Source organism: Muscardinus avellanarius, assembly GCF_963383645.1.
Source record: "Muscardinus avellanarius genome assembly, chromosome: 11".
NCBI classification, from domain to species: domain Eukaryota; kingdom Metazoa; phylum Chordata; class Mammalia; order Rodentia; family Gliridae; genus Muscardinus; species Muscardinus avellanarius.
In genome coordinates, this window is record NC_137797.1 from 110,435,108 (window position 1) to 110,579,286 (window position 144,179).

Below are 144,179 nucleotides of genomic sequence, written 5' to 3' on the forward strand. Positions count from 1 at the left end.
CACACACACACACACACACACACACACACACACACACACACACACACACACAGCGTTCCAATTTCTCTTTTCTTCTCCAAGCCCTAGAGATACTTGTGGGGGTAAATCAAATATGAACATCACCTGCAGCCGTAGAAGCAGCCGGCCAGCCTTCATCTGTTCTGGAAAGGAAGGAGGGGTGCAGGTGAAAATCTTTCCTACAGTTGCAGGGCTCAGTAAATCAGCTGCCACCTTTTATCCTCTATAATAAACACACACACACACACACACACACACACACACACACACACACAAAGCATCCCAATTTCTCTTTTCTTCTCCAATTCTGAGAGATACTTGTGGGGTAAATAGATACATAAACCAACAAGAAACAAGATATTGCAGTTATGAAGATTATAATGATCTCCTATTAATGGTGAATGCCATGGAGCAGTGTAAATGGACCATGTCTTCCTTTCTTGGTTTGGTAACACTGGCTCCACCTTGCAGTCCAATCTTATCCCATTGTTTTTCTTAGCTTTCATACCAAATGTAATCAGGCTATAATCCTGATTATAGGGATGGCTTCTTTTTTTATTGGTTGTTTGGTTGGTTGGTGCTAGGGATTGACCCCAGGGACATTTGATGCTTGAGCTATACCCTCAGCTCTACTTATTTTTTATTCTGAAACAGTGCCTCACTAAGTTTCAGAAGGCCTAAGTTTCAGAGGCCTCACCAAGTTGCTGAGGCTGGCTACAGATCTGACATACTCCTGTCTCAGCCTCCCAAGTCCTGGATGGCGAGCCTGTGCCACCATGCCTGGCTAACAGATCGCTCTGTCACTGTGCCGAGGTCCCAGTGCAGGGAATCTGTTCCCTCTTCCATTCAGATCTTATTCACCATTCAAGGTGAGCTCAGTGGCTGAGAATTTCTCAGTCAATCGTGTTCCCAGGACACCTAAACACGGGCTTCGTAGGGCTGGAATTTAGTAAGTATTTGTGGATTTTGTTCTCTTCTCCTTTGGCTTCTGGCTCTCAGTGTCTATAGGATTTGCTGGCCCTACTAAGTGATTACACACTTAGATGAGCTGTCTTGTGTAGCAAGCATTTTCCATACATAACTTTGCCTCAGCCACAGAGCAATAAATGCGTGTGGTCTTATAGAGCATACACAAGCCTGTGCTTTTGATCAGAATTAGGACTTCATACTTCCCAGGGTGCCAAGCAAAGAGCCTCAGCCCCTGTGGACAGACTTGCAATCCGGGCAGCAATCCCCGTGGCTAGCTGCAGCCGCGCGCCTGCAGGCGGGACAGCAGCTCCGCCATATGCTGCTCTGCTCTCTGCAGGCTGAGCTGGCTCCGGGCATAAGCCAGCACTATAGCATGGTAACCCCAGGACTCCCGACCCACACCAGCCCACAGTGCTAGGCAGGGCATCCTGGAAAGAGACACGGTCCACAGAAGAAGAGGGAGGTAAATACAAGCTGTTACTTAGAAGCCTAGGGTCAGCCCCTTCACAGTGAGGCCAAGCACGAGCAGAACTCTATGGAGACTGACCACAGGCCAGCAACTATGGGCGAGGCACCTAGGCCCGCCCCAGCCCCAGGAGAAGGCTTGTAGGATGGGTGACCCATGGTAGGTACTACCTCATGGCTTCAGCACCCAAGCAAGCATCCTTGGACTGTGTACCTGAGAACGAACACCACCGCCACCCTCCTATTGGCGAAGGACAGGTCATCCAGACAGAAAGTCAACAAACAACATCAGAAGGAAACTGTACCATACACCAAATGGGCCCAGTAGGTATTTACAGGATGCTCCGTCCAAAGGCCGCAGAAAGCACAGTCTTCTCAAGAGTGCATGAGACGTTCTCTAGGGTAGATCATATGATAGGCCACAAAAAATAATTGTTAAAAATTTAAATTATACTGAGGAACTTTTCCAACTGCAATATAATAAAACTAGAAAGCAATAACAAGAAAAATGTTGGAAACTATATAAATACCTACTAGTACTGAACAACCAAGCTAATCAATAAAGACATTAAGAAGGAATTTAAAAATTTCTTGAAAACACATGAAAGTGGATACATAGTACAGCAAAACTTATGGGATATGGGAAAATTAGTACTTAGAGGAAAGTTAATGGCAATCAACACCTACATCAAACCAAGGAAAATCTAAAATACACAAGCTCTCACTGCACTTCAAGGAGCTATTGAAACAAGAACAAACCCAACTGGAAATCAATAGATGCAATGAAGTGGTAGAGATCAGAGCAGAAAGAAAAGAAATGGAGACATAAGTGGTAATACAAAAAAGTCAGTGGAATGAAACATTGGGTTTTCTGCAAAACAAAAACAAAATTGACAAACCCTTGGTTAGTCAGGAGGAGAAGAGAGAGAGAGAGAGAGAGAGAGAGAGAGAGAGAGAGAGAGAGAGAGAGAGAGAGAGAGAGAGAGAGAGATATTTTTGAATAAGGAAGATAAAAAATAAAGCCAGATAGTAGCGGTGCATGCCTGTAATCCCAGTATTTGGGAGGCTGAGGCAGGAGGATCCCAAGCTTCAGGTCAGACTTGGTAACTTAGTGAGACCCTGTCTCAAAATAAAAAGTAAAAATAAAAGGTCAGGATAGAGCTCAGTGGTAGAGCACCCCTGGGTTTCATGGAAGGAAGGAAGGAAGGAAGGAAGGAAGGAAGGAAGGAAGGAAGGAAGGAAGGAAGGAAAAGAAAAAAAGATATTACAACTGGTAACAAAAATACAAGGGCTTATTAGAGATTATCATGAACAACTTTGATAGCCTAGAAGAAATGGAAAGATTATTAAACACATACACATTCTTAAGATTGACTCATGAAGAAATAGAAAATCTGAACAATAATGAATGATGGTATTGAATCAGAAACAGAATGATCTCCTGTCAAAGAAAACCTGAGTACTAGATGGCTTCGCTAATGAATTTTACCAAACCTTTAAAAAAAGAACAAATATCAGTTATTCTCAAGTTTTCCAAAAGATTGAAGAGGATTCTTCAAACTCATTCTGAGACCAGCGTCATTATGATACCAAAATCAAACAGGGTCATAGGAAAGTAAGAAAGAAAGAAGAGAGAGAGAGAGAGAGAGAGAGAGAGAGAGAGAGAGAGAGAGAGAGAGGAGGGAGGATGCTACAGGCCAGTATCCTTGATGAACATGGATGCAAAAATCTTTAACAAAATACTAGCAAGCCAAAAGCAACAACAAACCAATAATTAAAAACAGTAAGCCGGGCATGGTGGCGCACGCTTGTAATCCCAGCATTCAGGAGGCTGAGATAGGAGGATCGCGGTTCGCAGACAGCCTCGGCTACCTAGTGAAGCCTTCTGCAACTCAGTAAGACCCTGTCTCAAAATATAGAATAAAAAATAGGGCAAGGGGTGTAGCTGGAAGGTCAAATGCCCCTGGGTTCCATCTCCAGACCTGCAAAAAAAAAAAAAAAAAAAAAAAAAAAAAAAAAAAACATTATTCACCAAGATGAAGTGGGATTAATTTTAAGGACACAAGGATTATCTAATACATATATAATACCTAATATGCCACAGCAACAGAAATGAAGGATAAAAAAAAAACACTAGCCCACCACTCACACCATATTAAATGAGAAAGATAGTTTTTTTCTCTAATATCTAAAACAAGACAAGGATACTCATTCTTATTGCTTTTATTCAATTGAGAACTAGAAGGTGAGTCAGAAGTATCATCAACATAGGATGATAGTTTTTGTAACCTGCAAGATAAAGAAATAAAGGACATCCGCATTAGAAAAGAAGCCAAATTGTCACCGTCAGCAGATGACATGATCTTATGTTAGAAAACCCAGGGCAGGAGCCAGGTGTGGGAGTGCACACCTGTAATCCCAGTACTTGGGAAGATGAGACAGGAGGATCACAGGCTCAAGGCCAGACCTGATTTCAATGTTTGTTTTTTTAAATTCTTTTTAAGTGACTATAGATACAGCTCTGTGGTAGAATGCATGAGTTGCTGGGTTCAATCCTCAATACCACAGTCAAACACTAATGAACCAATAAATAAATAAATATTAGAAAACCCCAAGACTCTACGAAAATAACTACTGGAACTGATAAAGAATTCAACAAAATTGCAAGATATAAAATCATCATACAAAAATCTGTAGCATTTTGCACACTAATAGTGAATTACCTGAAAAATAAATCAAGAAAGCAATCTCATTTAAAAAGCTATAAAAAATACCCAGGAATATATTTACTAAAAACACGAAAGAGCTCTACAATAGAAATTATAAAACATTGATTAGAATAATTGGTGAGGACAATGAAAAATAAAAAGACATCTCAATTTCACAGATTGGAAAAATCAATATTGCTAAAACATCCATATATACCGAAGGACATCTACAGATTGAATGTAATACCTATTAATAAAACAATCATAAATACCAAGGACCTGTTTCTCATTCATAGAAATAGAAAATGATCCTAAAATTCATATGGAAGAAACAACAAATATCCAACTGTAGTAATCAAAGCAGCATTGTACTGGCATAAAAACAGACACACAGACCAGCAGAACAGAACAGAGAGCCTAGAAGTAAGCCCACACATCTACAGCCAACTGTCCTTCAACAAAGGTGCTAAGAATGCAAACTGGGGAACTGACAGTTTCTTCAATACATGGTGCTGGGAAAATTAAATATCCGCATGTAAAAGAATGAAACCAGACCCCTACCTCCCGCCAGCTATAAAAATCAACTCAAAATGGATTGCAGACTTAAATGTAAGACATGACACTACTAAAATAAAACAAGAAATGCTTCAGGATATTGGAATAGCCTGAGATTTTGTTTCATAAAACCCCAAAACAGAAAAAAATAACAAAAATAGACAAATGGGATCACATCAAACTAAAGCCTCTATGCAGCAAAGAAAACAACCAACACAGTGAAGAAAGAATCCATAGAATGGGACACACACACACACACACTCACACACACTCACACACACTCACACCCCCCCACACACCCACACTCTCACACCCACACTCACACATACTCACACACACCCACACTCTCACACACACACACTCACACACACACACACTCACACACACTCACACACACACTCCAATTTACAAATGGGCAACAGAGAGGTCTTTGTTAAGTTGTAGACATGGGTCTCTATGCCACAGAATGGAGTCTGTTAAAGCTGTCAAGAAAAAGGCTTACTTTAAAAGATATCAAGTGGGCTGGGCGTGGCTTGTAATCCCCGCGCTTGGGAGGCAAAGACAGGAGGATCGCGCAGGTTCGAAGCCAGCTGTGCTGGCTTAAGAGACCCTGTTTCCAAATAAAATATAAAATAGGTCTGAGAGTGTAGCCCAGAGGCATAAGGCCCCTTGGTTCCATCCCCAGTTCCACCACCAAATATATATATATATCTCCAGTGAAATTTAGAAGACAAAAGGGCAAAACTGATTACTATGCTCGAAAACAGTTGGTGATCCATGATAAAAATAAACACAACACATTCAAACACTGGATGATAGTTTGTGTAACCCAAAGAGGTATCATTTGTCAGACTGCTGGTGCCCACACAGGAGAGGGTATGATAGACTGCACTGTGCGTGCATATGAACCAAACACGATGTGAAAGTCGGCCTAACACGTCATGAAGCACACTGGACCGCCTGCTGCTGCCCACAGGCTTCTCAGGGGTTTGGCATGGACACGATCTATGAAGACCAAGTGAGTGTTACTGGAGATAGACAATATGGACAGCACTGACAGTCTACCAAGGGCCCTACCTGCAGAACCACAACTGCCAAAAGTTTGGGGGCACTGCAGAGAGCTATGGACGAAGGCTCGCCTAGCCCTCATGGCACTACATGATTCCCTAGTTACGAGTCTTAAAGCAAGGAGTTCGGTGGTTATTTACATCAGAAGCACATCATGGGTCAGACCACCACAGATTATATGTGCCATCTAGTGGAAGAAGATGAAATGCTTACAATAAACAGCTTTCTCAGTATGCAAAGAGTAACGTTACTCCAGACACAATGGAGAAGGTGTATGAAAAGGTTCATTCTTCTAGACAAGAGAGCTTGGTCTATGAGAAGAGGCCCAAGAGAGATGTTGAAAGGAAGAATAGGAGTGTCCCCAAATACCTCTTGCCCATAAGATCCCATAGCTCAAAAGAAGGCATTCTTCCTCAGAGCTCAGGAGTGGGGTACCGAAAGCCGAAACAAACAATTTTCTATTTCCAGAAAAAAACAATAAACTTATTCAATAAGCAGAAAAAATGGACCATAAACCTAAACAGAAATTTCTAAAAGACAGTATACAAATACCCACTAGGTATATGAAAAAAGGTTCCACATCACTGATCATCAGGGAAAGGCAAATAAAACCACAACGAGCTATCACTACCCACCTGTTTGAAAAGCAATAATTTAAAAAAAGAGAGATAATAAGTGCTAGCCAGGAAGGGGAGAAAGGGAAGCCTTATAAATAGTCGGTAGAAATATAAATTAGTGCAGCCGTTATGGAAAGTATCATGAAAGTTCCTGTCAAAATTGAGACTATGACCCAGCAATCCTGTTACTAAGTACGTGCACAAAAGAAATGGGATCTGTGTGTCAAAGAGACCTGTATTATTGTATTGAGGTCTGAGTCTTAATGTCTCAAGGAATTTGTTTTATGAAAATGGGTATTACTACATTTGGGATATAAATGCTTACTATCATTATATCTTCTTGCTTGATTATTCCTTTCTCAGTAAGATATGTCTGCTTTGTATTTTCTGATAAATTCTAACTTAAAGTCTGCTTTGTCAGCTATGAGAGAATTGCTATCCCTGCTTGTATTTTTATGTTCATTTGCATGGAATATCACTTTCTATCCTTTAATTATTAGCCTATGAATATATTTGCCTGTAAGGTGATTGTCTTACAAGCAGCATATAGTTGGACTATGGTCTTTAATCCACATTGCAAGTCTATGCCTTTTTATTGGGGAGTTTAGATTTGAACATCCAATGCTATTATTGAGATATAATTTTTATTTCCTGTCATTTTGAGTTTTATTTTCTCTTTTAAATAGGTGTGGTGGTGAATGCTTGTAATCCCCACGCAGGTTTGAACCCAGCCACGCTAGTTTAAGAGACCCTGTTTCCAAATTAAAAGTATAAAAATAGGTCTGGGAGTGTAGCCCGGAGGTAGAAGAGTTTCCAGGAACCCCAGTACCACCTCCCCCCAAAAATATTGCTACTTCTCCTTTGCTTAGATGCTACGTGGTAGATTTTGTTCCTTCTCTGCTTCTATAGTATTTATGTTTTCTTTTTTGCATTTTATCTCTTTAAGTATTTTCTCTAGTTCCAGCTTTGTAGTCATGAATTCTTTTAGTTTCTGCTTTTTTGTGTGATACTGGGGCTCCTGGAAGCCCTTCTACTTCTGGGCTACACTCCCAGACCTATTTTATATTTTTTATTTATTTGGAAACAGGGTCTCTTAAGCCAGCAAGGCTGACTACGAACCTGTGCGATCCTCCCGTCTCTGTCTCCCGAGCACAAGGATTACAAGCGGTGCACACTTATAATTCCAGTACTTGGAAGGCTGAGACAGGAGGATCACAATTTACCAACAGCCTCAGCTAATTAGTAAAGCTTTCTACAACTTAGTGAGATCCTGATTCAAAACTAAAGAATACAAAATAGGGCTGGAGTATAGCTCAGAGGTAGAATGTCCCTGGCTTCCATCCTCAGTATTGCAAGAGTGTGTGTGTGTGTGTGTGTGTGTGTGTGTGTGTGTGTGTGTGTGTGTATATAATATAATAGCAATTACAGTAATTCTCTCTTTTATGTAGAAACTTAGTAAAACTATGTGGGCTATTTGCTAAACATTGGTTGCGTGCTTGTGGTACTAGGGATTGAACCCAAGGGCTTCTTCCTCTGAACTACACCCTCAGCCCTATATATATATATATATTTTTTAAAGAGTCTAAGTTGCTGAGAGCCTCACTAAGTTGCTAAATCTGGCCTTGAATTTGTGATCTTTCTGTCTTCACCTCCAAAGTACTAGAATTACAGATGTGTGCCACACCCCCAGCTTAATAAACCACTGAGATAAGAAAATCAAACCCAAGGGACTAGAAAGAAATGAAATAAATGTACAGGGCAAGATAAAAGAAAAAAGAATGCAGTGCAAAAAGAGAGAATAGGTAGAGTTAGAAATGGAAGACAAGATAAAAAAAGGATATAGAGAATTATGAGATTTTTATATTATGCAGAATACATTTCCCAAGGCTGTAGCTACAAAACAAATGTAAAGTCAATTTGGTTCCAAGTGTTCTTCTTTTCTTGGGAAATTGAATTATCTTTCTCACACAATAAAAGATTCCTGAAAGTTTCCCTCATTGCAAAAATACTGTCACTTATTTTCAGTTAGTGCCTTCATATTACTCCACATTACTGTCTCAGAAAATTTAATTGTCTAAATGATCTTTTGCGACTGTCTCTGATGCCAGTTCTCATATCCTCAAAATGTAGGGAAACTGCTTTCTCTATAGATGTTCAGTGAAAAAACAACATTGAAATTGACTTAGAAGCCAGATAAAGACCATCATAAAGCTACCAATAACCTGGAATGCTAAAGCGTCCATAATGGTACACTATGGCGGAAGCATCCTCGCGTCATAGGAAATCACCTCCTTCATTAAAATAAAACACCAGGCCTTTCTAATAAAGTCAGATTCATTTAAATACCAGGGGAAATACATAGAAAGACAGGCAGGCACACTGTAAATTACAGCTCAGAGGAGCCCGCGGACCACAGTCTCGGCACGTTCTTCCTCTTACATACCTTGTATGTTAGGAGGAATAGGAGGAACTGGGAAGAGTGTTCTTGAACTCTCTGTCCACCTGTAAACCCAAACACGGCAGAAATTTCATGCCAATCACTGATCCCCACCTGGCCAATGTGAAGGTTTAACAGGACAATGTATATGTACAGCTCTTTGGGATTTCTCACTAAAAGTTAGCATCCTTGTCCACCCCCCCACCCCAAAAGAAAACCCCAGACCACAACTGATGGGAACCTGAGGGCGTCCACTGCCCGCTATTCCTTCATACCACTCTGCCCTTAGGGCCTCTGCCACCTACAGCATCAGCAATACCAAGGAAAGAGAAGCCTTAAGAAGCAGTCACTGTGGGCCAGGATGGTGGTGCGCTCCTGTAATCTCTACTTGGGGAGCCGAGACACAAGGATTGTAAGTTCCAAGGTATCCTCAGGAAGTAGAAACTCTCATCAACCTAGTGAGACCCTGTTTCAAAAAATAAAAAGTAAAATAGGGTTGGGGGTGTAGCTTGGAGGTAGAATGACTCTGAGTTCAACCCCCAGCCCCGACACACACGCACACACTCAAAGCTGCTACTTGGAGCCAGGCATAGTGGCACATACACATAATCCTAAGTATTTGGGAGGCTGAGACAGAACGTCACAAGTTTGAGGCCAGCCTCAGCAACTTAATGAGACCCTCAACAACTTAGCAAGACCCTGCTCCAAAATAAAGAAAAAAAATAGGGATGGGGGTGTGGCTCAGAGGTAAACGCCCCTGGGTTCCATCCCTGGGCAACCTGTGATTATGTCCATTTCAACCTCTGTAGCCTTATCAGTATCTATTTTTAAATCAAGTTCATGTCTGGGGTTTCTGCTAGAATTTTTTTTAGGAAAGCTGTGTGGAGTTTTTTGATAAGCATACTCAGTTCCGATTAAGAGACCACAAGATCCATTTATTTACTGAAGAGCGTGAACCCTGTCTTCGGTGACATTTGGAGTCCGTTTCCAACCCGAACTACAGAGCCGTATAAAGTCTGAAGAGGAAAGACCATCTCACTGAGAATGGAAACTTCCGTGTTCTGATAATTGCACTCCTTGCCCCCACGAGGGGAATAATAATAGTCCTATGACCCTTTTTAAAAATAACAGCAAGCTGAGCATGGTGGGTTGCAACCTAAAGCCCAGTACTTAGAAGGCTGAGACAAGAAAATTGCAAATTTGAGGCCAGCCTCAGCAACAGAGCAAGACTTTGCTTCAAAATAAAAAAGTATATTTTAAAATGGGCTTGGGGGTGTAGATCCAAGTTAAAATGTCCCCAGATTTAGCCTCCATTATTTATTATTTATTATTTTTATTTATTTTTTATTTATTATTTATTATTTATTTATTTTATTTATTTATTTTTATTATTTATTATTTTATTATTTTTTATTTTATTATTTTTTATTATTATATTATTATTTTATTATTATTTTATTATTATTTTATTTATTATTATTATTATTATTATTATTATTATTATTATTACAGAAGGTGGAGGCAGGAAGAAACTTAAGTATGCAATACCAGCAATAATTGGACTTTTAAATACTTGGATAATTGGTACTCCTTTACCTGGCATGAAAGTACGTTACTAAAATGAATTTACTCCTGTGTGTATATGTTTGTGTGTGTGTGTGTGTGTGTGTGTGTGTGTGTGTGTGTGTGTGTGTGTGATGCTGGGGTTGGAACCCAGGGGCATTCTACCTCTGAGCTACACCTTTAGCCCTATTTTAATTTATTATCATTATTATTATTATTATTATTATTATTAGGATGGAACCCAGGGACATTCTACCTAGTGACACCCCCAGACCTATTTTTTATTCCTTATTTTTTTGAAACAGAGTCTCACTGAGTTGCAAAGGGCCTCACTAAGTAGCTGAGACTGTCTTCAAACCACGATCCTCCTATCTCAGCCTCCTAAATGCTGGGATTACAAATGTGCACCACCATGCCAGGTTTATTTCTTATTTTGAAACACGGTCTCACTGAGTTAGAGAACTGAGTTAGAGAGGGCCTCACTAAATAGCTAAGGCTGGCTGAGAACCTGTCATTTTCCTGCCTCAGCCCCCCAAGTGCTGGGATGACAAGCATGTGCCACCACACCTGGCTGGATTTAGTCTTAAGTGGTTCCTTAGACTCAAGTAATATTGTTCATCTCTGAGAGTCCCCGAAAGTACAAAATTTAGTTTCACCCTGGTAAGTGACTAGGTCACTTATAATATAAAATAAATCACCTGGGTGAGGTGCCACACACTTGTATTCCCAGTATTTGGGAGGCTGCGACAGGGGGATCACAGGCTTGATACCAGCTTCAGCAACCTATTGAGATCCTGTTTCAAAACAAAAAAAAAAAATACATAGGGCTGGAGGTGTAGCTTGGAGATACAATGCTCCTGTGTTCAATCCCCAGTACCACAAAAATAAATAAACTAGAGAAGTTTTAAATTTCTCCTTTCAGTAACTTTTTATCGATGCATTAGAAGTTCATATGATAGTGAGATTCACTGTGCACATAACATCCTCCTTCCTTCCTTTCTTTCCTCCGTGTTCATGTATGTGCACACACTGTAGTAGTTTTTTAGAAAATCTCTGGTGTTGCTTATTTGAAAGCCATTGCTACTATATTACCATGTTTCACTAAAACATTAAAGGGCCATTAAGGGTTGGAGGTGTGGCTCGGTGGTAGAGCACTTGTTTAGCATACCTCAGGCCCAAAAGGAAGTTCTTATACAGCTAATTCCATAACTACAGTCCCATATCTATTCCTAACAAAACCAGTAATTCTTTGGTATCATCTAATGCCCTGTTTGTAATACAATTGTAATAACATTTGTCAATTATCTTGAAAACATCTTTTGCAGATTGTGTTAGTGTGGGCTCTCCCTAACAGACCTACAGACGGTATTATAATTGTGGGAGGGGATTTAGGAGCGCGGCTTACATGATCAGAGGCTGGATAATCCCACAAGGCCATCTGCAGGCTGGAGGGCCGAGGAGCCAGTAGCTGTTCAGTCTGAGAAACCGGAGCCTCGACACAGGGTACCAATGATGCAGCCCAGTCCAAGTCGAGCCCACAGCTCCCTGGAGAGTGGCTAGCGCAGATTCATGTCCAAAGGCTGAAGAACCTGCAGTCTGATGTCCTCAGGCAATGGAAGCAGCAAAAGATAAAGTAAATTAAAAAAATAAATGCCACAGCTCAGAGAGCACTGCATGCTGTGTGACCTTCCTTTCCCCTGCTTTTGTTCCATCTGGCCCCTAGCCTTCTAGCTGGTGCTGCCCACATTCAGGGCAGGTCCCGCTTCCTCCTGGTTTGCTGACCCACATACCCAGGGTCTCTGCAAACATTCTCAAGGACACACCCACAAGTGTGCTTTACCAGTTTTCTAGAAGTCTTTCAGTCCCAGGGAGTTGACAACTGAGATTAACCATCACACAGATGCATTGGAAACAGAGTCCAGCAAGGTCCACACATGAGATTTGGTTGGTTATTACATTATATACAGCAGGTCTCACTAGGTTTCTAGGGCTGGGCTCAAAATCACAATCCTCCTGTGTCCGGCTCCCAAGTATTGCGATGACAGTCATGTGCCACCACGTCTAGCTAAGAAGTATGTGTTACTTCTAGAAAGAAGTGAAAGGGGGAAAATGGTGACCTGTCAGGTGAGGGGAGAGATAACAGGAGGACAGATTCCTGAGTCAAGTAGACAGCTGTGAGTAAAGAAGCAAGAAAAGGGAGCAAAGACGACATCAGGAGAAGCCCGAGGCCCACCGCGTGGGCAGGTTCTCACTGCTGCCAACCGAGGCTTCAGTTTCGGTCAGTGCCAAATCCTCACAGTGGCTTGTGTTTGGGGACAGGAGCAGGGTAGGGGGAGAAGCCAGGCGGCAGCGTGAGTTCTGCACACATCACTCCTTGCTGGCTAAGGAAGCCGTTCTGTTCAAAGCCCTGGCTTGCTCCTCCATGGAAGGCCCATCTGCATGTTGGCCGGAACACGGTGCTCCTGGAGGCACATTTCAGAGTCATCAGTTACACCAGATGACGATAGGACATCATGGACAACATACATCTCTATGGGCACCATACATGTCCAGGAAGACAGCAGCATCTATCTGTGTGCCATCATGAACGGGCACTGGTCTGCCACAGGAGGCATCCATCAGGTAAGTTTGGTACTCAGAATACATCAGGAACCATCACAACTCAATCAAAACATAGCTGGATTTTAAAAGCAATGAGACACACTTACCAAAGTAGCTAACAACAAACAAACTGAGAATACCATGTGCTGGTGCAGATGCCAAGCAGTAAGAACCCGTGTTCATTCTTAGTAGGGTCTGCAATGGAGCAGTTATTTTGGAAAGTGGCTTGGAAGTTTCCTATCAAGTTAAATGTGCACACACAGCAACACAGGAAGCCCTCCCTTGCTGTGCCCATCTCTACATGCTTAGCCCTCATCACATCTGCCAAGTCCCTTTGTCAGGTCACGTAACGTGCTCACAGGGAGTCCATAAACATCTTGTGGACCCATTATTTTGCCTATCATAGATTCTCAGGGATTAATCCATGAGAAATGGAAATGCAAGCTCACAGAAGACCTGCACATGAATGTTTCTCAGGTTGTGTTTCTAATTTCCAAACACTGGAAACATCCCAGTGTAGAGCAACTAGAAACAAATCATACATCCCTACAATGAAACACTCATCGGAAAAGCAGGGAGGAATGAACTGTTTACCTTGCAACAACATAAATGAACCTGAAATGCACTGTGCCAAGTGAAAGAAGCTGGATTCAAAAGGCTGCATTCTATGGGTGCCATTCACATACCGTGATGGAAAAGACGCAACTCAGAGGGAAAAGCAAAGCAAAACAAAACAGATCAGAGTTTGCAGGGGTGGGGAGGATTAATTACAAAGGAGTATGGAGTAACTCTTCAGTCTCATGAAAATGTTTTATCTCTTCCTTGTGGTGATATATAACCCAAGTGTTTTTCAAAATTCATAGACTTGTACAAAGAAAGGTAAACATTTTTGTACATAGCTATATCTCAACATATGTCAATCAATTTTGCATTTGTGATTGGGAAGGATATGTTAAAACAGAAGTCAAAAGACATTTATGATTAAGTATCTAAAAGCCATATCATGACATTTTAAGATGCAATTATGCCCTAAAAAGAGTAAGTTTAGTGGGGGTACAAGCCCTCTGGCTGTTGTGAAAAAAATCACCTGACATTGCTAAGCATACCTTTGAAGGGTGAGGAGAGAAAGGGACAGGATCCAGAAAGCACTCAGGACGTGGCTAGCTAACAGACCCAGTTGCGGGTGGAGGCCCTGGGAGCTGCTGGCTCTGTGAGGAGGCCAAAGTGTGAGCAGCAGTCATGGAACCCTGGTTTGCCACAGGAGGCCTACTTCCTGGAAGGCTGTGGGCATCCAGGCTGAAAAGGAGATTTATGATCTGAGCAGCATCCTCAGGGCTGCAAGGACACGCTCCAACAGCGACACCATGTGGTAGGGAGGAGCAAGTGCAGCGGGCACACCCAGTTGGCTCCTGTCCCCTGGCAACGCCTGAGCTCTGGGACTTTTCTGAAGGGGAAGCCAGCTCATAGTCAGGAGCTGTTGGACTTCTGCCAACTACTCAGAAGGTGTGCAAAAGTTACTCAGACAAACAGGAGATGTTACTATACTCGCATCCCAAGTATGTGAGCATTTCCTACTTGATGTTACTAGGAATAGCTCAGCTATGTGGTTAATTTTATATCTATATACCTCCATAATTTAACTCGTATGAGAGTTTGTATTGGTTTTCTATTGCTGCCATTAGTTCGACATCATTAGCAGCCACAGAGATACAAATCAAAACAACACAGGTTTCATCTGACCCCAATTAGAATGGCAACCGTCAAGAAGTCAAGCCACAGTAGACGACGGGAAGGGTGGGAGGAAATAAGAACTCCCATACACTGTTGGTGAGGTTGCAAATTAGGACAGCCGCGATGGAGATCAGCGTGGAGGTTCCTCAGAAGACCGGGAAGAGACGCGCCATATGATCCAGTTTACCAGTCCTGTGTATCTTCCCAAAGCGACTAAACAGAATATTATAGTGATATATGTATATCCATGTTCATAGCAGCACAATTCACAATGTCCAAATTATAGAACGAGCCCAGGTATCCATCAACAAATAAAAGGATTACAGAATTGTGGAAAATATAAGCAGTGTAATTCTACTTAGCAATACAGAATAAAATTATGTAATTTGCAGAAAAATGGGTGAAACTAGACAACATTATGCTACATGAGATTATCCAGTCATAGAAAGTGAGGGGTCGTATGTCTTCTCTCAGATGTGGAAGCTAGGGAGGAATTGAGATACAAGAAGGAATCCAGGTAAAGGAGAAACCCCAGTGGAGTGATGGAGGGAGTACGGCGAAAGCTCACGGGGAAGGATTAATGAAACACTTCCATGGATGTACAAGTATATTGACTGTACATATATGAAATTACCAATGCAATTTTATATCATTCCAGGGAAAGGGAGGGACTGAGGTGGGAGCTGGGGCAGGGCGAGGGAGAGCTCACCAAATGTATGTCCCTATCACTCAAACACATTATGTGAGACTACAAATGCACCAATGAAGGTATACGTTGAAAAATGTCACTAACACAAGTTTAGTGGCTTACACGCAAATTTAAACATGGGCCTTACCAGACCAAGATTGTGTCATTGGTAGGCCCATCCTCCCTCTGGAGACTTGGGAAGAATCCATTTCCAGGATAATCTGCCCACACGGCACACCCAGCTCCTTGCAGTGCAGACCGGAGATCCTGCCCCTGCCGGGCCATCAGCATTGAGTGAAAATTATCAAGCCCAAGAGTTCAGCTGCACAGGAGGGGAGCAGACGGACTGCAGAGCACAGCAGAGCTTCCTGTCGTCAAGAGTCTCAGTGTGCTGCTCTCTGCTGGGGGCTCAACCCTCCCGCCTCCGCCATGGCTGGGCCCATGGGCGTGCTGCCAACACTCAACCGAGCGCTCTTCTTGATGATGGACGTGTTCGCTATCTCGGCTACACAGCTGCATCTATTTGTCAAGCCTCGAGCTATTTAAAGTACATAAACGCCTGAGATCACATGCACAGTTTCTAGAGTGGGTTTTATGTTTCGTCTGTGACTGAGCTCTTCTTTCCCTTCACGCTCTCCCCAATCCATTAATAACCTATCATGTAGTCTTAAGTGTTAAAACTAAAGTCTACCAAGTGTAATTTACATTCAATAATACTCACCTGTCTTAGGTATAAAGCTTGAATCAACAGATTCAGCCACAGAGCCAAGATACAGAACACTTCCATTATCAAGCAAGCACATGCATTAATTTAAAAACATGTCAATAGTCAAATACAGCAACCTGGTACTGGCCTTAGTGTTTCCAAGAGTAAATCCCAGCATGCGCGTTTCAAATGATTATTTCCAGAGAACTCACAGGGAAGAAGCTCTTGGGGTGTGGGGGTCACATTAGCCCTCCTGGAAGGAGCCAATCTTGGTATGGGCTGATGATGCCCAAAGGTAACCCACCAGCAAATAAATGCCCAGGCAAGCAGCCAGGCAGGCTGTGCGGCGAAGGAAACTCCAGCTTTGACAGAAATAGCCTGGATCCCTGCTGAGTAACCAGCTGCTCACACTAAAACGGAGATGCCACCAAGTGTGACGGGTAGCTTCACGTACTGACAATAACGTATGTCCAGGAGACGCTAAGATGGCCTCGCCATCACACCTTTGCCTAAGAGGACTCTGCACCACGCCAGGCAACCACAGAACAGCCCCTGCACCAGGGGTGGGTGCATGAGTAGACTAGGAACACAGGGTGAATCCAGTGTTTCTAGCCATGTGTTTCCTGGCTGCGTTCACATCAACTCTGTTGGAAGCTGCCTTCATTCAAGCTCCACTCACATCTCCTTCCCCTCGGTGGAGGCTATAGAGCCAGACGCCTGGGCTCACATCTCAACTCCCCACTGGACTTCTTCAACTGAAGCGTGGTGTTCAGCAGTGGGACTTCTACAAAGAGTAAGAGGGTTAATACAAAAACGTGCTTGTTACACTAGCTGGCATAAAGTAAGTATTCAACTGTTCAAAAGACCATATGACATGGCCCACAAAGTATTTGGCTGTGTAGCCACAGAAGTGAGTTGCACGGGAGCAAGAACTTCCGAGCACTGTGCCCTGCGATCTAGTAAGCATTCAACAGATAATTGTTGGCTAACGCCCGCATGCTCAGACAGCAAAGGGCCACAACTACTCCGTCTGTCTCTCTCTGTGTCTCAAGACCTACATGGAAAGACGTAAAGGTTCTCAACACACGTTTGCCATCTGAAAGGACGAATGGATGTGGTCATGGTTAAGCGATTCTTTGGAAAGCTGAGGGTACTGCATAAAGAGGCAAAGAGATACTTAGGAATAGTCCAGTTTGTAAACTTTTATTTTAAAAATAAAATTATAACAAAATACAGAAAAATACTGACACCTGTGGTAAAGGAAATGACAATCTTTAGGACAACTTCTGGGAAACAAAATCATGAGTTTTATAAAGAAATTTCACTGTGCAAAGGAGGAATTTAGGATTCATTCACAATGGGCATTTGGCATTGACAAAAACGTATTTCTATGTATACATTCAATATTTTGCAGCATATTCAAGTTTCATTTCTAAATTCTATGCCAAATACAATAACCCTGACTCAGCATCAAAAATCTCTAAGACATTACTAAAATTCTGTATACACGGCAGGAGTGTAATATGATTTTATTGGAAAATAATTTTATGTTCCTACTATATCAATTGTATTTCTGCTACCGCAACAAAATTCACTCATACTCTCTTCCTAATTGAAGCTAATAAGACCCTTCAATTCAAATTAAATACCAACTCAAAAGTGGCCATTTATGAAAACTATGCTTCTTCCAAGCTCCCTGGAGATAGTAAAACTTTCAACAGGACACCAGCTCTAATATATTACTTTTTCTTTTACAGTAGTTACAATGCATTCATAACAGATACAAGTTTCAGAATTTTAACTTCTAAAGGATGGCTAAAGCCACCATTCAGTTGTCCAGTTGTCACGGAGCTCCTCACAGGAATTAAACTCGTTAAGAAACCCACACAGTAGTTTCTGAAAGCCTTTGTCCGTTTCTCCCACACATTTCTCAAATCAATTATTCATTAACAGACTGAACTTCTTCCTTAGTTTTTTCTAAATAACCATTAGGTAGTTACTCTATATTCCTGATAATCTTCCAAATTCACTTTTAAATAATGACTTTATTAAAATCAACGTAAGTTACAAATATCTCCTATCTTTGTTACAATTCATGTAGAAATTTATCTTAACTTGCTGAAGGTACAAGATTCCATAGGGCCTGTCAAAGCTAGGCCTACAAACGTCAAGGTGAGGAACTGTCATGACTCCAAGATTTGATAAGTCAAATCTACGCGTAAATGTTCACTTCTTCCTTGACGAGCTCAATGATGTCCGCTTAAATTTGTCTGCGGGATGGCGGAGCTCTGCGTCAGACGGCCGTCCTCTGCTTGCTCGTTCCTTCCAGCCCCTTCAGGTTGTGACTTCTCCTCCAGTGCAGAGCGGCTGGCAGGTGGCAGCTGGCTGCTGAGCTGAGACCACTTCCAAGTCCGACTCACGAACAAAAATCACTGCATCACCACTTACGTTTATAAGACACTGTGCCTATAAGGACCACAAGAGGACAAGGTGCGTGACACTAACAAGAGGCTCATAGCTTTTATACGTGGGCCCCGAAGCACAGACTTATGAACCATGAAGGAAAAGAGGAAGCCCAATAGGTAAACGAAAAAAAGGGTAAGAAAACAATTCACAGGAAATTCAAAAAGTCCTGAAACATGAAAACCATTCAAGCCCAGTATTTATCATGAGACACACATTAAAACGGCAACAAGAGACCATTTCATATACACTGACAAAAAGTGCAGGGGCTGACTATCACCGAGTGCCGGCCGAGACGTGGGCATCAGTGACATGGTTTACACTGCTGGGGACATGTGCGCCTGCTGGAGAGCGAGCTGGCACTATCTCACCCAGCCCGCCGCCCTCCCGAGTACTGCCCTGCCAGGACCCGGCCCTGGCCCGGGCGCCTCCCTCGCCCGCCTCAGGCAAGCCCTCCGCCCACCGCCCTGGCCACTCCAGCACGGCTCTGCTGTGTGCCAAGCAGGGCAGCCTGGGAGGCGCCTCCTTCATGACCGTCCACTCTGCTCAGTCCTTTTTTAAAAGATCAATTAACAATTTTACCTGAGTCATTATCGCAACTCAAAACGGATAAAAGAGCTATATTCTAAATTTCAATTTAATTAGACCTAGACCGTTTTTATCCCCCACTGACAGAATGAGAGCTCTCCCTGGCGGCAGCTCGCAGGGAGCGCCGGGCATCCCCACCCAAGGCCCTATCTCCCCGTCACCACACGCTCCAACTCCCACCAAGAAAATGGGGGGAACCATAACTCGGAAGCAGAAATTCCAGAAATGGTAAAGAATTATAACTAGAGCCGGGTGTGGTGTTGCCCCCTGTGATCCCAGAACTTGGGAGGTGGAGACAGGAGGATGGCAGGATCCTCAACAACTTACTTAGGCCCTGCTTTAAGAAAAAAACATAGAAACCAGGCTGGGGTGTAGCTTGGAGGGAGCACGCCTCTCGTTCCATCCTCTGAGCCACAGGACACAACTAGTCTCCAAGGTGCGCGCTGTGTGCCGGGTAGTCAAGAAACTCCTCCCGCAGGCCTCTGAAGCACCGGGGTCTGGAGGGCGGCTCGCTTCGGCGTGGCCTGGAGGGCGGCTGGGGGCAGCTCTCGTTTCTAGGCAGCTCACCTGGTTTTTACTCGGGTTCTCCATGAAGACGCACTGTTTCATGATGTAGGAGACCACGGCGTTCCCTCCTAAGGCGGCCACATGCGCTCTCACCATGGCGAACACCTCTGCGATGAAGGCGTGGAGGAAGCCGCTGACCCCGCCTTCCTGCGCAAGGACAGGACACGCCACTGTGAAACAGGACCTGGGCTGGGACAGGCGCGTGAGACCCCCTGAAGGGCCCTAAGGCGGCCGCGGCCTTCCTTGGTGCACTCGCTGCACCCGTGCAGCACATTTCTATGCCGACACCTAATTCGACAGGTGCGCGAACTGAGTATTCCACGCTTACTCACTATGGAGTGAAATCCGGGAGTGTGGAGAACTTTCTCCGTGTTCAAAAACAAAACAGGAACCGAAAGCTAGTCAACAGTGTAAGATACTTTTGAATTCAAGTTTTCCATAAATTCTGTTGGAGGTTTCTTAAGAGTCGAGAAGAGAATTTTCAGCTTTACACTGGACGTTAAAGGAAAAGCTGAGTGTACGGTTAGAAAACGATTGTAGTAAATCACATTTTGTAAAAAGCCAGAGGATCGTACAGAGTCTGGTAAAGGTGCTGCTTTTTGCAATTAAGGAGCTGAGTGTCTGAGAGTGCTTCTGACTAAATCATAGCTCAGCATATGAGATTTTTTTCTTTCACCAGTGTCTTCCTGCTTATTAAGCAAGAAATTCTGAAGGCAGAGTAACCACATTATTTTAATTTTTAAAAGGTTAACTGTAGGCCGGGCATGGTGGCGCATGCTTGTAATCCCCGCGCTTGGGAGGCGGAGACAGGAGGATCAGACAGGTTCGAAGCCAGCCGCGCGCACTGGCTTAGAAGACCCTGTTTCCAAATAAAAAAGTATAAAAAATAGGTCTGGGAGTGTAGCCCAGAGGTAGAAGGGCTTCCAGGAACCCCAGTACCACCAAAAAAAAAAAAAAAAAAAAAGGTTAACTGTAAAAAATAAGTTACCAAACAATGAATGCATTTGAGATGCTGTACCATCAGTTACTAGTCAAGACCCGAGACTCAGGTCAAGGGAAATCTACCATGAGGCACAATTTGGGGCAAGGGAGTTTGTGCATTAGAAAAGACTTAGGAAATAAAATTTTATGGATTTCAGCTGGGCAGGGAGAATACACTTGCAGTCCTAGCTACTCAGGAAGCTGAGGCGGGGACTGCTTGAGCCCAGACGCTCAAGGCCAGCCCTCGAACCACAATTCTATGAATGCAACAGGAAAGTCTAAGCCAAAGCATGCCAGCTTCTAACACCCAACTTCTGTCAAAAACTTAGATGGACTTATAACCTATTTTAATTCTCTACTGAAAAGGTTTTTGAGACTATTTTAGGAGAGTTTACTCTCCATCTGAACATAATTAAAATACAAAACAGTTTGCCTTGGAGACTGGTAGGACTGATGAAAGAGCCCCTTCCACTGACAGGCCCACTGGTGAGAACTCTCCCTGGCTCTCAGCCTCTGTGCGGGCAGGGAGCGTGGGAGCCGGGAGAGCGCCGAGTGCCGTGCGTGTGCGTCTCCATCACTGCGGACGGACGGGAGACCACGGCGCGCCCGTAAAAGTATAAAAATAACATCTTAAAGGAAACCTCTCGTTAAGTAACTGGTCTACAGAAGCCTCTGTGCCTTTATGCAAGGACCGCCGTGTCGCCTCGGGCAGGCACAGGAGAGCCCCGGGCTGCGCCCGAGGCGGAGGGGCTTCCACAGAACCGCCAGGGCTCAGCAAGCCAAGTCACCTCCACAGCGAGCAAACCGTCTAATGTGCAAGCTGCTGCTGCAATAAGACGCCAGCGGCTACTGGCTTCGTGCCTCGGAATTTAAAAATCCTGTTTGTATATTGCTCGGCAGCCCTGACCTCAGATGCAACATAAAGATCATCTTGGTTTTGTGGATCTACACTGCTGTGCTACACAAGTCATCAGAGGCTGACCCTGATGTGAACTTAACCACACCAGGTAAAAATGTGCAACCCCCGTTACTTCCAAGACACACTCCGGCCGCCTGATTTCTGGGGCGAGGTACGAATCCCAACAGTGGTGCTCTCCCAGACTATGGGAAAGACTAGGAGGAGTGGCCTCGTCCCCTCCAAAGGGAAGAACAGCAGAGGCGAGCCCGGCAAGCCCCTGCAGCCCTGCATTCGCAACAGCCCACACTGTGCTGAGTGGCGGAGACAGCTACTTGATGGGGCTCAAGGATGGCTGAGAAACCGGCTGTGCCCTGGGCTGTGCCCTGGCTTTATAAGGTCTAATCAAACAGTGCTGAGCCTTGTTTTACAAAAGACGAAGCTCTAGAACTTCTACTCTTTTTGGTAGTGGGGACTGAGCCCAGGGGCATGCTACCTCTGAGCTACATCCCCAGTCCTATTTTATTTTATATTCTGAAACAAGGGCTCGCTTTGTTGCTATGTTGGTCTGGATCCTGCATCCCCGTCTGAGTCTCCTGAGTCCAGGCATGTGTCACTGTTCCTGGCTGAATTTCTAACAGTAAATAAGCTTACACCTAACACAACTCTTGTGATACCAGCTGCTGTATGAGATTCTTAAAGTCTAAATGCAGAATCAATTCAGATAGGTAGTCAAAATACAAATAAATAAGCACACACACAGAAATTAGACTTGAGAGGAACATACTTTGACACTGGTTTTCTTACTCCATCTCCAATTAGAGAACACTCAAAAGCTCAGTGACTAGCTTCTATGGAATTACCTCACGAAGGGAAGTCGTTTCCCGAATAAAAAACATGTTAATTATCCCAAGGTATTTCGTTATTTTTGCTCCAGGAATGAAGGAAAGAGGCGTCATCTTAACAACCCCGACTGTGGAATTTGCACACGGCGGAGTGGAACGGTTCCGGAAAGTTCCTTCACCCATTGGGCTTGCTTTTTCAATGGTCACAGCTAAAATTGGAGAGAAAAAAAACATTAAGAGCAGACACTGGTAGCTCGACTACTCCCTAAGGTTTCCAAGTAAGTGGTGACAACATTCAGCTGTCTGTGGCTAAGCCATGTCATGAAAGGAAAGACTCATGCACCGCATGCAAGGAGAGAGGAAGACACGAGGGGTGCTGGAATGGAATTCTTTTGGAAGAAAAATGGCATTCCTGCAAAAGAAAATGTCGATGCGGTGTAGCTACACGCACAATGATCGGTTACAAAGTGAAGGAAAGAAAAAGCGGCAGAGCATTAAAAGTATCTGCTGGAGGAACCAAGTGTTAGGAGGAAGGAGAGTGTGAAAGTTGTTCTGCTCCTAGGACGGCTCTCGCCATCCTTCCTAAGACTTCATCAACCTGTGCACCGACCTGGGTGAACTAACTCCAAGCTTCCACTTCCAAACCTGACTAAACACTCATAATTTAAAAAATTTAACAAATGACCTTGGCTATCTAAAAAGTGGCTGTCTCTCACACATAACGCAGCCCCACTTCCTAGGTGCCTGCTGCAGCAGACACACCGTGAGCATCTGAGCCTCACACCCGTGACCGGCTATCGCCAGCCCCGTTCTTCACGAGGAAAGCAGAGCTGGGGAGGTTAAACAGCTTGCCCAAGGCCACAGCTACAAAGCTGGCGCTCCTCGGATCCCAAACCAGATCTGGCTGGTTCCATATCCAATGTTCTTCCCTCTAAAATGAGGTTACTTCCCTTTTAGTGGACTTCAAACCCTTTCACTCAAATAGAGTAATTTCAACATCTACCACACCGCGTGGGATGCAGGCAAAGAACACCCAAGCAGATCCCCGAGTCCAGCAGGATGACGAGAGCTGTACTCTCCAGAAATGCTCGACTCAGCCCGGTGCCACCTCAGTCAGCGATAGGTGCCGTGGGCCCCGTGGGACACCGGGTCCCAGCAGAGGGCACTCTTCAGTAAGAGGGCTGGCCGGCTCCCGCCGTCTCCATTAGGATACCACGTCTACTTATGTTTCTGTAGGAATGCTGCTAAAAGCCCAGCTCTGCACTTAGACCGAGCGGCCGCCGGGCCCTGCGGAGCTCCCGAGGGACCACCAGCCTTCAGCTTTCACACTCCAGCGCATGATTGGTTGGCAATGTTAATACTAGGTAGTGAGGTCTAGCCTTCATCACTGGGAAATCAGCGACACGCTTCTCAGATCATCACAATGGGGTAGAAACATCCGCCTACTTGTCTTAATTGATCCGCGCCTTAGGGTCTGAGCTTTCAGTTTAATGAGCTCTATCCAGCTGCTGCATCTGTCTGCAAAGGAACTGTAATCAACTGACGTTGCTGAAAACACAGACAGAGAACAAAAGAAAAACAAAGAAAAAATATGGTGATGTCTCTTACTCGCCACAGTACTCTTCTGATGACGCACTTTAATGAAACTTAAAAAAGAGCGACCCTTTCAAGTCAGAGAGCGGAGGTGCAAGTCCAGCACCAAGGCCCTGCTGGCGGCCGGCACTTGTGGTGCCATCACAGCAACGGGACGCGGGACGCAGAGTCCCAGCGAGGGCCACAAGCTGCGCTCCCCTAATTTCGCTCCGTTCTTTCTAATGCATACTGTCTTAGTTATTTCTATTAGAAGATTTGTGTGTGCGGTACCGGGGGTAGAGCCCAGGGGCATTCTACCCCCAAGTGACACCCCCAGCCCTGTTTTTCATTCTTTATCTTGAAAGAGGGCCTCCTGAGTTGCAAAGGGCCTCACTAAGAAGCAGAGGCTGGCCACGAACCCGATCTTCCCGTCTAGCCTCCCAAATGCTGGGGTGACGAGCGTGCCCACCACGCCTGGTCCTAGATTTCAATTAACAATCCAAACCTTAAGAATAATTCCTTCCCTTATTTTTATCCTAAAGTAAAAAATAAAAAGTGAGAATCAAATATCAAAGAGAAAACTTGCTAACTGACTCTCCTCTTATTAAAATACCTTCATCCCCACCAGCGACAGAAGAGTCCTGTGTTGAGATCGCACCTTCACGCCTCAGGGCTGGGTGGCTGGCAATGCCTGCTACGGGGTGGAAGGTGGGGTGGGCCTGCCGAGCTCTGCTTTGTGACAGAGTAACTTTTACTACCGCTAAGCTATGAAAAAAGAAACAAAAAATGCTAAGGAGCTGATGCTTTATTTTTAGAAACTTAAAAACTATTAAAATGCTAAAGAATGTAAAGTCAGTGAAGTTTTCTAAACATTAGACCTACAATAAAGGTCTGTTCCGCTGGCCAGCGCACTTCCTCACCGTCTTAACTGTATGCACCAACCACACTACCGTTTCACACCTTTGGCGGCTATTTGCCTATTCAACAAACTTGGCTCTCGCTGCGGCTGGCCCACCTGAGTCAGAGCGCTCTCCAGGCGGTCAACAAGACAACATGGACGGCACTGCTGGGATGCTGAGCACAGGCAGCGCTTGTCTGCCTGCTTGTCAATGTCTTCTGTAAGGCACAAGAATAGGAGCAAAGCAGACCAACAGAAGTGTTTAGGTTTAGAACGCGGTTTCTGTTGATACGTGAAAGATAGCTCAGTTAATAAATACCAGGCTAAGGGAGACTGCTTGTTTATTAAAACTCTGGATGCATTTCAGACACTTATAGTCACAGAAAAGTATAAACAGTGACAAATGTTAGTAGGACGGAAGTTCAATGTAAGGCCACAAGACAGAAAAGGTCGATGCTGGGAAGAACATGGACAACGAAACCGGCAGGGAACTGTGTGGGTACAAGCCGGGAGGATGAGGCAGTGAAGGACCCAGCCTCCATCCACGCCCCGCCTCCCTCCGCCCTGGTGCCAGCAGGACGCTGCACTGAGGAGCACTGCGTCTCCAGAGAATGAGAAGGGGTCCCACACTGGAGGGGCTGCCTAGCAGCGAGCTCAGGGATGCCCCATGTCAAGGTGCTTACATGCACACACATGAACAGTACTATAGAAAAGCCAACCTACCTAAAGTTCACCTGCTAGCTACATTAGCACATCTGAATTTTGTTTTAAAGAATTTTACAACTGAAACAATTAGTGTTGTCAATTTAGAAACATGATACATACAGAATACTTCTCCTAACTGTAGACTCCCACCACTTCTGGTTTTATAAAGCAAGTGGCAACAGCTACTGCTGGAGTGGGCAGCAGCTGGGGTTGTGACACAGAGCCACGGGGCCACGAGGAGGGCCAACCAGAGCACACTGCAGGTACCCTGAGGCTGTGACCCTGGCGGGTGCGTCACCCCAAGGGCTTCCCAAGTCGAGGGCCAGATGGAGCCTCTAAGTAGAACAGGCCTGACCTCGAGAGACCTGCTGAGTCTGAACATGGGTGCAGGGATGACTCGCAGCACAGCCAGCACGCCGCCTGCCTGGTCCCCCGCTGGTGTATCTAAGAGCCCGTGTTCTGCAAGGTACTGCCTTGGGCATTCCAGACTTGGGGGGTGTAGGATTACAGGTGGGATGAGAAAGTCTATGAAATTTTGTAAAGGCTAGGGAAGAGAAGAATGGCTAAAATAGTTTTGAAATTCTCTGGTCTAACTCAGTGTCATCTAGGTATTGTGGAATTTCCTATAGTATCTCATACAAATGCACAAAAAAAGAGCCTACTTAAAAAAGGAGCACCTGTTACCGGCTCTAAACTACAGCCACTAAAACAAACGAGGTGCTCAGCAATCTGTAAACTCCGTGAGCTCCAAAAAACAGAGCCAGGTGACACCTGTAATCCCAGTCCGAGACAGGCTGAGACAGTAGGACCACAGATTGGCAGCCTCAGCTACTTAGTGAGGCCCTCCGCAACTTGGTGAGACCCTGCTTCAAAATGAAGAATAAAAAATAGTCTGGGGGTGTAGCTCTGTAGCTCGGAGGTAGATTGCCCCTAGGTTCCATCCCCAGTACCACAAAAAAAAAAAAAAAAAAAAAAAAAAAAAAAAGGCAGGAAGACAGACAGAAAGAAAGGATGACAGAAAGACAGAAAGAATGCCCCCGGGTTCCATTCCTAGTACTGCAAAAAAAAAAAAAAAAAGGCTGAATAGAATATCTTCACAAAGACAAAAGGACAGCTGCCTCTTGGGAAGTAAAGGGAAAGGGAGCTTGACTGAGGAACGTATGTTTACAGTATTTGAACTTTTTACTATGCCTAATTATTACCTTCCTCCAACAATATTGACAGGTCGAGTCCCCCTCCCCTCCCCCCTCGTGACCTTTCAGTGGGGACAGGAGGATGATCCTGGAAGCCAGAAGTGGAGATATCGCGAGACTCCAGGTGTCAGCGAGACAGACTCCAGAGGTCGCTAGAGAATCGGCATGCCTATAAAACATTGGTGCCTCCACTCTGCCATGTGACTCAGTTGACCAATTAGGACCACGCACGACTCTCCAAACGCATGGCTCGTTGGTCCCTTCCCCCACAGCCTGCTGACTCCCTGAGGGTGCCAGGTCCAAATAAAGCAGTAGATTCTGATAACCTGGCTGGTATTTTACCTCCTTCTTGATTCCCTAGCTCCATTTTAAATGCTTCAATTGGTGCATGAAACCTGAGAAAATTTTTTGGTACTTTTTTCTTTTTTCTTTCCTCTTTTTGACCACCAGACTCTCCGACCCGCCAGCCGCTTACCCGTAAGGTCCCAAACTGGTGCTCAGATTGCAGGCGTAGCTTTGCCTGCTGCCACCACAGCATGCAACCTCTGCATGGGTGCTTCCAAAACCTTTGCCTGCCTGGCTGCCCCTGGTGCCATTGCCACCCGCTACTTGGGCCCTGTGGCTGGGCCTCAGCACCCACCACGCGCACTCAGCACCTGCGTGCCCGCCACGGTCATTCCGGCTTAGCGCTCCGGCAGCCACCCAAACCCCGCCTGGAACCACAGCCGCCGGCCCTGGCTGGCACTGCTCCGCTCTGCTCTTTGGCATGAGGTAAGCTCCCTCTTCTATTGGCCAGTGGGTCCCAGCTTTGTCTCCAGACTTGAGTTCAATATCGGTCCACTAAGACCCAAAAGCAAGCGCTTGGGGACCCTTGTCTTCCAGTCCACTGGGACCACTCAACCAAGAATCCGGTGACACTGGGTCGTTGGCTCAAGAACTCCCGTTCCTGGACGTTTAACAGGATTACCAGGAACGCCTGTGTCCTGTTGTTCGTTCTTGACCACAGACCAATTATGGGGAGCCAAACCTCCAAAATAGATTCCCAGTAGGCTTGGTGGGGGACTATGTCCAGAACGGTTCATCATAATGACTCATGGTAGCCTGAGGGTGGCAGTTTAGGTTTAAGAACTTGACCGATCTCAACAACTTCTGTAAGTGGTCTGGTAAATGGCTGGAAGTCCTTTATGTGCAGGCCTTTTTGGTGTGCGTTCCCGACCTTCCCTTTGAAAGGTTTGAGGCGCTGCCCCGCAGGGGGCGGGGCCGGAAGCTAGGAGGCGGAGCCCTGTGATTCCCAGAGGAGACCACGCCCCTCGATTTAAGGGAGCCTGTCTGCTACCTCTAGAGAGAAGCCTGATAGGGACAGGAAAGCGCGCTCTCCCCCACTAGCCTCTGCGGGCTCGCGGGGGCTGGCAGTCGACTCTCAACGAATAAAGGCATGCGTATCATTATATCAGACTCCTGCGTGTATCTGTGCGCCATATCTGTGCGCCAATGGGACCCGCTGCATCTTTATTAATTAATCATATTGGTGCTGAAGGCCGTACTGAATTAATGGGGCCTTAACCTGGACCTGCCTAATGGACCTGCGCTTCTTGGACCCTCCATCCGCTCTGCCTGCAGCTGACTCTCCATCTGCGCTCGGAGCTTGGACTTTACACAAAAGCGCCGCACTCCAGCTCCATCCCACCACAGCGCTTGCCGACATGGTGGCAAAAGCCCACCCCTCCATCCGGGCGGCTGCCGCACACTGGCGGCTCCGGCTCCGGCCCCCGCGCTGCCGTCCACAGCTCAGACTCCAGCCTCGGCCTCTGCGGCCCCGCCATGCTCCAGTTCAGGTGCACGCCGCCGCCACTGACCCGTGCCTGCCCGGACCTTAGGCCTTCTTCCCCAGCCCCGCGCTCTCCGGGAGAGCCCGCAGCCATCTTTCCGGCCCCGGCTCTGCTGAGAGCCGGCGGCCATCTTTCCGGCCCCAAGTCAGGCTCCTTGGGTGATGCTGGCACCTGCTCTGCCTGCCGACCGCCTGCACTGGCCAGGACCTCTGCCTGCCGCTGGGACCTTCTAAAACCACGGTTCCAGCTCGGCGCTCCGGTCACCGCCGGGACCTCTGGCCAGTGTGCCCCGCCTGCCCTGAACCAGGCTCACTGGGCGGCGCACAGCCGGCCTCGGCGTCCGCCACCGTCACCCGCGCCAGGCATAGCTCTACTCACAGCTGCTTCTGCTCCGTTCCGCCCGCCCGAGCCAGGCTCACTGGCGGTGCTCCTCGGGGCCCAGCCTCAGCGTCTGCTGCATACCTGGAAGCCATTTTGTCTCCACGCCACGGGCCCAGCAAGCCACGCCGCCTGTGCGTCCCCACTGATCCCGCCTGCGCCAGCTGCCAGCGCCATCCACACCAGCCACCGGCATCTGCGCGCCCCAGCTCCACCGCGCCCCCAGCAGCTTCTTAGCGCTTCTGTCGCAGCCAGCGCTGGCTGGCAACACTTAACTCCAGTAAACTGCCTCCTTCCCTTGGTTAGCGGGTTCTGGTCTTGGGTCTTCTGGTCCACTGGGACCCCAAAATCCAAGCGCTTGATGACCCATTGTCCCCTGGTCCACTGGAACCAGATGACTAGGTCATCCTCCGGTTTTGAGAAGGGATGAAGACGTTCTCCTCTATCTCTTAACCTCCATTTCCGAACGATTGAGCAGGGAAATCGGGGACGCCCATTTCCTGTTCTTCGTTTCCGCTCACGAACCAATTATGGGAAGTCGAACCTTTAAACTAGCAGATGCCCTGAGCGCCTGGCTGGCCTTGATACAAGTTGGGAAATGGGTTGCGGTGACCCAGAAATGGTTAGGAACTTTTCAGCTGCTATTGATTTTCCCGCCAGCCACAGCTGCCATCTTGGACACAACGTGGCAACTCACAGGCGCCACCTGGTGGTCCTTCTGGGTCACAGGCTTATAATTCTGCGGGCTCATGGCCGCCATTTTGCGATGAAACGTAGGTGCCGGGGTCACAGGCCCCATCTCCCTCTCTCCTGGCCCCACTTTGTGAGGTGGCTGGTGCAGAAGGTGTGGTCCGGGTCCATGTTCCTTTTCCCTTCATTCTCATTCCTCCATCTTCCTTGCTGGCCCAGGGTAACTCTACTGGTACAGGGTAAGCCAGTTTCCTCTTTGAACTGCTCAATCTTTCAGGCCTTTGTCTTCCTCCCCAATCTCGGTCCAGGGTGATGACGGCAAGCCCTCCGGCCTCTGCCCACAGCTTAGGCCATATCTAAAAGGGCTCCATTACAACAGCCCCAGGACAAATTCTCTTGCACGGTGTTGGGACCCACTAAACTTTGTTTCTCTCGACATAACTCTCTTTGATGTTTATGTTTCAGCAGGTCCACATGTTTACATACTACGGTGCTCTCCCTCTTTGGATGCCAAACTGCCATAAGTTTTAAACCTCTAAAATTGGTAACTGATCCTCCTGATGCAGTAACAGGTATTTGTTTGACCAGACAAATCCATACCCACTCAGTGCTGAAAAGAGTGGTGTGGGGTCCTCTCCGGGAGGTGCTGCTATTAACGACTCTGGTCTAATGAAAAACTGCTAAAGGGGCGGCACACGTCTTCCTCAGGGAAATGTTGCTATTTGTATTAATAGATCTAGTGACAATCTGCCTCATATCTAAAAGGGCTTCTGCCCAGCCTGGGTTCCACTCTCACGATTTTCTTTTTTCTTTAATAGCACTTTGCCTGTTAGTCTCCTCAAAGCAAACCACGTCACCGAGCTCTCCAGGGTAACCTTCAACTCTCGCTGCGACCACACCCACCTGCTCCCTTCCGGCAGACTCAGACTGGGATTTCTCCCGACCTGGGGACCCTGACGATGCCCCTTCACAGCAGGAAGTAACTAGAGGGGGTAATCATCGCCCCATCCCCCCTTGGTCAAAGAGGTCGGGATGGGATGAAAGGTTTGAGCCACTGCCCCACAGGGGGTGGGGCTGGAAGCTAGGAGGCGGAGCCCTGTGATTCCCAGAGGAGACCACACCCCTCGATTTAAGGGAGCCTGTCTGCTACCTCTAGAGAGAAGCCCGATAGGGACAGGAAGGCACGCTCTCCCCCACTAGCCCCCGCGGACTCGCGGGGACTGGAGGTTGACTCTCAACGAATAAAGGCATGCGTATCATTATATCGGACTCCTGCGTGTATCTGTACGCCGTATCTGTGTGCCAATGGCACCCGCCGCATCTTTATTTATTAATCACCCTTCCCACCCCCCACTGCTCTACTGCCCAGGTCGTGCTGGCTGGGGATTTCCACTAGTCTCAGTCGCCATCTTGGTTGCCACAGTGCAGCATACAAGCGCCACCTGGTGGTCTTTCTGGGTTACAGGCTAACTTGCCGTTGCCCCCACCAGCCTGCAATCTTGCTGAATCACAGGCTCAGTTGCCATTTTGTGGCGACACGTGGGTGCTGAAGTCTGACCCGACTGGGTCACAGGCGCCGTTTTCTGAGGACCCTGATCCAGGATCTCTCCTCACCGCCCAGCCACCAACCTATTCCAGGGCAGCCTCCCACTCTAACCCGCTCGCTTTTCCTCCACCATCACCCTCCCTTAAAGAACCAACTCAGGAGGCTTTTACCCTCTATACCCTCTTAGATCCATCTACTGAGGCAGGATCTGTGGTACTACCAGTTCATTTTATTGGGCAATCGGCCCCTGATATTCAGAAAAAAATAAAAGGCTGAGGACGGTCCTCAAACTCCTATCTGAGATTTGGTTAATATGGCATTTAAAGTTTAATTCCAGAGAGGAACAGGTGGAGGTGGAGTGCACACTCCAACTTTGCCAGAAGGCAGACCTGCAAGGCCGAGCCCTGGTAGGTGCCCTGAAGTCAGCAGAGGAGGCTCAGCCCTTGGGGCTAGGGGTAGAGGACAGCAACAACTAACTCTGGGAGCCTGTTTAAATGTAGACTCAATGGTCACCGGGCCTGTAGCTGCCCTCAGCCGCATCTACCAACCAGATCATGCCCAGCGTGTGGCCAGGAAGGACACTGGAAAAGTGAGTGCCCTTGGAAAAGCGGTGAGCCCCGGGTGCCTCAACACAGACCCTTCCAGACTAGGCCCTGCTGCTGGCCCTACTCGGCCTGGCTGAAAACCGACGACTCTTGGCCTCCTCAAACTCGATCTTCCTTGCCAGCCCAGGGTAACTCAATCTCCTTTGGGTAAGCCAATCTCATTTTTGGTTGCCTACTCAGTCCTTCCATCCTTTTCAGGTTCTACTTTTTCTTTTCCAATCTTGGTTCAGGTGATTAACTGCAAGCCCTCTTGCCCATGTACTACAGGCCCTCCTTTACAGGACAAAATTGCTCTCCTGAGGCTCAGGCTAGAGATAATCATTAACCTAATACATAATTCCCTACGTGTGGGACCTACGGCGCTTAAGCATTTCCTAAGCCCCTTGTTTTATTCTCCTCTCCTGCAGCAGCTGGTTAGTAAAGTCAATGCCTCCTGTTCTACTTGCACTGCTGTTTCTCTCCAAGGAGGCCTTCGCCCCTCCTTTCCTACCCACCAAATGAGAGGACACTTGCCAGGACAGGACTGGCAAATCGACTTCACCCATATGCCTCCCTACAAAAAACTAAAATATCTTCTTACCGTGGTTGGCACCCTAACAGGTTGGGTAGAGGCTTTTTCCTCAAAGGACGAGACAGCCAGCACGGTGGCCAATGTTCTATGCTTGAACATCATCCCTCGGTTTGGACTCCCTAATTCCTTAGTCTGATAATGGACCAGCTTTTATTTCTAAGGTTACTCAACAGGTGGCACAAGCCCTTGGCATTTCTTGGAAGCTCCACATCCCATATCGACTGCAATCATCAGGAAAGGTAGAAAAGATGAATGGGATCCTTAAGAACCACCTAACAAAACTCTCTCGGGAGTTGCGGGTATCGTGGCCTGAACTCCTAGCACTGGCTATGACCCGTGTGAGGGCCACCCCTTGAAGCTCCACATTCATGAGCCCCTTTTAATTGCTGCATGGTCACCCTTTTTTGCTTAAATATGCTCTCCTTTTGGACCCCCCCTCCTTTGGCTTCCTATCTTCCTTGTCTTTTCTCAGGCACCTTCATAGGGAACATGCTGACCAGTATCTTCCCCAACCCAGGACTGAAGAAGCAGTTCCACACCCGGCAGTCAAGGCCCTTAAGCCAGGGGATCAAGTCCTCCTCAAGTCGCTCCAACCGAAACATCTCCAACCACGGCGGACTGGGCCTTTTACAGTGATCTTCACCACACCCACTGCATCCAAACTGCTGGGGGAACCCAACTGGCATCACCTTACTTGGCTAAAAAGAGCTCTGTTACAACAGCCTCATGACAAATTCTCTTGTACAATGTTGGGGTACACTAAGCTCCATTTTTCTTGGCATAATTCTTTAATTCTTTTATTTCAGCAGGTCCACTTGTTTACATAGTATGGTACTCTCCCTCTCCGGATGCCAGACAGCCACAACTCCTCGTCTGCTAAAGTCTATTTAAACGTGGATCACCAAGTTGTCCAGGGTAACCTCTGACTCCCACTGCAGCCACACTCCCACCTACCCACTTCAAAGGACTTGACCTCTCCTGGCCAAGGGGCCATCTATGACATCCCCTGAGAGCAGGAAGTAGCTTGAACTCGGTCTCCGCCCATTATCACCAAAAGGCCAAGATGATATAGGTCTAAGTCCCCCTCCCGTCCCCGCACGTGACCCCTCAGTGGGGACAGGGAGGCAGATCCTGGAAGCCAGAATGGAGATATTGCAAGACTCCAGGCATCACAAGACTCCAAACATCACGAGACTACAGAGGTTGCGAGAGAAATCGGCATGCCTATAAAACATCAGTGCTTCCGCTCCGCCACATGACTCAGCCGGCCGATTGGGACTCCCTTCCCCCACGGCCTGCTGACTCCCCGAGGGTGCCGGGTCTTAATAAAGCAGCATCTTTTGATAACCTGGCTGGTATTTTACCTCCTTCGCAACTCCCTAGCTCCATTTTCAACGTTTCAAATATATAAAAGTTGGAGAAGATAGGTGTTGTCTATTCCTTGGCTTCAAATATAAGTGCTGAGGCTGGCCTTGAACCGTGATCCTCCTGTCTCAGCCTCCCAAATGCTGGGATTACAAGTGTGCTCCACCACTCCCAGCTTAAAATTCTATATGGTTAAGAACCATTTGTTAGCCGGGGGTGGTGGCGCATGCTTGTAATCCCTCCAGCGCTTGGGAGGCAGAGACAGGAGGATCGGGCTGGTTCGAAGCCAGCCTCTCTGGCTTAAGAGACCCTGTTTCCAAATAAAAATATAAAATATAAAATAGGTCTGGGAGTGTAGCCCAGAGGTAGAAGGGTTTCCAGGAACCCCAGTACCAAAAAAAAAAAAAGAACCATCTGTTAATAAGAAAAACTAAAGCTAAGTTTGATTGTTTTTTATAAACTTACGGTTCTATTTACTAATTTAAAATGTCAGGCAAGTCGTTAAAATGAAACAACCTACCTATTTTTTGGGGGGAGTACTAGGGATAGGACCCGGGGGTGTATGACTTTCAAGCTACATCCCAGCCCTATTTTATTTTCTTAATTTGAAAATTTGAAACAAGATCTTGTTAAGTTGTTGAGGGACTCGCTAAGTTGTTGAGTCTGGCCATGAACCTGGGATCCTCCCGTCTCAGACTCCTAAGTACTGGGAATACAGGCATGTACCTCTCACCTGGTCAAACCCAGTATTTTTTAAATACAACTTGGTTTAACAAAACAAAACAGTAATACTGTAGCCTATGATAAAAATAATGTTTCTGCCGGGCGTGGTGGCGCACGCTTGTAATCCCCGTGCTTGGGAGGGGGAGACAGGAGGGTTGCGCAGGTTCGAAGCCAGCCGCACTGGCTTAAGAGACCCTGTTTCCAAATAAAAAATACAAAATAAGTCTGGGAGTGTAGCCTGGAGGAAGAAGGGTTTTCAGGAACCTCAGTACCACAAAAAAATAAAGTTTCTGATGTGAATACCTCATTATGGAACACAGTGCACTGTAGGTATAATATGTGCCAAGTTGTTTTCTTTGCCATCAAAAGGCAGATTTTGACCTACTCTTACTACCAAAGTTGGCAGGCGATATGGTAAGACTGGCCTGCCAGCCTGCAGCATGAGCTACCGAGCACCACTGGCCCAGCATCAGAAGCCAGAGCAGCACGGCCACCCGCCTCTGCACGGTGCCGCTCGGCAGAATACAAACCTAAGCTGTCTACTAAAACTCTTTACAGCTTTAAAAAAATCAACATTTTAGCCGGGCGTGGTGGCGCACGCTTGTCATCCCCGCGCTTGGGAGGCGGAGACAGGAGGATCGCGCAGGTTCGAAGCCAGCCATGCTGGTGTAAGAGACCCTGTTTCAAAAATATAAAATAGGTCTGGGAGTGTAGCCCGGAGGAAGAAGGGCTTCCAGGAACCCCAGTACCACCAAAAAAAAAAAAAAAAAAATCAACATTTTAATGAAAAGGTTTTACTTTATGATAGATTACATTTATAAAAATATCTGAGAACCGGGCGTGGTGGCGCACACTTGTAATCCCGATACTTGGGAAGCTGAGACAGGAAGATCAGGATTTGCAGATAGCCTCAAACTAAGTGAGGCCCTTTGCAACTCAGTGAGACCCTGTTTTAAAATGAAGAATAAAAAATAGGGCTGGGGGTGTAGCTCAGAGGTAGAATGCCCCTGAGTTCCATCCCCGGCACCATAAAAGATACATATTTGAGGGCAGGCTCGGGGACGCACACCTGTAATCCCAGTCCTTGGGAGGCTGAGACAGGAGGGTTGCAGGCTCCAGGCCAGCCTCGGCAACTTTGTGAGACCTTGTTTTAAAACAGAAAAATAAAAAAGGCTAAGGGTCTGGCTGGGAGGCAGAATATTCTTGGGCTCAGTCCCTAGTTTTATGTGCGTATAACTGAAAATATGTTAAAGTGATGTATGACGACACACCTTGGCCTAAGTGCATCTGCTCTATTAATATGGTAGTTAATATTCCAAAATGTGTCTTTTGATTTTTAAAGCATTATGCTAATCTTTTGCAAAAATTCATGAATAAAATTGTTGAGATTGACTGTAGTCTATGAGAAAAAGTTACTGGTTTTAATTTTTAACCAGACTACCTTTATATACTCAGATTACCATTTTTACTATATTTACTCTATGTTTACTCTCTCTTATGTAATTTCTGTATGTCATTTAAAAAGAATCTTGAAAATCATTTCAGAGAAAAACGAAGGTTTAGGTAATAATGAGGGAAAAATGTTCTATAAGTGGTATAAAAGCCACCACCGCCACGTTCTTCTCAGAACACAACGTCACTGCACAGAATGAGGTCCCGCTGCCGTGAGACCCGGAGGAGTGGCGGTGACTGTGTGCCGGTCTCCTTGGAGAAACCACGGGGCTCCGCACCGTAACACTTCAGGGGAGCCCGTCGGAATAGCCAGCAAGCAACACCAAGTCCACCATGAACGGAAACCACGTCAAACGACTTTTACCCTGAGAACACAGCCAAACTGAGCAGAGGTGGAGAGGAAGAAACTGGGCCTGGCTGGCTGGCAACAGACTCTGCGCCGGCCAGACGTGGCCCGGGAACTCCCGCGGGACAGCCCCACCCTCACACCACGTGAAGGCCATCAAAGGTGTGTCTACAAGTGGAAGATGTGGGTACTCAGGAACACAGTATGCTGCACTCGAGCTATTCACACCCTCAACACAAAAGGAAATTAACAAGCTATCACACTACCTATGTCAGGACACAGAATGTAAAGTAAAATCCACAGCTCCTACATTTTTAATACAAGAAACCTCTCCAGGCATGGCTGACCACCCCAGCTGCACACTCTACCGTTACCTGCCCATCAGCAGTGGGCGTGTGGCCCAGGTGACCGCAGGTCGCAGCGGTCCGGGCTCTGGCTACTCACCGCCACCAGGTTCGCGCGCCGCTCGCTCTCCTACCTGCTGCTGCTGCGTTGCTGAGCTGGCATGAACTCAGATGTTTTTATTCTCTACTCAACACTGTCATATTATAGCACATAATTAATACATCGCCTTGTGAGACACTTACTATATTCTTCAGTTTTTCAAAACCCATCTTTGCCTCACGTCTTCCAAAATACTTTGAACTTTTTTGTTGTTGCTGTTTTTTTGTTTTTGTTTTTGGTGGTACTGGGGTTCCTGGAAACCATTCTACCTCCAGGCTACACTCCCAGACCTATTTTATGCTTTTTTATTTGGAAACGGGGTCTTTTAAGCCAGCGAGGCTGGCTTCGAACCTGCGCGATCCTCCTGTCTCCACCTCCTAGGCGCAGGGATTACAAGCATGCGCCACCACGCCTGGCCTTTGAACAACTTTTAAAGACCAATCCGGCACACATCCTCCTGAAAACACAGGAGGAAGCACGCAACACAATCCACAGCTCGCTAAGCTCTGAAAGGACTTTGGAGGCAGAGATGTTGACGTGTTTGCTGAAGATGTGGCGCATCTCCCAGGGAAAACACATGGTCCTGCCACGAGCACTGGGCCTAGGAAGCCTGGCGTCTGCGTGCGCACTGCCACGGCCCCGCCTCCCTTGGAGTCTGCGTGACCCTGCACGCATGCCGTGGCACAGACCTCGAGGAGGCAAGCCCCGAGGGACGTGGTCCCTGGTCAGACCGCTCCTTGCTCTTGGATGTTCTTTCATAGCTGTTGTTCTTTTGGTAATGATTCTGTTAACTTTCCACACAAATGGATCCGGTGATGTAAAAAAAGGTCCCAAAAATCAGGACTTTGGGAGAAACTGATTCCGTGGAAGATAAATTTTCTGGTAATATATGTTTGAGCTCTCAGATGTCCCCTGCCTTGTTCTGAGCTATAATAAAATTGGCTAGAGAAGACAGAGGGGGGGATGTACCAGTATTGGAAAGAGGCATCAATATTAGTGTGCTGGTACTGGAGAATTGCTCTGGTAATTTCCAAAATGTAAAATCTAGTTAGAGCTTAGGTGCTGGGCGAGCATTCAGGCGGGGAGTGATTACAACGCAGAGCTCCTCTCCAATCATTAACCTGTAGTAAAAGCCTTAAGAGTCAGCTGAAGCCATTAGCCCTAAAACTACAATAGAGCAACCGGTGCCTCTGTTTACCTCCTCTCCTCTGTGTCCGGCCTGGATATAAGAAAGATAAACTTTGTGTGTGACTTCAAAACACCCTAGTTGATGAGCAACCAATACTGCCCAATACAACAGAGCCGAGGGCCAGGTAGATTCTTGACCTTTACACTTAGCCCGTGCACTGCCCCAAGACAAAGAGGCACCGCCTGGCTAAGGAATAAGCATGTCACAGAAGCCTATCGCTTGTGTATTCCCAAGAAACTCTCCATCAGATACATTGGGGAGAGACAATTCTTTAAAACTGGCTTCGAGGATATTAATCAGAGAACAGTTACAGGAATCAGCTCGCCTGTGTCTTCTTGTCATGTTGCTTTTTGGGCCCTGTCTGCTAAAATGTCTTGTGAGTGTTGTCGCACAGGCTTGAAGCTTTCAAACATCAGATGGTGTTACAGACAGAACCTGACAGACATCTATCAAAGCCCTTTGGACGGCCATAGAGACATACTCACCCATCTGACTCCCTCACCACACACCTGCATGCCTGTACCCTAAAGCTGGGACCCCCAATTTTGTCCCCGTCCAGCTCAAAGAAGTTACTAGACAGATGAGGACGTGGACAAAGCCTAAGGAACGGAAGATTCCAAAGAGTTCAAAGAGATTCTATGAGACTCTGTGTGACTCCTGTCCTTTCCGGAATTTGCCCTCTAAGGCCCACCTGTGAGGCCAGAGATCTGATCTTAATCACAAGACTAGGGGGCTGACTTTAATCACAAGGTGCGGGGCTGATCTTGACAAGTGATATCTCGAGTCTTCCTTTTATATTGTTTTAATAGCTCACTATTGTTCTTTGGTGTTTACGCTTTTCTACTAGGAATCTCACTGGAAAAGGGTATTAAGAATCTTGGTTTTGGAAAATAAACTTTGTCAGTTGCTGAGAGGCAATTGTCTGAGTCCGTCATTTCAGGTTTTTCCTACCAAGTCCCGGAGAGGAATCTCCACTTTTAGCGTTGTGCACAGGGACTTGAAGGAGTTTATTTGATAAGGGGGAGAAATCGCTGCAGAAAAAGCCGCTGCAGAAAACAGCCGAATCCTTGCTCATCTTCCAAAGAATCCGTCCCAGCGGTTTCAGTGCTCTAGCCGAGCTGGTCCGTCGCAGCGTGCCACACAGGAGGGCCTTGGCCACCGGATGCCGCTGATGGCGAGGTGCGTGGCCTGCCTCGGTGCCTTTCACGCTCTGCAACCCACCGTCAGAGCCATGGGAGCCAGTGCGCAGAGTCACCGGGTCTCGGCTGTTCTGGTTCAGAGGACTGGGCCAGAGACTTACCCCCACCCACCCGAGACCTGCTGAAAACTCCTACGGCCTGGACCAGGAGTTTAACACTTACAGGTTGAACTGATTAGATGCTTCTTGGAGATATTTAACACGGAAGCTCAGTGTGATCTCAAGAGCTAACTCAACTCTTACTTTCTTAAGAATATGAACATGTTAGTAAGAGAAGAACCACAAGACGCGGACACCAGAGCCCCAGGAGGTCAGAGAGAACCTCACCCCTGCACGTTCACACAAGAGACTGAGGCTGAGAGGAAGCAGTTCGCCCCAGGGGCCACATCTCATCCACCACAGAACCCACAGGCCCGGATCCGCCCGCCCAGGCTGTCTAAAGGAATCCTAGGTGTCTAGGTACTGTTCAAACACAACTTACTCTACCTAAATCCTTCACGCCTAGTTCTTTAGTTCACAAAGTATGCTTTTACACTACGAGCACACGGATAGTCGCCTTAGTTACCTCTGATAACATTTTGAAAGCTATCAATGCAGGTAAGGCACTTACAAAGTTTAAGCCCAATTTTCTGTAGATGTTAACAACATGGTTAAACTGGGCAAATGCAGCCCCCAACTCCGCAAGTAGATTTATTGCTATCGAGAGGTAATTACTTTGCATTTATTCCTGTAAATTAGCACCTCATCAAACCATTTTTTGTGGTTAGGTTTCAGGAGTTTTTGTCCCTGTTGCAGGGTAAGAATAAGTGAACTGACACCTCAGAAGTGATCTGGAACCAACGCTGCATAAATATAAGTTCCTCTATGACATAGGTGTTGAGAAAAATACTTGCTGTCTAATGAGTTCAAGTAAGATTCTTGGCAGTAATGTTTTCTGTTCTGGAAATTACATTTAATTCATAAATCTGAACTCAGTACTTGGAAAGCCGAGACAGGAGGATAGTGGTTCGTGGACAGCCTCAGCTACTTAGTGAGGCCCTCTGCAACTTAGTATGACCCTGTTTAAAAAAAAAAAAAAAAACAGGGCTGGGGGTGGAGCGTAGAGGTAGAATGCCCCTGGATTTCCATCCCAGTTCCAGGGGGGAAAAAAAATTCAGATATATATATATATCTGAACTTAGGTCATCTCTTGATTTGCTTTTTCCTCTCAATTCTTTCAAGGAAATTAAGGTATGCAAAATTTCTCTATGGAATTCTAAATTAACATTTAGGTGATGACAAAAATAAGACCAACGTTCTGACCAAGTTAAAGAGCTCAGGATCTGAAACAGCTGATATTTGCCTCTCCATACTAGGAACAAAATCTACTCATCTACACAGGTAAACCTCGCACTTATCTAATGAAGACTCTACTGATATACATGACAAGCAAATAGAAAACCATTCCATTTTATATATAACTTGGTATCAGATAAAATAGTGACCAGGAATCAGAAAACAATTTCATTTGTCATAAAATGTAAGAATCAGAATAGCTCAGTTTTAAATGTCATTTTTCAAAATAAAAACCCAAAAACTACATTTATTGAATATATAGTACAAATTTAAGTACAGCAGTTTCAAAAAGTTTTATAATAAAAACTACCCAGAAATAAGAAGGAAATGAAAAAATATATATACCTCTGCTTTACTCTAAAGGTTGTACAGATCAACAGAGATTTACTGCTTTCAAGGGGTAATTATTTTGCTTCTAAAGAGCAGCAGTATCTTATAAATGCATGTCCATGTTTCTCAATTGTGTAGCCAACGCACAGCGAAGACGGGAAACTCATTCCTATCTCACCAAGGCCATCGGCACTCAGAACCTTTCCACGTATGCTGCTATCTACGGAAACCCTCCAATTTTTAAAGCTTGGATTACTGCTGGCAAAAATTGACCAACTATAATACAAACATCAAATATAATAGTGTGAAGAGTTATGCTGTGAAATCTTTAAAAATAAAACCTTAATACACCTGAGGCCTGAGAATGGGATATCATAAGAAAGAAAATTACCTTAATAATGCATGGTGAAATTACTTGAGAAATCAAATAAAAATAAGACTTTCTGCCGCTAATGAAGGGACGCAATGGAGGAGTGGGGTGGAGCGCCTCGGGAGGGCGGGCGGCTCTTATGACCAACCTTTGGCGTGTGGGAAGGGCTGGGCCGGGAGCGCCTCCGCGCAGAGCTCCAGAGGGAACTGCAGAAGCTCCTCGTTGTCGGCAGAGGCTGCGGGGAGAGAGACACAGGAGACTCCGGACCCCGTGGCTGCAGGCAGGGTGGCGCCAACTCCCTCCCTGTGACCCCCAGATTATCCCCGAGGCCTGGGTTTTACACATTCCCAGGCCCCACGACAGCAAGGGCGGTACGGTTCATGTTCTCCGGTGAACACGGGGGTGTGTGGCCCTTTCATGCATCTGCCACCTGACATCCCACGTCCTGCGGGGAGGCTGTCACCCACTGCCCACAGGGTGAGCCAAAAGTCATTCAAGCCTTAGAAAGGATTACAGTTTCCTTTCTTTGGAATATATTAAGAATGACAATTTCTAATTTTTACTGGATTAATCTGTGATATTCAGTAGATTCAGAATATTTTTGGGGTGTGTGTGTGAGAGTGAGAGTGAGAAAGAGAGAGACAGACAGACAGACAGGGGATGGGACCCAGGGGCATTCTACCTCTGAGCAACATCCCCAGCCCTATTTTTTCAGTGTTTTTATTTTTTGACACAAGGTCTCACTGAATTGTGAAGGGCCATCTGCGAACTGCAATGCTCCAGTCTCGGCCTTCCGAATGCTGGAAGACTGTTTTATATCTATAATTTGCTATCGGATTTAGAATTTGCCGAGTACAGCAGATTCTCCTGGGACTCTACTTTCGACATCGCTGGCGCTCGGTGCCTGTGACCTGGGTGAGGGGCCCTAAGTCACTGCACAAGGACTGCGGCGGTGTGGCCCCCAGCAGCACTGCCCACAAAGTACCAGCCAGGCCTGGCCACGTGTGAGGAAAGCACACCCTTCGTGTTGATCCACGGCTACTCTAATGAAGGACGCAGACAAGGGTGCCTATCTCTGGAAGGATACAGGCCCTGCTCAACCTCCCTCTATATAGTCACCGAGCCGTGTGGACTGCTTCCCGCCCAGAGCTTTACCTCTTTGCAGTGACTTCTCGGTATGCGTTTTCGTGGTCTGTAAAGCCTGATTTTTGTCAAAAGTTATTGCAACTGCGGTGACTGTAACCTAGAATCACAGAAATAAATATGATGAGCAAAGTAACCGCCGCCCAAACTAAGCTTCTTCCACATCTCCTCAGCACCGGGGCAGCTGGCAGCAAGCGGCCCACGTGCCTCTCCTGTGTAAGGCCCCAGCCACGGCCACCCAGGATCCCCGGAAGAGCTGCAGAGCCTTCGCCGGGGCGGGGGCTGGTGAAACCCACCCGTGAGGCTCCCCAGTCCTGTGCAATGCAGGCAGCCAGAGACCAGGGAGAGGAAAGGCAGGCCAGACCCGGGCTCACGCGAGCTTGAAAATGTGGATGCAAAACAGCACATGCTTTACTTACTGAATTAGGCAATTATGAAGCCACAGTAGGCCTGGTAGAAGCTAGAAGCAACTTCAATGACGGTCAGCCTGAGTTACCTGAATCAATTCATCTTCCGGCAGAGACACCGTGAAATTCACGTGGCAGAGGCAGCAGGGGGTCATGGAGCGCAGTTTGAAATACAGGCTCTATGTGGAGGGAAACACCTGACGTCATCGCTTCCGCCGAAGCGCGGGAGACACCGATGCCCTTCTCGGACATCATGAGGGTGAAGGCGAGTTTAAAACAGTAAGCAAAGCCGGCCTGTTCTTACGCTAAGAGTAATTTTTATATTTAAGAAGAAATACCATTTAATCATGCTTACCAGAAAGTCATAAAATAGGCTTTTTCAAAATCTACAAAACTGTACTAGATTTTATAAAATTCTAAGCCATTAACAAACTTAAGCTGCTTTTCTTTCATGCTGGGATCTCTGAAGAAAAGGAGGGAGGCGGCCGCTGCACGCAGGTGCCCGCGCGGCGGCCCCCACTCCTCACCCGGGCCTACCTTGAGCAGGTTTTCGCAGAGGTCGTTGAAGTTCTTGTTGAGCGCCTGATTGGTCAGGTTGAGGCTGCTTAAGCGGGTCACTCTGACCGACGTGAACATCTGCGCAGGGAGAGGTGGAGAGCAGGCCCTTGACTACCTTACCAAATATGGCAACAGGCGAAGCTGCCAGATAATGAATTAACCCTAACGTGGTGGGAAAGAAGAATGGCTTTAGCTATTGTCGTTAATGAGTATATTTACTTTTGGTGCTGGGGATAGAACCCATGGGCACTCGACCTGAGCTACACCCCCGCACGATCTTAACTCTTTTTATTTGGAAACAAGGTCTTGCTAAGTTGCTAAGCACCTTGCTACCTTGCTGAGGCTGGCCGCAAACCTGCAATCCTCCTGTCTCAGCCTCCTGAGTACTAGGATTATGAGCAAGTGTCACCATGCCCAGCTAAGGACAATATTTTTAAATGGTGTATGGAAGTCAAAAAGAAATATTTAAATGAAACTTATGAAAATAAATTGTGTTGTTTCTTATAATTAATAAAAGGCTTACCTGTATTTCTGATGTCCAATTATTTATACCAGGCATAATTTCTGTATTGCAACTATAAAAGCCTGCCAAAATAAATTACAATTAAAACATAAAATATTTTACTAATGTGGGGTCAAAGAATAACATTTTCAATTATCATATAACATTCTAACTAAAACCTTCTCGTTCTTTTTCGAAAACTACATTCAGAAGACTTTTAACCATTTGAATAAGTCTCCATTTTTTCCCATATGTAAACACGAAGGCTTCGAAGCATAGAAGCACTTCCACCTCAGTTCGTATATAAACTTTTTTTTTTCCAGTACTGGGGATGGGACCCAGGGGCATTCTTCCTCTGACCTACACCCTCAGCCCTGTTTTCTATTCTTTATTTTGAAACAGGGTGTCACTGAGTTGCAGAGGGCCTCGCTAAGCAGCTGAGGCTGGCCGCGAACTGCAACCCTCCCATCTCAGCCGCCCACATGCTGGGATGACATTTTTTAAGTCATGGTGCTGAGCCTTGAGACACGCAGAAGGCCACACTGGAAGGGCCTGGCAGGCACTACCTGAAGGCGGAGGGGCGTCCGTGAGCAGGGAGTGCACGTCCTCCACCGCGTCCGTGTCATCGATCTGCAACACAAGGCCACAGTGTGCACCGGGCAGGCGCGACGGCGCTGACGAGCCCTTCTACTACTAAGCAAGGACTTGAGAAGTGAGAAGCAGAGCCGCTGCCTCAGTTACAGCACAGAGCACGAGGAAAGCGGCCTCATCTCAGCGTATTTCTCCACAGGAATAATCGCCAACATTTTTTACATAAGGCGTTTTACAAATTAAAGCACACTGTCTAAAAAAAACCTAGACTTTTCTCAGGCTTTTACGAGAATCTGTTTCAAAAGACTTAACAAAAATACAATAAGCAACCATTATCCCATTCTGCTTAAATTAATGTAATTATAAAACAATCTTTTGATCAAATGCAAAACTGCTTTCCAAAGGAATTAATTAGGAATAAAATCTCAGAGCACATAAAAATGAGTAAGTTTAAATTAAATCATCATGTTCACAGAGCAGCACCCCAGTGTGAGTGGCAGTGGCTCTCCGGCTGAACACACCTAGCACGTCTGTGTGAGTGTCTGAGCCTGGCCCCAGGGCTCCGGCTGGGGTAGTATCGGCTCTCCATCATCCACTGCCCGGCCACACTTCGTCCCTGTTCCCAAAGAGCATCTCCAACCCCAGCCCTCTTTGTCCCTTCTTTTCCTGAACCTGGCCTTTGCTTCGGTCCCTCGCCCACACCCAAGCCAAAGCTACTCTTGACGCCTCTACTGAACAGGGGCCCCAGGACCTCAGGACCCCAGGACCTTAAGATGCTAGGACCTCAGAACCTCAGGACCTCAGAGTGCCAGGACCCCAGGACCCTAGGACCTCAGAGTGCCAAGGACCCCAGGACCCTAGGACCTCAGAACCTCAGGACCCCAGGATCTCAAGAACTCAGAACCCTAGGACCCCAGGACCTCAGAACCCCCAGGAACTCAGGACCCCAGGGCCTCACCACCCCAGAGTCCCCGGATCCCAGGGCCTTAGCACCCCAGTACCTCACCACCCCAGGATCCCAGGGACCCAGGACCAGACATCCTAAGATGCCGGAGCCTGGATGAAGCCTCCCCAGCACCTCCGCACTTCTCGCCCAACTAGCATTCGCACTTACTTTCCTTTCCTTAAGAATTCTTTTGAATTTCAGATGTGATTTTTTTAAAATCAGGGATGCGCTGTATTTTAATATTATTTATCCCATACAGTAATTGCTTCAAAACCATCTGCATTATTTTATCAATCACCATGTTCAGATATTTTCAGGTTTGTATAATTTCTATAAGAAAACGTTTCTGGCATTTTTCACAGTGTTGATAATACAAAAGCATCATATCAATTTAGGATCTAATTACGAAGCATACATCTTCCAGGAGCCATGAGATAGGAGTGCGACACAATATTACCTCCAAAACAAAGGCATCTTTTTTCCCGTGTGAAAGATCTAACTCCATAACTTCATCAGAGCTTTCAGACTGAGATCTTAGAAGTCTTGAGCGTTGTCTAGGCTCTGGGGTGGGTGATCCTATAATCTCTTCAGATACTTCCTAAAAAAAAAGTAATTGCTCTACATCACATAAGACTTTTTCCAGCTTGGGTTTTAACTTTATCCTAATAGACAATGTCCAATGGAGACAAAAAGTCTGTAAAATTTAACAATTAGGCCGGGGGCGGTGGCACACGCTCGTAATCCCAGCATTTGGGAGGAGGAGAACAGAGGATTGTGGTTTGCAGACAGCCTCAGCTACTTAGTGAGGCCCCTTGCAACTCAGTGAGACCTTGTTTCAAAATAAGAAATAAAAATAATAGGGCAGGGGTTGTAGTTCGGAGGTCGAATGCCCCTGGGTTCTATCCCCAGCACCACAAAAAAATAATAAAATAATAAATAATAAAATAAAATATGTCCATCAACTTTCTACTTATATTCATGTATGTCTATTCAGTGAGCTGTAGTCATGTAACCTTTCTGGCTGCCTTTACAGGCTATGGATGGTCCCTCTTTTCCACACCAGCGGCCCTCCGGAGGCACAGAAACAGAGACACCTGGCACAATACAAGGCCCAACGGGCACCTAGTGCACAGGGTCATACAACGGCTCCAGACGTTCACCACACAGAGGCCACTCTTCAAAGTTCCACACAGGAAGACAAAGTATGATAAATTGTGTATGTGTGCACAGGTGCAAATGTATCCATACACTGTGCATGAATTTGCTGTGCAATTCAGAGCTAAATAACCTCCAACAGCCAGGCGTGGTGGTGCGTCAGCACCGGGGAGGCTGAGACAGGAGAACTGCAGGCTCGTGGCCAGCCTCAGCTACTGAATGAGGCCCTGTTTCAAAATGACGAATGAAAAACAGGGCTCGGGTGTAGCTTGGAGATGGAATGCCCCGGGGTTCAATACTCAGTACTGCAAAAAATAAAAAAATAATAATATGTTTACTGGCTGGAATGATCGTTTTCAAGCAGGTGCCTGGTGGATCTCTTATGGATTCGTGAGCTTTTTTGAAGAAACCCCGGGGCAATCTACCTCCAAGCAAGCAATACCCCCAGCCCTATTTTATTCTTTATTTTGAAACAGGGTCTCACTAAGTTGCAGAGGGCCTAAGTAGCTGAAACTGACCTCAAATCTGCGATCCTCCTGTCAGCCTCCGGACTCTGATTACAAGCGTGCACAACTATGCCCGACTCCCGTAGTATCGTAATAAAATGTAAGTGGTATTAAATATTTGCATTGGAAACATTTTGCAGTGTATTGAGAAAACAATCAAATAATAATCAGCTGAGGCTATGTTCCAAAGAGAAGGGACAATAAAGAGAAAACAATAAAACAGTAGAGGAACAAAAGGTACCCAGTGCACAGGAAGCACTGAGCGGGGGCGTCAGGAGGCTCCCGGGCCCTGCAGGCATGTGCAGGCGTGGCAGGACCTCTGCGCCCTGGCCAGACGTCGCCCGAGAGCATCAGGAGGCCCCGCTTCTTTTCCTTTCTTCCCTTTTCTTCCATTTTTCCTTTCTTTTTTATAAGGGGAGGGGCAGGTGCTGGGGATGGAACTGGGGGCATTCTACCACCACGCTACACCCCTACCCCATTTTATTTATTTTTCTTATTTGGAAACAGGGTCTTGCTTAGTTGCTGAAAGCCTCTCTGGCTTTGAGCCTGTAATCCTCCCGCCTATCTCAACAAACAAAAACTATCAGTGAAAAAGAAAGCAAGCCCTTCAAGTCTACAATGAGAGAACAGGCTCTGAGCCCACGTGAGCGGGCACACTCTGGGCGGCTGCCCTGCTTACCGGGGGGCTGATCCCATACGTGAGCGGGCGCACTCTGGGCGGCTGCCCTGCTTACCAGGGGGCTGATCCCATACGTGAGCGGGCGCACTCTGGGCGGCTGCCCTGCTTACCGGGGGGCTGATCCCATACGTGAGCGGGCGCACTCTGGGCGCACTCTGGGCGGCTGCCCTGCTTACCGGGGGGCTGATCCCATACGTGAGCGGGCGCACTCTGGGCGCACTCTGGGCGGCTGCCCTGCTTACCGGGGGGCTGATCCCATACGTGAGCGGGCGCACTCTGGGCGGCTGCCCTGCTTACCGGGGGGCTGATCTCATAGAGCTCCTTGTTCTTCGCAATGGTGTCGTTGATCTTCTTCTGCATGTGGGAGATGTGCTGCTCGTAGGAGCCGTCGTTGGGCGTCTTCCCCGCGATCTGAATGCCGCCCGGCATCGGTAGAGCCGCTAGGTAGACAGCTGTGGCCGACTTGGAACAGGAAGGGGGAGACGTCAGCAACACAGCTGACAACAGTGCTCTCCCGCATCGGGTCTAGAACAGGGTCTGTGCCCCAGAGGAAAGGCAACCCAGCAGCAGGCCCTGGAGGCTCAGGACAACAGAACCAGCCCGGGGCGTCCGCCGGGAGGACCCAGGCGACGGGGGCCAGGAGAGCCCAGCTGACGCTGCATGTTCAGGTCTGCCCACGTGTGCGTGTTTAGGCCCATTTTATAACCGACAAAAGTAAAGTGCACAAAAACATTTAGGAAATAAACAGCTGCTAGAATTCTTTTCCTAAGTAGTAGGCAAACTTTAATAGAGACAAGAGTAGAAGGGAAAATCTGCCAACTCAAGTGAGGAGACTAAAGATCGGGAAGGATGCTAAACGTACTAAGAACAAAGTCGTGAGCGTGAAAGGTTGTGACTCAGTGTCCCGCTGCCAAACCCAAACATCTGCCTCTATCACCCACCTCCAAAATTACCAAGAGGAGCGTCTCTACTAATGCAGGTTTATCCTAAGTATTTAATTAAATTGCTATTAATTTCTAACTCTGTAACAGTAACTATGACCTATTGATGCTGGGAAGGTACAATTGGACATTCAAAACAAGATAAAATTTATATGTGTGTTTATATTATGCTAATACAAGCAGGGCAAAAAATAAATAAGTACAAAGATCAAATTGTTAACATCAAAGCGGGAGAATGGAAAAGAGAGAACGCAATTCTTAACTTTAGATATTCCTATATTTTGAACTTTTAAAATTATTTTTAAATCATCAAATGTCAATTTTGTAGAAGTCTGTTTTAGAAAGGATGGGGTACTCTACGACGACATCTGAGCTGCGGAAGAAACTGACGGCCAGGCGCATGTGCCCCGACACGCACATGAGCACCCCCACACCTACGACCCCTCTGAGGCTCAGCCACAGGAGCCGCAAGCTCAGTGTTCGACATTCTTCTTGCTATAAGTTATGATACCCAATCGTTTATCACTGTCACACAATTATCCCCTACAAAAACATTTACATATTTGATCTTGTAGAAAGGACACATGAAACAGCAAATTACTCTGCATTTTGCCTAAAACTGTATAGCAAAAAAGATATACATATATATAATATACTTATATAATCAGTACAATAAAAAATTGTTAAGTTGGGTCCTGCACTCATGTGACTTTGTGTCACATGACCTCTGCAGGGCAAAGGAGGGGCTGAAACCCCCCGCGAGAATTGGGCGTTCCCGCGAGTAAACCCTCATCTCGCGAGATGCATCTCCTTGAAAAGGAGAGCCCGCGTCCTCAAGCTTCGGACAGGCGCGCGGGCCCCACGGTGCCTCGCCCTGATCCCCAGGAGAGCCGTGCCATTAAAACTTTACATGCCACGTGTACCGGACCTCTCTCGTGTTTTTCACACTCCGCCGTACTCACTTATTTTCATTTTACTCGCATTTAATTTTTTATTTTACTTGTCATTTGGTGCCGAACCGGGAGAACTCTTGGGTCCCTCCCCATTTTTTCTTTTTTTTTCGTTTTTTTTCCTTTTTTCTCTTTTTATTTTTACTCTCTTTTTGAGCCCCGGACTCTCCGACCCGCCAGCAGCTGACTGCGAGGTCCCACACCAGCGCTCCGCTTGCAGGCGTTGCTCCCACCACTGCCGCCGCTGCCGCCCCGTGCCTGCCCGGACCGTAAGCCTTCTTCCCCAGCCCCGCGCTCTCCAGGAGAGCTGGCGGCCTTCTTCCCGCCCCGGGCTCTGCTGAGAGCTCGCGGCCATCTTTCCAGCCACAAGCTCTGCTGAGAGCTCGCGGCCATCTTTCCAGCCACGAGCTCTGCTGAGAGCTCGCGGCCATCTTTTCGGCCCCGAGCTCTGCTGAGAGACGGTGGCCATCTTTTCCCGCCCATGTGCTCGCTTCTGGAGCACCGGAGGCCATCTTCCACTGCCACCGCAGCCGCAGCCACCACCGCCGGGGCGTGCAGGCTCCGCCGGCCGCCAGGCTGCCAGTTCCACCCGCCCGGAGCCAGGCTCCCTGGGTAATGCTGGCACCTGTTCTGCTTGCCGACCTCCTGCACGGGCCAGGACCTCTGCCTGCCGCTTGGACCTCCTAAAACCGCCGTTCCAGCTCGGCGCTCCAGTCACCGCCAGGACCTCTGGCCGATTTGCCCCGCCCGCCCCGAGCCAGGCTCATTGGGCGGCGCACAGCCGGCTTCGGTGTCCGCCACAGTCACCCGCGCCAGGCGTAGCTCTACTTGCTGCTGCTGCTCTGTTTCACCCGCCCAAGCCAGGCTCACTGGTGGTGCTCCTCGGGGCCCAGCCTCAGTGACTGCCACGTGCCTGGAAGCCATTTTGTCTCCACGCCGCGGGCCCGGCAAGCCATGCCGCCTGCGCGCCCCCACTGATCCTGCCTGCGCCAGCCGCCAGTGCCGTCCACACCAGCCACCGGCATCCACACGCCCCAGCTCCACCACGCTCCCAGCAGCTTTTCAGCGCTTCTGTCGCAGCCAGCGCTGGCTGGCAACACTTCACTCCGGTAAACTGCCTCCTTCCCTTGGTTAGCGGGTTCCGGACTTGGGTCTTCCGGTCCACTGGGACCCAAAAATCCAAGCGCTTGGTGACCCATTGTCCCCCGGTCCACTGGGACCACCCTGCGGATGACCAGGTCATCCTCCGGTTTTGAGAAGGGATGAAGACGTTCTTCCCTATCTCTTAACCTCCGTTTCCGAACGATTGAGCAGGGAAATCGGGGACGCCCATTTCCTGTTCTTCGTTTCCGCCCGCGAACCAATTATGGGAAGTCGAACCTTTATACTAGCAGATGCCCTGAGAGCCTGTCTGCCTTGATACGAGTTGGGAAATAGGTTGCGGTGGCCCAGGAATAGTTAGGAACTTTTATAAGCGGTCTGGTATCCCTCCAAATGCTCTCCCCTATCAGCTGCCATTTATTTTCCCGCCAGCTGCCATTTTGTGATGGCGCGTAGTCACTGCCTGGTGATGTCACAGTCGCCATCTTGGCCCACGCCAGACTGCAATTTTGCTGGGTGGCCCGCTCGGGCGCGCCCTAGGTGCTGCGGGAAACGACAGGCCGGAGCTGGGGCGACACTCTCTGTCTGCCCGTGCGGAGTCCGCGTTGCCATTCTTGCTGGACACCCGTCTTGGGACGTGCTCTTTGTGAGTATAGGTCCGTCGCAGCTGACAGAACCTTAACATGGCATCTAAGTTTTAATTCCAGAGAGAAACAGGCGGAGATGGAGCGTACACTCTTGACTTTGCCAAAAAGCAGATCCCTGGTAGCTGCCCTTTGGCTGGCGGTGGCGGCTCAGCCCTCTGGAGCGCCACCTAGGTGTGGAGGACTGCAATGACGACTACCTCCAGGAGCCTGCCTGAAGTGGGGCGAAGCCACGCCCACCAATCAGACTGTGCCCGGCGTGCGGCCAGGAGGGCCACTGGAACAGTGCCCTTGGAAAAGGATGAGTCGCAGGTGCCTCAACACAGGGGGAGCACCTTTCCAGACCAGGCCCGCCGCTGGCCCTACTCAGCCTGGCTGAAGACTGATGACTCCTGGATCCCTCAACCTCCATCCTCTTTGCCAGCTCAGGGTAGCTCTCCAGGTACTGAGTAAACCAGTCTCCTTTTTGGTCGCCTGCTCAATCTCATGATTTGTTTTTTTCTTTAATAGCCCTTGCCTGTTCAAGCCTCCTCAAGCGCACATCACTAAGCTGTCCAGGGTAACCTCCAATTCGCACTGCAGCTATGCACCCACCTGCACCCCCTTCTGGGGGACTGAACTCCTGACTCCTCCCGGCCTGGGGCCCCTGACGACGCCCCTTGACAGCAGGAAGAAGCTAGAGGGTCCAATCGTCATCCATTATCCCTACCATCAAAAGGCCGGAATGTTAAGTTGGGTCCTGCACTCATGTGACTTTGTGTCACATGACCTCTGCAGGGCAAGGGAGGGGCTGAAACCCCCGCGAGAATTGGGCATTCCCGCGAGTAAACCCCCATCTCGCGAGATGCATGCCTTTAAAAGGAGAGCCCGCGTCCTCTAGCTTCGGACAGGCGCGCGGCCCCAGGGTGCCTCGCCCTGATCCCCGGGAGAGCCGTGCCATTAAAACTTTACATGCCACGTGTACCGGACCTCTCTCGTGTTTTTCACACTCCGCCGTATGCACATTATTTTTATTTTACTCGCATTTAATTTTTTATTTTACTTATCAAAAATGTTCAAAATAGGATAAGCAGAATCTATTTCCATTACGTATGACATATTTGGCACAAACCAAGTTTCAGAGCTTTTTAAAATTAAATATCTGTGCTTGTCTTAGAATTACCGAACCAGCCAAGGTGTCCTTCAACAGAGAATGGATTCCAAAGTATGAGGGATGTACACAATGGAATTTTACAGAAGCCATAAAGAAAAACAAAATTCCATCATGTGTGGGGAAGTGGATGGAACTGGAGAACATTATGCTAAGTGAGATTAGACAGTCAAAAAAAATCGGATGCTCGCCCTAATATGTGGACGCTCACGGAGGGAATGGGTCAGAGGAGGAACTCTGGACGAAGAAGGAGATAGCGTGAGTAAAGGCGACCTAGCTGAGGGTCGGCGCACCCGATGCACATGAGGAGCATTCACAAACATGGACGCCAGCGCCAGCTGGACACGAGGAGGGAGGGAGGGAGGGAGGGAGGGAGGGAGGATGGTACTGGAGAAGGCCCAAGGCGGTGTGCACACAAATGCCCTGCCACCCGGCACCTCATCAGGATGTGTGACTACAGCGCACCAATAAAGAACAGAAAGATGGCCAGAGAATTCCAGCTGGAGACTGCCCGTGACCGGGACAGGAATGCCGGCTGGCCACGTGTCGGACAGGAGGGGATCTGCACACACACAAAGCACGGTCCACCAGCCCGTGTTTGCAGGCCCGGGGTCCTGAGCCAGGCTGCTCACGAGGCGGCGTGCGCTTTCCCCTCGGACATCCTCCAAGTGAACGCCTCTGCTCACAGGCCACGGTGACGTCAGTGGAGGGCACTGCCTCGGCCTCAGACTTTGTCAGCCTGCATATCACACATGCTTTGCACGATCACAGGCATGGGACTGTAATTCTAGCTGAGATGCAAGAGGCTGGGGCAGGAGGCTAAGGCTGAGACCAGCCTGAGCAACTCAGACCATCTTAAGATAAAAAGGAGTGGGGCCGTAGCTCAGTAGTGGGGTGCTTGCCCATCATGCGCAAGCCTGGGTTCAATATCCAGTACTGGGGGGAGCCCCCACTTATTGTATCGGCCACAGGTACACATTAATGATGAGGCTCTGCTCTGTCCAACAGGAGGCAGTATCACACGCATTTTGCTTTATCCTCTTGTACATGCTCCTCATCTGGGGCCATTTTGCCCCTAGCAGACATTTGCCATGTCTGTAGACATTTCTGGTTATCACAGCTGGAGGGTACCATTAGCATCTAGCGGGTTGAAGAGAGAGGTGGTACAAGACATCCCACGAAGGAGAAGACTGCCAGGCAGCAAGCGCCAAGTGGCGAGACGGAGGAGCCCCGCGTTAGCAATATGTAAACAAGGATGAACAAGGTGGCCAACGATTTGGTTATAAACGATAATTTTTAAGTGCTTAGCTACTGAGGAAGAAAAAAATGGGGGGGGGGGGCTGATCACAGTTCCTTTAAAATATGAGAAAGCTAGAGAAAAAATAGGAAATGAAAGGGCCTTCAAATAAATGAGAGCAACAGGGCAGTAGGAAGGGGTCGGGGAGGGCGGTGAGGGAGGAGGAGGCCTGGGCAGAGCTCAAACGATGCCGTGCTTCCAGTGCAGGTGGCACTCATCTCACTGACGCCACGGGAGGGAGATGCACCAAGCGTGTGTGCAGGCATGCAGGCATCCTGCGACGCTCACTATGGTGTGTGACTGCAGAGCACCGACCGATGTGTTACGCACACACGGATGTGTATATATGTGCGTGTGTGTACACACGCCTACGTAAACGCCGGTCAACAGAGCCCTCACTTCCTAAATGTCCCCCATCCCGGAGCCCACCCCAGCCCAGCGCGCACGGCGAGCCGGCTCACCGCGAGGCCCGTCAGCATGTTCTCGCCCACCGAGACCTGGATCCGCAGCCCGAACAGCGCGTTCATGCCCTTCAGCTTCAGCTTGTTCACGAGCTGCGTGTGCACCTCGTACTCCAGGAACGGCAGGAGGCTGCTGATGGCCGTGGCGTTGGCTTCCGCCTGCGCCTTCTTCTTCAAGCGACATAACCTGGAAGGGATCGTTCCGTCAGGGGACATAACTGGCGCCACTGCAATGCCCAGCTATAAAACGCACTCGAAGCAGCCTACAAACCTCCGCACGTCGACAGGACTTTTAAGTTGTATCAATAATATTCTCTGCCATGGCAGTCCCTGAGTAAACGCTCACTAAGTCCTATCGGTAAAAATTTAAAAATCCCTAGACAACACACCTTAAAATCCTAGATTCTAACTGTGTGTGATCTCAGGCTAGAAAAACTGCAAAGTTCACTTATTCATTAGAAGAATACAAAAGTGGCGTGAGGATCTACTATTTTCCAGAGAGATCACATTCAGAGAAATGATAGACTAATCGGTCACTTTTCAGCAGCAGCAATGAAAGTCAGAAGGATCTTCCACGCATCAAGGAAAATAACTGTCTGTCGGGCCCAAGTGTGCTTTAAATATAAAATTAAAATAAACACTGTCTTTAGACAAAAACAGTGCCTCACCAACAAACCATCAAAAGAAATACTAAAAGCCAGGCATGGTGGTGCACGCCTATAATCCCAGTACTGGGGAGGCTGAGACCGAAGAATCACTGGTTGAAGGCCAGCCTCAGCAATTTAGCGAGGCCTTTAGTAACTCAGTGAGACTGTTTCAAAAATATATAAGTAAATAAAATAAGGCTGGAGATGTAGCTCAGAGGTAGACTATCCCTAGGGCTCAACACTCAGTACCACACATAAAAAAGGAAATAGTAAAGAATATTTGTATACATACATATATACACATTTATTTATATATATAAATACATATACACGTGTGTATACGTATACACATTTTTATCCAGGTAAAAGAAAAACAATCCCAAATGGGATTCCAAGAGGGAAAAAAGGAAATGGTTAGAAATATATCTAAAAAGAAACTTCAGCACGACTTGGCAGTGAATTTGACGTGCGGAGGTTGACTCGAGGCCGCGACAGCCCGGGGTGGACAGAGTGCACAGTCCGGGTGTCTCTCGCGGCGTGGTAGCAGCAGAAATCCCCACTCCTGTGCACTGTGAAAGGTCCTCACAGCTACGTGAAGAAGTCAGAGAAACACCACCAAGTACTTGTCTTCAAAATAAAAGAACGTCAGCGTCCACAACATTACACTCCCGTGCCACCCCAGTGGTCTACACAGCGTCACGGCCCTGGCCTATAGATCAACCAAGACCCAGAATGAACATCTGTGCAGCAATGCAGGTTTAGACGCTTCCTTTGAGCGTAACTTCACTAGGTTGAGACACAGGGCATTTCTCCTGCCGTTACACGTGAGATGAAATACAAGGTTCCAACAGACCAGCTCGGCATGTCCGGGCCAAACAGGTAGGAACGACAGGCATCAGAAACGGCTCCGTGGTCCTCATCTTTCAGGGACAAAATGCAGTTCTCAGGGACATACCTCGCTTGAATGAGACAGCCTTTGCCGACAACCGCTGCGCCTGCTGGGAGGTCTATGGTTGTGAAGAGGACGTCAGGGACCTTCTGGTTCCTGCAGTTACAGCAGTGCGTGAGGTGAGCGGGGAAGGGCATGTTCAGCTCATCGTACGGGATGTGGCAGAACCCACAGCCTGCAGGCAGGTTTTCTTCAAGCCTACGAAGACACGGTAAGAAAAAAAAGAGAGAAGAGGCGTCCTAATGTGCCTTCTACCCCAATACATGCACCAAAAGGCATTCTTGAAAAAACCAGCAAGGTTTTTAAAAACAAATATTACATAAATAAACATTACAGTACTTGTGCACAGTACGAGGACCACTGTGAGCCGGGGTGGTGACGTGCACCTGTAATCCCATAACCTGGGAGGCTGAAGCAGGAGGATTGACCCCAGGTTTGTGGCCAGCCCCAACAACTCAGTAAGGCCCTTTGTAACTTAGTGAAATCCTGTTTCGAAATAAAAAATAAAATAAAAAGGGCTGGGGCTGTAGCTCAGAGGCAGAATGCCCCTGGGTTCAGTCCCCAATACCACAAGGAAAAAAAACAAGAGTACTGCTGTGACTGGTACCCCTAAATCACGCCATACTGCTGCGTTATATTACTGTGGAAATGGCATTCTGATGTATTAGAAATTCAAAGAAAAGTCAGGCAGATCTGAGTGAAACTGTGACCCTGAACACCTCCTTCTCTATAGAACTAGAATACGTATCTGCAAATGTTGGTGGGTTTTTCTTTTAAGATTTCAGTAAGAAATCTATAGCTAACCATATAACCTAAACCCAGAAATACGCTCAGCAGACAGCGGCACCCGGTGCACTTGGCCTGCACGCCACCTCAGGTACCAATGTGCTAAGTCACACTTGGTGGTGCGCAGCAGACCTCCTGTGAGAACCAGCGGTGTGAGCCAAGGCCCAGCGTGAGCAGCGTGAGCAGCGCTTCCCCGAACACTCCGCACCAACTTGAACGCTGCGGGTGCATCGCCAAGAGGCCTGCGAGTCCAGGCATCAAAGCTCATGGGAGGTTTGAAGACTGCAGTGCACAGAAGGGTCTGTGGCTCACTGGCGATCTAGGGAGTTCGGTTTGTTTCCATCTACTCCCCTCCATTCTCTGGATGGTTTCTAAAGAGAATAACTTTACAGCAGAAAAAAAGATGTATTCTCTGACGGGGGGGAAGAGGGGGGGACGGACGTGCGTGACCCCACAGTGGAGGAGTCACAACCTCCACTACACAGCAGCGGCCACACCTCGCTGACCCATTTGCTCAAGGGGGACCGCGTCCGGGGGCGCTAGCCTGGCACGCATAAGGCCTGGCCCCCACAGCCACGCCGAACAGGAGCGCGCCTCCTGCATGAGGCAGCGCCTTGGCGGCCCTCGTGACTGCTTTTAAGGCTCTGGATGGAGAACGACCGCTATCCATTCTAATACTAACAAGAAGAAATGCAGGTCCCTTCCCACTACCAGAGCTAAAATATCTTTTCAAAATTATAATAAATTCGATGTTACAGAAACATTTTACTTTCTTCCTTAATTTATACTTAATATGTTACTATTAGGGAGAAAAGAAAACACATGTAGTATGGCATGAAGGGTAATTATAATTTATTTATCTAGGTAGACTGATATCAAAGTTTATGTGTCTTGTGTATACTGACTTTAAGAAACACACACACACACACACACACACACACACACACACACACAAATATATGTGTGTGTGGTACTGGGGATAGAACTTAGGGGCATTCTACCTTTGAGCTACACCCCAGTCCTTTTTTTATTCTTTTTTTATTTGGTGGTACTGGGGCTGAACCCAGGGGCTTCCTACCTTTGGGATACACTATCAGACCCATTTTATACTTTATGTGTTAAAAGTCACTTTCCATGAAGCATTCATATATAGTTTTGTACAGTATAGAGCTTTATTTTGTGAAATAAGGATTTTCTTTGGAAAAATTGTTTTGTGACCTCTTTCTGTTTCTGAAGGTGAGACAAAGGGAAAGGAGACAAGTCAAACAGAAGAAATATTCCTATAATTTTGTTATTTTTTGTGTGGTACCAGGGATTGAACCCAGGGGCCTTCTACCTCTGAACTCCCTCTCCTGCCCTATTTTTTATTCTTATCTTGAACCAGGGTCTCACTAAGTTGCAGAGAGTGTCACTAAGTAGCTGAGGCTGGCTGCGAACCTAGATCCTCCTGTCTCAGCTTCCTGAATGCTGGGATTACAAGTGTGCGCCACCACAGCCAGCTCTATTTCTATAATTTCTGTATGTGAGAAAGCCCAAAAAAAGTAAACTTGAGATTCTTCAGCTGGTAGTCATGCATGCTCCATGCCAAGGTGCTAGGAACAGGGAAGTAGATGAGACCACGCCAACCCTGGGCTCTGTGCGCACAGGTTAGTGAAAGTCAAATGGCGCCATGTTTTGGCCCCAGGCTCTACAGTGCACCACAAGCCATGCTTGCGGAGAACCACCCTGCCTCTGAGGAGGGCCAGCTTCTCCCTGCTCCACCCTTAGCCAACTAGCCAGCAACTACTACCACCTCTGTTCCAAGCAGCCCTCCAGGGTGCCATCCTGCAGAAACCGGGGGTTCAGGACCGCTGCTGTGCCTGATGCCGACAAAATACAGACTTCTTCACTGCAAAAGACAAGACACAACAAGTCAGTATTTTGGGGCAGTATAACTTTGGAAAATGCTAAATATCAAACTGATCACAAATTCAAGTTAGACCCTACTAAATATTAATATCAGGATTACCTTCTAAACCTAGGATAGAAAACAGAAGTAACTTATCTCTATTAAAATGAAGAGGGAAAGCCGGGCATGGTAGCGCAGGCTTGTAATCCCCGCGCTTGGGAGGCGCAGACAGGAGGATCGCGCAGGTTCGAAGCCAGCCTCGCTGGCTTAGGAGACCCTGTTTCCAAATAAAAATATAAAAATAGGTCTGGGAGTGTAGCCCTGAGGTAGAAGGGCTTCCAGGAACCCCAGTACCACCAAAAAATAAAATAAAATAAAATAAAATAAAATAAAATAAAATGGGCAAAAATTCTTTATGAATTAAAAACTGAAAAAAAAGGTAAAGTATAATATTCATGACAATAGCTTCCTAAAAGATTAAAATGTTAATAAACTATGTCAGGTCAAATAATACATTAACTTGCATTATTATTATTAACTTTTATAATGCATATAAAGCTTTACTACAATTATTCTAAGAACAGAGGTATGTAAATATATTGCTATAACTTAATTTGAATAAATATAAGAGGCATCTAAAACAATATCCATAATATACTAAAGGGTGCTTAAACTACATCATTTATATATTTAAAAAGATTTTTTTTAATTCCTTATTAAGCATCACATACTTTGAAAGCTAAAATAACTAACCAACCCAATTCCTGAATAATACCCCCAAGGCAAACAAGACAGCAGCAGCCCGGGCATGGAGGGGTGGGGACTCGGGCCATGGCGGGTGGGCAGGAGGAAGGCCTGGTCTGCGAGGTTGAGCCAGGCATTCCAGGAGCAGACGAGCATGTCAAGGAGCCTAATCTAGTGATGCTGACTAAGTAGGACTGCTGGAACAGAAACACAGCAAAGACGGGCTTGAAACACAAGGGTGTTTTCTTATTTTGAGGTCTACAGGGGAGAAAAGAGAGTTTCTGGCCCGCGAGTTTGAACTTGTAAGTAAATCCCTTGGGCGCATACACTCTCGCCTCGGCAGCGGCTCTGCAGACCCACGGGCCTCACTGCGGGGCCGGGCAGCTGCGACCGCCCTCGGCCAGGCTGAGTGTGCCCACACTCTGCACAGCCTGTTCTTTGCTCTGGGCACTCTCCACAGGTCTCTCCTCGCCTTTATGTACGTCATATCCTGCCCCCGATTCAGCTCAAATGCCGGTGCCCCAACACTGTCCCCAGTCCTCCTGGACACCACCCCTCTGGGGATCTTGAGACATCCTGGCACATCTCGATGATGAAATGGACTGTGTGTTGCGATGCTCCAGCAGGACGCAATCTGATGCCAGAGCTGTCTTTACATCGCGTGGCTCAGCTCTGCCAGCACAGGGCTCTAGAGCTACGCACGGGGCAGAGGCGGGAGACGCAGCCTCAGCTGGGACATGGCGCAGCTGCACAAGAAAGGGCCCCGGCGGCCGAGCAGCATGGCTCTGAGCACCGCCATCTACCTTTTCATGGTTTTCTTCTAAGTCATTCTAACAGAGAAGGTGGTGGTAAGAATTACCCGAGGACAGAGGTGGAAATAGACAGCAGAAGGTCAACCGTTTCCAGCTGACATCAATCATAGATTTTGAAGGGGCTGAAAGCAGGGTTCAAGGACTGTAAAACAGCAGAAAAGCCAGAGTGCAGGAAGGAATTTGGAGACATACTGTTGAAATAATGAGGGTCAAAACAAACGAGGTAAAACCAAGCAAACTGGTGGAAAAATACTGTCATCACTTGCGAGTAGAGTTTTACAGTTCAGAAATCTAAAGTGGAAGAGTTCCAAGAGCTAAAGAGGACCAGAGCACGCTGCAAGTCAGGAGGCAGAGGGCCGGGTGGACGGCAGCTCCACCGGGCGCCTGCACACGAGGCGGGGGCCCAGCTGGAGGCGCAGCGGATGGAGAAGAACACCTGGCAGCTCATTCAAAGGGGACAGAGGGCTCCAGGTGTCCGGGTGTAGGACGTGGCGGTGTCACATGAGTGCCATGCGCCAGCCACGCCCGTGTCCACTCCCCGAGGCCCAGCGCACAGGCTGGGCCGCCACTGGGCCACGTAGGTCCCCAAGTCGCCAGAGAGTGGACGGCGGCCCCAGCGCCTGCCCACCCGCGCTCTCCACGGCACGCCCGCCGCGGCCTTGCTCCTGCAGCGGCCGTCGTATTTACCAGATGCTGGTGGACTCGCTGTAGCCCACCACCGCGTGGCAGCCCAAGGCTTTGGCGTGGGACTTTATCTCTTGTCTGATCTCCGCCCACCATGCGTCTCGGGTTTCTGGTTCATCTGAAAAATAAATTTTAAATCAGTTCACTACTCAACAGCACGTTGTCTATATGAACAAGAGATGTTTAAAATACACAGCCACGGGCAGTACTGCTCCCCAGGAGACTGTTCAACGTCACACCCGACACGTCACTTCCCAGGGGGGAGGCCCTGACATCTTAAACCTGTCGCTGGAAGCACTCGCTCGTTCGCGCCATTCCTTTAAGGGCACTTGCAGGCGTGCATCTTCTCAGAGGCAACGTGAAATGCAGGGCCGGAGCTGCCAAATCCTAATCTGAACTGAGACCTGCCTCCGCCCCACCCCGCCAGTGAGCGCCGGAAGCGCCCGATTCAGAGGTCCTACCAATTCTGAGACACTTCCTCTACCTACTATTTTGTTTTTTATACTCCACTATATTCTGGGATCTTTTCAAAGCAAAGATGATCAATGTTAATAAAGCGTTCTACATAGCTCTCTTTCTACAAAGATGAAGGGACTAAAGGAAAGAGACAAGACATCAAGGGAGTGGCTGGTCCAAAAAATAAGTAGAGAAGCGAGCGGACGGGCGGGCGGGCACTTCCCAGGCCCGCGGCCGGCGAGCCCCGGGTGGTGGCTGCGCCTCAAGTGCCGGCTCCGTGGAGACCAGACGGGACGACCACTGGGGCCCCAGAGTTTGAGACCAACCTGCATAACACAGTGAGACCCTGTCTCAACCACAGTGAAAAACTGTGCTGGGGCTGTAGCTCAACGGCAAAACGCTTGCCTGGCATGCAGGATCGGTCCCCAGGACTGAAAGAAAACAAAAAGGAAAGGAGGAAAGAAAGACGGAGAAGCTGAGAAACGCCGGCTGCCTCGCTGTCCTGGCCGAGCCTGCCTGCGTGGGCCCTAGGCAGCAGCTGCACCTGTACTGCTGGCCACCTGCACCGTGAACTTCTGAATGCAACTACGGATCGGAGGGGCTTTTACAAAACAGAAATGATAAACAACAGAGGTCTATAGTCAGCATATCCCGATTTGTTTCTTTTTGTGGGCCACTGTCACTTAAGGAACAATTCGGAAACTTACCTTCAATTAGGGTGCTAAGTTCTCATTGTAAATTTTCCACACAAGAGGCACTATTAAAACTAAAAGCAAAATAATCCAACACCATGTTCTACTTTTAAATCGCGGTATATATTCAATCTGCAAAGTATGTTTTGCAAAGTAAGGAGGAGCAGGCGTCTACTCATCTGCACTCAGGGAAGACAGCCCCAGGAAGGGCAGGAGCCTGCCGTCCGCCCTCCCGGCTCAGCCTCCTGCCGCCCGCCCTCCTGGCTCAGCCTCCTGCCGCCTGCACTCCCGGCTCAGCCTGCACAGGTCAGCAAGGCAGAGGCCGACCACACCCAGACCTGCAGCGCCTGGAGCTGAAGCTCTGGGCCACGGCTACCTGCAACTTCCTTCCAGAAGAAAAGAAACCACTGCAGACTTCAGAAAACTGAGGAAAAGATCCAAGAACAAGGCAGAACCAAGCAGAAGGGAAACCACAAAGCCCATATACAGCCCCACGCCCTGAGCTGGCACGCAGGCCCAGCCCAGTGTGCGCGTGCCTGCCTGCTGTGCCACGGCCCTCCACGCCGCAGGCACGGGCGGTTAAAAGCAGACGCGCTCAGCGCACACGCTTCCCCCAGACACACACGGTGCCCCCTTTGAGCCTACATTTAACATCCTTTCTCTCCTCAAGGATTTTAGTGTAAGAAAAACTGATTCAAGTAGTAACAGATTTTCATCTAACAAGGTACTTCTGATTCTGGGAAAAGACTGCAAAAATACGAGAAAACAAACTTCAGTTCAGAAAGTAACCGACTTTCTAAAATACTGCATGAAGTAAAAGGTCTAAGTTTTCTTAAACTCACTAGTAGAATCTACTATTTACTTTTAAACCACTCTGGAAGTTTAAAATATTACTAGTGCAAATAATTATATACTGTACTTTTTTTTTTGGTGTGTGTGGTACTGGGGACTGAACCCAGGAGCATTCTATCTCTGAGCTACACCCTTTTGCCCTTTTATACTTTGTTTTGAAACAGGGACTCCCTAGGTTGCTGAGAGTACCACTTCATTGTTGAGGCTGTCCTCGAACCTGTGATCCTCTTGTCTCAGCATCCCGAGTCCCTGGATTACATGCTTGAGCCACTATGCCTGGCTACACTGTGCTTTTAAAAGAATACACTTTCTTACATGAGTTTTGCGTATATCTGTACCATAAGTAATATATGTTATCTTCTCTGCTTTAAAAATAAATTTTAAAGGAAGTAATCCATACACTGTTTTAAAAGTTAATAAAAAACAAGGAGGAAGCTACTTATTTTAAGTTCAAAATATAATTTATTTGGCATGGCCAGCACGTCTAAATAGAAAAGTAGGTAAGAATTCCTACAAGTCACGTGCAACCGCATGGAGTACAAAGTTATCTTGCATCAAACTTACCTGGATGTAACACACAGATAATCAGAGAATTAAACCAAACACCATGGGAGAATACGTGGCTGATTGCAAAAAAGAAAAGAAAGCTGAGTGCGGCGGCGAGGAGCATTCGAATGGCCGACAGCCACAAGCAGCCCGACCGAGACACGAGCTACACACGGACACGGCGCCGCCAGGCCCGAGAATTCACGGGGTGACAGAAGCAAGGAAGCGATGACGGGGCCCACACTCCAGACACGTGTTAGATTTGGAGCTGGGCGGAAGCAAAAGCTCAGGGCGCAGGGTTTGCGAAGCAGAATCAGCAGACAGGAGCCAGAAACAGTGGTATTTTGGCGCATGCTTGGATCAGGTGACAGTACAGACTGAAACTATGGCAGCTCACTGAAATGGTCACAGAAAGGATGGCCCTCGCCTGGGTGACGGCGAGGCTGGCGGGCGCGGCCACCTGCGCGGCTCGGGCGGTGTAATTTAGGGGTTATTTAATTATCCTAACATTAAGATTAATCAATTTATTTAATGTTAAAGAAAAGCTATATATTATCTCAAAGCCTATATTAAGCTCATGCCAGAGATGAGCCGGAGAATCTTCAACGAGTTATGTTTAAGACTAACTTTTTATCGATGAAAATTCAGAATATCATAGTATTTAATCTCTGCAGTAGAATTTTTAAGGTTTAAACACTGCTAACTACATGCCTGAATGAAATCCACTATGAATAGGAACTGTTTTATTTACTCTATAAAAGTCCAAAAAATTGAGACTCAACCTTTAATAAAAGGCCAGTGAGTCTAGCTTAACACCTAGGCCAGGTCTACACACCAGTGATGCAGGGGGACTACTGAAGGTCTACAGCTGAGATGTGAGCTCACATTTAATAAGCATTTCAAAGATGTTAAGAAAGAAATCTCTTCATTTTAAATACCGTATTCTTCTCAATAACATATAGTTGCTTATAAAGATGTCATTTAGGAAAAATTAAAATGTTAAGTATTATACAACTACATTTCACTCTATTTTCAGTTTTTCTTTTATACGTTAAAGCTCTCTAGAGATAATATCACAAATCTTTTAATGTTCTCTTTACACAGGCGTGACCTGAGCTCCTGAGTCAAAGCTTCAGCATACGCCTCGTGGGGAAAGCGTCAGCAAGCGTGGACCGCAGTCCACTCCTTTTCATGACTGGTACTTTTAGAGAGCACAGTCAAAGCCTGATATCGTGCCATCTTCTTATTTTCTCTTGCTTCTAAACTACAGGTGGAAGTATTCCTAAAGTGAAAATTTCCACTCATGAAGTAACGGCACAGAACACGCCTTTATTAAGCTCAGCCCCTTTGAGAGTTTAGGCATTTCTAAATTTGCAGCTAAGAACAACGAATGCTGAAGTGCCAAGTCCAGCTGAGCTCTATGCGGTGCTGGGGGAGGGAACGCTGCCCTGGGAAATCTCGGAAGGAATGAAAGGGACAGCTATTCACCCAACTTTAGAGTGGGCTGGATCAAGTAAAAATTTAACACAATGATAAGCTATCTTGCTAAGTATGGCATGAAAAGCTATATTCCCAATTACCTGAAAGTAATATTCGGAACATTAACAACTGCAAAGACAACTTTCCCCTGAGGAGCCGAAACCAAAGAGCCCACAGCGGACACTGCACAGGGACTACGTGGCACCAGGAAGACGGTCTCATCACAGAAGACCTGAAATGCAACGAGAGACGCGAGGCCCAGACTCGGGTGTGAGGATGGCACGGCAGAACCTGGGAGGAGGGACTGCACCCTGCTGTCTGCGGAGCCAGGTGTGTAAGCCCTGGACTCTGCAGTCTGTGGGGAAGCCACGGGTGTAAGCCCTGGACCCTGCTGGCTGGGGAGCCAGGTGTGTAAGCCCTGGACCCTGCTGTCTGTGGGGGAACCAGGTGTGTAAGCCCTGGACCCTGTAGTCTGTGGGGGAGCCAGGTGTGTAAGCTCTGGACCCTGATGTCTGGGGGGCCAGGTGTGTAAGCCCTGGACCCTGCTGTCTGTGGGGGAACCAGGTGTGTAAGCCCTGGACCCTGCTGTCTGTGGGGGAACCAGGTGTGTAAGCCCTGGACCCTGCTGTCTGTGGGGGAGCCAGGTGTGTAAGCCCTGGACCCTGCTGTCTGTGGAGGAGCCAGGTGTTTAAGCCCTGGAACCTGCTGTCTGTTGGGAAGCCAGTTGTGTAAGCCCTGGACTCTGCTGTCTGTGAGGGAGCCAGGTGTGTAAGCCCTGGACCCTGCTGTCTGTGGGGAAGCCTGGTGTGTAAGCCCTGGACCCTGCTGTCTGTGGGGGAGCCAGGTGTGTAAGCCCTGGACCCTGCTGTCTGTGGGGGAGCCAGGTGTGTAAGCCCTGGACCCTGCTGTCTGTGGGGGAGCCAGGTGTGTAAGCCCTGGACCCTGCTGTCTGTGGGGGAGCAAGGTGTGTAAGCCCTGGACCCTGCTGTCTGTGGGGGAGCCAGGTGTGTAAGCCCTGGACCCTGCTGTCTGTGGGGGAGCCAGGTGTGTAAGCCCTGGACCCTGCTGTCTGTGGGGGAGCCAGGTGTGTAAGCCCTGGACCCTGCTGTCTGGGGAGCCAGGTGTGTAAGCCCTGGACCCTGCTGTCTGTGGGGGAGCCAGGTGTGCAAGCCCTGGACTCTGCTGTCTGTGGGGTAACCAGGTGTGTAAGCCCTGAAACCTGCTGTCTGTGGGGGAGCCAGGTGTGTAAGCCCTGGACCCTGCTGTCTGTGGGGAAGCCTGGTGTGTAAGCCCTGGACCCTGCTGTCTGTGGGGGAGCCAGGTGTGTAAGCCCTGGATCCTGATGTCTGTGGGGGGGCCAGGTGTGTAAGCCCTGGACCTTGCTGTCTGTGGGCAGCCAGGTGTGTAAGCCCTTGACCCTGCTGTCTGTGGGCAGCCAGGTGTGTAAGCCCTGGACCCTGCTGACTGTGGGCAGCCAGGTGTGTAAGCCCTGAACCCTGCTGTCTGTGGGGGAGTCGGGTGTTTAAGCCCTGGACCCTGCTGTCTGGGGAGCCAGGTGTGTAAGCCCTGGACCCTGCTGTCTGGGGAGCCAGGTGTGTAAGCCCTGGACCCTGCTGTCTGTGGGCAGCCAGGTGTGTAAGCTCTGGACCCTGCTGTCTGTGGGAGAGCCAGGTGTATAAGCCCTGGACCCTGCTGTCTGTGGGGGAGCCAGGTGTGTAAGCCCTGGACCCTGCTGTCTGTGGGGGAGCCAGGTGTGTAAGCCCTGGAACCTGCTGTCTGGGGAGCCAGGTGTGTAAGCCCTGGACCCTGCTGTCTGTTGGGGAGGCTGGTGTGTAAGCCCTGGACCCTGCTGTCTGTGAGGGAGCCAGGTGTGTAAGCCCTGGACTCTGCTGTCTGTGGGGTAACCAGGTGTGTAAGCCCTGGACCCTGCTGTCTGTGGGGGAGCCCGGTGTGTAAGCCCTGGACCCTGCTGTCTGTGGGGGAGCCCGGTGTGTAAGCCCTGGACCCTGCTGTCTGTGGGGGAGCCAGGTGTGTAAGCCCTGGACCCTGCTGTCTGTGGGGGAGCCAGGTGTGTAAGCCCTGGACCCTGCTGTCTGTGGGGGAGCCAGGTGTGTAAGCCCTGGACCCTGCTGTCTGTGGGGGAGCCAGGTGTGTAAGCCCTGGACCCTGCTGTCTGTGGGCAGCCAGGTGTGTAAGCCCTGGACCCTGCTGTCTGTGGGGGAGTCAGGTGTTTAAGCCTTGGACCCTGCTGTCTGGGGAGCCAGGTGTGTAAGCCCTGGACCCTGCTGTCTGTGGGGGAGCCAGGTGTGTAAGCCCTTGACCCTGCTGTCTGTGGGCAGCCAGGTGTGTAAGCCCTGGACCCTGCTGTCTGTGGGAGAGCCAGGTGTGTAAGCCCTGGACCCTGCTGTCTGTGGGGGAGCCAGGTGTGTAAGCCCTGGACCCTGCTGTCGGGGAGCCAGGTGTGTAAGTCCTGTACCCTGCTGTCTGTTGGGGAGGCTGGTGTGTAAGCCCTGGACCCTGCTATCTCTGAGGGAGCCAGGTGTGTAAGCCCTGGACTCTGCTGTCTTGGGGTAACCAGGTGTGTAAGCCCTGGACCCTGCTGTCTGTGGGGGAGCCAGGTGTGTAAGCCCTGGACCCTGCTGTCTGTGGGGGAGCCAGGTGTGTAAGCCCTGGACCCTGCTGTCTGTGGGGGAGCCAGGTGTGTAAGCCCTGGACCCTGATGTCTGTGGGGGAGCCAGGTGTGTAAGCTCTGGACCCTGCTGTCTGTGGGCAGCAAGGTGAGTAAGCCCTGGACCCTGTTGTCTGGGGAGCCAGGTGTTTAAGCCCTGGACCCTGCTGTCTGTGGAGGAGCCAGGTGTGTAAGCCCAGGACCCTGCTGTCTGGGGAGCCAGGTGTGTAAGCCCTGGACCCTGCTGTCTGTGGGCAGCCAGGTGTGTAAGCCCTGGACCCTGCTGTCTATGGGGGAGCCAGGTATTTAAGCCCTAAACACTGCTGTCTATGGGGGAGCCAGGTGTGTAAGCCCTGGACCCTGCTGTCTGTGGGGGAGCCAGGTGTGTAAGCCCTGGACCCTGCTGTCTGTGGGGGAGCCAGGTGTTTAAGCCCTGGACCCTGCTGTCTGTGGGCAGCCAGGTGTGTAAGCCCTGGACCCTGCTGTCTGTGGGCAGCCAGGTGTGTAAGCCCTGGACCCTGCTGTCTGTGGGCAGCAAGGTGTGAAGCCCTGGACCCTGCTGTCTGGGGAGCCAGGTGTGTAAGCCCTGGACTCTGCTGTCTATGGGCAGCCAGGTGTGTAAGCCCTGGACCCTGCTGTCTGTGGGGGAGCCAGGTGTGTAAGCCCTGGACCCTGCTGTCTGTGGGGGAGCCAGGTGTGTAAGCCCTGGACCCTGCTGTCTGTGTGGGAGCCAGGTGTGTAAGCCCTGGACTCTGCTGTCTATGGGGGAGCCAGGTGTGTAAGCCCTGGACCCTGCTGTCTGTGGGGGAGCCAGGTGTGTAAGCCCTGGACCCTCATGTCTGTGGGGGGGCCAGGTGTGTAAGCCCTGGACCTTGCTGTCTGTGGGCAGCCAGGTGTGTAAGCCCTGGACCCTGCTGTCTGTGGGGGAGTCAGGTGTTTAAGCCCTGGACCCTGCTGTCTGGTGAACCAGGTGTGTAAGCCCTTGACCCTGCTGTCTGGGGAGCCAGGTGTGTAAGCCCTTGACCCTGCTGTCTGTGGGGAGCCAGGTGTGTAAGCCCTGGACCCTGCTGGCTGGGCAACCAGGTGTTTAAGCCCTGGACCCTGCTGTCTGTGGGGGAGCCAGGTGTGTAAGCCCTGGACCCTGCTGTCTGTTGGGGAGCCAGGTGTGTAAGCCCTGGACCCTGCTGTCTGTGGGGGAGCCAGGTGTGTAAGCCCTGGACCCTGCTGTCTGTGGGGGAGCCAGGTATGTAAGCCCTTGACCCTGTTGTCTGGGGAGCCAGGTGTTTAAGCCCTGGACCCTGCTGTCTGTGGGGTAGCCAGGTGTGTAAGCCCTGGACCCTGCTGTCTGGGGAGCCAGGTGTGTAAGCCCTTGACCCTGCTGTCTGTGGGCAGCCAGGTTTGTAAGCCCTGGACCCTGCTGTCTGTGGGCAGCCAGGTGTGTAAGCCCTGGACCCTGCTGTCTGAGGAGCCAGGTGTGTAAGCCCTGGACCCTGCTTTCTGGGGAGCCAGGTGTGTAAGTCCTGGACCCTGCTGGCTGGGGAGCCAGGTGTTTAAGCCCTGGACCCTGCTGTCTGTGGGGGAGCCAGGTTTGTAAACCCTGGACCCTGCTGTCTGTGAGGGAGCCAGGTGTTTAAGCCCTGGACTCTGCTGTCTGTGGGGGAGCCAGGTGTGTAAGCCCTGGACCCTGCTGTCTGTGGGGGAGCCAGGTGTGTAAGCCCTGGACCCTGCTGTCTGTGGGGGAGCCAGGTGTGTAAGCCCTGGACCCTGCTGTCTGTGGGGAGCCAGGTGTGTAAGCCCTGGACCCTGCTGTCTGTGGGGGAGCCAGGTGTGTAAGCCCTGGACCCTGCTGTCTGTGGGGGAGCCAGGTGTGTAATCCCTGGACCCTGCTGTCTGTGTGGGAGCCAGGTGTGTAAGCCCTGGAACCTGCTGTCTGTTGGGGAGCCAGTTGTGTAAGCCCTGGACTCTGCTGTCTATGGGGGAGCCAGGTGTGTAAGCCCTGGACCCTGCTGTCTCTGGGGGAGCCCGGTGTGTAAGCCCTGGACCCTGCTGTCTGTGGGGGAGCCAGGTATGTAAACCCTGGACCCTGCTGTCTGTGGGGGAGCCAGGTATGTAAGCCCTGGACCCTGCTGTCTGTGGGTGAGCCAGGGGTGTAAGCCCTGGACCCTGCTCTCTGTGGGGGAGCCAGGTGTGTAAGCCCTGGAACCTGCTGTCTGTGTGGGAGCCAGGTGTGTAAGCCCTGGACTCTGCTGTCTATGGGGGAGCCAGGTGTGTAAGCCCTGGACCCTGCTGTTTGTGGGGGAGCCAGGTGTGTAAGCCCTGGACCCTGCTGTCTGTGGGGGAGCCAGGTGTGTAAGCCCTGGACCCTCATGTCTGTGGGGGGGCCAGGTGTGTAAGCCCTGGACCTTGCTGTCTGTGGGCAGCCAGGTGTGTAAGCCCTGGACCCTGCTGTCTGTGGGGGAGTCAGGTGTTTAAGCCCTGGACCCTGCTGTCTGTGGGGGAGCCAGGTATGTAAGCCCTGGACCCTGCTGTCTGGGGAGCCAGGTGTGTAAGCCCTGGACCCTGCTGTCTGTGGGCATCAAGGTGTGTAAGCCCTGGACCCTGTTGTCTGGGGAGCCAGGTGTTTAAGCCCTGGACCCTGCTGTCTGTGGGGTAGCCAGGTGTGTAAGCCCTGGACCCTGCTGTCTGGGGAGCCAGGTGTGTAAGCCCTTGACCCTGCTGTCTGTGGGCAGCCAGGTTTGTAAGCCCTGAACCCTGCTGTCTGTGGGCAGCCAGGTGTGTAAGCCCTGGACCCTGCTGTCTGGGGAGCCAGGTGTGTAAGCCCTGGACCCTGCTGTCTGGGGAGCCAGGTGTGTAAGCCCTGGACCCTGCTGTCTGGGGAGCCAGGTGTGTAAGTCCTGGACCCTGCTGGCTGGGGAGCCAGGTGTTTAAGCCCTGGACCCTGCTGTCTGGTGAGCCAGGTGTGTAAGCCCTTGACCCTGCTGTCTGTGGGGGAGCCAGGTGTGTAAGCCCTGGACCCTGCTGTCTGTGGGGGAGCCAGGTGTGTAAGCCCTGGACCCTGCTGTCTGGGGAGGCAGGTGTTTAAGCCCTAGACTCTGCTGTCTGGGGAGCCAGGTGTTTAAGCCCTGGACTCTGCTGTCTGTGGGGGAGCCAGGTGTGTAAGCCCTGGACCCTGCTGTCTGTGGGGGAGCCAGGTGTGTAAGCCCTGGACCCTGCTGTCTGTGGGGGAGCCAGGTGTGTAAGCCCTGGACCCTGCTGTCTGTGGGGAGCCAGGTGTGTAAGCCCTGGACCCTGCTGTCTGTGGGGGAGCCAGGTGTGTAAGCCCTGGACCCTGCTGTCTGTGGGGGAGCCAGGTGTGTAATCCCTGGACCCTGCTGTCTGTGTGGGAGCCAGGTGTGTAAGCCCTGGAACCTGCTGTCTGTTGGGGAGCCAGTTGTGTAAGCCCTGGACTCTGCTGTCTATGGGGGAGCCAGGTGTGTAAGCCCTGGACCCTGCTGTCTGTGGGGGAGCCAGGTATGTAAACCCTGGACCCTGCTGTCTGTGGGGGAGCCAGGTGTGTAAGCCCTGGACCCTGCTGTCTGTGGGGGAGCCAGGGGTGTAAGCCCTGGACCCTGCTGTCTGGTGAGCCAGGTGTGTAAGCCCTGGACCCTGCTGTCTGGGGAGATAGGTGTGTAAGCCCTGGACCCTGCTGTCTGTGGGCAGCCAGGTGTGTAAGCCCTGGACCCTGCTGTCTATGGGGGAGCCAGGTGTGTAAGCCCTTGACCCTGCTGTCTGTTGGGGAGCCAGTTGTGTAAGCCCTGGACTCTGCTGTCTCTGGGGGAGCCCGGTGTGTAAGCCCTGGACCCTGCTGTCTGTGGGGGAGCCAGGTATGTAAACCCTGGACCCTGCTGTCTGTGGGGGAGCCAGGTATGTAAGCCCTGGACCCTGCTGTCTGTGGGTGAGCCAGGGGTGTAAGCCCTGGACCCTGCTGTCTGGTAAGCCAGGTGTGTAAGCCCTGGACTCTGCTGTCTGGGGAGATAGGTGTGTAAGCCCTGGACCCTGCTGTCTGGTGAGCCAGGTGTGTAAGCCCTGGACCCTGCTGTCTGGGGAGATAGGTGTGTAAGCCCTGGACCCTGCTGTCTGTGGGCAGCCAGGTGTGTAATCCCTGGACCCTGCTGTCTATGGGGGAGCCAGGTGTGTAAGCCCTTGACCCTGCTGTCTGTTGGGGAGCCAGTTGTGTAAGCCCTGGACTCTGCTGTCTATGGGGGAGCCAGGTGTGTAAGCCCTGGACCCTGCTGTCTGGTGAGCCAGGTGTGTAAGCCCTGGACCCTGCTGTCTGGGGAGATAGGTGTGTAAGCCCTGGACCCTGCTGTCTGTTGGGGAGCCAGTTGTGTAAGCCCTGGACTCTGCTGTCTATGGGGGAGCCAGGTGTGTAAGCCCTGGACCCTGCTGTCTGTGGGGGAGCCAGGTGTGTAAGCCCTGGACCCTGCTGTCTGTGGGGGAGCCAGGTATGTAAGCCCTGGACCCTGCTGTCTGTGGGGAGCCAGGTATGTAAGCCCTGGACCCTGCTGTCTGTGGGGGAGCCAGGGGTGTAAGCCCTGGACCCTGCTGTCTGGGGAGCCAGGTGTGTAAGCCCACTGCTTTTACATACACAACTCAATGCTCATTACACCAACTGACATGTAATAACACCACACCTAGTAGGCCTACACCTTCCTGAGCTGCGCTTGCTGAGACCAATAGCTGTGAGACTACGCTCAAGCGGGTGTGCACCACGCTCGTGACAACTTGGGGAGGGAGAGAGCGACTACTACTGCGGGCATCATAGAACTCAACTTCCAGGACAGCCCGTTGCCTGTCTCCACACACGCTCACACAGCACAGGGTCGTGCAGACTGAGTGTGTAAGCAGGTGTCTGCCAGGCTTGGCAATGGCATCCCAGCACCCAGTGCAGCACTCAACACATGGCAGGCACCCCATAAACATCCACCAAATGCAGCTTTCACCAAAAACCACAAAAGGAAAAAAAATTCAGATGAGCAGACTAACATATATACCCTATAATACTTTCCTTATGTATCAGCTGACTTGCCTTCTGTTAAAAATCTATAGTTTTCTAAGTTTTAACTTAATTCTTGCTTCCAAAATGAGATAAATTTTCTAAACAAAAATTATTCTGATCATTAACAAAAGAGTAGTATTTGCTAATTCCAAACCATTAATCTAAAGTTTGTCTTATCACTAGTACATTTATTATTACATGATTGAAAAATCTTATGTATAGTATATCCTAAAATCTATGACTTGTCTAAAACATTTTTTAAAAAACCTTTAAAAGGCCGGGCGTGGTGGCACATGCATGTAATCCCCGCACCTGGGAGGCGGAGACAGGAGGATCGCGCAGGTTCGAAGCCAGCCGCGCTGGTGTAAGAGACCCTGTTTCAAAAATATAAAAATAGGTCTGGGAGTGTAGCCCGGAGGTGGTAGAAGGGCTTCCAGGAACCCCAGGTACCACCATTTAAAAAAAAAAAAAAAAACTTTAAAAGAATCTAAAAAGCCAACGGTTACCTAGTTTGGGGTTTTATTCATTCAGGGCTTACACAATCAGATCAAAAATACCATCTACGTTTGGAAGTTATTTCAAACTAATACGTAAGTACATTTTACCAGGCACGCCATACTACTGCTAAGCCTTCCCTCGCCTCCGGCGTGCTTTCCTCGGCTCGGGGGCCCTGGCTGACTGAGGGCTCGAGTGTGAGCTCACCCACACACTCGCGTGCTTTCCTCGGCTCGGGGACCCTGGCTGACTGAGGGCTCGGGTGTGAGCTCCCCCACACATCTGAAAGATGACTAAGCCAGGAGAGAGCCCCTGCGACCTGGCGCCCAGGAGCGAGGAGTACTACTGCTCCCTGTGCACACTTTATTTACAGCTCGCCGTTCAGACAAACTTGAGTTTCACAATGACAGAACCTAACTGCTCACTGAGGCTTTGGAATGGAGAGTGCGTGGGGGCCTCGCTCCCCAGCGCCCCAAGACATGGGGAGGGCCTGCTTCACTCTCCACGAGCCGCCGGGCACTAAGGCTGCTGCCACACGTCCTGAGAGCGGGGCAGTCGGTGCGCGGGCTCCACCCTGCGGCTCCACTGCCACTGACCACTCACACCTCAAGGACGGGATAGGTGCTGGCCTCTGAGATCTGATTCCGGCACTAAGTAACCTCCTACCACCAAGCACTTGAGACGTGTCTGGCGCGTAGACTCGGGCCACTACCCCAGTTGGGGCCACAGCCCGGCCTGCACGCTGTCTCCAGGGATCGCACACTCGTGTGACTGTCACGATGGGCTCCGGTTCCCAGCACGTCTCATACAAGGTCTGTATATGCACTGGGTGTGACGGCACGGGACCTAGTCACAGCTACTAGGGAGGCTGACATGGGAGGTCCACAAGTCTGAGGCCAGCCTCAGCAACTCGGTGAGATGCTTGTCCCAAAACACAAATTAAAAGGAATAAAAATGAGCTCCAGGGATAGAAAACAAACAAAAACGTTAACGTGCTGGTGTAGGCGCACGCTTCTCATCCCAGCACACGGGAGGCGGAGACCAGAAGATCACGGTTCGTGGACAGCCTCAGCTACTTAGTGAGGCCCTCTGCAACCAGTGAGACCCGGTTTCAAAATAAAGAATAAAAAATAGGGCTGGGGTGGAGCTCGGAGGTCGAATGCCCCTGGGTTCCATCCCCAGTACAGCAAAAAAATAAAAATAAAAAATAATATGTTAATGTGATAAAAACTGGGCTCAGGAGCATGCAGCTGCTATCCCGGCTACTGGGAGCTTGAGGCAGGAGAAGCTCAAGGCTGCCCCGAAACTCAGTGCGACCTTGTCTCACAGTCAAAAGTAAGAGAGTCAGGTGTGATGGGCACATACCTGGGAGGGTGAGATGGGGGATCGCAGGTTTAAAACCAACCTCAGCAACTTAGCGAGCGTCTCAACAACCTAGCAGAACTCTGTTTCCAAACAAAAACTAAAATAGGGCTGAGGATGTGTCTTGGAAGCAGAATGCTCCTGGGTTCAAAAAAGAAAAAAGCTGGGGATGTAGCTCAGTGGTACAATGCCCCGGCTGGGCTCAATCTCCAGTAACACACACACACACGCACGCTATAAACACTAGTCCTCTCTTTCCAATGATAAGCTTCCCCTGCCTGTCCCAATGTCTGTTACCAGAACAGAAACAAAAAACAAGATAAAAAAGCATTTATTATATGCTCAAATATGAGAAGGGTCACTTCTCCCCACCCTATAAAAACATGTCCTTTCACTTAATTAACACAAACTTGAGACAGCAAAGCAAGAAAAAAGGGGAGAGGGGAGCAGACTAAAGAAGACGCACGTTTTGGGGCAAAAAACACAACCGTCTGAAACGGCAATGAAACAGAGGGCCTGGCTGGCACTGCTGCGCAGCTGCGGGCCTTTCAAACCACACACGCATTGGCACGGGCTCGGCGCGCTGTCTGCAGTGTGAACATGTGCGAGTCTCCTACGCGCCCTGTAAATCCTTGGTCAAGAGCAACCCCCGCCGCAAGCTTCCCTCGCGGGTAACCACGCTGCCTCAGCTCCGTAGCACGCCGCACGCACACCACACCACACATTAAATTACCAGATGCTGAGCGGCACGAAGCCAGGGGGCTGCAGCCTTGCTCTCCAGGGCCTCACAAACCGTATGGCCCAAGATGAATGCTAATACGCTCCTGCGCTGCTAACAACGGGGACGTGCGTGTGTGGAGAGATGTAGCCGCTGGTTCCCATAGTGGTGCCAGCATCAGGGCACACACTTGCACACCACGCAGCCGCAGCAGCACGAGGCTCCGACACCGGCGGGGCCAGGGCGGCCGCCGTCACTGCCCGGGGCTGCGCTGGCCGTGGCTGCGACCACAGCGGGGTCGTGGTGCGTGAACTACCTCGCGGACGGGGCCGGGTGTCAGAATGTGCTTTCCCACACCCTTCCACGTTTTAAAGTTTCTGCAATGAGAATGTGTACTCATTAATAAGCATATTAGACTGCTTCTTTTTCCTTTCTCACGGAAGGCTCTTATTAAAGAAATGGTGTGGCATGATGTCAGGAAATCCAGGAATAAACAGCTAGAGCCCTACAATAAACAATTCTAGCACTGATCAAGACAGCGCCAGCATACGTCTCTTACTAACAGTCAATTCTTGGTCGGTGATGGTAGTACTAGATAGCAGGGGCTAAATTTTCCCAAATTACAAATGAAACATAAATGATCTGAATATATTTACTAAATGTATCACATTGCCTTCAGAATTATCAAGTTATTTCCAAACTAATATTAAAATCAGCCTTATTTTTTAAGATGTGTCAGCAGCTACTGGAAGACTCTAATGCCTCACTAAAAAATTAAAAGTGTCATCTTAATGATCTTTTAATAATAATGTATAATAATATACTATATAAGTTACATATTACCCTGTTTCAAAATAAGATTAGGGCTGGGGATGAGACTCAGAGATCGACTGCCCTTGGGCTCAGTCCCCAGTGTCTGTCTGTCTGTCTGTCTGTCTGTCTCTCTCTCTCTCTCTCTCACACACACACACACACACACACACACACACACACACACACACACACAAAGGTAACTTAAACCAACGATAGCTGCTGGTAAAAGCACAGAGAAGAAACCAAGGTGGTCGCTGGAGACTCGCCAGTGGCTGCCAGTCTCCACTGGCGACCCGACTGAACGTGGAGAAGTCTGCATGACGGGCATGAGCTACTCAGAGCCACACAGCCAGGCCTGAAACTAGGGCTCAGCCCGAGACTCTTACGGATGGAAGCGGTCTACAGTACTGAAAAGATTACGGGATATTATCCAGAAGGCTGAGTTCTTTGGTATATTTGCTTTTCTTTAAGATATACGTTTTGACACAAAGGACTGAAAACTTCCTTTAGGCAAAACTTTATCTTTGATACTGAATTAAAACAGCTCTATAATTTAATTTCAAAAAACAAATAATAAAAAAAATTTAAATGTTTATAGTAGTAAGAGAATTTGCTTTTATCAAAAAGAAAAATTATCTGGCTTTGACTCTAAACCACATCATCAGCTGTAAAGTTCTCCTAGTTTAGTTTCTTTAAAGGCTACAAACTATAACAATATTCAAGTTACTTAAAAAGAAAAATCAGCATGTAGAAGGAGGAAACACTATAAAAGTTGTTAATCCTCCCAAAACCTGCTCGAGTTACCAAATCTTTAACACTTTTAGAATTCAAAATAAAAATGCTAAGTTACATTTTAATATCATCATATAGAACACTAAATATACTCAAATCTAAATATAAATTTTAAATACACTTTAAGATGGCCATTTAATAGTTAGAATATACTTAACAAATATGCTAAATCATACAACTAATGTTGGTATCATTTACCGATATGAGAAAGTTTTATCGAAGTGTATAAATATAATCTAATTATCATTTTGGAAGTAAATCACCTAAGTCATTCGGAATTATAGTGTTTCTATGGTTTTGATTAATTAATTGTGGTTAAAATGGTGTCATATTTGTGTTTCCATGGGAATCGAGTTATTAATATGTGTTGGGAATGCATCTGTGTACCCTTCAATCTTGAACATCCCTAAAAACTTCACTGAGCTGCCATAATTTTTGTCTGCTGATGTAGGACTGAATGACCATTAAAATACCTGAATTGAAACTATTCCAGTCTAGCAGTTTGTAAGGTCTTGTGTTACCCATAATTCCGACAAAGGCTGAGTTCAAAACAGCAAATTAGTAGATCAGTTTTAGGTGCAGAATAGTGGGAACAAACCAAACAGTACAAGAGCACAGTCAACACCACCACCCGGCAGGACTGGAAGACAGAGACAGCAGTTAGAGGTGGGTGGGCCGGGAGCCCGCGCCGCAGGTGGCCCCCGCTCAGCCCTGTCCAGAACCGCCCGCCTGCCCTGAGCGCTCCTGCAGCTCGTACTTAACAAAGGAAGAAGTTCCAAGTCAGAAATCCCCGAAACAATAATCCGTAAGTTAGCAGGTGGCACTGGTTTTTAAATAAGCTTTTCCTTTTATACTAAAAGTGAAATAAATATTCCAGTATTCACTAGCTGCAGAGTTAATTTGAGAGTGCAAACAATATTTGAGACATTGGCACATGCATCTCACTGGTAGTGTTACAAAATCACTATGTCCTCACCCTTGACACATGCTAATCCGGAGTCTAATCTTGAGTTACCATTCAGCTTTTCTCAAAAAATTCTCTTCATAAATAATTATTTACGGGACTTAAGTGATGAGTATGTGGTTAAGTAAATATTACTTTTAGGGTATAATACATATACAAAACAATCCAAAAATTGCGATATCTCAATAGAAAGAAGATGATACTGGATCATTAGAATATATCATTGAAATGTGTTTAAATGAAAACACAATGTGACCCCTAAACCACTGACAGCGTTTCTATGTGCACACCCAGAACTTCGGGGGAAGAGTCCAACAGTAACTGAAATTTCTATACATGAATTGAAGTTATTCTGCATGGGGCAGGGGGGCTGTGAGCTGATGACTGCATTACACAAACACATTCTTTAATAAGGATTCGTGTTTTCTTCCTTGGGCCTGAACTCTTATATTTCTTACACAGCTAGAATAAACAGGCAAGTAGGCTAATTTACAATAATTTTGTAAATATTTGCAATGTTTGTAAAAAAAATGTCAAGTCGTCTCTACTTGAATGTATTTAAGTCCTCTTCCTTTGTCCTCCCAAACTCTTTAGTTTACTCAGAGTACAGGGAGCAAAACAGTAAACAAATAAATAGAGTCAAAGTGCTCTCAGCCGGCAGAAGGCATCGCCAACCACTGGATACACTCCAGAAGCCACGTTCAGAGTCGTGCCGCCAGGGGAGGTACTGAGTCTGAGTCCACAGACACACAGGTGGCCAAGCTGGCTCAGCACTGAGCCTCAGCTACCCCCTCTTAGGATTTCCTTACGTTTTCCAAATGATTCCAGTGCCTAAACTCAAAGATCGAGTTCTTGATACAGTCTTCAAGATCTAGTGCATTAAACTGCTATCAGTCTGAATTTTCCTCTAAGTAAGTGTGAATATACAATATTCTAAGAAAAAAAGGTCTTGAGTTATTCCCCCCAAAAAGGTGGGAAAAAATAAAGCAAAGAAGAAAAAGAAAGAACTGGCGCTTAAAAGATGTATTTGCTAATAAACTTCAGAATTAAGTACACCCAGCTAGTTTTGTTTACCTCAAATCTCACTTAGGGTCCAGAAGAATTACATTCTACTTCACTGTAATTCACATAAAATCAAACCAAAGAAAGGATTAAATTTTGAAAGCCACTGAAAAAAGCGGCAAAACTCAGTCATCAAAATCACTCTCTGCGATGCTCTGAGCCAAGCTCTCAGGGCCCTTCACCCTTTTTCTGAGAACTACGAACATAAGCAACACAAAGAGGTTCCTGAAAATAACAAAATTTTCACAAACATTTACTTACTGGTGCCAAATAAGAATACTAATGCAATTCAAGGTTTAAGGTACATAATCAAAATAAGTCAACTGGGTCAGTGACTGAGCAGCTAGGCAGTTAGAAAGGCAAGAAAAGCCACTCGGAAAGTACGGCCAGGTGTCACACTTCCTTTAGATCAGGACATCGGCAGCGCCTCCAATCCACGAGCCTGTAACGGCCAGGATTGTGATGTCTACCTTCTGCTATAACCATGGTCTCATTCTTTAGAGACATGAACTACTATTCTTATTCTTATTTGTTTGTTTATAGAGAGCAAATAACCATAGACGAGAAACCAAAAAAAAACAAACCATCATTAGTTGTGACTCTTTCTGTTTTAGATTTAGGTACTCTACAGAGCATTCACAACTACAATGTAAAGAAATACCTTTTAGGAACAAAGATATTAAACACTGTGTAAAGAGCTTCTGCAAGCAAAAGAATTAGCATCTTAATGACCACAGTGGTCGAATTGTAAAATACTTTTATCTCCTTGGATCAAAGGAATGTATGGCTCAAAAATGCTTTAAGGATTTCTTCAACGTGATACCTTGGCCAAGAGCAAGTCAAGGGCCGGGTCCTGCCAAAACAGTGACTGACACACACTTGTCCTCAGCCCGACTGCTGTCCTGAGGATGATGCGGTGACTGCCGATGCTGCAGGCCACGTGCCAGTTCATACTCTCTCTTAATGTCTGTCCTTATGTAGGTTTGGCTTACACACTATAAAATCCATCTTAATACTCACAATTCAAATAAAGGAGCAGAACATACCAGGATTGTGGATCCGATCCAAAAGCTTCACAGAACGGGCACTAACGACACCGCCGACGTGCACGAGAAACCCGGGAGGAAAGGCGGTCAGCGTGAAAAATGGAAATTCCTGGTAGAGGGGGAAAACACAGCTGACCATGGGTGAAGAACAAGACATCTGCTTGCTACAAAGCTCATCAAAAGAAAATGTGCTCTATACTTGAAACAAAGGCTCCCGTCAATCACTATACACACAGACTTGGCGAATAAAGGTGTGCCAGGGCCAAGGGCTAGAAATCCACCCTACACTGGTGCGATTCACAGTGCGATGGGGTGTGCCGCCCCTTCTACCCCATGTCTCTTCATCCCTGTAGCTGACCCCTCGGAGGCGAGGGAGTGAAATGGGCCGGAGTGAGAAGGTGAGCCGTGCAGAGTATGGGATGGGGGCAAAAGTCAAGCCAAGGGGGTGCAAAGCCCAGTGGGAATCACACACAGGATCTTAAAGGTTAAATGTGTACTAAGAAAGGGAAGGCTCGTGTCACGGCACACGCCTAGGATCCCAGCATAGGGAGGCTGGGACGGGGGATCACAGGTTCATGGCCCTCGGCAACTAAATGAGACCGTTTCAAAATAAAAATTAAAAAGAGCTGGGGTGTAGCTCAGAAGAACAAGAACCGAAAGAAAAGAAAAAGGGAACCGTAACAGTAAGAGTTAGGAGGAGGCCTCAGTACCAATCTAACCGTTCTGTACAGGGAGTGCTGGGCAGCAGGGGGGGCTGGAAGGAATCACGCCAAGGCTCTGTGCACCACTGTCTGTAGGACCACTGAGATACGCAATTTATGAAGCACCAATAAAATATTTAAAAGAAAAGAGGAAGGTCTTAAATTCTGCAAGTTTTTCCAAGCTTTATCTTTCCCTTCTTTTTTAAGGACATAAACCTTGTTGATTTAAGTGACAAGGAGAAGCAAAAAGAAATAGAGAGCGGAGGAGGCACTTCCCCTAAACCGCACCCAGCAGCGGGGAGGGAGCGCTGCCCTGGCCGCTGACTCAAGCACCTGCCCCTCGCACAAGAACTCGCTGCGGCCTGTAGGCTGGGGCTTCACGTAGGCCCCTTACCAAGAACCTGCTCACCAGCCACCCACCCGACAGAGCCAAGAGCTGGCAGTGAGCGCGGCGGCTCCGGGCGGCCAGACCCTTAGACGGATGCGCATCCAGATCCCAGCCACGAAGCCCAGGCTACACATCACCCTCACAGAGTGCATGCTGGGGACGCGCAGTCCTACAGCTGGTCGTACCTTACTCCTCCCACAGCAGATGAAGTGCGACAGGCCAAAGCGGAGAGAGACACGGAACGCTGCTAGAGGCAGGCAGAGGGAAGCTGACGGCCGCTTCTGGCCGCTTGAAGCGCAGAGATGCAGACCATGGGCCGCGCCCAGAAGCACCGCAGCTGGAGCCACCCAGCCCCTGCACACCACCAACCGAAAGACACGGCCTGGAGAGAGCATGCCCATATGTGCGTGTGTGCACACTATCATAAATCTGGCTAGAATTTAGAAGTGATCTCTAAGTGAGAGAGGGCAAGAAAAATCAGCAATGTGTGAAAAAAGAATAAAAACCCAGTGTATAGACCTGCTTAGGTGTGGCCCAGCTGACAGGAAGAGGGGAGTGGAGAAGAGACCGACCACGTGGATACGTTACAAAAACATCTGTCAAAATACGCCATCACTTCTAAGTATTACTGGCTTATGCCTGTAATCCCAGCATTTGGGAGGCTGAGACCTGAGGATCGTGGACAGCCTCAGCTACTTAGTGAGGCCTTCTACAACTCAGTGAGATCCGGTTTCAAAATAAAAAGAATAAAAAAATAGGGCAGGGGGTATAGCTTGGAGGTCGAATGTCCCTGGGTTTCATCCCCAGACCCACAAAAAAAATCACTTCTACCTAAGCTTTTTTAACCTAAGTTATCGATGAGAAATGTATTTGTGAGTTTATGCTCTTAAAAATGTATTTTTCCTAATAAGTTTGGTTTTTAAGTGGTTTCCAATTTTAGAAACAAAACTCCTACATTTTTCTCAAAACATCTGAAGCATGGACCTAGAAAAATAAAAAAGTACTTTAATCGTTTTTGCGTGTGGTGCTGGGGATGGATCGATCCTGGGGGTTGTCTACCTCTGAGCTACACTTCCAGCCCTATGTTTTAGTTCTTACTTGGAAACAGTCTTGCTAAGCTGCCAAGAGCCTCGCTACACTGCTGAGGCTGGTTTGGAGCCTGCAATCCTCCTGCCTCAGCCTCCCAAGTACTAGGGTTAAGGATGTGGGGCACCATGCCCAGCTTACATTTAATCTTTGCACACTAACTCTTTTGAATATCTAGATGAGAGAAGCAATGTGTTTATTAACTCAGTGGAAAGCAGTGCCTTCTTCTCAGGCTAGGAAGATTAGGTAGGCTCACACCCTGGAAAGCACATACATAGGAGACTGAGGAGAGCAGGAAAAGCCTGAGCCTCAGTGACTCCCTGTGCGGACTGTGCTCTTCCTCCCGGAGCAGGAGACTGGGCGGGAAGGGGAGCGAGAGCCCCGGGCGGCGGCAAGCAAAGCCCACGGGGCTGCGGGGGCCGGGGCTCTGTCCAGGCCTGGCCGCCTCGCCCGTAACACTCCATCGCTTCAGAACACAGGGCACGAGTGGCACCCACGCCCTCCTCGGTGGATTCTCGAATGGAGGCCCTGCTGGCATCGTGGACGCCCAGACACCACGCTAGTGCCCCCCCCCCGGCCACTGGAGCACTGCGGGAGGGGCCCCGCCTGGGTCCCCGGGCCCAGGGGGGCCTTCTGTGGTCAGTCTTCCTCAACAACAGACCTTCACCACTACTCCCTTGCTACTTCTGGTTAAAAGAGAGTGCAGGACTTGATTTCGATCTGCAATCTGTTTATTGTACGTGGTGAATTTCTAGGGTGTTTTCCGCAGAAAAGGACGCTTCCTTCACAACAGCCCCGGCGTGCCCCGGTTTCAGCGCCTAGATAGCAATTTTAGGGACTGTAGAAAACATTCCGTCCAGCAAGCCCTTACTTAAAAGTGGCCCCCGCTTGGTCTCTGGCTGGACTCTACTTGTCAATGCCGAATCTGACATCGCCAGATACACAAAGCATAGAAATACTTCATAACGTGTGAAAACAGGCTACCTGAAAACCAACAGACCACAGCAAGAATTATTTTCAACAGAGGTTTACATAGGGCTTTTCTTAGAAGATATTCAAATCGTTTATTTTTAATTGATACTTTTTTATTATTTAAGGAGAACTTTGCAGCCATAGAATCCCATGCCAGGTTCCTATAATGATTCATTTACAATTTCACACCACCTCTAAGATCGTAATTCAAAGGTTTTGCTTTTTATCAGTGCTTCCCAAAGTATATTCCTCATGAGTAGGTATTTTAAGGAAGATTTCAAGTAAAATATATTTGGGAAATACTAGGTTAAAGTTAACTAGATTTCTTTACTAAAAAAAAAAAAAAAAAAAAATACACCCCATAGTCTAAAATGTAGTTCATTTTTCTTTTCTGAATCTAAATGTAAGTAAAACTTTTACTTCTATTTCTCATCTCCCAATAATCTGGACATAGTGCCAAGATCTCGTCAACTTACTTTTTTTAAGTATTTGTGAAAAAGAATTAACACTTTTATTTTTGAGAACTGCTAGCTTGAATAATACATGAAATAAAAGTCTGAGCAATTGAGGCTTCTTAGCTATGTAATTTATTAAGCATAGTTAAGCAAAGGACAGAAATATTTCTAACAAATATTTTTAAAATACTATAAGTAGAGAGCCGGGCGTGGTGGCGCACGCTTGTGATCCCCGCGCTTGGGAGACTAAGACAGGAGGATCGCACGGGTTCGAAGCCAGCCTCAGCTGCTTAGTGAGACCCTGTTTCCAAATAAAAAAATAAAATAAAATAAAATAAAGAAGGTCTGGGAGTGTAGCCCAGAGGTAGAAAGCCTCTGGCCCACCCCAGCACCTCCAAAATACTGTAAGTACATCTTGTTCTACTGGCCCAGACGGCAGGATTAAGGCAAATCAAAATATATATAGGGACAATTCTTCATACTCTGTACAAATCTTTACCAAATTAAAAGTCATACTGTGTGTGAGGTCCTAGGCTTGATCCTCAGAGCAAGAGGGTAAAGAAGCCGTGCTGGCGGCAGCCTTGGTGAGTGGGAAAGCCAAGGACGGCAGGTAACGTCTCTGCTACTTGTTTATATACGGGGCAGAGAAGCCGTGTCATAAACTTAAGTGCCACTGAGCGCACAGCTTCTGTGGAGGTACTGCCATCAGTTATACCAGTTACAAACCCAGACTTTATAAAGTTGTGAGAGCTGAAATTCTCTACATGAAACTCCACAAAGACTGCCTAGTAATAGATATCCAATGTGTTCATGTGTCCAGGATTTTAGAAACGTACAAAGGCCCTTAAGCCGTGCCAGTGCTATGCAGGCCCGTGGCCCTAGCAAGCAACATGAGGAGGAGGACCTCGAGTTAGAGGCCAGCCTTCGCAGCTTCGTGAGACTTTCAGAATAGAAAATAAGAAGGCCGGGCACAGGGCTCGGTGGTAGCGTGCCCCTGGGTCCACCCCAGTACCCTAAGAAGAAGGGAGAAAACCACATTTAAAAACTCCAAAGTGATTCTCCTTAATTGAAATGTATTCCTTCCCTTGATGAAGTAAAATGGCTTTCATGGTTCTTAGTACAGACAGTTAAGTCACAGGTACCTCCTAGAAGCAAAATTCTATGATATCCAACTTCATGGCAACCCACATTTTTTGTTGAAGCGAAGTCTATATTACAAGAAATACTACTTTCAGTCTGCAGGAAGGGCCCAAACGGGAGCATCTGGCCTTAACCGAGCAGCCCTCTGTCCTCCCGGCCTCGGCCGTGCCCGCAGCGGGCAGGAGGCGCGGGCGCAGCTCACCCGGCCGCCCTGCTCTGTCCGGCCCTGTCTGAGAGCACACAGCAAGGGCATGGACACTTTCAGCATGAGTAAAGCCCAGGCAAGCAATGTCTTATTGGGACTAACACAGCGGGAAAATGCTGCTCCCGAGAACAGCCGTCCGGAGAAACGCCTCTGCTTACAAAGGCGCCGCACAGGTGCCCGGGCTCCAGCTCCCTCTCCCAAATGCTACTGCGAAACGGACACGGGAAATGCAGCCGATGCTCGTAGCTTCCAAATGCGACCTTAGGAAAGCTACGTGTCGTAGCGACACGACACACCAAAGCATGCACGTGTAAGCAGAAAAGAACAAGCGCCTCACGGCCCTACTGAATCAAAAGAAAACTGCATCGGGAAAAGAAAAGAGCAGCACCGTTAAAGCTTAACTCAAACACGAACGACCAGGACGGAAGCTGGAGAAGCTTCTAGAACAAGAAATGGGCGCTCACACGTGCTCGAAACATACCCGCCGTCTACAGAACCTATGAGGCGATCCTCCCTTAGCAAGGAAGTTTACAAAGAGAAAGGGGGGGAGAGAGAGAGAGAGAGAGAGAGAGAGGTAGGTCATCCAGAACTAGAGCTACTCGCCCACTCCCAGCACGGCAGGGTACTAAACACTGCTCCCAGAGCAGAGGCCCGGGCTATGAAGCCCTCCATCACTCGGCACAAATGCAGGGCATCACACTGCTTACATCTGAGATACCTGCCAGGATAAGAATAGCTCAGAAATAAATATATAAATATGCTAAGGAGTTACTTTAGGAATGGGCTACTGACATATTTTTTCTGCAGAAGAAAATACTGAGCATTTTCTTCTCTATACCTTTTAATGGAAAATTAAACACGACGTCAGCCTTCACCTGACAGTTCTAAGTGCTTGTAACACGTAACTGGAGACAAGGCATACTTACAGGATTATTCAGAATCAAAAGTGAGTATCTGTAACAAGTGGCCGCTCCCTGCGCACGCTCGGCCTGCGTTCCTAGGAGCAGTGAGTTAACGCAGCACCGCGCCTCGCCTTACCCTCTGCTCCAGAGCCGACTGCGTCTGCTGCCGCAGGAGAGCCTTCAGCGGCCCCCCGTCCTTGCCGGCACTGCCGCTGCCCATGCCTGCGGAACATCAGCACAGAGACAACCAGAAACCAGCTGTGGGACAGGCTTCGACCGCACGCACACATCGCATAAACATCCTAGCGAGATACCTAAGACCACTGCGCCCCCAGGGAACAGCTGAGGCATGCTTTAGTCTACGATATTAACACACGTTTCCACCTGGAAGCGAGGTGTCAAAGTTCTACTGACACAGCTAGTTTTACACTCAATTTGTCCTAAGAATTATAAAAAATTATATTAAACTGATGAGTTTAATATATATTAATATTGTATAATATTCCATTTTTAAAAATTGAGTCTTTAAAGAAAAATAATCAAAATAGCTATTATTATGCTGACAATTTAAGAACACAAAAAGAAGAGAAATATTCATGTCTGATTAAAAGTAAATGTACGGGAGAAAAGCACTAACTGTGCTCACTTAAAACATCCCCAATTCATCAAAAGAGCTTAAACTCCAGTAATTTTGAAATATAGTAATTTTCTCGTTTCTAAACATAATGTCATAAAACAGCATTAATTTCATACCTGTCAACACTCATTCTAAAAAGCAACATAAATTTTAAAAAAGACTAAAAGTTACAGACATGTAATAGACACACCAAAAAATGTATAGCTATGGATGAAAATTTTATTTCCTAAGCGCATAGATGCATTTTAAGGCTTAATTTTAAATTTCTTTTCCTGACTTATTTTTTCATTTTGCTAGTACCATTAAGTCAACTATGGTCCAAAAATTTACAGAAAATGGGGTATGAGCGAGAAGTCAGAATTCTACAGATTAGAATTAATCCCACCCTTTTAAAACTGAAAAATCATAAAGTCAAATTTACTACAATAACTTAAAAAAGAGCAATTTAACTTTACATTTTTAGCTGTTCTTGGATAAGGAAACAAAGGTTAGCATGTGTATAGTCTCATTCTGTTCTTTAAAAGCAACAAGAAATTATTTTCCTTATGATAACGGAAACACTTTTGGAGGCTATACAATGCTAAACAGAAATCAAACTAAGATCTTTATATGAAGCACCTTAAAAGCCATAAAATAAAAGGTAAACTGGTAGTGACAAGTAAAATATCAGAAAATATAGAATAATTTGATTAAGGCAGTGGACAGAAAAAAAATGGATAATGAAAGAAGAGCGCCAAAATGAGACTTCAACTGATCCAGAGTAACTGGGCACCGCGTGGCTGGCAGCGGGCGGCACAGGCCCGGCGCCCAGGCTGGCATGCGGAGGAAGGAGCAGTGTCTAGCCCAGAGCCGCTGGCGCTGAGGACCGGGACGACCCGCGCGGCCTTCGACATAAAGTCTGTGCTGCGCAAGACACTTGTGCAGCGTGGTTATCTACTAAGTAATCACCGATTTTATCCTCCTGACTGTTTGGCTCAACCAGTAAGAAACTGAATAGAAATGCATCCCACACAAACACGCAGTAATTCTCTATAGCCTGAGGAACTCCTCCCTGTTGTTCAAAGCTGACGGAGGAGAGCCTACCCGAAGCAGCCAGGAACAGCTCTTCGCTCAGAGACACTTTTCCTCAGCGCGGGGCTGACTGGGCAGGGGTGGGGGTGGGGGGCTAGGTCCCGAGAGGAGGAGACAGGACGGACGAGCTACAGTGAAGGGGGCACGAGAGAGAGGCGGGGGGCTGGGCCACAGGGCAGCCCTAGGCCCCTGGGGGGGCGCTGCGGAGGAAAGCGGCAGAGAAAAGATGAGGTTCAGAAAATGATCAGGAAAGGCACGAGGAAGGCGACGCTGAGGCAAAACTAACAGTCAATGAATTTCAAAACGGACAGACAAATTCCACCAGGCACAGGAAAGTCCCGAGCAAGACCCTCGGTCCCACAGGAGGCAGAAGGCGGGCCAATAAAGGGGCCTGGCACCCAGCAAGCCCTCGAACCCGACGGACTTGACAAGGTCTAACGCCACCTTGGGGTTTCCGCCGTCGCTATCACTTCTCACCGACTTCTTCAAAATACTTACACTAACTACCCACCCTGTCCTAGCTTAAGAATTTGTAGAGCTAAAAAGCACCACGTTTTCAAAATGTCAAAGCCAAAAACCAATTGCCTCAATATAAACTCCCTTTAAAGTGGCAGAGTAGAAAACCTCCGAGTGTCACTAGCTAACAGGCAGCACTTGCAGGTGCTCTAACTGGATGCCCACTGTTTAAGGATAGCACTACATGAGGGAGGCGGTTGTCGTTATCAACTTAAACACCAAGTTCCTTCTGTCCCACTTTGAGATGCATGTTAAGACTTCTCTTCTAATGTTTTTTACACTGGATCTGAGCACAGTGCCGTCTGCATTTAGAGACCTGTGCTCCTTCAGGGACACATGCCCCGTGGACCTCAGAACTATGGGCTTAACAGCCTGGCTAAAGAAGTAAAGTCTAGCTCAAGTCGGTATTAAAACACTAGTGTCTGAGAATTCCCCTCCTCCTGAGTACTTGAGGAAAAAAATCATAAAAATAAAACCTCACAAAATGTCAAAAAGTAGAATCTATATTACTCCTCTACCAAAAAAACAGGCAATGTCATAACTATAAACAAAAAAGCAACTTCCTCTAAGCTCTATTATGATAGATAGCTCTACTTCTGGGGTCCCGGTTCACAAATGATAAATTCAACCAATATCAACCTATTCCACGCCACTATTCCTCAAGATACTGACTGTGCATAAAGGGAAACCGAAAGGCAGGAAGTTGTGCCATCCATGCTCAATCAGGCTTGGAAATTTTAATTTTGCCATATTTCTATGAGAAATTAGAAATTGCTAATATTCCATAAATAAGCTATTGGGGTAGTCAATAATTATGGGCAAACAAAATAATGTACTTAGAAAGGCAGCTAATAAATAAAGACTGGAGAATAATGCTTCATTTGTTAATGAATTTTAAGAACTAATAATATGAAAGCGTTTTCATTGCTAATACAATGGATTGCCTGACTGAAACAGAAGTCTCTCAGCTAATTTATGACTTGATACTCTCCTGTTGTAGGTTTAGTTTTTTGGTTTTGGTAAATTAAAAAGCAAGAAAATGTTTTCGGAACTTTATCTGTGGTATGGCAAAGAAAATTAATTAGATAAGAAGATAAAAAGGTGGCCTGGGATACAGGCTCAGTGGGCCAAAGCCCCAAAATACTTTTAAGAATACTTGTTCCTCCACTGCTGTCCTAAGTCGTTCTTGTTCTGATTGTCATGAACTTTACGGACAGAACGTCTTGCTCTATTTTTATTTTTACTCTAGTTTGAGGCTTCATGTTTCTGGCAGAAACATGGCCAACACGGCACGTTCTAAGAGGCCCACTGCTGCAGACACTCCTGATGAGTGGGTGGCACTCACGATGTGCACAGCCGTCCTGCAGGGTCTGCAGCGGGCGGGTCCCAGGACCACCGCCACCATCAGTCCCAACACGGAGACCACTGATGTTCCGCGCCCCTCACAGCTCAGCTGTGCCGCCCGAAGCCATCTTCGGCGGGCACGGTGCCCTGCTAGGGGACGGCGGGCAGAGCAGCGGGCTTGGCGCAGGCACCACACGCTGGCTGAGGACAGTGAGACCCACAAACACCGAGCACTGGCTGCACTCGTGAAATACGTAGGGAGTCGTTGTCCAAAGGGGGAGGCACTGCGAACTGTCTCCTTTAGACTTGGTGACTACCTTCATCAAAACCTCACATGCTTGCCGGGCGTGGTGGGCACGCTTGTAATCCCCGCGCTTGGGAGGCAGAGACAGGAGGATCGCGCAGGTTCGAAGCCAGCAGCGCGCGCTGGCTTAGGAGACCCTGTTTCCAAATAAAAATGTAAAAATAGGTCTGGGAGTGTAGCCCGGAGATAGAAGGGCTTCCAGGAACCCCAGTACCACCAAAAAAAATAATAATAATAATAATAAATAAATAAATAAAAACCTCACATGCTTTTAAAGAATGTCCTTTCTCTACAAGTTCTACTGGTTTAGAATTGGATTTATTTTCATTGGTTTCACAAAAGCTGGAATTGTTTTTTAAATCTGTCTAATAGACAAATAGTTATTGAAGATGATAAATTCAAAGTAACATAGATCAGACCTATGTTTTAATGAATTGGATGGGAAAGCTGCCATATGAAAATACTATCTACAAAAACTGAAAATCATACTTTTAAATTTTTTAATTTATCTTTAATTTTCCTTAAAATATATTTGATTTAATGATTTATATGGGTTTATTCTCTTTTAGGAAGTAAAATACTAATTTAATCTGTCATCAACTTTTTATCACAAAAACTGTATAAAACCCCACAGAGATTACTCATAAAAAAGCAAATAGGAAAGGGAGAAAATTATGCTTACAAAATTGAGAAATATTCAAGAATAAGTAAAAATGATATTTTCTACCTTCTTAGAGTAAGACTGGCAAAACCAAACATTTTAAGTAAAAGTTAGTAAGTTAACTGATATAGGTACTCCAATATGATGATTTCAGTTCTGAGACTATTTTTCATAATAGGACTCAAGAGTTAAATTCACAGTAGGCAAAACAATTTAAAAACGCTCGTATCTGAAGCAGAACTTGACTGCAAGCCACTAGTGTGACTTTCCATTCAAGTCTCAAGATGTTGTTAATCTGAGCATGAAATGGAAAACGCCCACACACACACAAACCGTGGGCTCGGTGTCTACGCTGCGATCACAGTAACAAGAGGGCTTTCTGAGCCATAGAAAGCCTCACAGTTTAGTTGGAGTAACCGAAAATGAGCAATATTCACAGTCTTTTAACTTAATGCCGAACACAAGAGGAAAGGTTTGGATGGAAAGAAAGTAAGAAACAGAAACAAAATTTAAATAAGAAAACCCGAGAGGTGCTGGAGGCGCCTTACCAGTTCTGGGTGTCAAACTCAAATCTGTGTCAGAAGAGGAGGACTGTCGACTGTAGGACTTGGAAGGTGAAAAGGAATAAGTTTGGTTTTTCAGAGGGGTGGAGGGTCCTGATGAGTGGGTATTGGGGTTGGGCTCTTCACTGAAGGGCATCCTGCCAGAAGAAGGTGGAGAACATTAAGTAAGGGCGAGGGCGCGGCCGAAGCCCGGCGGTGCCGTCCAGTGTGGAGCTGGCCGAGCGGCGGCCATGCCGCCTCGCCATCCGTCACGCTCACCCAAGTACGATCTGCACTGCAACAGTTACTGAGCCACAGAGACACAAAGAAGCATGGAATGACAGGCCCAGGGCCAACACAGGGAAAGGAGAGACAAACGCAAAGAATAAAGACATGGCAAAATGCTCCAAATAATGTGTCTACGTTACAAAAGAAAAAGATGGATACAAGTGGTGTGTGGAAATATTCACAACTGTGCTTATATTTGCACACACAGGGATCTTCCAAAGCAAAGGTATGTTTCCTTATCCTACAGCATCAAGATGCCACAGCTAAAACCCAGCAGAGGAAGGGACTTCCGCGAGGCTGCACTCAGGGACACCTGCTTACCTGCTCCCAGCAGCCCTCTTCCACAGCCTGGGCCAGCCCCGGGCCGGTCGGGCTGGCCCACAGGCGTCCAGCAAGTCGCAAAGTCTGCTCTCTCTCACTTAGAATTGCATGGCCCTTTTATTTCCAAATGATCACAAAGCCCCATCTGGAGGAGGCTCCTCAGCGGCCCTGGCCGAGGTCGGCCTGAGAGGGTCTGTGGAAGAGCCTGCAGAAGGTGGGAGTGCCCTGCGTTTCCCAGGGGCAAGGACGGGAGAAGGAGCCAGGCTGAGGCCTCCCTGTGTCCCTGACTGCCTGCCTGCCTGCCTGCCTGCCTGCCTCCCTGCCTGCCTGCCGGGCGGGCCTGCAGCCCTGGGCAGCCGCCTCACCCAACCGCTGTGCGGCTGAGCAGTCTCGTACCCGTGTAGATGAGTGTGGGAACAGACACAGAGAAGTTCTGCGTGAGCCGGGAGCCGGGAGCAGTGTGAACAGGGCTGTTGTGGGTGGAGCGGCAGCCGTGGCTCGCAGGGTGGACCAGCGGAGACCTGAGGGTTTGCGGCCCAGCGGGAGAGAGAAAAGAATGCACACAAGACATGGCAAAGTCATGGCAAAGTCTTTTCCAGGAGAGGCAGTGAAGGGAGGGACTCAGCGTTCTAGTCCCTAGCATGCAGAAAAAGAGTTGAAATTCAAAACGAACATCTAAACGGAAATATTCATGTTAGGATACAGTTACATTTTTAAAGGATCAGATTAATACATTAGGACTGTGAATCAGAAAAATGCAAGCAAGCGGATGAGCCCACTCTGAAGGCAGGGACTGCAGACTGGAGCTGAGGCCGCTTCCCAGCACTCACACCTCAAGCAGCACAAGGCGGAGAAGGCGGCGCTGCTCCAAAGACCCTCACCAACAACGGGAGGAGCTTCTCGAGCTCCTCCAGCTCCCACACGGAATACAGTGCGGACACTGCATCCTGAACTCAAATGATGGAAGAACCCACTTAATGCCGACCAAGGCCAACCACACCTGGGTGTGCAGTGTAGGCGTGAATCAGATGAACAACTGTATATTCATATTTAGGATTCAAATTTTTGAAGAGGAAATCTGGGAAAGAGAACACAGAATGTGGTAAAAAGACGTGTGACTTAGACGAGAATCCTGGGCAGCACAGGAGCAGGAGTTCACTGGGCAGTGCCTGGCTGACATTCGGGGAGCACCTGCGGGTAGAAGAGCCGGTGCTTTCTGGCCTCTCTCCCTGCTGTACTACTGACTCCCTGGGAACATCCCAGGGATGCCTGTCTGCCCAGGGTCAAAAATACCAGCTGGCAGGAGCTGACCACAGGTTTTCCTAGGGTCTTGTGGAAATATGAATCATTTCCAACAGGAAAAATGTTTCTGCTTTTGTGGCTAACAAATTAAGAATGTGCTTAGAGTAACTGCTAAAAAGTAAGCACTTTATTGGTGATCTATGTGTATACAGACTGAGGTTTTTATTTTGTTTTGTGTTTCTTTGCTAAAGTGAGAAAAGTCTGAGGATTCTGAAAAGTCTAAGAAGCAGCGGGGCATGGTGGCACATGTCTATAATCCCAGCACTTGGGAGGCTGAGACAGGAGGATCGCAAGTTCAAGGCCAGCCTGAGCAAGGTAGTGAGACTCCCAGCAACTTAGTGAGACCTGTTTCAAAACAAAAAAATTTAAAAAGGGCTGAGGGTATAGCTCAGAGGTAGAACGCCTCATGCTTCATCCCCAGTGCCAAAAAAAAAAAAAAAAACCCAAGAATCAGTGGTATGCGCAGGGGAAATTGTGCCCGAAGTTTCCTAGAAAGCACTTTGAAGTAGAGAAGTGGTAAGCCATACTCAATACACTTTTTACCACCAAGAGAGTTCAGCTAGGAAACACCAAAGGGATTTCCATTGTGCATTAAGTTAAACTAAAAGGAAAAAAACAAACTTATGAAGTGGAGCACATCATTAATGTATGTAAAATAAAAGAGCATAGTAAACAGTTCAAATTGTGACATCAAATTGAAATTCACGTACAGTGGAGCACACAGTAAAGAACGTATCCCCGGGGTTCTAAGGCTCGCAGTCTCCTTGCAGGACAGCTGCCCACGGCAGCACCGGTACTCCTGATATGAGATCCAGGCCCTCACTCACACCGACCCCATCCAGGTAAGCCTGCGATGCACTAAGCCTCAGCCACACTCCCTTCCCAGCGAATCCTATGCACTCAACGAAGTTCTATGGTAGGAAATACCAGAATAGCTACGATCAGCCAAATCTAACATACATTTTGAAGTAGCAGTCAAAGTGATTCATCACCAAAAATACAATGAAGCTGGTTAAAATAAAGCAGAATGAATCCTGGAGACTTTCTTTCTTTCTTTCTTTCTTTTCTCTTTCTTTCCTTCTTTTTTTTTCTTCTTCTTTTGGTGTGGTACTGGGGACTGAACCCAGGGGCACTCTACTTCAGAGCAACACTCCCAGCCCTACTTTTTATTCTTTATTTTTGAAGCAGAGTCTAAGTTGAAGAGGGCCTCACTAAGTAGCTGAGGCTGTCCATGAACCTCCCATATCAGCCTCCCAAGTACTGGGATTGTGGGCATGTGCCACCACACCTGGCTCATACTGAGATTTTTTTCTAAATAAAGTGACGTAGGCCATAAGAAGCCTTTCAGGAAATCCTAACACAGTAACCGGGATCCTTCACTGCATGAATACCAAAGTAAGGCCAACATCACAGCAGCGAGTCTACACGCTGCCTGCGGCTGCCGTCACACAACAGCATCAGCAAAGCTCAACTACTGACCGTCCTGTCTGGTCACTCACAGAAGAGCCAGCCCCCTGCAACGTGAAGCCTCCCTGGACCTGCGGCCTCAGTGGAGGGGGTGCCACCTTCAGGCGGGGGGGGGGGTTCTCACCATAAAGGTGCTCCCTCCCATGCAGGACGCTTGCTACCTCCGATCCTCGACGGAACCCACCAACTTGACCGGTTAAAAGCCATTTATCCAAAATGCTTAAGGCCAAAAGTGTTCCAGATTGCAGATTTTTTTTAATATTTAGATAGACTTTACTGGTTTGAGAATCACTAATCTGAAAACCCAAAATCTGAAACTTTTCGAGTGCCGACACCCAAAACCTCTTGGACTGGGGAGCAGATCAGATTCCGAATGTTTGAATTAGGGGCGCTCGCCTCGCACCCCAGTGCCATGCTGAGACTCTGCCTGCAGTGCAAACAAGGGCACGGGGGCCGGCCCAGCCGACACACACGTTTGCCCAAGCACACAGAGTGTTAAAGAAGAGTATCAGTCCAAGTGGGCATGCCTGTTTGTGCTTGGGGAGCTGAGATAGGAGGACTGCAGGTTTTCAAGAAAACCTCAGCAACTTAGCCAGGCTCTCGGCAAGTCAGTGACACCCTGTTTAGGAATAAAAAATAAAATACAGCTGGGAGCACAGTTTGGAGGCAGAATGTCCCTGAGATTAACCCCCAAGTACCACAAAAAAAAAGAGAGGTCTGACTCTAAAAGCCAATGAGGCTCAGAGAGGGGCGGGCTCTCGGGTTGCGCTGCTCTTGGTAGTCAAGGCAGAGGCTCCACAGCTGCGGAACATCTGTCCTTCTCATCAGCATCTGTGGAGCCGGCGCTCAGGAGCCCGTGCACAGACAACCTGAGCCCAGGGGCTCATGGCTAGCCTGGACTACAAGGTGCCAGCCCAACTCCAAAGAGGAAGGAAGCGAGGGTGGGGAGGGCGCCGTCAAGCTGGGCTCGGCGCAGGCCCAGTATGCCTACTGAATTAGCCCAGGTACCTGGTTTTATAAATCGCCTGGAGCTGAGACTCCTCGTCAGTCAGTCCTTGCTCCTCTCTACACCGCGTTGCCAATAAAACAAAACTGGGTCACCATACACGGGCTTTAAGTGTCCCTAAAGCATGAGCGGAACTTCACACGCTGCATAAAGAGTCAGTGTATATTCATTAGCTATATAGGATCCAAAGATCTGGAATAGTTTAATTTTATATTAACTTCTATTTCATATCAGGACAATCAGTTCCATATAGGTCAGATATTGGCAGTCATCTCTGATAAAAAGAACCACAGCAGAAGAGCATGTAGACCGACACTACCGCAGCGCTGTAGAGCAAAGGGCGCGGCAAAGGGCGCGGCAAAGGGCACGGCGGCACTCAAGCGCGCAGGGCGTGGCTGCCGTACTTACTCCTTCACGTCTTTGGACGGGGAGCTGCACGCGGGAGGGAATGGCGCCGGGCCACTCAGCTTCTCCAGCGTGCAGGCCGTGCCGATGGCTCGCACCACCAGCCCAGACTCGCCCTCCAGGTCGAAGCACTGCAGGTACCCGACCACCGCGTTGCCCCTCATCTCAAGCACTTTCAGGCCGATCTTCCTCTGCAGTTCACCTGCAGCAAATAAAGAAATGCATCCCTGGCTTCACGCCCCACAGGGCAAGAGCAAAGAGCAAGTTTAAAAACCAGACTTTCAGCCGGGCGTGGAGGCGCACTTGTCATCCCAGCATTCGGGAGGCTGAGACCGGAGGATCGCGGTTCGCGGACAGCCTCGACTACTTAGTGAGACCTCTGCAACTCAGTGAGGCCGTTTCAAAATAAAGAATAAAAACTAGGGCTGAGGGTGTAGGTAGAATGCCCCTGGGCTCCATCTCCAGTACCGCAAATAGATAAATCAATCGATAAATCAACAGGCAAGGTGGCGACAGCGGCAGGGCCAGTGGTAAGGAGGCAGAGGGGCCTGCCCCTGCCCCTGGCAGGCCGTGAGAGCAGAGCGTGTGTCACTGGGCGTTAGGGTTTCCTCACGCTGACTGGAGGCTGCAGCGGGCGGGAAGAGAAGCCGTCTCCTTCCGGAACACAGCCTCCCTCCACTGCCAGCGCACTACGAGCCTCTGACTTGCACTTCCACCTGCTACAGTGTCCTGCAGGGTGGATGGGCCGTGGCAGGGATAGCCCTTGCAATTCACAGCTTTCGTTACGAAATTCCACCTAGCACATCAAAGGAAAGCAGCAACGTAAGATTCCTGCCAATAATGAAGGCATTTCATTAAGATACCTGACATTAAAGAGATGAGCCTTTGCCTGGCCTCGTTGGATGCCCGTGGTGTGCGAATCCGATCGATCCACTGATATTCGGGGTCTTCATTGACCACGAGTTCTTCCACAAATCCATGAATGATCACGGCCCGATAGCACTTTGGAATTGATGTTGCTGTTAAAACAAATTATCTATTATGTTTCTCTTTACCAGAAAGTGTGTGTGTGTGTGTGTGTGTGTGTGTGTAACTAGAAATTGAACCCAGAGGCATTCTACCTCTGAGCTACAATTTTATTCCTTATTTGGGAACAGGATCTCAGAGCCTCACTACATGGCTGAGGCTGTCCTTGAACCTGTGATCCTCCTCCAGTCTCAGCCTCCCAAGTACTAGGACTATAAGCGTGCGCCACCACGCCCGGCTTAATTGAAATTTTTTATGATGTGTACCGAAGCACTTACCTTTTGGATACATAAAAACATCTACTGTGATGGCGCCTCAAAGTAATCATAATACAATCAAACAGTCCTCTAAGACCCACTCTATTCTTAGACACAATCGTGTTCTTTCATGATACCTATCAGCTTTTCGTAGGAGCATAGTAAATTTGTGTTTTTATTATCTGGAAAACAGATCCAGAGTCAAGCCAAGTCTGTAATCCCAGCTACTGGGTAGGCTGCGACAGGAAAAATCTCAAGTTCTAGGCTAGCCTGGGCTACTCAGTGCAGCCCTGCCTCAAAAGGAGGGGTGGGGACGGAAGTGTGACAGGGTGCTTGCCTGGCACACACGAGGCACTGCGTTTGCTCCCCAGTTCCACAAGGAAAAATAGGGAACCTAAGAAAGCAGCCACAGACCTTAAATAAAGTTTAAAAATTCAACATTAATCAAAATATCACGTGGCCCCCATAAACCTGTACACTATCATATGATACCCTATGAACTGCACAACCTGTGCATCTTTATGCATCAGTTAAAAATAAATGTGTTTTAAAATTAAGATCTAGCTAATTATTACATAAACAGAGAGCAAATAATTAATTTTAAAAACCTGAAATTAGCTGGGCAGGGTGGCACACGCTTGTCATCCCAGTGCTTGGGAGGCTGAGACAGGAGGATCCAGGTTCATGACCAGCCTCAGCTACTTAGTGAGACCCTCCACAGCTTAGTGAGACCCTGTTTCAAAATAAAGAATAAAATCGGGCTGGGGATGTAGCTCTGAGGTAATATGCCCCTGGGTTCAATCTTCACTACTGCAAAAGAAATCTTAAATTATTCAAAGCTGGCTCTCCTGTCTAGCACACACTGCAGCCCTCTCCTCCGCACCTCCGCAGCCACAGAGCCACGGAGCGGCTGCCCAGTAGTCACCGCACTCTCAACACTCAACCACGCCATGGACGACTCCCTAAGCACGGGTCACTGGATTTAAGCAAGACCCACTCAGCTCTCCCAAAGGGAGAACCTGAGAACATCTCTACCGAACTCACTCTGAAAACAGACATCTGTACAGAGAAGTCAAGCACTCGGGCCTCGAGCCACTGACGCCGGCTGGCGTGAGCCATCCTACTCTGCCCAGTGCAGCCCCATGATATTCATGGAATTCTTAGGATCTCGTACCTGTAGGGCCTGTATAATATGGGTTAGCACCACAGTCCTTTAGCTGTAATGTTCTGTTCCTGACCTTCAGTGCCTACAGTACAATACCGCTGGATTTTTCTACCAACGCTTTCTACAGCTGGGTGTGGTGGCGCACGCTTGTCATCCCAGCATTTGGGAGGCTGAGACAGGAGGATCGTGGTTCGTGGACAGCCTCAGCTACTTAACGAGGCCCTTTGCAACTCAGTGAGACCCTATTTCAAAAGAATAAAAAATAAAATTATATTTTTTATAAAGGATAAAAAATAGGGCTGGGGATGTAGAATGCCCCTGGGTTCTATCCCCAGCACCGAAAAAAAAAAAAAATTTATAAACTTGTAAAATTAGATGCCATTTGGCCTCAAATCATTTAGTCACAGAGCCACAGTAATTATTCCTGGAAAATTAACAATTTTCTCTTTGGTATCAAAACCCAAGTAATACCTTTACTGTCAGCTTTCTGAAACACTGATTTAATTCTCTATATTTAAGAATTATTAAATCCCTGCTAAATATGATGATGTATTTACTTACTGCAAAAAAATTTGACTCCACATGATGACTGTCTAAACCGATTTAAATCATTGAAGAGGTCTACTTTGACAACGACGTTGATTTCTCCACGAATACCTACAGATTAAAAGGAAAATAAAGCTTATGCCATAAGAAAATAACATACACCCATATAAGGAGGCAAGCGGGTGTCAGCTGGTCTTTAAGCAATGCTGTCGATGGTAATGTTTTTCCTCATTCTCTTTGTCTTCCATGGATTTCTTATTACACCTATGTAGAGAGAACGACTGAGCTCAGGGTTCCCAGGCGTCCCCTGATCTGAGCCAGGGCTGCTGGCGCGGAGCCCCTAGACTGCGGATGGGGCGGCCGCTGGGGAGGCCTTCACTGCGGACAGAGGCGTGCTGACCTAGACAGCCCTCACTGCAGGAAACACCAGCCCGATACGGGATGTCTGCAGCAGGCCATTCCCATTCTACAGGAAGAAAGGAGTGTGTAACTAGTAAGAGCAAATGACTCGTGTACTGTCAGCAGCCGGTAAGAGGCAGGGCCAGGATGAGACGTCAGATTTCATCAACAGTCTTCAGACTGACAACCGATGCGAGATTCTGATTGGCCACAAGAGAGGTCGGATCCATCTCAACGAATGATGAATGAAGCCAAGCAAAGACACCCCAAATAAGGGTTTGCAGAACACGCACCAACAAAAATAAGTGCCCCGGCCTTTACCTGTGACATTTACTGGGTATCGTCCCTCAACCCTCCTGCTTCATGTCAAATGCACACTATGGTGGAAGGTCTTAAAAGAAAAGTGAATTGAACCCAGGGGCATTCCACCTCCGACCTACACCCCCAGCCCTACTTTTTTATTCTTCATTTCTGAAACAGAGTCTCATTAAGTTACAGAGGGCCTCACCAAATAGCTGAGGCTGGCCTCAAACCCCCCGGAACCTCCTGTCTCAACCTCCCAAGTACTGGGATGACAAGTGTGTGCCACCATGCCTGTCTAGGACTGTGAGTTTTGATAACACACTGCTCCTTACCATGTATGGTGTCATAAATGGGAAACCATCCCGAGATGACTGTGGCGGCTTCACTGTACAGCAGAGGGTCTATATCAATGTACACCTTACCAATGGCATCGTTGGCACTGTACGTATCATGGTCAAGCACTGTGATCTGCAGGGGCTCGTCTTGCAAATCTTCATCATCCACCTAAAATCATACCTCAAGGTTACACTTCAGAGCTTTAAAATCCCAATTATCACACAGGTATACACATATCAAAAGGTATACACATATAATTTTTGTGTGGGGGGGGTCTGGGGTTGGAACCCAGGGGCATTCGACCTCTGAGCTACACCCCCTGCTCTATTTTTTATTCTTTATTTTGAAACAGGGTCTCACTAAGTTGCGGACGGCCTCACTAAGTAGCTGAGGCTGGCCACAAACTGCGATACTTTGGTTTTTTTATTGTGGTACTGGGGCATAAACCCAGTGGCACTCTATATACCAGCTATGCCCCCAGTCCTATTTTTATTTTGAAACAGAATCTTGCTAAGTTGCTGAGGCTGGCCTGGAACCTGCCAACCTCCTGTCTCCGCCTCCCAGGCACTGGGATGGCAGGTGGGTACCACTGCCTCCAGCCAGATTTATGTCTAAGTAAGCACTAAGGTAAAGAGAGTAACACTTTTTTTTCAAATATTTGTTTGTCATTTGTATTCCTTCTTTGGAAAGAAGTCTATTCCAACCAATTGCCCATTTCTTTACTGGGTTTTTTTTTTTTTTTTAGTATCAAGGGGTTTTTTTTGTGTGTGTGTGGTATTGGGATGGAACCCAGGGGCCTTCTACCTCCAGGCTATACTCCCAGACCTATTTTATATTTTATTTGGAAACAGGGTGTCACTAAGCTGCTGAGAGCCTCACTAAGTAGCTGAGGCTGGCTTCGAACCTGTTCAATCCTGTCTCTGCCTCCCAAGCACTGGGATTACAAGCGTGCACCACCACGCCCGGCTTAGTGTCAAGCTTTTTAAGCTCTCTGTATATTCTGGATATTAGACCTTTGTCAGATGGGTAGATGGTCAGGATCTTCTCCCATTCTGTGGGTACTCTCTATAGATTCCTGATGGCTTATTCTGCTGCACAGAACTTGTAAAATTTAAAGTTATCCCATTCACTAATTTACGTTTTAATTCCCTGAGCTTTGGGGGTCTGAGAAAGTTTCTCCCTTTGTTAATTGGAAAGCTGAGTGTTGGTCCTATAGCAGCTCTCACAGTCTCAAGGTTTCTGGTAATCTCTGCATCCGTGAACCAACCTGAGTTGACTTCTGTGTGGGGTGAGAGGGTAGGGCTCAGTTTCATTTTCCTACACGGGTACCAGTGTCCCCAAGACCCTTTGTTGAAAGGGCTGTTCTTTCTCCAGTGTAGTCTCTGCACCTTTATCAAATATGAACTGGACGCCTGGGTCTTCGACTGTCCCACTGGCCTATGTGTTGTTTGTACGCCAACACCATGCTGTTTTCATGATTCCCGCTTTGTACTGCAGCTTGGAGGCAGGCATCATGATGCCCTGCATGGTTCTTATTGCTGAGAACGGCTTTGGCTATTCTGAGTCTTTTGTTTTCCCATATAAGTTTTATAATTAGTCTCTCTAAGTCTGCGAAACACGACGGTGGTTTGGTAGGGACTGTGCTGAGTGCATAAGCTGCTCTCAGCAGGACGGCATCTTGGTCCTATTCACTGCTGCTGAGGCCTCCCAGCCTTCCCGTCTTCTAACATCTGTAATTACTGTCTTTGGTGACTTATAATTTCCATCGTAGAGGCCTTTCGCCTCCCTTTTCAAGGAGATTAGGAAGTGGATTTATGGCTGGTGTAAAGGAATGCTAATGATTTTCTGCAGGTTGATTTTTGTATCCTGCTACTTTGCTGAAACTATGGTTCATCTCTAGAAGTCTATTAAAAAGAAATGTTTGATAGCCAAGCATGGTGACCCACACTTGTAATCTCAGCACTTGGCAGGCTGAGACAGGAGGATCGCAGGTTCAAGGTCAGCCTCAGCTACTTAGTGAGGTCCTCTGCAACTTAGTGAGATCCCGCTTCAAAATAAAGAACAAAAAAATAGGGCTAGATTGTAGCTCAGAGGTAGAATGCCCCTGGTTCCCTTTCCAGTACTGAAAAAATAAAAATAAAAATAAAAAACAAAAGAACAGAAATCATAATAAACGCTGGCGAGGATGTGGGGAAATCAGAACCCTAATACGCTGTTGGTGAGACTGCGAACTAGTCAGCCGCGATGGAGATCAGTGTGGAGGGTTCTCAGAAGACCAGGAGTGGAGCCACCCCAGGACCCAGTGATAGCGCTCCTGGGCATCTTCCCAAAGGAAAGGGAATCAGAATATAACGACACTTGTAAAGACACCAATTCCAATCTCAGAGACACGCAGGGGGAGGGAGAGGGGAAGGACCCCGTGGAGAGGGCACCAAAATGTGTGCATGCATGCAATTATCTGACACTCTGTACCCCAATATAAAGTAAACTTACAACGCATCAAATTCTTAAAAACGAGAGACACACGCACATAAAACACACACACACCAAAGTGTACTAGAGCTGCAGCTCAGTGGGTAGAGCACTTGCCTAAGGGAGTGAGGGCTTAGGTTAAACTCCCAGAACCACAAACAAAGCCAACCAAAACTGACACTAAAAAGCCTGGAGGGCCTGCTGAGCCGGCTGTGTGCAGCTGAGTGCTCCCTTCTGGACTCCCCTCGGCCGGCTCCTCTGCCAGCCTGGACCACGGGCCTGACCCCAAACTCCAGCGCTGACCTGCAGCCCAAGTGACCCTCAGTCTCAGAGACACGGGTGTGTGTGTGTGTGTGTGTGTGTCCCTGCGTCCACATGGACAGCGGGAGGCTCTATACTGCCCTTACATTACCTGGCTCCAGTCCTTTTGCATGACATAAAAACAAACATCTACTTTGTTTAAGATATTTGAATACTCCAGACATACATAAATGAATGAAGTTTATTACTGTAAAACAATGTTAAATGAATTTTAGAACTATAAACACAAAGTTTAAACACCTTTTAGACAGCATATATGGTATTAACTAGGAATACTAGTCAAGATAGTACAGTAATTTCCTAAATTTTAAGGGAAATGAAACAACAAAATACACTGAACTTCATAAAAATTTTAAAAACTTTTGTACATCAAAGGATAGACTCAAGGGAATGAAAAGACGACCCACTGAGTGGGAGAAGGAATCTTCAAGCTGCATATTTCATAAGGAGTTAGGATTCAAAATATATACAGAACTTTGACGAATCAAAAACAAAAGGCTAAAGCTGGGCGTGGTGCTGCCTACTTGCAATCCCAGTACTTGGGAGGCTGACACAGGAGGATCACAGGTTCGCAGCCAGCCTCAGCCGTTAGGGTGAAATATGTTGCGGTGTGTGAGGGGAGAAATAATTCCCCCAACACAACCACACAAACAGAAAAACCACGGGTTCGTGTCCTGAGCTAAGGATAAGTATACATAGCTCGGACACTTGCTGAAGATTTAAAGAAGTTTATTAAAAAGATAGAAATACAGAAGACAGTTAAAGCCCCAGGCCATTCAGAAATGGCATGGGGGGGCGACTCGAGTGAATTCACCAAAAGACCCCTCATGCTGAGTGTTCTTACCCCATAGCCCAGCCGGATCCGCCCCCTGAGGCAGGTGGGGGGGCAGCTCTGTCCCAGCACAGACCCCACACATTTTGTTACACTCCCAAGATGTGTTAAGTTGCTTCTGCTTCTTGGGATCTGGGATTTCCTCCCATCCTTGAGACAGTTTGTCTCTCTTTAGAAATGTAAAGAAGTCCTTTTCCCTGGCTCCTGGCTTTCTTTACTTTTCTTCAGAAATGTAAAACGGCCCTTTTTCCTTACACTCCTGGCTTTCTTTGCTACCAAAGATATATTTTTAAAATTGGAAATCTTTCCCAATACTGGTACATTAATACATTTTGAAACCTCTTCCCAATACTGGTACATCTGCTGCTCAGTGAGGCCCTCTGCAACTTAGTGAGACCCTGTTTCAAAAATAAAAAATAAAAAATAATAGGCCTGGGAGTGTATCCTAGAGATAGAATGCCCCTGGGTTCCATCCCCAGACACACACACACACACACACACACACACACACACACACACTAATTAAAAAGTAAGTAGCCAGGCATGGTGCTGTACACCTGCAGTCCCAGCTGCTCCGAAGGCTGAGGTAGGAAGATCACTTGAACCCAGGAGGTTTGGAAACAGCTGAGCAACACAGCAAGAACCCATCTCAAATATAAAATTAAATTAAACAAAATGGTCCAGACGCAATGGCACATGGCTGTAATCCCAGCTGCTCAGGAGGCTGAGGCAAGGAGGACCACAAGTTTGAGGCCAGCCAGGGCTACTTGGTGAGACCCTATTTCCAAATAAACAAGAAAAATGGGGGGGGGGGTGCGGGAGTAGAGTGCCTGCCTAGCACGTGCGAGACCTTGGGATCGGTTCCATTACTACACACACACACACAGTGTGGTCTGCACATACGGTGAAATTCTGTTCTCTGCCACAGCATGAATGAACCTGAGAAGCATGCTACAAGAAGCGGCACACAGACACATATTCCACAACTGTACTCATACAAAGGGTCCTGCATAATAAGCAAACTCTAAAAGCAGGAAAGGCACCAGATTACTGGGGAAAGAGGACAGAAATGCTTCTTAGTGAGCGCGGGATTCTGGAAATCATGGTGATGGTTGCACTGTGCTGTGAGCATACTTAATATTACTGAATTATACACTAAAAATGGTTACGATGACCCGGGTGTGGTGGCAACAACTGCAATCCCGGTACCTGGGAGGCTGGGACAGGAGGATCGCAGGTTGCAGCCCAGTCAACAACCTAGCGAGACCCTGTTTCAAAATTGAAAATTAGCCGGGCGTGGTGGCGCACGTTTGTAATCCCCACACTAGGGAGGCTGAAACAGGAGGATTGCATAGGTTCGAAGCCAGCCTCAGCTACTGAGTGAGGCTCTCAGCAACTTAGTGAGACCCTGCTTCCAAATAAAATATAAAATAGGTCTGGGAGTATAGCCCAGAGGTAGAAAGCCTTTGGGTTCTACCCCCAGCACCACCAAAAAAAAAAAAAAAACCCACAAAAAAATTTGAAAATTGGTGCGGGGTTGGGGAGGCCCTGGCCTAGGGGCGCCTTACCACCGGGCTACCCACACCGGCTGGCCTTGTAGCTCTCCTGCTCAGCCCCTTGTGCACCGCACTGCAGGCGCCAAGTGCCCACCCCTGCCCTGTTCTCAAGTGAGTCTTAGTATTTCCGAATATAAAACACAAAGAGAACTACAACAGCCATAATGATAGCATGGTGCACTCGAGTGCTCCTCATCTTCATCTACTGATATGTTATTTCCTGAACTATTACTCAGTGCATCAAAACCTCCACGTTCCTACTTAAGCAGAAAGGAAACCACCTCAGTGGTAAAGCTTTCACACTGTACAAAACTTACACCTTAAATAAAAGATCCTCATATTTAAAAACTCAGAGCTGAGCATGGTGGTGCACACCTGTAATCCAGTACTTGGGAGGCTGGGACAGGAGTCACAGGTTCGAAGACAGCCTTGGCAACAGGCAGATTCTCAGCAACCTAGCGAGAGCTTGCTGCAAAACCATAACAAAAAAAAAGCAAAACCAAACCAATTAAAAACTTACCTCAAATTTAAACCATTCTGAGTTCCACTGAGGGTTGAGTGACTTGAGGTACACATCTGTTTTAAAGGTGGTATTGCCAAATTTCACCTAAAAGCAAATCAGAAACCATCAAATTTCAATACCAAAAATATGAATGAAAGTAAATATTATTGCCAGAAAAAGGCAACTCTCCCCAAGACAAAAGGGAGGAGGGTGTGGCCGGCCCAGGTGGCTGCGGAGCCCCCCAGGTACAGAGACTGCTCTGCGGCCAGCTCCACGGGAGACTAGAACGTACCCCGTTTTTACCAGCACAGGGAAGGAATCCGGGGCCACGTGAGCTTTTGGCTGGGCACTGGGCGGCAGAGTTTGTGGCTCTGTGCAGGAGGCCGGGGCTTCATCCCTAGGGCTCGCTCCCCCAAGGAGGAGCCAAGGCCTCAGGAGAAGGGGCGCAGAGTGGGGCCATCTGCACTTCTACTTACCCACGGCTGCTAGTTTTAATCCCGTATGTGGTTACACACTCTTATCAGCAACAAACTAATACGCTGTATGTCCCTATCTTTAGGGACAATGAAAAGGTTTGGATGAGGGTACTACTCTATTTCATTGCCAAAGCCAGCAGGCTCGCTCTGAGACCCAAGAGAAAGGAAGCCGGAAGGAGGCAGGCCAAGCCCCCGGGCTCTGCTTCCAACAAAGAAGGCACTGCCCGCCCCATTTTGATCACATTAGAGTTCTCTATCCACTTCCAGGAATATAACCTAGAAAAGTACTTTCACATAAGCTCCCTTCCCCCAAAATACAGAAACCTAAATAGCCATTCACACACACCCCTACCAAAAACAACACAGCCAGTCTCCTGCAGCATGCGAGGGTGCAACTTTCAGTGTCTTTAGCCCAACTCACAAGTTCTCACCTTTCCTGTGGTCAGAAGCACACATGCCATCACTTTCAGAAAGGAATTCCAGAAGTGATGTTCAACACCGCATTTGAGAGAGGCTAGGTGCTGGATGGCTGCGTCTGGCTGCAGCAGCTGCTCTGAGCTCTGGCGTGGCAGGCGCGGTCCTGACACTGGCGAGCTTAGGTACACACCTGCGCTTCCCATCCACGACACCATCAACGTATTCTGGGTTTACTGAGACGTGATCCCATCGTGAATCAAGAGACATCTATACTTCAGTTTCAGGTAGTTTAACTTAACCTAAACTGCTTTACTTCAAGTAAAATTTTGTTAGGACTTATAAAACCACTAAAAGATCAAATACACCTAAGAGCTCTAACTCACTTTCCAGAACAGCACGTCCTGCTGTCAGCTGATTCAGAGCCCTCTGGATCCTCAACGCGGCTGTACTATTCTGTACAGCTTTTTCCTTCCCTTTTTTGGTTAACAGCCTATTCTATATTAGTAAAGATCTCATAGTTCTCAAATTGCACTGAACAAACAAAAAACAAGATTTCAGGGGAAAAGCTAGCATGTATTTTGCCAATATGGTGATGACTTTCCTTCTAGTAAAGGAGAGTCCCAGTTCATTCACTCTTATTCAATTCAAAGAAGACTTTACTGCAACTGAATGGCTGTATTGCAATTCAATGACTGTCTTACACCTTTGTTAAAGAACTTCATCAGGATCTTAGTGGAGACTCCCCAGCACAGCAAAGCACTCTCTTTCCCCACTCGTTAGCTAAATTGCCTGGGAGTTATTTAACCTGCCTTCTCTGAGAGGCAGGGTTTCTGTGAGCAGACAGGAGACAATGCCTGTGGAGACCTAGTGTAGAAAGCATCCATTCAGTCTTTCTTTTTTCTTCTTCTTCTTCTTTTTTTTTTTTGGTGGTACTGGGGATGGAACCCACGGCCCTTCTACCTCCGGGCTATACTCCCAGACCTATTTTATATTTTATTTGGAAACAGGGTCTCTTAAGCCAGCTAAGGCTGGCTTCAAACCTGCGCGATCCTCCTGTCTCAGCCTCCCAAGCGTGCGCCCCCACGCCCGGCTTCCATTCAATCTTGTTGTCCTTCCCTCCCTGCCCCGCAAAGGCAGGGAGAAACATGTGACCAAGCCGCTTGGCAACTGAGACTGAGGCGCAACCCGCCATGCTCCCTCGCCATGCTCCCTCGTGGAGCCCAGCTTGCTCCCCCAGACACCCCTGCAGGAACCACCCCGGCTCCAGGGACTCCTCCCACACAAACAGCAGGAGTTCTTGCAACCAACAGGACCAGAGCCGGGCTTCATCAGTTAACTGAACAACTAGTTGAACCAGGGAATCTTAAAACTAATACAAGTTGTGAACCTCTTGGTTTTTTTGTTTTTTACAGGTCTGGGGATGGAGCCCAGGGGCATTCTATCTCTGAGTTCCACCCCCAGCTCTGTTTTCTTTATTCTTTATTTTGAAACAAGGACACCCTGAGTTGCAAAGCACCTCACTAAGTAGTACCTGAGGTTGTCCTCGAACCCCGATCCTCCTGTCTCAGCCTCCCAAATGCTGGGATTACAAGCGTGCACCACCACGCCCAGACTGAGCCTTATAATACAAAATATAATCATTCCTGAGGGATTTTTGTTTATTGTGGGTACAGGAAATGGAACCCAGGGATGTTCTGCGCTGTGCCCCGGCCTTATTTCTTCATCACTTTTTATATTGAACAGGGTCTCACTACGTCGCCCAGGGCCTCACTAAGTTGCTGAGGCTGGCCTTAAACCTGCGGTCCTCCTGCCTCAGTCTCTCAAGTACTGGGACCACCAGTACAGGTGTGCACCACCAGACCTGGCTTCACTTTGTCTTTTAACGCAGGACAAAAGGCCACTGCTGAGATGCCGGAGCATCTTTTTGCACAAACTACGCCCCTAACACATCAACTATGACTTCCAGTTTGGTTTATGTGGTGGAAGAATTTTAAATCACGTGTAAAGCAATAGGAGCGAAAATTCCTACATTTTTACAATCTTTTCTCCATTTAATTCAAGAGCAGATTTTAGTGACTGTTTCCATAAAGCCGTACACAGCATTATTAACTGCACTGCCATGTGCATTTCAACAACTTATCTAAGGTTTAAATTAATTACGTTAACAAAGGCCTTTGACAAACAGATCTGGGAGCACAGATCTGGGAGCACGGTGCCTCTGGTGGTGCCTCTCGGCAGCCGGCAGGGAGACAGGGGAGTGGTCCAAGGCGGGCGTTGGGCGGGCTGCAGAGCTCGGCCTGGACGGCCAGCCTTTGGGAAGGTTCAGGGAGCTTCTGCTGGACACTTGTTCCCTAGCTGTGAGACTCTGACCTAACGGCTTCGATTGCCTACTTCTATTCAACAAGAACCTGGCCTATTACGAATGCCCCACCCTCCTCTGGCTTTTAGCGGGCTTGTCCTGCTCATCTGAAAAATAGTCCTTCCTCTCTCTGCCTATGGAAACCATACCACCCTCCAGAGGGAGTGGAAAGACGCCTCACAACTAGCCAGGCCTGGTGGCACAATCCCACACTAGGCACCTGGGAGGCCGAGGCAGGAAGGCCACCTGAGCCCAAGAGTGGGAGACCAGCCTGGGCAAGACGGGGGTCCCCTCTTCAAACAGCCAGCTTCTCCAAACTGGCCTCGGCTCCGCGACCTCCCCCAGGGCTGAGGGCGTGGGCGCCTAGCTGAGCGGCTGGCCTCCTTCTCCCGTCATCTGCAGGGTCCCTTCTTCCTCTTAAATTCCCTCCTGCTGGGTTACCTCTGCTAGCACACAAACACATCCTAGTACTTTCTGACACTAAAAGCTCCGAAGCCCCAGGAACCACCTGTACACGTGTGTACACACACATGCACACAGAGCATGCCTCTGGCAGCCGCCTGCTGCTCCACCCTCACCCCTCAGCAGCAGCAGCCTCCACAGGGTCCCCTCCCGGCCGGCCGTCTGCAGCCTCCGAGGTGACCTCTCGGCCGCCTGGCAGGTGAGGGCTTCCTCTTTCTACAATCTTCCTCTCTGGCCTTCCAAGTCACTGCTTTCTTCTCCTACGTGCCGGCTGACAATTCCCGCTCCCTGCCCCAGGCCTCCTCCCCAATACACCTCTCATGTCAAGCTTCCTCAAGGATCCATCCCTCGTCCCTGGTCCTGAGCCAGAGATTTGCAAGAGGCAGCAGCTCCTGAGAAGGGTTTACAAACCCAGAGCCCTTGATGAGGAGGCCAGAGGCCCCAGGCGCCCCAACAGAGAACACCTGGCCCAGTCGTAACTTCCAAATATCCCACCTGCAAGCCAAGACAGCTCTCTGCTCCACCCCATGAGTCGATATTTCGGGAAGGCAGATAACCAATGGCAATGTGCCAGATGCCAAAGCCATGCCACAGTGTCCTTGCCTGGGCGGCCACGCCCCGTCCCCGTCCGCAGGGCGGACATTTGCCATCCAGCATCTGTCTTACTTAGCTGCGTTGTGAACTACCCCCTCCCACTGAAGGGCAGGAGCCTTGAGTAAAGAAGTTAGTTATTCCCTGCTCTATCCCCGGGGCCCAGTACAGCCTGTGGTGCATACGAGGACGTAAAGAATATCCACGGATTCAATCTGATTACTTTATGTCTTCTACTGTGGTTATGAACAAGACTTCCACATTGAGATAAAAACAAAGAGTACCTTTATCTCTGTCCTACTACGATTAGGGCGTCTTACTGATTTTTTAGTTTTGCGTACAGACAAATTATATCAGCTATAAAGAGCGTGCCAAGAGAGCAAAGGGTGCAATCCACAACACCTCCTACCGAGAGCAGGCTCGGCTCCCTGGCTGGGCAGACCCTGCTGCGTTCACTCGGCTCTCTCTCCGACGCCAGTCTGTCCAGCTACCTCGCTGCCTACTCAGACAGAAGACATCACAGGCCTAACACTCCAGGGGACATGGATGCTGGCTAATCCATCTCCCATCGTCCCTGTGGAGTTGCAGAAAGGTGCCCCACTGGTTCCTGAAAGCTGGGGGTCATCTTTTCTCTCCCTCTCCCTCCAGCCCAACAAATCCTTTAGTCTCCTTTCCAAGCAAACGCGCCCGGGCTTGGCAGCTTCTCCCCACCACCAGCACGTCTCTGTGGCCTCTGAGCCGCACCTGGACCATCTTAGCCCACACCACAATCTGTACTTACACATTCAGGAGTGCATTTGCTTTTCAAATGTCTGTTTCTGTCTCCAAAAAGAAGTTCCTTACAAGCAGGAGCCAAGCCTGTCTAGCTCACCACCACACACACATCAGCTGGCGCACGTGACTGGTAAGAAGCTAACACTCACTCCAGAAGTATTTATCTAGAGACGGAACAAATGCGTCGCCCTGAACTTGCTCTCCCTCGCCAGTGAAATCCCCTTAGTTAGGAAGGCCAAGGTGTTCCTCCAGTCTTTTCTAATCCCATTCCCACATAGTGCCCGCACACTGCGTGTGTGTGTGTGTGTGTGTGCGCGCGTGCGTGTTGCTTATGTTAAACCCAGAGGCAGTCTACCTCTAACCTACGTCCCTGGCCTTATTTTACTTATTTTGAAACAGGGTCTCGCCAAGTTGCAGAGGCTGGCTTCAAACCTGCGAGCCTCCTGTCTCAGCCTCCCAGGGACTGGGACAGCAGGCGTGCGCCACCAGGCCTGCCTTTCACTCATCTCCCCACCTTGCCGTCATCTGTCCAGGTCATCAAAAACAGCAAGGGCTGGGGATGCCGCTCCGTGATACGGCACGGGCAGCGCGTGCCCAAGGCCTGGGGTCCATCCCCGACACCACCAGGAAAGAAAACAAAAATAAACTTCAGGTCATCCCATGAGACAACTGAATAAAAACACCATCTTACTTTATTTCTGCTGAAAAAGCACTCCAGGCTTACCCCTGCTTCTAAAAGAAAAGTAGTAGAGCTGGGCGAGGGGGCGCACGCTTGTCATCCCAGCATTTGGGAGGCTGAGACAGGAGGCTCACAGCTCGCGGACAGCCTCAGTGACTTAGTGAGGCCCTCTGCAACTCAGTGAGACTCTATTTCAAAATAAAGAATAAAAAATAGAGAGAGGGGTGTAGCTTGGAGGTAGAATGCCCCTGGGTTCCATCCCCACTACCAAAATTCAATCAACAAATAAAAAGAAAAAATAGTATAGAAAATGAGGTTTGTCTCCAACCCACTTTTCCAACCTCCCTCTGATAAAGTCCTGGGTGGCCCTCAAGGCCTGGTTCAAATGTCACTCAGGAGGTCTTCCAAAACCTTCAGACAGAACCAAGTTCCTCTATTCAGACATAACACAGGCCTCTTGCCTGCAGAGGCAGTAAGGGCTCGGTGGATCGGCCTGCGCGGCCATGGAGATTGCACGCTAAGTAGTACCTCGGACAAGGTACCACCACCCCTCGTCCTCAGCGTTCTCACGCAGCAGGGCGGTTGTGAGGAGGAAGGGTTAAGCGCACAGATATGGCATAAAGAAATTCAACCGGTGTTAGCTCCTCGCCGTTAGTGAAAGCTGAGTGAACCATCTCTGGGCTGCATTAAGCAAAACCGGGCTTTGGCTGCGCGTGTAACTTTGTTACCTGGACCCAGGGTGCACCTGGCCCAATGCTCTTCGACGAGAATGAAGTGGGGATTACGAATGTCCACGACAGTGGGTGTGAGCTGCAGCGGTGGGTTAGACCACCGTTCAGGGACACAAAAATTACCGTGCCCGGGGAGGAACTGGGGCTGCCTTGGGCACGTCCACTAGCACGCCTCCACCGACTCCAAGCATGCACAGCCCCAAACATCCCCGCAGTCGGCTCGGGCGCGGCAGGTCGGCTTTCACGGCGAACTCTTGTTGGCTTCTTTGCACGCTGGGTTATTACTGGCACGCCTCGGGCAGGTGTGTGCGTGGGGGGGCGGGGGATGATCTGCACGCCTTTTAACTAAGCATCGGCCTTACAAAGCCGCGTTGCACGCCACCGGAGCGCCTCCCGGGCCTCCGCCCCGGCGCCCGCCCGACCCCGCAGCCGGCCGGCCGCGGCACCCACCTCCACGAAGGCGTCCGTCAGGTCGCTGGCGCGGTCCATCACCGGCAAGTGGCGGCCGGCCACGATCTTCACCTTCAGCTTCCCGGGCATCGCCTCGGCTGCGGCCGCTCCCGGGGCTCCCGCCGCAACGCGCCAGCGAGTCTGCGCGGGGCCGCGGGAGCGAGCGCGGGGCCCGGGGCGCGCACCGGCGGACGTTGGGCGCGCGCGCGCGCCGAGGCCGAGGCGGAGGCGGGTCCCGCGGCCTCATTCCGCAGACGCGGCCAGCAGACGGGCCCCGAGGTTCCGCTGAGCCGGCCCCCGGCACCGGAAGCGCACCCGGCGGGTCGGCATCGCGCGGGACCGCGGCCGCCCCCACGCGCGTCCACGCCCACCCCAAGATGGCGGCCGTCGGCATCGACCGCTCGGCGCTCGGCCCTGACGCCTGCCGACGCCAGCGGGGCGGGGCGGTGACGTCACGAGCGCAGGTAGGCGGGGCGAGCCCCGAGTCACCCACCGGGCGCGGCGCAGAGCCCGCCCCGCGGGCTCGGAGCTGGAAGGGGCGCAGGTGCGCGCCGCAGGGCTTTTTGCGTGCAGTGCCGGGAGAGCTAGCGGGGTGGCTGGGATGTTGAGACGCTGGCAGCGGGCAGGAGCAGCTGCACTTGGCCCCGGGGGCTGACATGGCTTGCCGTGCAGGGAGGAGGGCCGCGGGGCGGGGGATTCGGGAGCTCCTCCACTGAACGACGCCGCGACGAGGGAGCCCAAGAGCAGTCAGGTCCTGAAGCGTTCAGGAGCCGGCGCCCTGGCGCGTGTCCTTAGCCCCAGGTCTGGGGAGGCTGAGACAGGAGGATCTCGGTTCGAGGCCAGACTCAGCTGCTTAGTGATGCTCCCCCTGGGACTCAGTGAGACCCTGTCTCAAAATAAAGAATAAAAAAATAGAGCTGGAGGTGTCTTTCAGAGGTAGAGGTAGAATGCCCCTGGGTTCCATCCCCAGTACTGCAAAAATAAATGGATAATGAAATAGGGCTGGGGGTGTAGCTCAGAGGTAGAATGCCTCTGGGTTCCATCCCCAGTACCGCAAAAAAAAAAAAAAAAAAGTTAATAAACCAATCATGAAATAGGGCTGGGGGTGTACCTCGGAGGTGGAGAGCCCCCGAGTCGGAGGAAAGAATTGACCCAGTTACACAGCACCTGAATGTGCTACGTAGTGAGGTATTATATGTAGGTCCAGAGCATCAGAAAAGTATTAGGTAAACCGAGGCGCACACACAGGAGGTAACAAAATCACTCCAAATCAAATATCAGCAATATACTTCATAGCAAAATATGTAAAACAGTGTTGGGGGGCCAGGCCCATAGCGCACACCTGTAATCCAGGGCTTGGGTGGCTGAGATAGGAAGAAGCCCTTCTCAATTTAGAGAGACCCTGTTTCAAAATAAGATAGGGCTGGGGTACAGTTCAGAGGTAGAAGGCCTTGGGGTTCAATTCCCCAGTACCAGAAAAAATAAAAAAAAATGTTGCTGGAAAGTTTTTATCACGGTATTTCAGGAATGGAAAATTTTGAGATGAAGGTATCATCTCCAGCGCTCCTGCGCTGGAGATTGAACCAAGGAGGTTTTGCACGACCAGGCAAGCAGTCTGCCACTGCAGTGCCTCCGCAGCCCCAGCAAGATCTTTTTAATTTCCAAAATACTCCACGGGGTTGAGAAAGAGCTCTAATCTGTAGGGATCCAGAATTAGCTTTTCAAGGCAAAAAAAAAAAAAAAAAAAAAACTCCAGAAGGAATATTGTTCAGAGAAGTGAGAAGCTGTCCAAAGAGAGAAGGAAGAGACCTGCTCAGAATAAAACTCTAAAGGGTAATGACCGGCGTTTGGAGTAGGGAAGCCGCATCCATTCCGTGTGACCCAAGGCTGAGACCACGCTTCCCGAGCAGCTTTCTCTGAATCCCTCCTAGCTTTTCCTGGAGTCTGAGGACCCTTATAATGCCTCTGCCGAATTCCGAAGCTTGCTTGTGCTCTGCTTTTTGCTGTTGTTCTGGTGGCAGGGTCGAGATGCTTTACTTGTTCCGTTTGTTGCTGCTTTGCGGTGCTGGGAACCGAACCCAGGGCCTCGCACATGCTGGGCAAGCACTAAACTATGACTTCTCCAACCCATTAAATAGCTTTTTTTCTAAGTAAATCTCAATATTACCTATATTTCGAGTTCAACGTTTAAAAACATACAGAAAAAAAATTAGAAAACATGTTTAACAGCAATCTTAATGGAAAATAATACGTTGTATTACAAGATGTTGTTAGGTAAAATATATTTGCAAATTGCACAATTAGTGGTTAGCAACCTCAGCCTCCTAATTAGGAGACTGTGAAGTACTTGTACCTACCTGTTGGCCTGGGCTTCATTAACAGGAGATTATAATTAAGAGCTTCCTGAGGCCTTTTTTTTTTTTTAGCGGAATTAAGCATGGCTTCGGTTTAACTGTTTCATTTTCATTACTGCTGGGAACCGCACTGACTTTCCTGGCCTGCTGTTGTGCTCTGACTCTGATTACCTTCTTTGGCTTCATACCCTTCTCTTTGCACTCTAAATCCTTAATACTTAGGTAATGTGTATTGAGTATTCGCTGTGTGCCAGACTGAATTCAGAGCTGTGCAACGGTTAAGCCTCCCTAAAGCCTATTGAGATAGGAATTATCAGCCTTTTATTTAAATTTTTTCCCAGCGCTGGGACCAGGTCTTCACTTTATAAATGAGTACACTGTAGCTTTGCAATGCTATGGTGATTAGCTAAGGTCACAGAGAGCAGGTCTTGAGGAAGGTGTGATTTAAATGTAGGCAATGATTCCAAGAGCTCACGCTCATTGCTCTTTAGAGCTCCATGTAAACCCCATGGTGGCGCACGCCTGTCATCCCAGTACTTGGGAGGCTGAGACAGGAGGATTGCAAGTTCAAGACCAACCTCAGTAACTTAGTGAGACTTTCAGCAGCCTAGGGAGACCATTTCAAAACAAAACAAAACAAAAAAAAGCTGGGGACCTGGATGTGGTGGTACATGTTTGCAATCCCAATACTTGGGAGACTGAGACAGAAGCACCAGTTCAAAGCCAGCCTCAGCTACTTTCTGAGGCCTTCTGCAACTTAGTGAGACTCTGTTTCAAAATAAAGAATAAAAAATAGGGCTGGAGATGTAGCTCGGAGGTAGAATGCCTCTGGGTTCGATCCCGTGTGTGTGCGTGCGTGTGTGTGTGTGTGTGTTAAAAGAGTTATATGTAGTTTTCCAATCTACCTGGGATATCTTTCTTACAGTCATCTGAATAAATATGCCTGAGTTCAAAAATCATTTCTATATGTTTTGCGATCTCCTTCCTAATAGACATATTCTCTGTGCTTTCCTATGGTACTGTTAAATCTTTTTTTTTCTTTTTTCTTTTTCTTTTTTTCTTTTTCTATGGTACTAGGGATGGAACCCAGGTGCATTCTACCTTCGAGCAACACCCCTGGCCCTATTTTTTATTCTTTATTTTGAAACAGGGTCTCACTGAGTTGCTGAGGGCCTCACTAAGAGCAGCTGAGGCTGTCTGCGAACCGCGATCTTCCTGTCTCCGCCTCCCAAGTGCTGGGATTACAAGCGTGCGCCTCCACGCCTGGCAGTGCTGCTAAATCTAATACTGCCATTATTGTGCTTTCCTCACAGTAGTCATCTGTCTCTCGGTTGGCTGCCTGTGCCCCGCATGCAGTTGACAAATGCTTATGAATTAAATTTAGTAGAAATTAATTGCATCCCATGACGGCATCGCTGTCTCCTGACTCCTAAAACATTGCTTTTAACCTCTCTATCACTTACAGGTTAAAGTTCTCAAAGATGGTCTGTACTCGTGCCCTCTCCTCACCTCCCATACACACTTGAGTTCTTTATATTTAGGGTTGTATCAAAATGGCCTCAAAGTCCAAATGCACAGAACTTTACCAGCTACCTAGTTAATTGCTCAAGCCAGAAACTCACTGATTTAAGTTTGAGAGTGAATACAGGCACCTAAATTCAATTCAGTTATTCTTTCCTTCTTCCTTCCTTCCATCCTTTCCTCCCTCCTTCCCTCCTTCCTTCCTTCCTTTCTTTCTTTCTTTCTTGCACCTAAAATCAAACCCAGGGCCATGTACTCTTGAAACAAGCACCATACCACTGAGCCACATCTCCAGCCCCCAGTACAGGAAGTAACTTTTGCTTTGATTTTCTTCTTAAGCAGTAAACCAGCTGTGTAGAAAGTTTAAAAGAAATAAAAGAAGAGCTGGGCACAGGGCATGGCAGAGCACACCTGTAATCCTGCCTCCTCAGGAGGTCGAGGCAGGAGGACAAGTTCTAGGCCAGCCTAGGCAACTCAACAAGACCCCTCTCAAAAGAAACTGAAAAGGGCTGTGGATGTTAGAGCGCCCGGGTGCAATCTCCTCTACCACACACCCAACGGCAGCAAGATAAGCTGGGTAGCTAGGTAGACTCAGCTTCCCCTTGGCCCTGGGTCTCCTGCAGACAGACCTAACGTATGGGCATAAGAAGGACACCCAGTCAGATATTCTCCCAGTTGGCTATGAAGGTGAAACACGTCGCTTTTCTCAGCACCCACCGATGCGCTCCGTGAGCCGAGGTCGCTGATGTACCAGGCAGGCTTTCTTATCGTGCCGCGCCAGCACAAGCATCGGCACGTGTGGCTATACCATGAAGCCTGGAGATCTTCACTTCTATCTGCTATCTGGGGGGACATAGCAGACATAAATGGAGGTTTGAGGGGAAACTCTGGGTTACGTTTGACTCTTCCTCTACCTCACCGCTGACACCCAATTAGTCAGCAATCCTGCTGTCCATAAGTCAGTCCTGAAGAGCTCTCAAATGCACGCACCCCTTCATTATCCATCTCCTGGAGGACCGGCTTCCCCGCTGCCTCTCCTGCTCTTCAAAGCAGCCCAGGTGATCTTTTTAAAGATCAGAATTTAAAGATCAGTATTGCTTTCGTTTAGCTTTTGTTTTGCTTTGCCAACAGTTAGGGAATACTGCCTTTTCTTTTCAAACTTTTCTTTATAAATGTAAAACAATATTCAGGGCTTCTGGAGACAAGTATCAGTCAAGAGTGTATATACATTTTTTTTTTCATTTTTGAGCTGGGCATGATGGCTCACACTTTTAATCCAAGTACTTAGGAGGCTGATCACAGATTCAAAGCTAGCCTCCTCAACTTAGTGAAACCCTGTTTTGAAATTTAAGAAATAAAATAAAAATATAGCCAGAGGTGTAGCTCAAAGGTAAAATGTCCCTGGATTCAATCCCCAGTGCCCCCTACCACACAAATTGCCTTGGGGATTTATTTAAAGTTGAATTCTATGGTTTTTCCAGCTTGTGATAATTTATTACTTAGTGTTAGATTCTTCTACTTTTTTTTTTAACGTCATCTACCTTTTTTTAACATTATCTACCTATGAATAGGTCTCGGTTCATCTCAGTTCATGGAATCCAAGTTATACTCCTAACTCTAAAAAAATTTCAATCCAACACTATAACTTCTCATATTTTTAAACACACCATTTTTCCTTTGCCAACTAAGTGAGATTAATCATTAGAGCTTTTATAATTCTATAGACCAATATCCTCACAGAGGCATTATAATTAGATTAAGTTGATGTAATCTTCCAACTCGTCTGTTCACATCTAACCTTTGCCTGTTGTTAGCAGAGTGACCTAACCCAATGGACCTTTGAAAGCAGAGCTAGATGTCATTTGCTCAGTTCATTATACTCAGGATATTGTGGCTGTGACGAGTTACTGCAGTAGAACAAATGCCCGCGCGCACACACGCGGGAGTGAAGTTAAAAGAAAAGAAAGGAATAAAGAAAAATAAACAAGGACGGGAAAGAGATGGCTCATGGAAAAAGAAAAGTCAAATGGGCTTCTACCACATATATCAGGTGCCAGAATACGAAAGCACAAACGGATGTCATCATCGGTCGATGTTGTTTACGTATCAGGTGAATTGGAAAGTCTGACAACATACTTTGTTGACAAGGTTATGGGGACAGAAATACCCTGCAGAACTGGTGCTGGGAAGGAAGACGACACAGCCCCTAGGAAGGAGAATTTGGCAGTACCTAGCACCATTAGGTATAGATTTGTGCTTGACCCAGTAATCCCACTTGAAAAAATAATCTGTCCCAAAGAAACTCCTCAACAACCAAAAAGTGCAGGGGTATTTATGGCGGCGCTAAGAAACAGCAAAACTAGAAACAATGCACGTGCCTACAAGACTAAATAGCCACTGTTTTGCATGTTTGATGGTGTGCAGCTGTAATATTAAAAAAGAAAATATTCATAGATGACTAGTCACCTGGGTATACTGATTAAGCATTAAAAAGCAAAAAGGTTTTCTTTTTAAAAAAAAAGCAGTCATCTTTTATCTAAGAAAGTAGAAGATAAATAGTGTATGTGCATATATTATTTTTGGATGAGGGATGAACCAGACTAATAAAATGATTATCAGCCGGGTGTGGTGGCGCACGCTTGTAATCCCCGCGCTTGGGAGGCTGAGACAGGAGGATCGCGCAGGTTCGAAGCCAGCCTCAGCTACTTAGTGAGGCTCTCAGCAACTTAGTGAGACCCTGTTTCCAAATAAAATATAAAATGGGTCTGGGAGTATAGCCCAGAGGTAGAAAGTCTCTGGGTTCCACCCCCAGTACCACCAAAAAAATAAAATAAAACAAAATGATTATCTCTGGAAGGGATAGAGAGTACATAATGGGTAAGTCAGGCACGAAGGTAAACTTTTCTGAATATACTTTGTTTTGTAGCATCAACTTTGGGAACACATAAGTGATTCACATAATTGTGAAGTGAATTAAAAATTTAAAAAATACTTGTAAGCAAGATAAAATAAATTCACTTTGTAGAGAGCGGAAAAATTAACCACACAAAAAGAATGATTTCTATTTCTTCACAACTGGGAATTTACGTATAGATCCATAATTGGAAATATTCTGTGGTCAAAAGTAATTGCATGGAAGCTCTAACTGTTTCCCTTTTTTGGTAATCATATTGTTAGTAATAATATTAACACTGTATACCTGGAGATGATAGATAGATAGAGCGAGCCTGTAGGTAAGAGAGAGAGAATGCACACATTTATTTCATTTTCATCAAGCACCAAGATCTTCAGGATAAGGAGAAGAAGAAGAAGAAGAAGAAGAAGAAGAAGAAGAGAGAGAGAGAGAGAGAGAGAGAGAGAGAGAGAGAGAGAGAGAGACAGCCAGGCATAGTAGCACATGCCTGTAATTCCAGTATTTGGGCATCTGAGCCAGGAGGATTGCAGTCTTGAGGCCAAATTAATATGTTGACATTCTAGTGCTCTCTGCAGGGACTAGTGATTTTGATGGTGAAGCCTGTTTCAAAACAAAACATAGAAAGGGCTGGGATGTAGCTGAAAGGGATGTTCATGAGCTCAATTCCCAATACCAAAACCACAGCAGAAAGAGATACAGTATGAAAACATTTTAAATACAATACAGTAATCCTAATTCATGGCTTAAATGCAAATATGAGGGTATAAATGTTCTCTTTTTTTAAAAGTTTTTTCCAGCTCTCTTCATTGACTGGTCATGATAATCCTGGCCAAGCAATACCAATGAACTGCCAAGCTATGGTACTCTTACTCTAAAGACCATTTTAACCCCAAACCAGACAACTTCTTAGAGGAGTGGCTGATCAGGGGTCTAGAGCAAGATTAGCATCAGACAAAAGAGCGAGGAATCTGTTGGAAACTTCTGGGGTCAGGGTAAGGTGGCTCAGGAGCCAATAAAGCAGCTTCCTGTGGCGGCAAGAATCTGAGCACAAGAAGATCAGTAACTGTAATGAATTGGAGCACATTGAATCTGTAAAGCTCTGGAGACCATAACTATATTAACAACAGCAAAAAGCTAAACCATCAAAACCCACTGGTCCCTGTAAACAGTGCTAGAATATCAACGCATTAATCTAAAAACTGAAAACTAAAGAGAGACGGCCCCCAGTCTGGAATGATTGGATTTAGGCTTTGTGGATGTGACGCTGATAAAGACACTGGTGTGCGTTCAGTGCATGCAGGACTTTGAATTCGGAATTGTGATCTTCTCTGGGGTGAGCAGGGTGTTATACAGCGCTGTCATAATTCTGGGTGGGAGAAGTGAGCACACTCCGCCAGCCATGGGAGCACAAGGATGCTGTGTTGCTAAGCCATGGGGTGCTGTAGGAAAGAGGCTTTCCGTGCATTTTTGACTGATAGTATTTCCAATGGGCTTATAAAGACTCAGCGGTCAGGAGGATCTTTGAAGACAAGGAATCAGACCCTTGTCTTGCCTTTCCTGGAAGAACTGCACTACAGGATGCTCTGAGGGACTAGCTAATGTGAGAAAGTCCCTCTGCATAGGAATAGGCCCGTTAATAAATGAGTAAGGATTGACAAATCTAAAGTACCCCGAATCTGCCACCCCCAACAGAAGCCTGACTACGGCAATGGTGATCACGGGGGCTGACGTCGCCAAAGCAAAGACAATCAAGCTTATGTATCTCCTGATTTGATGGGACTCAACGTACAGAAGACTTAGGAAATATTCCCGGAAAAAAATAACTCCAACCTGACTCTGGTCACAATTCTACCTCTAATGACCGTGTTTAGAGAAACACAGCAGAACGTGTTCAGTAACACCAAAGGGACACAATCAGAGAACCCTAAGATAAGGGCAAAGTTCTGGAACAAATGACTTTCCTGAACAAACATATTGCAAAAAAAATAAAGAAACATTATATGTTTTAAAAGATGTAAGACATGATACAACCAAATAAAATGGATGGATCCTGACTGAATCCTTATGTTCGCAAACTGTAAGAACACTTCTGAGACATCCGAGTTTGGGATCGCTTTGGTCTTGGTTTTTCATTGTTCTCGTTTGTTTTTGTAGTGCTGGGCAAGGGTTCTACCACTGAGCTCCATTCCTCCCCATCAGGGAAATTTTAATCTTGACTAGATATTTGATAAAATTTGCATTGTCTTTCTTAAGCAATAATAACACAATAATAAAAGTTTTCATAAACTTCCATCCTTTATGATGTAAGAACAGCTTCTGGCTTCCGTGATGTAAGAATGACTTCCATCATCCATGATGTGGGAGTGACTTTGGGCCTACATGATGCTGGACCTGGCAGTAGCAACTTCAGCCCGCCATGATGGGGGAAGGGGAAGAACTTTCTGCCACCACGGTGAGGGAGCAACTTCCGGGCGCCATGATGTGGAAGTGGCTTACGGCTTAGGACTCCTCGCCACCGTGGCCTCTGCCGTTTATCCTTTCGAGCTGGCCTTACGAACTGAAACTTCTGAAACCAGGAGCCCCAGGAAATTGTTCTTCTTCTAAAAAAATAAGCAAAATAAAATATGAAAATATGATATAGCTTGAAGGTGGACTGACCCTGAGTTCAATACCCAGTACAAATAAATTAATATTTTTCTTTAAAAAAAGTTAGCCGGGTGTCGTGGTGCACGCTTGCAATCTCAGCATTTGGGAGGCTGAGACGGGAGGATCGCGGTTCACGGACAGCCTCAGCTACTTAGTGAGGCCCTCTGCAACTCAATAAGACCCTGTTTGAAAGTCAAGGATAAAAAATAGGACTGGAGGTGTAGCTCAAAGGTAGAATGCACCTGGGTTCCATCCCTAGCACCACACACACACAAAAAAAGTTTTCTTAGCCAGGTCTGGTGGCACATTCTTTTAATCCCAGTACTTGGGAGGCTGAGACAGGAAGTTCACAGGCTCTTGCCCAGCCTCAGCTACTTAGTGGGGCGGTAGGAGGCCTTGTTTCCAAGTAAAAAGTAACATAGGGCTGGGGGTGTAGCTCAGAGGTAGACTGCCTTTAGGTCCCATCCCTAGTATACACCACACCCTGACATACACACGGTTTTTTTGTTTGTTTGTTTGGTTGGTTGGTTTTTTCTGCGGGTCTGGGGATAAAACCCAGGGGCATTCGACCTCCGAGCTACACCCCCTGCCCTATTTTTTATACTTTATTTTGAAACAGGTCTCACTGAGTTGCAGAGGGCCTCACTAAGTAGCTGAGGCTTTCCGCGAACCGTGATCCTCCAGTCTCAGCCTCCCAGATGCTAAGATTACAAACACACAGTTTTCTTTAAAAGTTTCTTCTTTGCTTTGAAAATGTAGTCCCCTTGTCTGAAAGGCTCCTAAACCTTCTCTTTCCTCCTGTCTTCACATAAGTGATTCCTCTTCACCTTTCAAATTGCACCTCAGATATTATGTCCTGAAGTAAGCTTTTCGGGTGTGCGCTTGTAATCCCTGCGCTTGGGAGGCAGAGACAGGAGGATCGCGCAGGTTCGAAGCCAGCCGCTCTGGCTTAAGAGACCCTATTTCCAAATAAAAAGTATAGAATAGGTCTGGGAGTGTAGCCCGGAGGTAGAAGGGCTTCCAGGAACCCCAGTACCACATACACACACAAAAAAAAAATCCCCAGGATAGATCACCTGCTCTTGTTATATAGTAGCATAATGTACATTATAGAATATATAAAGAATATGCAGATATAGGATATATGTTACATATAATATCCTATTAAATGTGTCATGTATACTATAATATCTTATATGTAGATAACACATAATATATACCCTGTAATATGTGTCTAGTATTATATATATACAATATACATATATGTCCAATATATCTTAAAATATTGCACAGTATAGTATCCTAGAGTATTATACAATACATCTAGGACATATATAATAAAACATATAATGTATACAATGTAATAATACTGTCCTACTAAGACTATACTTTATAAATATATAATTATATTTAGATATGTTAACATAAATATCAAAGGCTGTGTATATATCTTACATATCTTATATTATTCTATAATATATAGGATATATGCCATAAAGAATATAGACACTGTTTTGAATAGAGTTGTTTAAAGATAGCTCTCTGAGGGGGTGAAACCCCCAAAAGAAAGGGAATGAGCCAGTCAAAGATGGAGGGGGAGAGGGATGGTAACAAAATTGCTTCTCTCCAATAATCTATTATGATTATGGACTTACATATTAACTCATAATTCTGTTTTGGCTTTATAGATATATACTAATCTATTATTCAAAGTATACGGAAATAAAATTATGATATCTTCCTAACTGAACATTTTAACATTATGATGTGAGCTAGCTGCTGGTCTATATATATTACTTGAATTAAGATAGCCAGGCCAGCTTTCTTTGAGGCAGCTTTCCCATAGTAGGTATTTTCCTTATTCTTTTTTGCAGTTCTGTTAATAATTTTTGGCTGTCGTTAAAAGCAGTGTTACGGAATAAATGAATTTATTAAATGAAGACAACAATTATTAAAGAAAGTAGCCGGGCGTGGTGGTACATGTTGTAATCCCAGCATTTGGGAGGCTGAGACAGGAGGATCGCGGCGACACCCTGTTTCAAAATAAAGAATAAAAAATAAGGGCTGGGGTGTGACTTGGAGGTAGAATGTCTCTGGGTTTCATCCCCAACACTGCAAAAAAAAAAATAAAGAAAGAAAGAAAGAAAAGAAAAGAAAGGAAGGAAGGAAGGAAGGAATAGAGAGAAAGAAAGGAAAGGTTTCATCTACATGGTAACTTCTCAGTGTTTTGCTTGATTATCTTTCGAACTTTTTCAATTCATTCATCGGTCTTGAAGACCCTTTAGGAACTCGTGACTTCAGGGCTGTCCCTTCCCCCACACCTCGGTGTTCTGAGCCGTTTCCTCCACCACAAAGCACAAGGCGGCTCTAGCAAGAGGTCTTAGATATAAAAGAGAGCCTATAATCTGAAATGTTACAGAACTGGATTAGGGCGGCAATTGGTCTACGGTTTGTGAACACCCACCTCCCACCCTCCTTCCTGTAACATGTAAACAAAATCTAATTTTAACTTCTATTCCAAGGACCAAAAGTGCTAAAGACCTGAGGCCAAAATGGGTCTGATTGTAGGTTGGGAAAAAATGAAAAGAATGTCGAGGCTCATTCTTCTTATGATGGAGTTCAGTGTTACCTCTACCCAGTACCACCAAAAGGAAAAAAGGAGAGGAGGAGGCAGATAGCATCTGACTTAGACATTTTTCGAGTAGTAAGATTTTAAGTGAAGATGCTGGGGAAAAAAAACAGAACTAGCTGGGTGTGGTGGCGCACGCTTGTAATCCCAGTCCTGGGAGACTGAGACAGGAGGATGGCAGGTTCTGGGCCAGCCTCAGCTACTTTGTGTGTGTGTGTGTAGTACCGGGATGGAACCCAGGGACATTGTACCTCGGTGGTACACCCCCAGCCCTATGTTTTATTCTTTAATTTTTTTTTAAACAAGGTCTCACTGAGTTGCTGTCGACCTCACTAAGTAGCTGAGGCTGTTGAGAACCTGGATCCTCCTGTCTCAGCCTCCCAAGTGCTGGGATTAGAAGTGTGCACCACCACGCCGGGCTGCAAACTATTACTTAAAAGAGTGCTTATAGTTTAGAAACCATGAAAAGGCCAATATGAAAGGTTGGTGGAAAAAAGTGGTAACTTGGAAGAAAGATAGGTTTCGCCAAGAAATGTCTATGATAGCCCAACTGAGGGCTAAGAAGTAAAAACATTATGGTCCAGAACATTATGGTCTAGGCGGAGGAGGCCACACAAGGATTCCACAGCAGACAGAAGCCTGAGTAGAACAGTACTTACTGCAATGTCATCTACGTGAGGATTCAGGATAACCCGGACCGTCAAAGGCCAAAACTAAAGCATCACCCTGTGCTTTAGTTATTAAATTAAAATGAAAAAAACGAGGCTACTGTGTTGACCGGAAGGGAGTATTGAGAGGGAAATAATTAAGAAAAACTCGATGAGAGTTGGACAGTGTCTCATCAACGGGGGAAGAAAATAAAGCAGGAGGCGTGCCTCTGTTTCAAAGGTAAAGAAGAAACGGTGGCATCCTTTAGAAAAAGACAGTCTGAAAGTCAAGAAACGTGTTGGGTGTGTGGAGATTCGCAAAGTCTCCCTGTTGCCACGACCCCAACACAGAAGGACTTCACGACGGTACTTACGATGTGTGCAGCTCTGCGGGTTGGTTGGGCCGCTGCTTGCTGGTTTGCCCGTCCACGTAGCTTCAGATAGATGAAGGTTGACGGGCTGGGCCTGGTCTTTTAAGTCTGGGGCTTTGGTGGGCGGTCAGGTCGGGCCGCAGGTCTCTTCCTGCGTGGACTGATCCTGTGGTAGAGAGCTCTGGAGGGGGACTTCCAGTAGAGCAGACGCAGTCTACTGCGTTTATCTTGCCTGGTTCCCAAAGTCTGAGAAGTCCATCCATGGTCAGGATTTGTAGTCATGACCTAGATACTTCTTTTTTTTTTAGAGTTACTGTCTTGGTGCCAAAAAAGACATCTAATTTAAAAAATTAAATATACTTAGAGCCTTAATAGGTGGACTTTCAGCCTGGCGTGTTGGTGCACGCTCGTAATCAAGCATTTGGGAGGCTAAGACAAGAGGATCGCTGTTCACGGACAGCCTAAGCTACTTAGTGAGGTCTCTTGCAACTCGGTGAGACCCTGTTTCAAAATAAAGAATAAAAATTAGGGCTGGGGGTGTAGCTTGGAGGTAGAATGTCTCTGGGCTCCATTCCAAGTACTGCAAATAAATGAATAAATAAATAAATAAATAAATAAATAAATAAATACGTGGGCTTTCTTGAATTCCGAACGGAAATGTTATATTCAAACAAAAATATCTCACAGTGTAAAGGAAGAGTTAAAGATAAAAAATACCTCCTGTCCTTTCTCCCCAGATCGTATTATCATTTTTGTTTTGTTGTGTTTTCTCCGTGTTCTTTCTTAATTGGTGCACTGTGGTTATGCATTAAATGAGATTCAAAGTGATACACGCATGTACGGATACACACACTCACACACACTCACACACACACTCACACACACATACACATACGCATCTCTTGATGTGTTTCTGAGTGTTTCTTGAGACAGGGTCTCACTGTTGCCCAGGCTGCTATCAAACTCAGGAACTTAAACGATCCTTCTGCCTCAGTCTCCCAAGAAGCTGGGGCTACAGGTGTGTGTGTGCCGCCATGCCCAGCTAGCCTTGTTATGGTTTTAAATCATGTTTTAGGAATCAAATTATCCTAGCTTTGAGATACCGCTAATGACAATATACTGGATCCATCTCTCTCCTGGCGAAGGAGAGACTGTCAGTGAAAATGCGTGGCTGTCTAATATTCCAAGCATCCTCGCCATCCCCGATTTGTTCTGCCCTCTGTTCTTCAGACTCACACATGGGAATCGTGGCTTGACATGTTTTCTGAAGATTTTGTGGAATTTCATGGAAAAACACCCAGGGATTAACAGAGTGAAGACACAGGAGTTAATTATCTCAATTATTGCAGTCTTAAAATAATGAGATCTGGGTACTTAATGACTAAGAGGGATGAGAAGACAGCTGATGGATGGGATCTGGAACTTTCTGCTTGGAAAGTTTCCCTTGGTGCCAAATGAAGCAAGCGTGAACTGCAGTTCTCCAGAGAGAAACTTTTATTTACTTTTTGTGCGGCACTGGGGGTGGAACCCAGGAGCATTCTAACGCCGAGTGACACCCCCAGCCATATTTTGTATTCTTTATTTTGAAACAGGGTCTCACTGAGTTGCAGAGGGCCTCACTAAGTAGCTGAGGCTGTCCACGAACTGCGATCCTCCTGTCTCAGCTTCCCAAATGCTGGGATTACAAGCATTTGTATTTGTATTTTTCATTTAATTTTATTTATTATTTTTGGCATATTGGGGATTGAACCTAGGGGCATTCTACCTTTGAGCTACACCCCAAGCCCTATTTTTAACTCTTTATTTTGAAACAGGGTCTCTAAGTTGCAGAGGGCCTAAGTAGTTGAGGCTGGCCACGAACCTCTTATTCTCCTGTCTCAGCCTCCCAAGTACTGGGATTACAAGTGTACGCCACCAAGCTTGACTCAGAGAGGTACTTTTTATTATTTGTGGTACTAGGGATGGAACCCAGGGAACTTCTACCTCCGAGCTACATCCCCAGTCCTACTTTTTATTCTTTATTTTGAAACAGGGTCTCACTGAGTTGCAAAGGGCTTCAGAGTAGCTGAGGCTGGCCACAAACCTGCGATCTTCCTATCCCAGCCTCCAAAGTACTGGGATTGTAAGTGTGGGCCACCATGGCCAGCTTAGAGAGGCACTTTTAATTTGGGAACTTCTAGGTTGTTAGAATTTCACTGTTTGGAGCACTGAGATATTGCAGAGATAAGTTTTGTAAATTGAGAAGCCTATGCCGAGTACGGTGGAGCACGCTTGTAATCCCAGAATTTGAGAGGCTGGGACCGGAAGATCCTGGTTCGCAGACAGCCTCTGCTACTTAGTGAGGCCCTTTGCAACTCAGTGAGACCCTGTTTAAAAAATAAGAAGACTAAAAAATAGGGCTGGGGGTGTAGATTGGAGATACAATGTCCCTGGTTTCCATCCCCAGTACCACACACACAAAATTTATATATATTCTTATATCTTATATTTAATGTATTTTCATATATCTTATATATTTAATATATATTTTCATAATATATATTATATATATAATATATATATTAAGCCTAAGTTTAGTAGATCATTTTGGACCCTTTCAACAGCCATGTCTCTGTGGCTGCGTCTGACCTGGAATGTGTGTGCGCGCTACATTAATGTGTGCTACGCTGCGGCCTCTCTCAGTATTAACACTGGGAACACGATGGCGCCGGAATCCTACATGAAATTTCTTTGCTTTCTCAAAAACAGCATCTGGATTGTGTGGGACATGCCCCCGCCTTTTTGTGATCTTCTCCCAGAGAACGAAGTCTTTGGGGAAGTGGTCCTTTGGTGCCCATGTCGTTAACTTGAGTTTGTGTCCAGGGTGTGGTCATACACTCTAGTTCACGATAACAGTTTTCTTTCTTTTTTTCTTTCTTGCATACAGATAACAGCTTATTGATTAATTTTGTGTGGCCAGAATATTAGCAATCCTGTTCTGAGTTGATGTTATTTTCCTGTGTACTCATTCGTGTGTGTGTGTGTGTGTGTGTGCGCACATGTGTGTGCGTGTGTGTGTGTGTAACTGGGGATTGAACCCAGGGGCATTCGACCTCTGAACTATACCCCCCAGCCTATTTTATTTTTATTTTGAAACAGGCTCTCACTAGGTTGCCGAGAGTCTCACTGCTTGCTGAGGCTGTCCTCGAACCTGCGATCCTCCTGTCTCAGCCTCCCAAGGTACTGGGATCACAGGCGTGCGCCACCACGCCTGGCTGAGCTTGTCAAGTCACCCAGTTTGTGTTATTTTTACTATAGCAGCCAGATGAACTGAGAAGCCTCTGTTAAACTCTGAAAATTTCTTAATTATTAAACCCTTTCTGGCTTTGTTGACTCTTTCTCGGTGAAGAGACCGGGTTTCTCAAGATTACCAAGGAAACTGCTCCCCTCTGGAGTTGATGGGGTGTTTAGGAAAAGGCCCCGCGCGTCTGTCTTCTGTTTTTGTTGGCTGGAGGGTAGGCTTCCTGGCATTTTAAGCTCCAGTCACCAGTTCACACATAACTTCAGTGTGAACATGTGATCTTAGCTGGCCCTGTTTGAGAAATCACGTTGGTTCCTGCAGGCCACAAACATCTATTGACCTCCAGCTGTGTGACCTTAATTACATTAAGCTCTCAGGACGCACACAGGTGCACACACAGCCCCGCGCGAGGAGCTTGCGGGTCAGAGGCAGGCGGGGAGGCCTCATAACCAGGACACACGAGGCAGCCAGGCACGGCAGGGCTGCGGGAGACACGGGAAAGCAGGAAAGTGAATCAGAGGAGTCGCTGTCAGCACCGCAGATCTCGGGGCTGAATGCAACACACGTTGGTTGTCTGGCCGTTCTGGGCCTTGAGAGTCCAAAATCCAGGAGTCAAAATTCTGGGTGTGTGGGGGTCGCCTGTTCTTCCTGCTTGATGACGTCTCGAGGCAACTCAGCTCCTCGAGACCCCTCTCGGTGGTGGGGTCACTCTGACCCTCGGCCTCCACTGTCCCTTCCTAGATCAGACCCCACCCTCTCACGGGGGAGCCCTCCGGAGCCACAAGGCCTCTGCGCAGAAAATGCAGGAGCATTTCTCCACCTCAAAATTCTCCTGCTTCCCTCCCTCCCTCCCCTTTTCTTTCTTTCTTTCTTTCTTTCTTTCTTTCTTTCTTTCTTTCTTTCTATCTTTCCTTCTTTCTTTCTTTCCTTCCTTCTTTCTTTCTTCCTTCCTTCCTTCCTTCCTTCCTTCCTTCTTTCCTTCCTCTCTCTCTCTCTCTCTCTCTCTCTCTCTCTCTCCCCCCCTCCCTCTCTCTTTCTTTCTTCCTGTCGGTACTGGGGATGAAACCCAGGGGCATTCTACCTCTGAACAACAGCCCCAACCCTATTTTATTTTATTTTGAAACAGGGTCTCACTAGGTTGATAAGAGTCTCACTGCTTGCTGAGACTGTCCTCGAACCTGCGCTCCTCCTGTCTCAGCCCCCCAAGCACTGGGATTGCAGACATATCCCACTGCATCTGCTTTTAAAGGCTGATCTTGCTGTGATCTTGAGTACCATCTTGGGTGACCTTGGGGCGTGGGGGGCGCATCGATGAGTTTTTAAGCCGGACGTGACATGGCTCCATCTGCATCGGAGCTGGCATCTATCCTCGCCGAGTGGGAAGAGGATTGAGGGAGGCAGAGGGGATGCGGGGCAGCGCGGCTGAGGCAGTCCTGCCGTGAAGGTTGTCGAGTGTGTCCGTGCAGGGAGGAGCCGAGAAACTCGGTCATCAAAATGAGTGGCATTTTAATGGCATTTGTGTGTGTGTGCGTGTGCGTGCGCGTGCGTGTGCGTGCGTGCGTGCGTGTGTGCACGTGTATATGTGTGTGCGCGTGTGCGTGTGCGTGTGTGCGCGCGCGTGTGTGTGCGCATGTGCGTGTGCGTGCGTGCGTGTGCATGCGTGTGCGTGTGTGTGCGTGTGTGGTACTGGGGATGGAACCCAGCGGCATTCTACCTCCGAGCTATACACCCTCAGCCCTATTTCTTTATTTCAAAACAGGGCCTCACCGAGTTGCAAAGGGCCTCACTAAGTAGCTGAGGCTGTCGGGAAGGAAATGAAGTTCTGTAGACCGGTTCTTGGGACTACAGAAAAGGAGCTTGAGGGACCCAAGTCCTTGCGGCACAGGGGCTGAGGTGGAGCACTGAGCTTTGGGAGGGGGTGGCCAGGGATGACAAGGACCACCATCTGTAAGGCCCGGGAGGGCCTTCCTCTGGGCCCCAGCCACGCTTGGGGCCATGCCCTCCGTCCCCCGGCTCTGATGCCTCAGGCCATCAGGTCAGTCTCTAGCTGCACCGCTTACTGACAACCAGGTCATCTCATCCCTGTCTTTCCCTTCTTTTTGTACTAAAGACTGGCCCCAAGAGCATCCTACCTCTGAGCTACACCCCAGCCCTCTTTATTTTGAAACAGGGTCTCACTAAGTTGCTGAAGGTCCCATTAAATGCCAAGGCTGTCCTCGAACCTGCGATCCTCCTGTCTCAGCCTCCCAAGTACCGGGATCGCAGGCCTGTGCCACCACCGTGCCCAGCTGATTTTGTATTTTTAAGTAGCTGGGGGGAAAAAAAAATCAGAGGAAGATGGAATATGCCGCGAGTTCTGAGACTGCATTCCAGCCGCATTTCAGAGCCCATGCCCCAGGCTTTGCTGTGAGCCTTTGTTTACCCGCCTCTGGCTGCTCAGGCCGAGCTGGGGGCTGTGAGCGACCTCGAGGCCTGCAATCCTGAATCTGAGCTCTCTGGCTCCTTCGGAAAGGTCTGCTCTCTCTGCCCTCTGTGTACCTGCACCTGGGCGCTTAGTACTTGGAGGGAAATGCCCATCAGTTCTGTAGACTGGGGCCAGGACACCTGCGGGAGCTCTCCCTCCCAGGGAACGTCACCTTCACCTGGGGGCCTCCCCTGGCCAGCTCTTCCTTCCCGCAGCCCTTCACTGTTTTCTCCCAGCACCCCACCCTCTCAGCAGATGCCACCTGCCTCCTGCTTCAAAGAGAATCAGAACCGCTTGACGGATGCATGGAGCAGGCTCCCCGCTCTGCACCTGAGGACTCCACCTGCAGTTGCCTCCCTCCTCTGCCTTCCGCCTCTTTTTGTTTCAGGAGAAGCGGGAACTTTCTACTCCTTTAAAGAAATTCTAGCAGAGTGTGGTGGCACATACCTCTAATCCTAGTCTCGGGAGGCTGAGACAGGAGAATGGCCGATTGGAGGCCAGCCGCAGCAGGTAGTGAGACTCTCATCAACCTAGTGAGACTCTGTTTCAAAATAAAGAATGAAAAATTGGGCTGGGGGTGTAATTCAGAGGTCGAATTCCTCTCCAAGGTACTGGGTTCAGTCCCCAGTACCAACAAGTAGACAAAGCAAATTCTTCAGCCAGTGCTGTGGTGGTCAGTTTATGTGTCCATTTGACTAGAAACCCAAGTGGCAAATACAGTAATTTTTCTGGGTGTGCCTGTGAGGGTGTTTCTGGAAGAGCCTGGCATTTGAGTCAGAGGACTGAGTGAGGGATATCCGCCCTCACTGTGCAGGAGGCTTGGGGACCAAAAGTCAGAAGAAAGGCAAACCCACTCTCTTCCCAGGCTAGACGCCATCTTCTCCTGGCCTGGGTCCTTCTGACCTGTGCCGGTCCGAGTCGCCGAGTCGCCGTCCTGTAGACTGTGATCATTTCCAAGTGGGCACTGCAGACAGAGCTCCCGCTGCTGCGGCCCCACGCTTGCTAGCTTTGCGTTCTCCCGTCTCGTGAAGGCGCCATCACCTGTCCCGTTGCTTGGGCAGACAAAACAATGCCTGTGTGTGTGTGTGTGTGTGTGTGTGTGTGTGTGTGTGTGTGCGTGCGTGTGCTGCTGGGGATGGAACCCAGGGGCATTCTACCTCCAAGCTACACCTCCAGCCCTATTTTATTCTTTATTTTGAAACAGGGCCTCACTGAGTTGCAGAGGGCCTCAACATTCTGAGGCTGTCCTCGAACTTGTGCTCTTCCTGTCTCAGCCTCTCAAGTACTGGGATGGCAAGCGTTCGCCACCACGCCCGGCTGGAGAGAGGCTTTTCAACAGTCAGATTGTGCCGCTTCTTGGATCACAGCTCTCGCTCCCTCCCTCCCTCCCTCCCTCCCTCTCTCTCTCTCCCTCTCTCTCTCCCTTCCCCCCTCTCTCTTCCTCTCTCTTTCTCTCTCTCTCTCTCTCTCTCTCCCTCCCTCCCCCCCTCCCTTTCTCCCTCCCTCCCTCCTTCCCTCTCTCTCTCCCTCCCCTCCTCTCTCTCCCAGGGTCCATTTCATCATGCTGTGAGTAAAATAAGCCTCACTGCTCAACCAGCAGATAACTTATTTTATTTTTATTTTTTGGTGGTACTGGGGTTCCTGGAAGCCCTTCTACTTCCGGGCTACACTCCCAGACCTATTTTATATTTTTATTTGGAAACAGGGTCTCTTAAGCCAGCAAGGCTGGCTTTAAACCAACCGATCCTCCTGTCTCCGCCTCCCAAGCAGGGATTACAAACATGCGCCACCACGCCCAGCTCAGATAACTTATTTTTAAAATGTACATTCTCTCATTCCCTTTCTTCTTCCTCCTATTCTCCCCGTCTCTGACCACAGAAGAAACAAGATCAGCCTTTCAGTTCCCTGATGCAGGAAAGAAAAGCTAGTGCCAGTGGTGGGAGGGACGCGCACGCTCTCTCTCAAGGATACAGATTTGGACATGAATTATGTCACCCGATAAACACACTGGGAGCGTAGTCCGTGTGTGTGTGTGTGTGTGTGTGTGTGTGTGTGTGTGTGTGTGCATGCGCTGAGGGGAGGACACTGGGGATTGAACCCAGGGGCACTCTACCTCTGAGCCATACCCCCAGCCCTATTTAACTTTTTTTATTTTGAAATAGAATCTTGCCAAATTGCTAAGGGTCTAAGTTGCAGAGGCAGGCCTTGACCCTGCCATCCTCCTGTTGCAGCTTCCCAAGTACTGGGATTACACGCACCACCTCTCCCAGTTCTGTTTTACTCTTCTTAAAGGTATCGATAAGGAGCTAGAGGGGGTGCCACAAGCCTATAATCCCGGTACTTGGGAGGCCAAGACTGGAGGATCACAGATTCAAGACCAGTCTCAGCAATGTAGGAGGTCTCTCACGAACTTCAGAAACTCTGTTTCAAAATATAAAATGAAAAAATATGCTTCCTGGGGGTGTCGCTGCTCAGAGATAAAATGCTTCTGAGTTCAGCCTCCAGAACCAAAAAAAAAAGGTAAGGGAGAATTCTGAGATATCCTAAATTAAGGCAGAGAATGGACAAGGAGGGAAGAGAGACGTTCACTTTAACTTACAATTTCAAGCTAAATCAACAACAACAAAAAAGAACTGCTTCACATTCCTCTCCAGAACCTTGAAGACTGAGTGTCAAGGCCACGCTGGCCTGCTAGAATCAGCCAGGAGCAGCAGGAGAGCTCCTTTCTAGACCGGCCTCTCCGCAGCCGTCCACTCCCCACTGCCCTGCCTGAGCGCACAGCCATGTGGGTTCAAGTGTAAGTGCTTTATGTTTCTTCTCCCAAATTTTTGATACAAGCCGGGCATGGAGGCTCACGCTTGTAATCCCAGTACTTGGGAGGCTGAAACAGGAGGATCTCAGTTTGTGGCCAGCCTCAGCTACTATGCCCTCCGCAACTTAGTGAGACCCTGGTTCAAAACAAAAAATAGGGCTGGGGATGCAGCTCGGAGGTAGAATGCCTCTGGGTTCCATTCCCAGTGCCTAAAAATAATAGAGACAAAACGCCTTGAAGAGCCGGGCGTGGTGGTGTGCACTCCTCATCCCAGCATTTCGGAGGCTGAGACAGGATCGGGATCACCGTTTGCGGACAGCCTCAGCTACTTAGCGAGGCGCTTTGCAACTCAGTGAGACCCTGTTTCAAAAACAAAGAATAAAAAGTAGGGCTGGGGGTGTAGCTCAGAGATCAAATGCCTCTGGGTTTCATCCCCAGACCCCCCCCCACACACACACACACAAAAAAACCCTTGAAAGGTAGAAGTGGGTAGTTCAATACTAGAGCAGTTTCCCAGCAAGTGTGTCCTGGGTTCGAGCTCTAGCACCACACACACACACACACACACACACACACACACACACACACACACACACATATTTAAAAAATAAGCCAGGGAGCCAGGTGTGATGGCACACACTTGCAATCCCAGCATTTGTGAGGCTCAGACAGGAGGACTGTGGTTCACGGCCAGCTTCAGCTACTTAGTGAGGCCCTTTGCAACTCAGTGAGACCCTGTTTCAAAATAAAAAATAGGGCTAAAAGTGTAGCTCAGAGGTAGAATGTCCTGGGTTCCATCCCCAGTATTGCAAAAAATAAAATAAAAAGTTTTTAAAAAGCCAGGGGTGGTGATGCACACCCTGTAATTGCAGTACTTGGGAGGATGAGACAGGAGGATCGTAGGCTTGAGACCAGACTCAGCTACTTAGTAAGGCTCTAAACTAACTAGTGAGACCCTGTTTCAAAAAAAAAAAAAAAAAAATCAAAAGGGCTGGGGGTGTAGCTTGGTATTAGAATGCCCCTGAGTCCAATCCCCAGTACCAAATAATACAACATAGCATAAAATAAAACAAAACAAAATACCTTGTGCTGGGCGTTGTGGCGCACACTTGTAATCCTTGGGAGGCCAAGACAGGAGGATGGTGGATTCACTGACAGCCTTAGCTATTTAATGCGGCCTTCTGCAACTTTAGTGAGACCTTGTTTTAAAATAAAGAATAAAAAACAGGGCTGGGGGTGTGGTTTGGAGATAGAATGCGCCTGGGTTTCATCCCCAGTATGGCAAAAACAGAAACAAGAAACCACCTTGGCTGTCTAGGTCCAGGAAAGATTTTTCCAGCTACTGTCCGGCTATGGTACTGATAGCTTGCAAAATGTGTCCCAGGACCAATACTTTTACTTTCGGCTTGTATCTGTGAGTTGTTTAATAAACATTATTTCAGAGACCTCTTCATCTTAAAAGTTTGCCTTCACTGTCCTATAAGTCTGACAGTAGAACATTTCTGTCCACTGCCTGGTCCTGACGCTGTCACCAGCTCCCACCTCAAATGCAACATATCCAAACCCCAATCACTACTGAATCACTGTTTGGGCTAGGGCTGGGGCTCACTGGGACAGTGCTTGCCTCACATGGGCAGGCCTGGCCTTTCCCCCCAGAAATACAGATGCAAGGCGCTGCCCATTTCCTGATGGTATTTTACCATCTCCAAAACGGTCTCGAGGAGCTGTCGCAGTTATTTATTGCTGCATAAAGAACAACCCAATAGTGCCGTGGCTCTTAAAACACACGTGCTCTGTAGTTTGTGTAGGGCTCAGTGGTCACGTTTTATTCCTGCCTCATGTAACATCTGCTCAAGTTATGTGCGCATCTGGGAGCTGAGCCGGGGCAGAGAGCCCTGTTTCTTCTCCCCTGAAGGTCATGAAACATCTTCCAGGATGAGGGGGGCGGGAGTTCAGTAACAGAGTGCTGCCTGGCAAGCGTGGGGACCTGGCTTCCAGCGCTAGTATCACAAAAATATTTATCTTATTTTTTTTTAGTACTTGGGATTGAACCCAGGGGCATTCGACCTCTGAGTTCCACCCTCAGCTCGATTTTTAATTATTTGGAAGCAAGGTCACACTAAGTTGCAGAGGGCCTCAGTAAGTAGCTGAGGCTGGCCGAGAGCCTGTAATCCTCCTGTCTCAGCCTCTTGAGTACTGGGATTTTAAGCATGCGTCATCACACCTGGCTGCACAAGTATTTAAAAATAAGCCAAACGCGGTGGTGCACACGAAGCTGCTGACGGTCGGTGCTCGCGTGCTCGCCAGTGTCCCGCCTGCCGTGCTCTGTAGGTCGGAGGAAGCCACAGGTCAGCCCGCATTACAGGGCAGGGCACCTCAGTCTACAGTTTTCTGCGTGCTGGGGTGACAGAGACATGCAGGAATGGGAGGAAGTGTTGGCAGCTGTCTGCAGAAATAACCTGCTGTGGTCTACTTTCTGGGAACATAATTGTTGTTGGGTTTGATTTATTTATTTATTTGTTTTTGCAGTACTGGGGATGGAATCCAGGGGCATTCTACCTCCGAGCTCCACCCCCAGCTCTACTTTTTATTCTTTATTTTGAAACGGCGTCTCACTGAGTTGCAAAGGGCCTCACTGAGTAGCTGAGGCTGTCTGCAAACCTGGATCCTCCTGTCTCAGCCTCCCAAATGCTGGGATTACAAGTGCGTGCCACCGCGCCCGGCTAGATTTTACTTACTTGTTGAGATAAATCTCGCCCTGTGGTCCCCAGCAGCACTTGGACTTGGGATCCTCTGGCCTCAGCCTCGCCCGCCCGCAGCTGGGGTTACACTATAAACCACCACACCCCATTTTGCGTGGCTTTCGCTCAGGCAAAATACATTCCTTCTCCTACCCGTATCTCAGCACATTCTTTGACGGCACAAAGTCTAGCGGCTTGCCATTTGTGTAGCTCTCGGTGGGAATGAGTCTGGGGTTTGGGCTCCTCTGGACCTGGAGAAGGGTGAAGGCAAAGCATTTTCAACCCCTTCGCCCACTCCCACCCTCTGGCCTGGCCCAACACCTGCTGAGAAAGGATCGGACCCTCTTGTCACCCCCGCGCGAGGGAGGCTGAGGCAGGAGGGGCGCGCAGGCTCGAAGCCAGTGCCGGCTGCTTAGCGAGGCTCTCGCAGCTTAGTGAGACCCTGTTTCTAAACAAAATATAAAACAGGTCTGCCACAGTGAAAGCACCATCATTTCACACCCAGGGACAAAATCAGTTAACATTCAAAGAAGTCTCTCGGACCCCAACCTCTAATGGATAAAAAGCACAATAATCGAGGTGAAGCCAAGATGCCAGTAAGGCCAGAGACAAGAATCGACAGAACACAGGAGGGTCCTTGCTCTGGATTACGGGGAATGGACCACGGGCACACAGCCAGATTTCAGGTTCTTAAGCTGCAGAGACTACTGTTGTGTTATCGTGTGTGTGTGTGTGTGTGTGTGTGTGTGTGTGTGTGTGGTCCTGGGAACCTAGGGGCATCTACCTCCGAGCTACAACCCCAGCCCTATTTTTTATTCTTTGTTTTGAAACAGGGTCTCACTGAGTAGCTGAGGCTGTGGGCAAACTGCGATCCTGCTGTCTCAGCCTCCCAAACGCTGTGGAAGTTTTCTATAAATCTTTGCATGGCACATTTCTAGCGTAGCCCATATTTGGGGCGCAGTAGATTTCCACAGGGCTGTGGGCGTACGGTTTGAGTAGGACTCAGTGGCAATGCTTTCTATCGGCCTCTGATGGTGTCAGCTGGTGTATGAGAAGTGACCCCGCAGGACAGGCACAGGGCTTTAAGAAGCCCTGGCACATAACCCTATGGACCTACAAGTCACCCCCAATCTCTCTGAGGTTTTAGCAAAGGGTCTCACAGCTCTGCTCTTGGTTGTGATGGTTTTACTAGCAGAACTCTGAATCTGAACTTTCCCCTGAGGCACTTCTTGTTTTGAGAATATTTTGCCTCTTGGATAGACAGTCTGAGTCTTTGCACGCCCTTGAATTTTGCTTGGAATGTAAACAATCCTGTAGTGGCAGGGATGTGGATTGGGGGGAAAATCAAGACAAAGGGCAGAGAGCTACAAATGGGTTTATTTAGCAAAGTAAGAAATGGGTCTTGCGTGTGCGTGCGTGTGGGTTAGTTACTAGGGATTGAACCGTGGGGCATTTTACCTTCAAGCAACACCTCCAGCCCTATCGTATTTAATTTTGAAACAGGGTCTCACTAAATTGGGAAGGGCCTGACTAAGTTGCTGAGGCTGGCCACAAACCCGCAATCCTCCTGTCTCAGCCTCCCTAATCTGGGATCATAGACATGTGCCAGCAGCCCCGCCAGTGCTCCTCTTTTTAGGAGACTTCAGTGAGGAGTGTGCAGGAGGAGGTACGTGACGGTAACGGCAGTGTGGTAGTCACAGATGGCTCAGGGGGTCTTGGTCATCTCCGGGTTCTGATAGGGCCCTCCGGAACATGTTGGACTCTTACCTTGACTGTAATGCAGCTGGGCTTTAAACTGGGACACGCCCTCGCACTGCACACAGCAGGTGGGGCTCTTTGGGTCTGCGGTCAGAACACTCATTCTCCAGGCTCCCTGAAGCCTCTTCGTGGCCACCTCCCAAGGATAAGCAAAGACCACAAATCCCCGCCCTCACCTCTCTCTGGTTACACGTCATCATATGTTGTTGCTAAAAGAAGCCAATTGAATTTTAACCTTCTGCCTAGTATCCACGAACAGACCTATAGGTTCACTGGGCTATCACAGGTACGGAGGCTACTCAGCCGGGTGGGACGATGCCAGAAACAGTCCACTACCTGGGATCCCCAGAAGCTACCAAGACTTACAAAAGCATTCTGAAACTTATTACCCCGAAACATTGTTATCTGGAAACACTCAAGTTGTTTCTCAGCCCCTGTGCAAAGCCTGGAGCATACTAGGCTGCCAGTTTGCCACTGCTGGGCAAGCCAGTTCTTCAACCAGTTGTTACAGATGACAGGCTTGCTGACGGTTCCGTTACCACATACTTGGGGTCCTTCCCCCGTCTAATAATAATAAAAATAATAATTAATAATTGCTCTGTCTAGTCACCTAGTCCAGAACCATTGAGACATACTTTAAGGTTTGTGTTATGACCTCCACACCCAATAGCAATTTCTTTAATCCATCCTTCCTTCCTTCCTTCCTTCCTTCCTTCCTTCCTTCCTTCCTTCCTTCCTCCTCCCCCTCCTCTCCCTCTTCCTCTTCCTTCTTCTCTATCTCTCCTTTTCTTCTTTATCTTTGGTACTAGGGGTTGAATCTGGGACATTCTACACCCCCAGCCCTTATATTAATTTCTGTTTTGAAACAGGGTCTTGCTAGGTTGTTGAGAGTCTCGCTAAATTGCTGAGACTGGTCTTGAACCTGCGATCCCCCATTTCACCTCCCAAGTGCTGGGATTATAGGCATGCCCCGCCGCACCTGCCTCCCAAGAGCAGTTTTTAACTGAGGCATCTAGTGTGAAGACTCAAAGCATCCCAAACGTAATGGTGTAAAAGAGCAGCATTTGAAATTTTTCATGGACCACGAGTAGAGGAGACTCAGCAGCCTGGTAACTGACGATGTGGCATTGACTAGGGTCACTCCTGTGACCACACTCCGCTGAGAGCTTGCATGAGGCTGGGATGCTCCGGGTGACTCCGGAAGGCACGGGCCACCATCGTACAGTGCAACTTCTACCAAATTTTTTGGTGTAAAGAAATCACCCTGGGCGTGGTGGCGCACCCTTGTAATCCCAGTACATGGGAGGCTGAGACAGGAGGATCACAGGTTGGAAGCCAGCCTCAGCTACTTAATGAGGCCTTCTCCAGCTTAGTGAGACTCTTTCAAAACAAAACCAAATAATAAAATAGGGCTGGGGGTGCAGCTCGGAGGTAGAATGCCATTAGGTTCTATCCTCAGTAACACACACACACACACACACACACACACACACACAATATCAAATATATTCCCATAGTTTCCACCCTAGTTTAGGTTTTGCATGTAATTTTAAAATCAGATTACATGACAAAACATTAGATAGTATAAGCTTTTCTACCAGAATTAAAGTGGTTCAACTTGATATATTTAAGGACGCGTGGGATGATTGATCGCTGTGCTGAAAGAATGCGAACTGTAGCAGGTAAACACTTACACACATGGCTATTATCATCACACACAGTCAATCAAGTTCCAGCTTCCTCTGCCGTGGCGAGTGCTCCTTGCGCGGCACCGATGTCGATTATGTGTGAGCCGTGGAGCACATCCCTGTCATCATCTCTGTGTGGCGTGCGCAGCTGCCATGATGCTTCGTGATGTCGCCTTTGAATGAACGAATTAATAAGTAAAAAAGCCCGAGGTCTGCGGTGCTGTAGGGTAACACTCAGTATACATGATCACTGCCTTATAATTAAAGGATTATGAGTCCGGGGATGCAGCTCAGTGGCAGAGAACTTGCCTACTAGCACCTGCACGCACCTGGGTTCCAATCCCACCATCGCAAAGAATGCACGAGTAGATAGCTAAGTAAATAAGTAAATAAATAAAATCTTATTTCTTTCTTCCTTTATATTAACTGTATACAAAGACTGCTATTCTACAAGTAGAATTAAAAGGTCTAGAAAAGTAAAGACATTATTTTTGATTTTGAAACAGAGTCTCGCTAGGTTGCTGACAGTCTCACTGGGTTTGTGAGGCCGGCCTCGGACCAGTGTTCCTCCCGTCTCTGCCTCCCAAGTGAGTCCCGGGATTTACAGGTGTGTCCCATCATGCCGCCCCCATCTTTGAGATTTGAATGGCAGCTCCCCTGCACAGGCATGACTGACGGCACTGGTGACTAACCACCCGCCAGCCCTCTCCCCTCCCACTGGCCTGGAGGTGGTACTGGAAGCCTCAAGCTTCTAATCAAGGTTAGAAGCTTTCACCCTTCCATCCAGGGGGCCACGAGTTGCCTCATTAAACAAAAGAAGGACCAAGGGCTTCGGGAGCTCTGTGCCAGGAGCCAGGGACCCAGGCCAACTATCTTACTATCTCGCAGCTAGAGGAGGCAACACTCTTCTTTACTGCAAAAGCCTAATTAATAAATGTAGAAGGTCTGATATAAATAGAAAATAATCACCTGGCAAGCATGCAGTAGCTGCTTCAGAGGAGTATTATCAGTGAGAGCCGGGCGTGGTGGGCATGCTTGTAATCCTAGCATTTGGGAGTCTGACACAGGAGGATCACAGTTCGTGGACAGCCTCAGGTACTTGTGAGGCTCTTTGCAACTCAGTGAGACCCTATTTCAAAATAAAGAATAAAAATTGGGCTGGGGTTGTAGCTCGGAGGTAGAATGCCCCTGCGTTCCATCCCCAGTACCGCAAAAAAGAAATATTATCCGTGAATGTTAGGATTGGTAGCAACGTGTGCGAGGAAGCGCAATATTCCCATGGTGCAAGTGGGTCCACGTGGAACTCACAGCAGCATCAGCTCCGCAGTGTTGCCCCTCCGGACGCCACGCCCGGGGAAGGCTGAAGCCAACTTCTGTCCTCGTCAAAACACGTAACCCGAATGTCATCAGGAAGAAAACGCAAACGAAACCGAGGGCACTCTATAAGAAGGTGGTGCAGTCCTCTTCAGACAGTGCCAATGTCTCTGGGCGTGGTGGCACACGCCTGTAATCCCAGTACTTGGGAGGCAGAGACGGGAGGATGGCAGGTTTGAGCACAGCCTCGGCAATTGAGGAAGAGTCTCGGTGAACAAGCAAGACCCTGTTTCCAAATAAAAATGAAATAGGACTGGGGGGGGGGTTAGCTGGGAGGCAGAATGACTCTGGGTTCCACCCCTATCAATGCACACATGCTATAAAAAATACAGACACATACACACACACAGACACACACACAAGAGAAAAATAAGGAGACATAACAGCGCATGAAAGGCCTGGCCTAGAATCCTAAGAATAAAAAAAATTAGTATCAGCGGGCAACTGAAAAGATGTAAATAAAGTCTACTGGTTGGTTAATAGTGTCGGATCAGTGTTCATTTCCTGAATTTCACAATTACATTTGGTTATATGAAGTGTAAACACTCAGGGAGGCTATGAGAGAGATTGTTAAGAACTTTGTACCATTTTTTTTGCAAATTTTACAAGTCTAAAATTATTTCAAAATAAAAATTCATAAAAACCCAGTCAAGTGCTATTTATGAGAGATATAAAAACAAGACACTACTAAAAAAAACAAGACACTACTAAAGAAAAAGACACTACTAAAAGGCTGAGAACAAAATAATTGAAGAAGTTAAGTGAGAAAAATTAGCAGAAAAAGCAATGCCAAGTAGTTTCAGTGGCAGAACACACACTCAGCATGGACCTGACGCTGATTTTGATCACCCGCAACACACACCCATGCACGTACCCCCCCCACACCCACACACACAAATAAGTAAGTGAAAGAATTAAAAGCCGATAAAAATTTAGGCCAATAATAGTTTAAAATGAATGCTGCCTAATGAGGAAGAATTAGCCCATTAAAAGTCACAATAATAGCTGGGCATGTCATCCCATTTCTTGGGAGGCGGAGACAGGAGGATAGCAAGTTCAAGGCCAGTCTCAGCCACATTTTGGGGGGGGGGGCGGTTACTGAGGATGGAACCCAGGCGCATTCTACCTCTGAGCTACACCCCCAGCCCTGTTTTCTATTCTTTATTTCGAAACAGGGTCTCACTAAGTTGCAGAGGGCCTCACTAGGTAGCTGAGGCTGTCCATCAACCGCCATCCTCCTGTCTCAGCCTCCCGAATGCTGGGATGACAAGTGTGCGCCACCACATCCGGCTTAAGACTCAGCAATTTAATAAAACACTGTTTCAAAATAAAAAATAAAAAGGGCTGCGGGTACAACTCAGTGGTAGACCACCCCTGGGTTCAATCCCAGAACCACATTTTCTTTAAGTTATAATAATGATGAATTGGCATAGCAGTATTAGTTTGGTACTAGCAGTATATTTTCAAGAATACAAGGAAAACTTGTTAAATGTCCAGTATCTCTATTAGAAACTAATGAATCAGCTGGGTGTGGTGCTGCACACCTGTAATCCTAGTGCTTGGGAGGCTGAGACAGGAGGATCATAAATTCAAAGCCAGCCTTAGCAACTTAGGGAAGACCCCGCTTCAAAATAAAACATATTATAGCTCTGGGAGTTTGGCTTAGAGGTAAGATGTCCTTGGGTTTATTCCCCAGTACCATAAACAGAAAGAGAAAGCAAAAAGGAAAGAAAGAAAGAGAGAAAAAGAGAGAGGAAAGTGTCTGGCATGATAGTGCATGCCTGCAGTACAATACTTGGGAGACAGAGGAGAATCAAAGGTCCGAGCCCAGCCTCTGCAACTTAGCAGAACCCTTGGCAACTTGGCGAGACTCTGCTTCAAAGTAAAAACTTTAAACAAGAGCTGTAGGTGAATTGGAGGTTGTGTGTGTGATGCAGGGGATGAGACCCAGGGACATTCTATTTCTGAGCTACGCTCCCAGCCCTGGTTTATTTTGTATGTTGAAACAAGCTCTTAAGTTGCTGAGGGCCTGGTTAAGTTGCTGAGTAATCCTCCTGTCTCAGCCCCCCAGGACTGGGATACCCAGCAGTACTCTCTAACGTTGTCTAAAAGAGGAAGAAGAAATGGGCGTGGTGGTTTACTCTTGTAATCCCGGTACTGGGGAGGCTGAGACAGGAGGTTTGCAGGTTCCTGGGCAGCCTCAGCTGCTTAGTGAGGCCCTCCACAACTTAGCGAGACCCTGTTTCAAAGTAAAGAATAAAAAAATGGGCTGAGGGTGTCGCTCAGAGGTAGAATGCCCCTGGGGTTCAATCCTCAGTGTCACACACAAAAAAGAAGAATCTCTCCATAATGGGAGTCTCTCTCTCCCCCTCCATTTCTTTCTCTCTCTCTCCTCTCCCCTCTCTTCTCTCTCTCTCCCCCCATTTCTTTCTCTCTCTCTCCTCTCTTCTCCCCTCTCCCCTCTCCTCTCTCCCCTCTCTTCTCTTCCCTTCCCTTCTTCTTCTTCTTCTTCTTCTTCTTCTTCTTCTTCTTCTTCTTCTTCTTCTTCTCTCTCTCTCTCTCTCTCTCTCTCTCTCTCTCTCTCTCTCTCGTACTGGGGATGGACCCAGGGACATTCTACCTCCGAGCTACACCCCCAGCCCTATTTTTAATTCTTCATTTTGACACAGGGTCTCACTGACTTGCAGAGGGCCTCGCTTAGTTGAGGCTATCTGCAAACCCTGATCCTCCTGTCTCAGCTTCCCAAGTATCGGGATTCCAAGTGTGCGCCGCCACGCCTGGCTTCTCCCTTTCTTTGGAATCCTACATGGTTTCTTTTTTTCATTCAGGTGACCATCACAAGAGCGATGGTGTGAGGGAAAAGACTGTTCAAGGCTAACCCAAGG

At 48.0% G+C, this 144,179-nt stretch overlaps 1 protein-coding gene across 1 annotated transcript; it reads right to left on the reverse strand.

The window, feature by feature from the left end:
• Positions 1–18,460: 18,460 nt before the first annotated feature.
• On the reverse strand, positions 18,461–112,185 carry C2CD5 (C2 calcium dependent domain containing 5; the record flags this gene model as incomplete). The annotated part of the gene is given in 29 exon segments (XM_080706220.1): positions 18,461–18,592; positions 19,745–19,891; positions 22,484–22,674; positions 41,353–41,439; positions 42,360–42,447; positions 42,844–42,933; positions 43,292–43,390; positions 43,836–43,897; positions 44,381–44,444; positions 45,809–45,949; positions 47,989–48,153; positions 54,236–54,422; positions 55,838–56,029; positions 58,410–58,505; positions 60,749–60,863; positions 77,130–77,195; positions 79,729–79,837; positions 85,157–85,189; positions 85,714–85,799; positions 87,298–87,326; positions 87,328–87,357; positions 87,359–87,485; positions 90,659–90,810; positions 95,445–95,643; positions 96,305–96,460; positions 98,451–98,546; positions 99,470–99,641; positions 105,175–105,261; positions 112,096–112,185. Coding segments are annotated over 29 exon segments (3,288 nt in total).
• Between the last annotated feature and the right edge of the window lie 31,994 nt (positions 112,186–144,179).